This window comes from Puma concolor, chromosome B3, assembly GCF_028749965.1.
Source record: "Puma concolor isolate L17-30 chromosome B3, mPumCon1.1.hap2, whole genome shotgun sequence".
Classification (NCBI taxonomy): Eukaryota; Metazoa; Chordata; class Mammalia; order Carnivora; family Felidae; genus Puma; species Puma concolor.
Window position 1 is genome coordinate 33,051,165 of NC_141672.1, and position 144,179 is coordinate 33,195,343.

The window sequence follows — 144,179 nt, forward strand, 5'->3', positions numbered from 1 at the left end:
TAATAAATTCCTAATATTTTATCTAAAACCAAAGTTATTGGGGTACCTGGGTGGCTCAGTCAGTTGACTGTCTGATTCTTGATTTCAGCTCAGGTGGTGATCTTATGGTTTGTAAGATTGAGCCCTGAGTTGGGCTCTGTGTTGATAGTGTGGAGTCTGCTTGGGATTCTCTCTCTCTCTCTCTCTCTCTCTCTCTCTCTCTCTCTCCCTCCTTCTGCCACCTCCCCCCTCAAAGTAAGAAAATAAACTTTTTTAAAGTCTTTAAAAAAATAAAATAAAATAAAATAAAATAAAATAAAATAAAAGCGTCTGGAGATATGCCTTCCAACTGGTTGGCTGTGGGTACTGACCAAGTCACCACCCCCTCCAACCACTGATCATTCCTTCACCCCACTGCCTGGCCCCAGGGATTTGAGCTCAGGACCCTTGGTTATAGATCCACAGAATGTCAGGAGGCCATTTAGTCCAGAGGTTTCCAAACTGTGGGTCTCCACCTACTAGTGGCTCTTGAGATCACTTTATTTTTAATGAACTAGAATGGAAGAGTGAGCATGAGAGAAGATTCTAGGCTCTCAAAGGACACCGTAGGTACAGTGTAAGATGTATGATTACAGTGAAGGGCAGTCAAGAAGGCTCAAGAATGGCTGACCTGGCCTAGTCCTCTCATTGTACAGAGAAAGAAATTCAGGGCCAAAGAAGGTGAGTAACTGACCCAAAGTCACACAGCTGCTAGTCAGGGAGCTAGGAGGAGGAACTGTAGCTCCTGACCCCAGGCCACCAGCCTTGGGACCACTGGATCCAACTGTGGTCAAACGAGGCTCAAGACCATCCTCCTGACTTACTCGGGGAAAAAACCTCCCAGGTTCCCACCGCACCCTCCCTTAAGACAGTATTTGTCAAAGTGGGGGACCACCTATTCCATAATCAGCCCGGATGCTTGTGAAAGATGCAGTTCTGGCCTCGGCCCCTTACTAACCTTAGGTGAACCATCTGACCTCTCTAGACCCCAGCTGCCCACTTGTAGAAGGGAATCGTGAGAGCACCGCTTTGCAGGAATGCGCAGAAGTGCTCGCGTACAATTTCCGACATAATGGTGGTGACTGTTCCCTCTTAATTCCCAAGGATGACAAGCCAGCTACTGTTTTGAACCCTGGGGGGCAGAGATGAGCCAGCCGGTCCTCCTCCTTAGGGAGCTCACAGTCTAACCAGTGACATACTGAATCCTTCCTCTTCAAACCAAGGCTCCCGCTCCTAATGATTCAATGACTGTGCCGCTTGCGTTTTCCAGAACAAGAAACTATTTGTACCACAGAAAGGAACCTCTTCTGGTTGAGGGTGTTCCCTACGCGGTAGATAATAAAGCTGCCTCGGTTTCCTCATCTGTAAAACGGGCTTTCTCCATTCTCAGGGTGAGGAGAAGCACATATATGGGCCGTGTGCAGAGGGCAGGGAAGCTCTCCGTGAAGGTGGCACTGGTGGGGACCAGAAGTCCTGGGAGCAGAACCCCACACCGGCTTTCCCTCGGGAGAAGCCCGGTGAACCTGGCTGGATCTGGCAGAGGGAGGACACCATGGCCAATGAAACAACCGGGTGGGAAACCCGAAGGCCCCGCCCAGCCCACCTGGCCAACACCAACAGGCAACCCCCTGCCCAGACCCGTCTCTGTCCAGAAGGGAGACGCTTCCCTGAGCCATCCCTCCTCTGAAACCTGCACCTTTGTCCTTCCTTTCCAGCTTCGACTTCCAAGCTGTAGGACACAGGGAGTTAGTTCTCCTGGTGTTTCCAGGCCCCAGGTGGTGGACAACCCAGCCCCTTTGCTGGGACGGCTGCAGGGAGCGCGATGGGGGGGGGGGGGTCAGGAGGTGCCGCCCCCGCCACCCACCCGTGGCACCAGCGACAAAGCCGTCCTTGTTTCCACCCTCCCGCAGGTGGCTTCAGCTACAGGCTGCCATTCGGAGAAAGGTCTCTGACTCATGCTTTCAAACGGGAGATGCGCCCCTTGGCTTTGGCAGGCTTTCTTAATTTAATGCGTTTAAGTTTGAATAAATGTAAAGTGATTATTTCAACTAATGAATGCAAATCGCTAACTTAACCCTCACACAGTCCTGTCCTTCTTAGTCCCAGTTGGCAGAGGAGAAACCCAGGTGGCCCCCAGCAGCAGACCCAGGACATCTGACCATCAGAGCAGATCAGTGTTTAACAGCATCCTTCTCGCTACAACAAGTATTTTCCTCAAGAATCGTGGAAGGAAACAAATAAGAATGGCCAGAAGAGAAACATAGACAGTGAAGTTTTTCTTGTATTAAACTTTGTATATCAATTATATTGATACATAAAGTGTATTTATATATATATATTTGATTTCACCTTTTTACTCCGTATCAAATTATTATAGCAACAATGTATGATTTGTTTTTAATTTTTTTTAATGTTTATTTATTTTTGAGAGAGAGAGAGGCAGACTGCAAGCAGAGGGAGGGGCAGAGAGAGAGGAAGACACAGAATCCGAAGCAGGCTCCAGGCTCCGAGCTGTCAGCACAGAGCTCGACGTGGGGCTCGAACCCACAAACCGTGAGATCATGACCTGAGCTGAAGTCGGTCGCTTAACCGACTGAGCCACCCAGGCACGCCAAGAATGTATGATTTGTAACAGAGAAAAACCATGCACAGATCCAGTCTCCTAAGAAAACCACATGTTTATTTCTCCATCATCCACTGCCAGCCTCCAACCATATGTGCACATATCTCTACATGGCTCTAATGACAGGAAATCTTCTATTTTTATGCCTTCTTTTTGTTGCCTGCCATATTATAAGCATTTTCAACATGGCAATAAAATCTTTATAATGATGGTTCAAAGCGGCTGCATGCAACAAATTAGAAGTGTACCAAATGAACAACAGTGTGAGGGTGGTGGGGGTGATAACATAAACATAACGACTCAGTATTTTTCTGTTTCAACAACTAAAGCAATGCATCACATTGCTCAGTAGTAGAGATATAAAATCCTTTTTGTGAAATTTAAAATAAAACGTAAAAAACCATAAATATGACATTACAGAAGGAAACAATAGATGAAGTACTTTTTAATTTCTTCAACGTTTGGATACGTTTTTGCTTGTTTTGTTTTGTTTTACAAAATGGGAAAAAACATGAAGAAATATTTCCGATTGAATGAATAAATGAGCAAGCACATGAACCAATGAACCAGTCCATTTGTTGTATCCTCTGGATTATCTCTGCTAAAAAAAAAAAAAAAAAGTCTTATATTCTGTTACTGTAAGTTCCTGGTGCAGGCACACACACACACGCACACGCACACACACTGTTGGATTCAGACCTCTCATTTTCACGGACCCCTCCCCCCCCCTTACATTTATCACCGGATCTTTTCTTGCCCGAGGAGGACGAGTAGAAGGGAGCACCGAAGTATATGCTTAGTGCGCCACCCAGTGGTCGAGTTGCATTGCACGCAGTCTCTAGAGCTGTGACAGGTCACAGATGTCAGAAAGCTGTTAAATGCTCTGAAGCAGGTGTTGTCCCTCATTACCGAATCCATTTCTAAGCTTCTAACAAATGTATGAGCCCGGATCCATTTCTAACCTCTACCAACGTTTTTATTGTAATCTGAAAGAGGACTATGTATCTGAGCAACAAACTATCCACATGGAACCAGTGAGAACAGAGCTTGGCATTAACATTAAATAAACACACCAAGAAATCAATATAACATGTGTCTGTGATAGTGCAGGGGGGCATCTTGGCATAGGGCAAGCCGCAACTGACAAAACTTCAGGGAGAAATAGGTAGGCCGACAATTGTGGTTTGAAATATTATCACCCTCCTCCATGGTCAAGCAGCATAATTGATAAGACTGAGCTATTAGATGTCTATAACCCTCATACCTGGAACAAATAAATACACATTCTTTTTGAGAGATGCAACATTTAAAACAATATGGTAAGCTCATAAATCTACAGATTCCAAAGGATCCTTACCATTCAGACTATATTCTTTGATGACAAAGCAATAAAATTAGAAATGTATGACAAAAGAGACTTTAAAATCTAAAGAGAGGCAAAAGTCTAGGAAATATTTGGGGGGGGGTAGTGGAGATAATAACTTCAATTTTTTAAGAAAAAGTTTGGTGATTGGGGCACCTGGGTGGCTCAGTCGGTTAAGCGTTCCACTTGGGCTCAGGTCATGATCTCAAGGTCCATGAGTTCGAGCCCCGCGTCGGGCTCTGTGCTGACAGCTCAGAGCCTGGAGTCTCTTTCAGATTCTGTGTCTCCCTCTCTCTCTGACCCTCCCCCACTCATGCTCTGTCTCTCTCTGTCTCAAAAATAAATAAACGTTAAAAAAAATTTTTTTAAAGAAAAAGTTTGGTGACCTCTAAAAGAATGGAAATACAATCTCATGGTTTCCCAACTAGACAAGAAAAAAAAAATAGAGATTATAGAAAATTGGCAGCATTTTCAATCCAAATGAAAGTAGAATGAAATAAAGAGGAAGAACGTTAAAAAGATAATACAAAATGAGACAGTGGAAATAAACCCAAATGTATTAATAATTGTAAGAAAGATAAACATAATAAACTCAGATATTGAAAGAATTTATCGCATCAAAGTCCTAAAAATCCAATAAAATTCTACTTATGAAAGAGACCTACAACAAAACAAAGAAATTGGAAATAACCAAAACAAAGACCAAAAACTAAGAAATTGGAAATAAAGGGACGAAAGGGTGGCTTAGTAGCATAACAGAGACAAATAAACCATATGGTATTTTAAAAAACCTGAATAATAGATGAAGGGGAAGAGTACATAATAAAAGAATACGCCATTAAGAAAACAGGACATCATAAACCTTGGCAGATGGAATAACATAGCTGAGTCCCTTAAATATGCACATGGATTCTTTAACCCTCCTCCATTCAAAACATGGAGCCTCACTCCTCCGCCTTGAAAATGGGCTGAGCTTAGCAACTCACTTCTAATGACGAGCGTGTGGTGAAGTAACGGAATGTGGCCTCCGAAGCCGCATCAGAAACAACCTCGCAGCTTCTGCCCTGCACATAATCGCTCGCTCTGGGGAAAGCCCGCAGCCGTGCCATGTGGACACTCCAGCAGCCCAGGAGGGGTCTGGGCAGGGAGAGAGACCACACCAACCTGCTAACCACGGGAGTGAGCTTGGAACCAGCCCTCCAGCCCTGGGCCGCACCTGCAGAGGACAGCAGCCCCACAGAGAGACCCGAAACCGGAACCACCAAGCTAAGCCGTTTCTGAATCTCAGACTCAGAAGCTGTGAGATTATATTGTTGTTTTAAGCCATTCAGTTTGGGGCGGGGGGGGGGGGGGGGGGTTACTTGCTATGCAGGAACACACAACTGATAAAATGGCCTCAAGTTGTGGAAAGCAAAAACAGCCATCGTGACAAGGAGAAATAGACAAATCCCTAAGCCTCGTGGCAGATTCTAACAGCCTCTATCATATATGGATAGATCGTGCAGAAAAAAAGTGTAAGCATGTTGGAAGATAGTAGTACTGTTAGCTCATAGTTACTGAGAACTTAGGTGCTGAGCACCATTCAAAGTATTTTTGCTTGGATATAGAAACTTGCACCAAAAAATAGAGAGCATACATTATTTCAAATATCAAAGAGCACCACAAATATCAACCAGTTATGAGATCACAAAGAAAATCTCAATGTATTTCAAATAACCTGTTGTACTAATCACTGTCTCTACTAAATACAATGCAATTAAATTAAAAAGCAACAGGGGGCCTGGGTGGCTCTGTTGGTCAAGCGTCTGACTTCGGCTCAGGTCATGATCTTGAGGTTAGTGAGTTTGAGCCCCGTGTCGGGCTCTGTGCTGACAGCTCGGAGCCTGGAGCCTGCTTCAGATTCTGTGTCTCCCTCTCTCTGCCCCTCCCCCCTCACACTGTCTCTTTCTCTCTCAAAAATAAATAAATATTAAAAAATTTTTTAATTAAAAAAAGTAAGAAATTTTAATTAAAAAAATAAAATGGAGCAAATATGTGCAAAACGCACATCGACAAAAGACCTGTATCTACAATAGAAAATAACTCTGAAAACTTAATTAGAAAACAAAGAAAACAACCACATTTTTTAAAGGGGCAAAAACTTTGAACACTTTATCAGAGAAGATAACTGGATGGCAAAGAAGCACATGAAAAGATACTCAATGTCACTAGTCAACAATGGAAACAACCCAAAGGTCCTTCAACTAGCGAATGAATAAACAAACTGGAACAGCCATCTGATGGGATGCTATTTGGCAACAAAAAGGAAGGACTTATTGATACACATAATAATGTGGATAAAATCAAATGCATTATGCTAAACAGAAACCAGTCTCAAAAAGTAAGTCATATATGGTTCTATTTATATGACATTCTGAAAGTGCACTTTTTAGTTTTTGCTTTTTTTTTTTTTTTTTTTTTTGCAGAGCCCAACACAGAGCCCAACACTGGGCTTGAACTCACAAACCTGAGATCAAGAGTCCAATGCCCAACCAACTGAGCCCACCCAGGCACCCCTATATGACATTCTGTAAAAGGCAAAACTATAAAGACAGAAAACGGGTCAGTGGTTACTAGGAGCCGGGGCAGGGGTGGGGTTGGCTACAAAGAAAAACAGAGGAATTTTGGAGGAAGATGGAACATTTCTTGATCGTGGCAGTACTTACATGATTTTCTTTTTTTTGGCAGTTACGTGATCGTATGAGTGTCAAAACTAAAAACTAAAAAGGAGTGCATTTTACTGTATATAAATGATATGTTAATAAATCTGAGTAAAATAAACAAAACTAAGGAAATAGATCAACTTCTGGTGATACTGCTCAAGATAAAAGACAAAGTCACACAAGTTTAAACAAATTTTAGGAATTGAGAAATATAATTACAGACCTGATTACAGATAATAAAATTTTAAAAATCAAAACACTTTACACCAACAAATTCGAAAATATATATTAAAATAGTAGCTCACTTTCCAACCCGGGCCTGGCAGGGTGGCTCCCGCAAAGAAGGATGGAGACAAGAAGAAGGGCCGTTCTGCCATCAACGAGGTAGTAACCAGAGACTACACCATCAACATTCACAAGCGCATCCATGGAGTGGGTTTGAAGAAGATGCCCCTCAGGCACTCAAAGAGATCCGGAAATTTGCTATGAAGGAGACGGGAACCCCAGATGTGCGCATCGACACCAGGCTCAACAAAGCTGTCTGGGCCAAAGGAACAAGGAATGTTCCATACCGTATCCACATGCGGTTGACCAGAAAACGTAACAAGGATGAGGATTCACCAAACAAGCTCTGTACGCTGGTTACCTATGTACCTGTCACCACTTTCAAAAATCTACAGGCTGGTTTTTTTTTTTTAATTTTTTTTTTTTTACATTTATTTTTGAGAAACAGAGTGAGACAAAGCGTGAACGGGGGAGGGGCAGAGAGAGTAGGAGACACAGAATCTGAAGCAGGCCCCAGGCTCTGAGCAGGCAGTCGGCACAGAGCCTGATGCGGGGCTGGAACCCATGAACTGTGAGATCATGACCTGAGCCGAAGTCGGACACTCAACCGACTGAGCCACCCAGGCGCCCCAAAAATCTACAGACTGTTAATGTGGATGAGAACTAATTGCTGATTGTCAAATAAAGGTATAAAACTGCAAAAAAATAAAAAAGATAAATTAATTAAAAAAATAAAATGGTAACTTCATAGAAAAAAAAAACCCACCAAAATTAATAAAACAGAAAACCTAACTAAATCAACAATCATTCAGGAAATTAAACTGGTAATCAAAAGTATCTCCCATCAAAAAGACACCAGGCACATATGATTTTATATGTCAGCTTTATCCAACTGTTAAGAAACCAGTAAACTCCTGGGGCGCCTGGGTGGCTCAGTCGGTTAAGCATCCGACTTCAGCTCAGGTCATGATCTCGCGGTCCGTGAGTTTAAGCCCCACATCAGGCTCTGTGCTGACCGCTCAGAGCCTGGAGCCTATTTCGGATTCTGTGTCTCCCTCTCTCTCTGACCCTCTCCCATTCATGCTCTGTCTCTCTCTGTCTCAAAAATAAATAAACGTTAAAAAAAAGTTTTAAAGAAACCAATAAACTCTATATCCTACAAAGTGTTTCAGAAAATTTTAAAAAGGTGAGCAAGCTATTTTGTTTTATGGGGTTAGTATAGTTTTCTGATAGCAAATAAGTACAAGAAAAATTACAGATCATTTTCACTAAGGAATATAGATGCATAAAATTTTTTAAAAACTGCTCTATTTTATTTTTCTGTATACATTGTTTAAGTTATTTATTTATTTATTTATTTATTTATTTGATTTAAGTAATCTCTACATCCAACCCAGGTTCAAACTCATGACCCCGAGAGCAAGAGTTGCATGTTCTCCCAACTAAGCCAGCCAGGCTTCCCCAAAACTGCTGTATTTTAAGGGGTGCCTGGGTGGCTCAGTCGGTCAAGCGTGCAACTTTGGCTCAGGTCAGGATCTCATGGCTCCTGAGTTCAAGCCCTACGTCTGTGCTGACAGCTCCGAGGCTTGGGTCTGCTTTGGATTCTGTGCTTCTCTCTGTCTCTGCCCCTCCCCTGCTCTTGCTCTGTCTCGGTCTCAAAAATAAATAAACGTTTAAAAAAGTTAACACACACACACACACACACACGCACACACACACAAGCTCCCACATGCTCTTATCACAATGAAGTAGGGTTTAGCAAGGATACAATGTTAGTTTAACAGCAAATACTTCTATCAATATTCATCACAATGTATTATATTACCAAATTAAAGAAAAATGTGTTACCATCTTCATAGATGCAGAAGAGGCATTTGGTAAAATTAAACATTCATTCATTTTTAACAACACTCGGCACACTCGGGATTAGAGGCGTTGACTACGGTGATGCCCACAGCCAGACTGTGAGGGACACACGTAAACTAACACAGATCCAGTTTCTTGGTACTTGCTGCCATGGGGTGGCTTGCACACCTCAGTAAAGTACTGCCAGGGGCTTGTGTGAAGTATTTTGGGTAAGTTTCAAAACAACATGGTTTTATTTTGGACTAAGTGCTGCCAGAAAGTGGGGGCAGATTTACATTTCAATTTTTTTAAGTGTATTTGTTTTGAGAGAGAGAGAGAGAGAGAGAAAGCAGCAGATGGGCAGGCAGAGAGAATCCCAAGCAGGCTCTGTACTGTCAGCACAGAGCCCGCTGAGAGGTTCAGTCTCACGAACTGTGAGATCACGGCCTGAGCAGAAATCAGACACAAGCAACTGAGCCCCACTATATTTCAATTTTTATCGAGGAGGCCCTCTGGACCCCACCTGTCGTGACTCTCTGCCTGCTGCCGTCTCTACTGGTAATTATGACACCTAGAGCAGGCTTTAAAACCTCTAAGGTGAGGGCCACCTGACTGGCTCAGTTGGTCAAACATGTGACTCTTGACCTCAGGGTCGTGAGTTCAAGCCCACGTTAGGTGTAGAGATTATTTAAGTAAATAAATAAAATAAACTGAAAAAAAAAAAAAACCCTCCAAGGATAATATTTAAAGCCATGAGAATGGTCCTCTAAACTCTTCCCCATTGAGTCACCATCTTCTGGGCTACGGCCCTTGGGCAGCATACCCCCACCCACACACCCTCATTTGCAACCATACCAGACTCCCCCACACTCCCCGACATCACAGCCACTGTCACCCCTCGAGCCGTGGCTCACACTTTCAGCTCTGCCTAGAAGGCCCCTCACCCTTGCTTATCTCTTTCCTGCCTGGCAAACTTCTATTGCTTCTAGACCCAGCTCAAATGTCATGTGCTCTGCACCCCTTTACCCCTGTGTTGTCCCCCTCCTCATCATTCCTGCAGTCTTTCTTTCCTGTCTCTTGCCCTTCTTCGTCCTACATCAATGAAATACTGACTCTCTGGGTGCTAAGGAGTCCAGGGTGAATCAGGAGGCCACAGATCAGTGACAAGACTTATAGAACCACATGGGAAAACCTCAAGGTTGGAACAGGTCGGCTAGTCAGCTCAGCCAGCCCAGCTTCCGGCACTGGTGGGCACTTTGCAGATGCTCAGGGAACAGCTGTTGGTTGAAAGGAGTCTGTTCTGTGTTGAAATGTGTCCCCCCCCCCCCCCCCCCCGCCCCCGCAAATGATCCTTTCTAATCCTAACTCCCCAGTACCTGTGAACATAACCTTATCTGGAAATAGGGTCTTTGGAGATGAAATCAAGTTAAGATGAGGTCACGCTGGACTGGGTAGATTTTAATCTGAATACTGGTGTCCTCCTAAGTAGAGGGAAATTTGGACACAGGCATACAGGGAAGGCCTTGAAGGTGGAGGCAGAGACTGGAGCCATCTACAAACCAGCCAGCGACAAAGAAGCAGGAGGAGGCAGGGAAAGTTTCCCTCTCTGGAGCCTTCAGAGGGGGAATGGCCCACTGATACCTTGACTTTGAACTTGTAGCCTCCAGAACTGTGAGAGAATACATTTCTGTTGCTTTAAGCCACCCAATTGTGGTAACTTGTTTCCGCAGCCCTAGGAGACCAATACGGAGTCATAAACTCCTGAGTCACCTCCCCCCCATCCCCCGCCCCCCACTGCCCTAGAAGGCCGCAGCTGCCCCAAACTCTGCTGCAGGCTGGATCTCCCCCCACCCCGAGCCTGGCCGAGGCCTCCGCTCTGTGACCACCAGAGGACTACTTCCCTATAGACACTAGATGGCGCCAGCGGACTGAGCCCTTCCGGCTCTCCGGGCCCCCGGGGGCTGGTAAAGGGACTCCGTGCAAATCCAAGATGGGGATCAGACATCCAACTTTAAGTTCTTCCCAGAGAAAGTGGCTTTTGTTCTGTCAGTGAGGAAATTGGATCCTCTCCCTTGCAAACTCTCCTGCCAACTCCATCTCGCCCTTCCTCCTTCTCAGCCTCAGAATTTGAGTGGCCCGTTGAGGGCCGCTTTCCCTCTGGTCCTCTGCCACCAGAGGCTGGGGCACCCAGGGCTGGGACGAAGTGCAGGCCATGCCCATGAGGCCCTGAGCACAGGATTCGCAATCGTGATTTGGGGCAAGCCGGCCTGGGTGTCCCAGGTGTGGGGACTACCACCTCCGCAGACGGCGTGGATGTGGGAGGGAAGACAGGGTGTGTGCGTCCACTCTGGCTCTTGGGACTCTGTATTCGCCTCCCAACTTGACATCTCCCACGGCTAACGTCCATTAGACCCAGCTCCTTCTCCAGCCTTCCCATCGCAGAGAACCCACTCCACGATCTGAGAGCCATTTCTGATACTTTCTTCTCTTTCTCCCCGTGTCCTACCCAATGCTGCGCACTGAAGAGCCCGCCTCCAAAGCACGTCTGAGATTTGTCCGTTTCTCCCCACTGCCCCTGCCACCCCCTGGTCCAGGCCACCACATTGCTCACCTGGACTAGCCCCTTGCTACTCAGTGTGGTCTGTGGATCAGCAGCATGGGCACCACCTGGAAACTTGCTAGAGACGCAGGGTCCCAGGACCCACCCCAGACCTCCTGGACCCGAATCTACATTTCGGTAAGCTCCTCTCGGGTGACCAGGGAATTCTTGAGGCACGGTGCTGACTCGTCTTTCCGCACCTGCTCTTACCCTCCTCCACCCATTTGAACAGAGTAAGAACCTTTTGGAGACATACCAGATGATTCCACTCCCCTGCTAAAAGGCTTCCGTGGCTTCAGCGCTCTTAGATGGTGTTCAAGTCTTTATCATGGCCTATGAGACTTGCCTACTCCTGCAGCATGCTTTCACCCCACTCTCCTTCTGGCTCCCAGCCCTTCCTCCTTCTGAGTTCCCGGCAGGCTGGACCTCTAACTGGAACCTTCCTCACCTAGTTAACCCCTGTGCATTTTTGCACCTCAACCATCACTTCCTCAAGGAAGCTCTGGACCACACCAACGGGGTCCAGCTGACCAGACCAGTTCTCACAGGCAGAGACTGCGTGGATCTGTGCTCCTCTGTATTCCTAGTGCCTCTGTATTCCTAGTAGTAGGTGCTCAACACACTTGCTAATTACTGATGCGTCAGAGCAGGCCCATGAGGGTGTGAGTGCTTGTGTTTCCGGAGCTACTGTGACTCTCCATCCCAGGATTATGAGGACCAGGCCAGCATCAGATCTGGTAGAGCCATGGATGCTGTGCCCCCGAGATACCGGATCCCCTCTCTGCACATTGTCCTGCCAATCCCCACCTGCCCTCTGCAACCTCAGTGTTGCAGTTGCTGCGAGGAGAAGTAGGAGGGGGCGGAACACTCACTGCCTGGTTCTGCCCTCACTGGCAGGCTGTCCTCTGCTCCTCCCACTTCCTCTACAAGTTCCAGTGGGGGCCAAAGACTTCTATTTTCACCCCAAAAACAATCCCCTGGCTTTGTCCCCCACACCCAAACAAGGGCGAGGACCCTTCCCTGGGTCCTGGCCCCTCACTCCAAGACCTCTTGACCTTCTGCACTGGCCCCTGACTTGCTCTTTCCAATCAAAGCTTGCTTTCATTTCTCTGGTATTCCCCCTTCTTCCCGTAGAGATGTACAGTCTTTTTTGACCCTTTTGTCCGTTTCTCTTACTCTTCTTCACACGGTCAACCACAGAGCTCAGCTCTCTCGACCTGAACGATCTCCCCAAACACCTGAGCAATACTCTCATCTCTTCCAACTCGCTCAAGCCCCCCTGTGCTCTAATCCCCCAGAGGGCTGCCCTTCCCCCTCTCCCACCAGGACGCCTGCAGGGGTCTCCTGGTTGGCTCTCCACTCCGACCCCTTGTCCACCACCTTCTTTTCTAACATATTCTGTTCGGACCACATCATTCAGTCTTCAAATCCTTCAGTAGCTCCCACTTGCCTGGGGAATCCTGTCTGCATCCCTAGTGTGACAAAGTCCTGCTGGGTGTGGGCATACCCCCTGAGCTGCTTCCCTCACCGGCTCCCTCCACCCTGGACTCCTGTCCGTTGCCTGGATAGGTCACTGTTGTTGGGGGAGAGCCTTGGCCGGACACCCTATTGTGAGACTGGATGTATGAGTTTGCCAGGGCTGCTGTAACAAAGTACCACAGACCAGGTGGCTTAAACAACAGAGATTATTTTGTCATAGTTCTGGAGGCCAGAAGTCCTAGATCGGCGTGTCAGCAGGGACCCTTCGTTTGAAGACCATGAGGGGAGGATGTGTTCCAGGCCTGTCTCCTGTACTTGTGGATGGCCATCTTTTTCCTGTGTCTTCACATCCTCTTCCCTCTCAATGGGTCTGTGTCCAAATTCCCTCTTCCTATAAGGACGCTAGTCAGTTTGGATTAGGGTCCATCCAAAGACCTCATTTTAAATTTTTTTTTTTCAACGTGTTTTATTTATTTTTGGGACAGAGAGAGAGAGAGCATGAACGGGGGAGGGGCAGAGAGAGAGGGAGACACAGAATCGGAAACAGGCTCCAGGCTCTGAGCCATCAGCCCAGAGCCTGACGCGGGGCTTGAACTCCCGGTCCGCGAGATCGTGACCTGGCTGAAGCCGGACGCTTAACCGACTGTGCCACCCAGGCGCCCCTCAAAGACCTCATTTTAACTTAATTACTTCTTTTAAAAAAAAATTTTTTTTTAATGTTTTTATTTATTTTTGAGCCAGAGAGAGAGCATGAGCAGGGGAGGGGCAGAGAGAGGGGGAGACACAGAATCCGAAGCAGGCTCCAGGCCCTGAGCTGTCACACAGAGCCCGACATGGGGCTGGAACTCACAAACCGCTAGATCATGACCTGAGTCGAAGTCGGACTTTTAACCGACTGACCCTCCCAGGCGCCCCTAACTTAATTATCTCTTTAAAGACCTGATCTCCAAATAGGATTTCGACATATGCATTTTAGCGGGGAGGCAATCCAATTCATGACACCAAAGATCCCAGGAAATAATTATTTTCTCAGGGAAGAAGATGGAAATAACGGGCAATGAGCATGGTTTATTGTCCTTAAACAAGGCACTGCAGGGAGCTGTGTGTTCCTTCCCAGAAGGCAGATTACTAATTTGGAACAAGAGAAAAACATCAGATAAATTTGCAAAACTTCTTGTGAATATTCCTTCTGATCCTAGGTAATACACATTTTGCTTTTTTAAGAAATAATTTTTTGAACGGGTATTATAGTCACTTGCTTCAAAACCCAGAGTCACACAAGGGGTGAAAGATGATCCTTCCTCCCATGTCACTCTCCTTTCCCAGAGGCACTTCATGCTTCCTGTATCAGGAGTGGTCCTCTGTACATTGACACATTGACACATTTCTCATCATCTCTTTTTTGTACACAGATGACAGCATTCATGCATTTGTTCTGCACTTGGCTTTTCCCATATGACAGTGGATTCTGTAGATTGGTCCAGAGCTGGGACACCTGGGTGACTCAGTCAGTTAAGCATCTGACTCTTGGTTTCAGCTCAGGTCACGATCTCATGGTTCATAGGTTCCAGCCCCACATTGGGCTCTGCGCTGACAGTGCAGAGCCTTCTTGGAATTCTCTCTCTCTCTCCCTCTCTCTCTGCCCCTCCCCTGCTTGCACTCTCTGTCTCAAAAGTAAGTACATAAACTTAAAAAAAAAAAAAAAAGATTGGTTCAGGACTATTATATTTGCTTTTCCATATCCACTTTGTATTTGGATGCATCGTATGCTGCAACAAAATGTTCCAGGCCCATCTTGTGATCTTCCCTCCCCAGCTCTGAATCAGCCATTTCTCCAAGGACTCCTGGTTCCTTTTAGTGGCAAACAATATTTTAAAAGTCAAGATCTAGGGGAACCTGAGGGGCTCAGTTGGTTAAGCATCTGACTCTTGATTTCGGCTCAGGCCATGGTCTCATGGTTAGTGGGTTCGAGCCCCATATTGGGCTGTGAGCCGACAGCGTGGAGCCTGCTTAGGATTCTCTCCCCTCTCCCTGCCCCTCCCCCACTCTCAAAATAAACTTAAAAAAATAAATAAATAAAAGCCACGATCTGAACTCTAGGTATGCTCTCTGTAGTCGAGGCGTCACTGCTCCCAAGCCCTCTGGGGACAGCTAGGGAATATCTGTGTGTATGTGTACATGTGAACATGCACTGTGTGTATTTATTTCTGCAGCTATTTGAGTAGATGGTATATCATGGGTCCCCACCAATACCTCCAATTCCAATCTGACACAGCTGGGTTGGTTATTTTGTTTCCCTTTCTGATTTTGTAACTCTGCTCCCACTTACCGGCTTCAGAAAGGACTTGTTCAGTAATAGGAGGGACGAGGAACTGCATTATAATGTGATGGTTGTTGCCAAATTGCCCTGCAAAAAGAATGTACCCATTTACACCCCCACCAGATATTTTTAAGCTTTTTCTTTTGCCGGTATCATAGGTGGAAAATACTATTTTTGATGTTTTAACATGTATTACTTTTATATGATAGCTTGCTCATTTTTGAATGTTTCTTTTTTTTTTTTAATTAATTTATTTGAGAGGTTGGGGAGGGGCAGGAGAGAGGCAGAGAGAGAATCCCAAACAGGCTCTGTGCTGTCAGTACAGAGCATGATGCCGGGCTTGATCCCATGAAGCGTGGGATCGTGACCTGAGCCAAAATCAAGAGTCAGATGCTTAACCCTCTGAGCCACCCAGGTGTCCCCACTTTTGAATGTTTCTAAGGACAAATCAAGAAACTTGGCAAGAGTGTTGTAGTTGGATGTAACTACTGTCCTTCCACTTCTGCCCTAAAGAAAACAATAGAAGGGGTAAAAAGCCAAAAAACCAAAAAACACCTCTCGGCTTTGGAATTGATGCCTGGTCGTTGCTGGCAGAAACTTGGTTGCAAGCAGTGGGTGTCCCTTCTGTCGCCATCCCAAAGAGCAAGTGAATTGGCCCTGCGTTGGAAACTTGAATTGGTCCTGTCATTTCTGAAGACTCCCCTTGCTGGCAGGGGCCAGGAGCTGGTGGATTGTGACAGAAAATCTGCTATGCTCTGTTTTTGTTCAGGATAGACTCTGGGACAGACAGTCTCTAGATACTTGTCTCTGGGTGTGCTGAAATTTCTTTCTTGTGATTAAAATAATTAAAGTTTAGTCAATCCAAAGAAGAAAGGCATTTCTTATTTTGGTAGATCTTTTTTTTTTTTAACGTTTATTTATTTTTGAGAGAGAGAGAGAGACAGACCGAGCATGAGCAGGGGAAGGGCAGAGAGAGAGAGGGGGACACAGAATCTGAAGCAGGCTCCAGGCTCTGAGCTGTCAGCACAGCTTGAACGTGGGGCTCGAACCCGCGAACCATGAGATCATGACCTGAGCTGAAGTCAGACACTCAATCGACTGAGCCACCCAGGCACCCCTTATTTTGGCAGATCTTTGGTATTAGATTGAAATTGCCCATAGCTGACCTTTTGTATTAACCTGCAAAAACAACAACTTTGGATGATTCTAATTTTATATGCTGGTATTTTGATCTATGGCCTAACAAGTCCCCTTCCCACTTACTTCCTTACCTGTGTTGTCGAAACATAATCCATCCTTCATGATGTAAAGTGAATGGCACCTTCCCTGGGAATCTTCGCTCATCCCGAGAAATGAAGTCTTCCTCCCTTCTCACTACTCAGGCACTGTGCTGGTGCTCCATTAGACTTTTTAAATGAAGTTTTAGGTAGCTGTTTAGTCTCTTTCTCCCTATTAGTCTGCAAGCTATTTGAGGACAAAGGCTGAGTCTTGCTCATTTTTGTGCCCCTGGAATCTAGTACCAGGCTTTGTATTAAGTAGATCCTAAAAAAAAAAAAAAAAAAAAGTTTTTTAATTTTGTTTTTAATGTTTATTTAATTTTGAGAGAGAGAGAGAGAAAGAGAGAGAAAGCATGAGCGGGGGAGGGGCAGAGAGCAAGGGAGACCCAGAATCCCAAGCAGGCTCCGGGCTCTGAGCTGTCAGTACAGAGCCCCATGCGGGGCTCGAACCCATGAGCAGCGAGATCATGACCTGAGCCAAAGTTGGACGCTCAACCGAATGAGCCACCCAGGCGCCTGCCCCCCCGCCCAATTTTATTAAACAAATGAACAAATGATTGGAACATGAGTGAGGACAGTCTTCCATCCCACAGACAGGTTACACTAAAAGTCCCTACAAGTGTTTGGAACCCGGATGCTCAAGGGCTTTGGGGCCACCCCAGAAGCCACAGCAACCCTCATGCTTGGTAGTTGTGTTGAACCATAATCCTTCCATCACACACCCCAGATCACCCCCAGATGTTCAGCCCTGGCCCCCCAGGATTAACCTGCGAACAGGCTGCCTTTGCTGGAGGCCGGGTTACTTGCTCCTCCAGGGAGGCTGTGGGTGGGGAAGTCCATATTTGCCAAGCCCTCTGCAGTGCCCTGCCAAATGGAGAATCATCTACTACCCCGGGCTCAGGAATAGGTCAAGCTGCCCCACATGGGCTGCACAGGACATTCCTTTGTTGTGAAATTTTCTGGGTCCCCTGGGGCATCATGGGAAATCTGAAATGCCAAATAGCTGTTCACCTCTTGGCATGGGATGGGACGGTCCCTAAGCCCTGCCATGTTCCTCTACCACTAGGGAGCTTAGGGGAGTGACCTATGTATGTATATCTATCATCTATGTGTCTGTCTATCTATCATCTATCAATCATCTATCTATCATGCATTATTTAGAGGGGAAATCACAGTTTTGACTTCATCTCAAACATGGACATCTTGGACGCCAAATCTGCACAATTTTCAATGTCTTCTATGTCTTGTTATAAAGAGTAGGCAAACCATACTTTAACTTCAGGAATAATGACAAAAGTGTAAATCAAAACAATGCCATTTTCTTTCAATTGGCATATTTTTTAAAATGATAACCCCCCATGCTAGCAGGGCTGTGGGAAAACACACACTGCCAATGAGAGTATAATTTGGAATAACTTTCTTGGTGGGCAATTTGAGATATAGCAAAAGCCACTAAAATGTGGATTTCTTTTGATCTAGCATTCCATTTCCAGTAGTTTATCTCAAGGAAATAATTTAAAATACTATCAAACCCTTGGTTATTAGAATTTTTTAAAAGTTTTGGTAATCCAAATGTCTAAATTACCAATAGGATGGAAAACTGCAACCATTAAAAATTATGTAGATGGATGTTTTATGAGATTAAAGTAGACTGTGAAGATTAAAAAATCAAAATACTATTTAAAAATGATCTTCTTAGGGGTGCCTGGGGGGCTCAGTCGGTTAAGTGTCTGCCTTCAGCTCAGGTCATGATCTCACGGTTCGTGGGTTCAAACCCTGCACTGAGCTCTGCGCTCACAGTACAGAACCTGGAGCCTGCTTCCCCTCTCTCTCTGACCCTCCCCTAATTGTGCTCTCTCAGTCTGTCAAGGATAAATAAACTTAAAAAATAATTTTTTTAATGATCTTTTTAGGGGCGCCTGGGTGGCTCAGTCGGTTGAGCATCCAACTTCGGGTCAGGTCACCATCTGGCAGTTTGTGAGTTGGAGCCCCGCGTCAGGCTCTGTGCTAACAGCACAGAGCCTGCTTTGGATCCTCTGTGTCCGTCCCCCGCCTCCACTCTCTCTGCCCCTCCTCTGCCCCCACGATCTCAAAAATAAACATTAAACAAAACATAAAAGTGATCTTTTTAAAAGAGGAAACTATATTTAGGCATAGAAAAAAGAACCACATTACCAGGAGGTGGTAGGTTTTCTCAATTTTCTGAAGTGAGTATGTGTTACTTTCGCATATTTTAAAATACTTCTACGCGATCGATCGGAGAAAGACCTACCTGAGAGGTTACTACTTTTGTTGTTGTCCAGGGCTCTCCGCTTTCCAGACTGGGAGGTGGGGGGTTCAGCAGCAGGGCAGGAAATTCCTTTTCTCTCCTCCCACCACCTTTCCCCACCTGCGGCAACCACTTCAAAGCCAGCCCTCCCCCCAAACACCCCCCCCCCCCAGGCTCTGCGGGTTTTGTGGCTTTTTGCCTTTGTCCTCCCTCATCTGTCTTTTAAGAGAAAGGTAACGACTCCAGGTTGACCCCACGTTGGAAAGTCTCCCTTCCCCAGCATTCCTTACCTGATGGGACACGTTTCTGCCGGTTTTCCAGTGACAAAGAAGGCTTATCTATCAAGGAAATAAGCAGTCTTTCCTCTTCATATATGTTTTTTTTTTCTCGTGGAGGAACAATTCCTGCCGCTTTGTGAACGAATTTATCATGGTCTGCGGAGCTGAAATGCCCCCTCTCCCTACACTGCTGGGCACCTGCCATTCTTTGACCCTTAGGTCATCTGTTATCCTACTGAAGGGTGTGCCATTTCCCTGCCATGCCATGAAATTAGTTTTTCCTCTGCCTGAAGCTCACTGGTTGGAACAGAGACTGAAAGGCAGAAGGAGGGCAGTAAGGGCCTTGGGAGGCAGGCAGTGTCAGATGGGTTGGGAATGGGACAATGGGACAGGGAGGGGAACACTTCAGCAGAACTACCTGGGTTTGAATTCAATCCTGACCCCACCTTGGGCAAGTTAATCCACCTCTTTATGCCTCGGTTTCATTATATGTGGCCTGGAGCTCTGAGCTATAAGGGCACCTGCCTCGTAGAGCCGCTCTGTGGCCCTGGGGGTACACACACCGAGTGCGTAGAACTCTGCCAGGTACGCAGCGAGCGAGTATTAGCTGTTACCACCATTACTTTCAAAAACTGGCAAAGCGCTCTTCCCTTCACCTCCTTACAACTAATGGCAGTGATGTTTGTGCGGACCCTACTGAGGACTGGGGTGGAGACTTGGCACAGATGCTCCTAAAACGTTTTCCCGACACTTTTAAGTATTAGAGAAACACATCCTGACCGTTACCCCAGGACAACGTTGAGAGCAGCCTGATCTAAAAAAAAAAAAAAAAAAAAAAAAAAGTGGCCTGATTTTCTATCCCACAGTGCCCTGCTCTTCCCTCTTCTCACGCCCTTACCACCTTTTGTGATTGTTCACTGTTGGTCTCTCCTACCAGGCAATGACGTCTCCACCTCTGTGTGCTCTGCCTTCTGGTCTTGAGATCTCCATCATTCCCCGCCCCAGACCGTGTCTTCTGCTTCTCCACCTCAGGGAAGGGGATGGCTAGCTGCTCAAGGTGCCTTCCTCCCAAGACCGACTTCTTAAGTGGTCTCCAGGTAAAGTACATTTTATCCCCCTGAACAGTCTTAAGCGAGGGGGAGAGCGTCCTCCCAGAAAAGTGGAGCTTACTACATCATTCTGTTACTAAACACTGTCCAAGTGCTTCCGGCTACCCTGAAGATGAAGTCAAACTTCTCCACTCCTTGCTTGGAGGGCCTCCAGGACCCAGCCCCCGCTGCCCTCTCCTGCCCTGTGCTGAGCCACTGTCCCCCCAGCCCTGCGCCCCTTTTTTTTCCTTCCTCCACTGAATGTGCCTTCTGCTGCCTTGGCGTCCACGCATGCGTGGTGTCCCGCCCTTTAGCCTGGCGGTACGGCCCTTCCCATCACAGCTTCTTTGCCCTTCCATCCAAAAGATGCTTCCTGTGCCCCACCCAGCGTGGCTTCCCTGATCAGCACTGCACGCTGTGGGGACGGCCCGCCCTCCCAGGGCAGTAATTGTGCCCGGGTCCCAAACGCAGGGGCCTGCTCGCTGCTGAGTCCCAGTGCAGCACGGGGACTGGCACACTGAGAACGCCTAAGACCGGTAGTGTGTTTCCACTCCGGTTTGGGGCCTCTCCCCGATACCGTCCGCCTCTCCCTGTCCTGTCTCCTCTTGCTAGGCAGCCCCTCCCCAGAACTGGTGCTTCACCACTTCAGGAACTCCTGCCACCTAGGCTTTTCCTGCTCGAGGGTTTCTATGAAAACTTCCTGGAAGGATCACATCGCTCACAACTGCCTTCATAAGAACCTTTTTAATTATTATTTAGAAATGCAGTTATATACATAGAACAATTAAAATTAAATTAAACTTTGTACAAATATTAAAATACTATCTTCACACCCACCGCAATGTACAGGATACCAAAAAATATATAAAATAAAATAAAGCAAACCCAAACTGATTGAGGGACATCCTGCACAGAGTCAATGATGCATGTGTCGTTTGAAACCATCATCTAGGAGTACCATTCTACAAAGGATTCCACAGTGGTGTGAAAAGAAGCCAGGGCGGGGTGTGGTAGGCCGCCATGCAACCTGCGTCCATCTCTCCTCCGGCCTGGCAATCTGAGTGCTGTGCCCCTCCGTTCCCTCCAGCCAGCTCTGCTGCCAGACAGAGGGCTCAACCTCGGGGTTTCCATTCAAGATTCTTCTAGGTTTTCAACTGGAAATTAAGAGCGGCAGCTTCCCAGCAAAGCTGAGCCTGTTGCCGTTCCCTATTCAGGGAATCAGCTACTCTACCACTCAGTCTGTGCTTCGGCCAAGCAAAGTCTAGTTCAGCCCCTCCCCGGGCCCCAGCAAAGACTGGCCCTACGTTGAGAGCCGGGAGTCCCAGAAGCCCTCGGCCTCACTGTCCTCACAAGCACACGGGGACTTAAGCCTGTGTAGCACTTCTCTTCCGGGCCCTTTATTCTCTTTCAGGAGGAAAGAAAGGCAAGGATGTAGAAGTGTTTGCAGCATATCCCATTCTCTGTGTGAAGATATCCCTGTGAACGGAGGAGACACTGCCATGTGGCCAGAACTGGGAGGGAGGGGAAAGGCCGAATGCCTGTGGATCCCTGTGCCAGCACTAAAGAAGCAGGAAAAGTCTACCTTTGTCTGTCTTGCCATCAGGCTTCTCCACAGAACTTTAAAGCTGGCGGGGGGGGGGGGGGGGTAAGGGAGAGGAGGGGGAGGATGAATGGAGAAGACATTAGCTTAAGTTCTGTTTGCAAATGGAGTGTTAGTAGAATGCACACCGAAGTGCCTTATAAAGCCAAAAGAACTCACAAAGTGGCTGGGACTCAGTCCATTTCACAGTTCACACCAGTGAGATGGGAACACGGCACACAACATTCAGAAATGGCAAAAGAGAGAGCCTATCTGCTAAACTAAGGCATTGAAAGGGACGGAAACCTTAAGTGATTTTCACCACATACTGGCCCTTGAAAGTCGCTGGCAAGTCAGCAGGATAGAAAACCACTGAGTCAGCTCATGTGTGCAAAAAGACACTTTTAGTCCTTTGGTGCCGGCTACCCTCCTGGACAAGCCCTCTGCTGGACTCCCCTAGAGGTGAGCCCGGGAAAGCCAGGGCCGTGGTTTTCCCACCTGCTCTGGGATCCTTTGGCAGCCTCCTGCCCAACAGCCTGCCACCTGCCACTGCCCTGGTCTCTCAGCCAGGCCCCACTTCAAGGCAGCTGTGGAGTCCCTAATCCCTTGAAAGGGACAAACCCCAGAAGCTCTAGAAACAGCAGCACCTGGCTGATGGCTAAGAAACTGCTTCAGAGAAGAGAACTGCGAGAGAAGAAGCCAGCAAGGATGTCAGCTGCAATGGGAGGCCTGGATCCTCCCCCGACAGGCCCTGGGAGGTGGGAGGTGGGAGGTGGGAGCTGGGACTCAGCAAAGCCAGGGACAGAGGGGACGGGAGAGAGGTGGCAAGGGTGTGTATATGCTAGGTTCCCATTTATCCAGACTTTCTTTCCTACCAGGTAGGCAAGTCTGGGCTTGTGATCCGCAGGACAGTGTTAATGGTGAGCAAGGTGGAAGAAGGCTTCAGAAGAAAGGCTTTTCATTTTTCATTTTTTCCCCCAAGGGCTAAGTTCATCACCTACTCAGCTGAGTAAACCTTAAATAGCATAATCTCTTAGGGAGGGAAAGATCCAGAGTAATGATATAAAAAAGGGTAAGATCTTTCATTTTTAAAAATATTCTAGACTAGAATTCAGGCTGCAGGCTCAACAGTGAGACTTTGGATTCCGCCCCCAACCCCCGCCCCCCACCGCCATTTGTCCCTGCTGTCTTTTCTGGAGGAAGACAGGGCACCCCTGTGGGTAAAGGAGGCAACTAGGGTCTGTAGGGACCCTACCCTCCAGATGGGCCCCGTGCCAGCAACCGCTGACAGGCACATCTCCGGAAATGGCCTCTTTGGAGGCAAGGGCAGGCCCCCCCCTGGTCTGCAGCATGTCCCTCAGAGGCTTCTGTGTTCCAGCACCTTCACCAACCTGCTCTGTATGGAAACACGCCAGCCAGGGCTCTGCGCACAGCACATGAGGGCTCCTGGGTGGGGAAGGGGGGAGGTGTGGGGTTGCCCGCAGGCCCAGAAGGCACTGCCCTTACCCTGAGCGAAGGAAGACTACAGTGGCGCCAGGAGGCCAGGAGCGGGCAGGTGGTAAAGTGCGTGTTGAGAGTGGCGCGGGAGGCTGAGAGGAGGCCATTCCTCTTAATCTTCGCGGCCAACCACGCCTGGAGCTACCCTGTTAGGTCAGGTACTAAAAATAGACTGGGTTCTTTACTGTTTTCACCATCCCAAACAGAGCGGCTGGGGAGCAGCAGAGGTACAGGTGGGCTCAGCTACAAGTCTCCCAGCCCCAGCGCTTCAAAAACAAAACAGAAACAAGCATTCTTTAATGCCACGTCTTTTGAGGATGACAGTAGCCTGGCTGAACTCTGCCACCCCAGCCCTGGTCAGCATTCACACGTGGCAGAGCGAGAGCCCCCAGCAGGAGCATCTGGGAGCACCGAGCCCACCCGCTCCGACTCCAGGACCCAGAGCCAGGCTGCTTCGCAATCATTCACCCGCTGCAGACCAGCAAGGGGGATGTACAGGAGTGTCGGCCCCTCTCCCAGGTGTCAGGGACTCGCTGGTGGGCTGGCGTGTGGAAGGGTGGCAGGGGGGCCAAGGGAGAGAGCAGGGACTCGCTGGTGGGCTGGCGTGTGGAAGGGTGGCAGGGGAAACACAAGCAGGGAAAGCAGCAGTGCAGCAAGCAGCAGCACGCTTCCTGGGCACAGTTACTAAGGCACGTGACTGTGGTGACGAGGACCCTCAGGACCGGGGATGGAGCTGCCTGCAGCTGCCTGGGGACTCGGTCTGTGCCTCTCAGGCTCCCTTCCATCACCACGAACCCAGAACGGGGCAACGTGCCCCAAATGCCACTGGCCACACAGACCTTCCGTGGCACCTCAGCAACTCTCCCATCCCAGCGATGATTCACCTCGGGCCCCTGTGGGCAGCAAGGAAGCTGGGGCTGCCAAGGACCAAACCCAGGAGGCAGCAGGCCACTTCCCCTCACACTCCAGTGAAACAGAAAAGACCAAGGCCAGGAAGGCCGGTGCTAGAAGTAGGAAGTGAGAATTTGCATATTAGGAAGACAATCACCCATCAGCCACCTTCCTTCCCTCCCTCAGGATCTTCTCAACGCTTCTCAGAAACTCAACAGGGCCAGGGGCCAGAACCTCTGAGCTGGACACCTGGGTGCTGGGATAGCTTTGGCGTGATTTTCCACATCCTCCAACCTCAGCCAAAGAAATGTGCCACGGGTGTCAACCCAGGGCAGGCCCGGGCACCCACATCCTTGCCCTAATTAGAGCCACTTTTGGATCTGCTCCTGCTAAGGGCAGTGGTGCCAGCCCTCAAAGGTGACAGGCCAGACCCAGACCCAGGCCTGGCCCTCTGTGTGCCGGAGGGCAGCAGTGCAGCCACCAAGGCTTGTAGGACAGCAACAAGCCTGCATGACAGGGAAACCGAATGGGCTGGGTGGGGGAAGGCACGAGTAAACACAGCGGCTCTCAGGCCCACGCAGGCTGGTGGGGTCTGCCGCCAAAGAGCTGGCTGGAGGGGACCCGGAGGGCTCAGGGAAAGGAAGAGTTCAGTCCAGCACATTCAAATGTCTCCGACACAGATGGGAAGGCTGGAGTAGGCAAAATGCCAGCTCCTCCAGCTGTCCAGCGGGCAGATGGCGAGAATCATCTTGAGTTTCCAGCAAGGTGGGCCTGGAGGCCCTCAGAGATACAGAGATACACAGATACACAGGTGGCAGCTCAGGTATCCGGGTAGGGTGGCTGGAGTATGGCGTACTCAAACCCACAGGGAGAGGGAAGAGGGGCAGAGAGGACCGTCGCAGAGAGGAGAGGCCCGTGGCAGCACTCATGCTTCTTTCAACAGCGGGATATCTGCAGGAAGAGAAGGAAGGAAAGCACAGTGGTTACCCTGCTGGGTCTCTCTGCAGCATGTCTGATCCCACTGCATGCTTCCCATGCAGGCCCTGGTCTGAAGAAACAAAATGCTTCACTCATACCTTCTAGAGGAGTCTACACCCTTCGCCCCTTCTTTAGGCCTTCCTTGCTCATCTCTCCCCCTACCTGTGTGATAAACTCTGAATGTTTAGTACTCAAACCCCCTCTGGTCCCACCACCTTGAATCTCCTGTCTGCCTTGACTCTGCTGGTCTAGTTGCTTCTCTTTCTACCCTTAATCTCACCCTATGAGGCTGCTGAGCCCTGCTTAGGTCCTACCTCCTCCTTAGAGCCAATCACCAGCTGTGTGATACCGAATAACTCACTTCCTTCCCTGGGTCTCGGGTCTCCTTTTATGTCCATCGGGTTACATGGATGCCTCATGGTCCTGATTTCCTACGGTGCTGTCAGCCTCAGACAGCACAGGCAGTCTGCAATGACCGATGTATCTTGTTTTCTGTGCCCCTCACACTGACACAGACCCTACAACTCCTGGTTCCATATTTCTTGAATATAGGCCCGATCTTCCCAAGACAATCCATGCAGGCAGACAGCATGTTTCAAATTACTTTCTATCACCTCAGAAATCTAACTGGCACCAGACACAAGATAGGTTCTCAAAAATGTTTGTTCAATAAATGGAACAAAGCAAAGTACTGAGGAGAAGAAGGGAGAGGAGCAAGCACCATCAGGGCTCCTTAGCAAAGATAAGGGCTGAGAAGTACACTTGGGACCTGTGTCAATACATACAGACACACAGGGGCGCCTGGGTGGCTCAGTCGGTTAAGCGTCCGACTTCAGCTCAGGTCATGATCTTGTGGTTCATTGGTTCAAGTCCCAAGTCGGGCTCTGTTGACAGCTCAGAGCCTGGAGCCTGCTTCAGATTCTGTGTCTCCTCCTCTCTCTGCCCTTCCCTGCTCACGCTCTGTCTCTCACTATCTCAAAAATAAACATTAAAAAAAACTTTTTTAAAAATGTACAGACACATAACATGCATAGCTGGCTGTCCATTGGGTCACTGGCTTCCACCTTTAAATGCAGGTCAATTAGGTAATGGCCCCTTCCCAGCTCTATATCCCACCAAGAGGAAAGAAGGCATGCTGTTGATTCAGGAAACCCCTAAATATGATCTGCATTCAAGAATTTCCAACTTCTCTGCTTTCAGATACTCTCAAACTCAGACATTAATGGCACCCAGGACCTCCAGGGCACATACATCTTCCTCACTGGTTTTCAGAGGGGCTTGGTAAGTGCAGAAACCTACTGTCAAAAGGGAAACCTCTAGGTTTAGCCTGCATCCTGAAAAGCACTGGGGTTTCATATAAAGATATCTTTTAAAGTGACAGAGTCAATCCCGATAATTCAATTCTCCAGGCCCCAGAAGAGGCAGGTAGGTCAGGAGTTGGCAATTTCCTTCTATGGCTGGCTTGCCACCAAGAACCCAGAGTCACCTGAGAGGTAGCATGGCACTGTGGGGTTATAAACATGGGCTCTAATCCCAGCTCAGCTACTACCAATGGGCAAGTGACACCTTCTCTGGCCTTAGTATCCTGATCCGTAAAATAGGGATGGTAATAGTATCTACTTCTCAGGATCGCTGTGAGGTTTAACTGACATAGTGCAAGAAAACCAACTGGCACAGGACTTGCATAGTCCTGTTGAAAATGAAACTGCTGAATCCCGGGCAAGAAAGACTGGCTCCAGTTTTCTCTGTAACATGACCCCATACCTCTTTGTCACTCCTGTCCTTTCAGGAACATAAAAATTATCACAAGAGAACAGACCCTACTCCCGCCTCCAGGCAGCTGTCCTCTCTTTGATTTAGCACAGGCCTGTGACCACAAATAGTTTTGGAAACTCTAAACTACGAAGATTCACAGACAACAGTCAAAAGTCTCCTACACAGAGCCCAAAGCCCTGCCGGGAACTGAGGGTGAGGCCTTATTCTGCAGGCTAATCCCCCAGGTATTATCTTCCTTTGCCTCCAAATACCCAATTATGAGAGAGGCTCACAGTCCCTCCTCACTCCCAGCAAGGCCCCCGAGCAGCTCATAATTCACAATCAGTGCAGACCACCTACCATCTGTGTAGTCCTCCGATGTGAGGGATAAAAGGCTTTGTATGTCACTGTTCTCTGAATCTGGGGCTTCTTTGTATGCCACTCGGCTGTTCCCTGAGCCGGCCACCCAGGAAGAGGTGGTTGCCTGATGCACCATCACAGTCTCTGAGCCCTGAGAGCCCCAGGCTTCGCATAGTCCAGACTGGCCCGGGGCCTCCTCCTCTCCGCCTGCAGAGGAACAGGCCCCCTGGTCCTGCAACTGCTGCTCCCTTGGTCCGTTCCTCCCACCGGGCCCAGACCCTTCTGACAGCACGATCTGCACTCTGGGGTCAGCAGGAGGCACACAGTGACCGGAACTGCCGTATACAGCTTCCTCGTAGGACGGTAGCGCAACCTGGACTCCATCCACCATGATGGAAACCTGGTCGCCAGATACCCCCTGGTCGCGCCTGCATCCAGAAGAGAAAAAGACAAAGGAAGAATGAAAATACACAAAGAAATAGATACCAACAACGACACCAACAATGCCAACCAGTTTTGAGCACTTACAACGTGCCAGGCACAGCACTAAGCGCTTTATCCCACTGAACCCGCAGGTGAGCCCTTTCAGGTACAGATTCACCAAGAATGCAGATGAGGCTTAGACAAGTCAAGTACCCTGCCCAGTCACACAGCTGGTGCGGGAAGAAGCTGGGATGTGAATCCAGTTCCTGGGCTCTTACCCTCTGGGTACCCAGGCAGCCAGCCCTCTCATATGGTGTAAAAACTAGGAACCTAGAGACGTAGAAATAAAGCCAGTATGCAGCACAGGGAGGACAGGAAAGTAAGAAAGTAATGCTTGCACATATCTGTGAGTATAGTGTCTGAACGCTTTAAGTGGGCACACTGTGTGGTGTGTGAATTAAATTTCCATGCAGCAGTGGTTAAAAAAAGGAGAGGGAAAAGAAGCATTGTGGTCTTGGGACGCCGGAGTCAAAATGTGAAGAATTCTATTCCTGTGACTCAGCTACTGTACTTGCCCTTTATTTTATTCAATTTTTTTAAAGTGTATTTATTTTGAGAGAGACAGAGACAACATGGGGGGGGGAGGGGCAGAGAGAGGGAGAGAGAGAATCTCAAGCCGGCTCCACATCACCAGAGTGGAGCCCGATGTGGGGCTCGAACCCACGAACCGTGAGATTATGACCTGAGCTGAAACCAAGTGCTGGACGCTTAACGGACTGAGCCACCCAGGTGCCCCACTTGCCTTTTTACTTTTAACTTAAAAAAATTACATGTGAATTACAACATACACACACACACACACAAAACAGAAAAATATACAGCTGTTTTATCCCAAAGGTACTGCCCCTACCAAAGTCAAGAAAGAGCAAGCCGCCAGCACCCCACACACCCTTGCTTCCTGTCCCGATGACTCCCTACTTCCTCACACCGGAAGTAACCACTATCCTAACTTACATGACAATCAGGTTTTGCTTTCTATTTCAACAGTTTTACTGCCTAAAATGAACCCCTCAACACCACAGTTGAGTTTTGCGTACTTTTGATCTTTATATAAATGGGATATACAATGAATGTGTGTGTACATATGTGTATGTGTATCTGGCTTCTTTTACTGAATTTTGTGTGAGATTTATTTATGCAAACACCTTTTTGTTTTTTTAACACTTTTTGATATAAACACACTTTTTTCCTGAACCATTCTGAAAGTAAGTTATTTATGGCTAAACAGAACATTATTCAGCAGCACACCCCTCCGAAGAACCTCTTCTGCATACCTGCAACATTATTACCTCCTTGAAATTTAACAATGGTATAATACTGTCATTCAAATTTTCCTAAATACCCCAAAATATATCTGTTTCAGCTGCAGTCTCGTTTGTTTTCGAGGACCCAATTAGGGCTCATGCATTGCGGTTAGTCCTATTCTATCTCCTTTCCTCTAGAACAGTCCACGATAGCTTCTCCTTCATGACAAGGATACCTTTTGTTAGAATCCAGGCCAGTTGTCTCCTACGATGTCCCAGAGTCCACAGTCCGGACTTAATTGTTTCCTTGGGATTAAGATTCCAGTCAATTTTTGCCTGGAACACTGTATCATTTGTGATGCTGTGTTCTCCTCAGGGTATTACACCAGAACACACAGAAGCTCCATGACTGGACCACATTACTATTGCTAGACTGTTATTAGCTCTTAATTTCCTCATCTGTACTTGCAGATAAAATCTATGCTACCAATTCAAATGGCATAGACACTGTGAGGATGACAGAAGTGGTACTCAGAAGTGCCTGGAGGTTTCTGGAAGGAAGGGAAACTGATGGCAAGTTGACATAGAAAGCACTGTGCATTCTGGTACGTGCTTAGCTTCTGTTATTCAAAATGCGTTTTGTTGTTGTTGTTTAAAAAGTAATATAATACGTGGGGGCGCCTGGGTGGCTCAGTCAATTAAGTATCCGACTCTGGCTCAGGTCATGATCTCACAGTTTGTGAGCTCGAGCCCCATGTCGGGCTCTGTGCTGACAGCTCAAAGCCTGGAGCCTGCTTCAGATTCTGTGTCTCCCTCTCTCTCTACCCCTCCCTGCTCATGCTCTGTCTCTCTTTCTCTCAAAAATAAATAAACATTAAAAAAAAATTAAGGGGTGCCTTAATTTGGTGGCTCAGTGGGTAAGCATCTGACTTTGGCTCTGGTCATGATCTCATGGTTTGTGAGTTCCAACTAACAGCTTGGAGTCTGGAGCCTGCTTCAGATTCTGTCTCTCTCTCTCTCTCTCTCTGCCCCTCCCCTGCTCACTCTCTGTCTCTCTCTGTCTCTCTCTCTCTCTCTCTCAAGTAAATAAACATTAAAAAAAAAAAACCTTTAATTAAAAAAAAGTAATATGTGTAACACAGTACAAAATTTGAACAGGGCCCATAAAAAAACAAACAAACAAACAAACAAACAAACAAATAAATCTTTCTTCCACTCAAGTCAGGCAAAATCAGCCAATTACTTTTAACACACTTACCAGGTAACTACAAAGGGAAAATACTCCTAATTTGGATGAAGCAACAAACAGATCAGCTTGACTTTACATGGAAATAGCCAATTCTTTCAAGTAGTTCCTCTTCATTCTATGAACTGTGTAACAACCTTGAAAAAACAAATAGCTACTACCTGCCCCCCCCCACCCCGGCCCCTGAAAAAAACAAAATAGAAAGAAGAAAGAAAAATCACACAAGTACACAAAGATGAAACTTAGCCTGAGCCTGGTCTGTAAATTCCAGACCAGGAAGCGTTTGATTTAACACAACTTAGCTTGTTCCTCTATGCCTGTGGATGACGACAGTGACTGATAAAGGGCTGTGAGTGCACATCAACTATTCTCAGGGGAATGAGGAGCTGCCGGGGCAGCCCAAAAAACTGCAGGGGGCCGTGACAGCCCCGGGGCAGAGTTTCCCCTAAGGGATACCCTCAGGGCCAGTCCCCCACCACTGCCACCCCCTCCCCCATCTACCCAGTCTGGGATGACTTGTGGGCAGCGCACTCAACTGGAAAAAGGAAAGTGACAAAGGTGGGCAAAACCCCCCACTTCCTCTGTTTCTAGCACAGTATGGCACAGTGGTTGCCATCCTGGCCGCGCATTAAAACCACTGGGAGCTTTTTAAAAAACACTAATGCCACAGGGTGCCTGGATGGTTCAGTGGGTTAAACGTCCAACTTTGGCTCAGGTCGTGATCTCACGTTTCATGGGTTCAAGCCCCATATCTATGCTGACAGCAGAGAGCCCACTTTGGAGCCTCTGTCTCCCCCTCTCTCTGCCCCTCCCCCACTCGTTCTCTCCCTCTCTCTCTCTCTCTCAAAAATAAACAAAAACAAAACAGGGGTGCCTGGATGGGCGTCTGACTTCGACTCGGGTCATGATCTCATGGTCTGAAAGTCTGAGCCCCACATCAGGCTCTGTGCTGACAGCTCGGAGCCTGGAGCCTGCTTCGGATTCTGTGTCTCCCTCTCTCTCTGCCCCTCCCCTGCTCACGCTCCGTCTCCCTCAAAAATAAATGAACATTAAAAAAAAAAAAAAAAATTAAAAAAAAATAAAAAACAAAACAAAAAACACTAATGCTAGGCTCCCACTCCAAACCAAATTAATCAGAATGTCTGGGGATAGAGGCTTAGGTGTTGGTATTTGTGTTTAATTCCCTACAGATGCCTATATGTGCAGTCAGGATTGGGAACTAGGGGGCCAGGGCAGTGGCTCGCAAACAGAGCCTGCCTCAGAATCACCTGGAGGGTTTATGAAACTACGTGGATGGGTCTCGGCCCTAGAGTTTCTCATTCAGTTGGTCTGGGGTGGGGCCTGAAAATTCTCATTCCTAACAAGTCCCCAGGTGATGCTGATGCTGCTGGAACCACACTTTGAGAGCCACTGGTATAGGGCAAATGACAAGGCTTGGGGGTTGGACAAGTCTGGGTCCAAATCTCCAGGTGGTCATCATCTAGAGGAGTCACGACCTTGACTTAATCTCTCTGAGCCTCAGCTTCCTTATCTGCAGTGATCCAATGAGGATTAAGCTAATGATAAGCAAAATGATAAGCACAGTGCCAGGCATATCCAGGAGTTGAACACATGGCAGGGCCCTCCCCTTCCCCTGGGCACACACATCAGAAGAGGCTGCCAGGCCCACAAGCACCCCTCTGCAGTCAAAGGCCAGGCCTCATGGCGATGCCCGCTGCCCCCGACCACGGGCCTCACCTGCTGTGATGGAACGACTTCAGCTTCGGCTGCAGCAGCACAAACAGCACCACGAGGAGGAGAATGAGTGCCACGGAGCTGGCAGTGGAAGCAACTATGGACAGCGTGGGGACCCCAAGTGATGTGTGGGCATCTTTGTCTACAGAAATAAAATCATCATCAGAAGGGTGCTGTGCCCAGACCCATAACATGTGAGCCCCACAGCTGATCTCGTCAAAGGTCCCTTGCACGGTGCCATGGCCATGGCCATTTTGGAAGTCTAAGTGTGGAGCAGCTTTTACACATAAGGTAAGGGGTCATTTCCCCATCCTGTTCTCGAATCTAAAATTCTCTTCACTTCAGACCTTTGAGGACCATCTCACACCTAACCTCACATGCCCCTAGAGATCTGGCTTTTACTAACCACTTCTGATCCTGTCCTCAGTAGCAGGTTGGTAGGCATCAACCATGTGCATGGACACAGTCTTCCACCATCCTAGGTCCCACCCATGTTTCCCCACATGTGGCAGGAAAACTGCTAAGAACTGGGCTGTGATCCCCTGTTCTAAGACCCTGTAACTTCAGTTGCAAATCTCAGGCTGGTCCCCATCCATCTCTAGGGTGTCATGGTCTAGGAGCCCGAGTGTGAGGCACGAAGACAGCTGTAGGACACATACTTTCCTGCAGACAGTTGGATTTTCCTGTCATGGATGACAGGAGGAGGCAGGAGGGGTCTTCTGTCCAGCTGGACTGTAGCTCTATAACAAACAGTCCATTTCCATTCAAAGAAAAATAATATAAAAGAGACACTCCAGAAGGTGTTAGCAGAACATGGCCAAAGGTCACCAGCACTTGGCTGGGCAAACGAGAGATCCTAAGCATCAAAGAGACTTTACAAAGCAGAACAGATGCCTCGATAAAGCTACCAAGCCCCTCGGTGGCTCAGCTGAAATGCAGTGGGACACGCACCAGCAACCCCAAACGTCTTTTACAAAGACATGAAATCCCAAAGGAAGGGAGGCTGAGGGGCATCAAAGGAGCTACACCGCCCACAGCACAGGTGCTCTGGAGGAAGTGGGCGCCACTTCCCATCAGCTTAAAGGAAGCAGAACCCCAGCAGCCCCCCTTTCTCATCTGCCAGACTGACCCTCATTGAGACGGCAGCTAATCTCCATGGCTGGTTTCCATTCTCCATTCTTACACGTCAGGTACTTGTAATCACCCTTCAACATGTAGCCTTCAGCACACAGGTACTCAATGACGCTGCCCGCGTTCAGGGGGTCTCTGCAGGGCCGGGGGTGGCAGATATAGCCACCATTCTCTGGCTCCGGGGGTAGGGAACACACTGCAAAGACAGAGAGAGAGTGCGTGGGGATACAGCAGTGAGGTTTCCCAGTGGGATCCTGTCCGTGCTGTCGAGGAGGACAGGAAATGCAGGAGGATCTGAGAGCCATTCTCTTAGAAAGGCTGTTGGCCAAACTCTGGAAATTCAGGTTGCCAGTGACAAAAGGAAGCACACTGGCTGCAGGGAAAGTCTGGCTGCTTGCAACATTTCCCCTCTTGCTCTGTATGTGCCTTGGGAGAACCACACCCATGAGGGAGTGACAGACTCTGACAGTCGTGAACTCAGAGACCTAGCACATCATATGGTTTTGATAAAACCTACTGAAACACACAATGAATCAGAGTGAAAGGTGGTAAAACACTGTCAACCTGTGCAAGGGAAACGTTAGCCCTGTTTCTGATAACAATACCAGAAAAGACGCCATGGTGTGATAAAAATGTGCCTTCGTGGCCTGAGAGGGGATTTCTGATGGATTTCCTGGCCCTCCCAAGCCCCCATGTACTGCCCTCCTCCTGAATGGAGAAGCCCCCGCCAGCACTGGTCTCCATCCCACAGTAAAGCCCACAGCTTTTGCTCAGGCGAGACTATTTGGCTTTAAAAGCATCTTCACCTTCTATCCCTTTATTCTGACAGCTCCAAGACCTAGTTATCATTACTCCCCTTTGTCGATGAGGACACTGACCCACAGAAGTTAAATGACTTTAGCCAAGCGTAAGGCACTGTAAAGGGCAGACCCGAGAGCAGGGTCAAGTCTTCTGACTCTAAAACCTGTGCTCTTTCCACCAGCAGACACCGCTTCTACCCCAGGAGCTGAGTGGGCCTTTAAGAAGTATGCATGTCCTGGTCACCTCCTTTCAAACAGGTCAGTTAGGCAAATGGAGTCCAAGTGTGGTGAGAACCCTGGTGTAGATGAGTTGTAGCAGTAAGTCAGAGGAACAGGAAGGTCTAAGCGGCCTGATGAGAAGGGTGACCTCTGATTCCATGGCCTGCACCTCCAATCCTAGACTGACGCTGCAGAGTTAAAAGTCAGGCAATGGACTGTGGGTTGTGCTTAGCCCTAACAGGAGATACACAACAGGGGCACTAAAGGAAATTCTGTTTGGAAGGCTTGGCTGGGGGAGAAGACATGCTGGCAGGATGGCCAGGTACCATGAACTTCAACTTTCCAAAAGCCTTACTAATATAAAAGATAGAAAATTCCAACAGACATTTGATTCTGCTGACAAATATCCTGCCCCCATCCTGATTATCACAAGAACATCGGTATGAAAATAAGAACTGTTGTTTTTTTTTTCCACTTCCTCTAACGGACCTGGAGCGTGACTGAACCCTCTCCCACTCACAAGACTGCCCACCGCTCCCTTGCACAGAGATGCCCTTACAGCCTCTTATCAAATACCACTTCCCTTCAACCTAAAGACTGCCAGTAAGCAGGCAGACTGCCAGCCAGGCTGGGGGGTAGGTCATGTCGAAAAAGAGATGATGGCTCCCTGCCTTCAAGGTGTGTATTGCTGAGATGAGGAGAAAAGACTCATCTATAAAGATTTATCAGACAATAACGCCAGGATGGGTGCCACAGGGATGCACAAGAAGAGGTCTGGGCAGCTTCTCTGAAACTAGCAGATGAGCCCAAGTAAGTGCCCCAGTGCCCTCTAGAGACATGCCTTCTCCAGATTCTTCCCACGCCACCCACCTCACCCAAAGTCTTAAACAGGAGGAAGACAGACCCACCAGACTCCTGGTGCCTCTTGCAACTTTGGCCAACTAGTTCAAAAAGCTGTCCAGCTGGATTTCCAAAGGAACCTCTGTAAACTGCTTTACTCTTTACATTTTCCCTCTTTTGTTCAGGGCAACAAGGCTGCCACAGATCCCTTGGCTCTCCTAGCACTGTGTCTAATTGGGTCATTTCCTCAGCATAATTAATGCTGAGCACCCCAGGGCAGCTTCCGAAAGCAGGCAGGACCCACTCACAGGTCCAATGTGCTGGGAAAGATGGTCTCAGAGGAAAAGCTGCAGATTCTAAAGCCACTCCTGCTGCTGGTATTCCTGCCGGTAAAGCCCAAATCTAGAGAACCTTTGAGATCACCTAGCATAAGGAAAGTTTAGTGCAAAAAAAAAAGTGGCAAGCAATGAGACCATCTTGCAGACGGTCTTGACTGCAACAGGAGGTGTTTGTAACATGTTCAAAGGACAAGGGAAGCTTCTGAGGGGTCTTGAGAAGGGCAGAATTACAAGAAGAACTGAATCTGATCAAAGATGGACAAAGTTGGAGGGAGCCTTAAAGTTTGTCAACAGTACAGCAACCCTAGTACGGTCAAATACATGCACATAGGTTCTTTTACATTATCTGTGAAGGCTAAAGGAAACCAGTCAAATGCATAGGGCTCAGCATTGCAAAGAGGCTGCCCCCGGTCCAGGGAAGTAAGGAGGCTATGGAGGTTAAAAAAAAAAAGGGGGAGGGGGCAAGGTCATGTTAAGACACCAAGAACACAAGAAAAAAATATGGCCTTCTTGCCCAGGCAAACAGCAGAGTGGGAGAGTTGTGGCAAAGAGCAGGTTTTCGGGGCGCCAGGGTGGCTCAGTTGGTTAAGCGTCCGACTTCAGTTTGGGTCGTGATCTCGTGGTTTGTGGGTTCGAGCCCCACATCAGGCTCTGTGCTGACAGCTCAGAACATGGAGCCTGCTTCGGATTCTGTGTCTCCCTCTCTCTCTGCCCCTCCCCTGCTCGTGCTGTCTCTCTCAAAAATAAATAAACATAAAAAAATTTTTTTAAAATTCTTATAAAAGAGGTGTTCAAAAGGACCCTCTCAGTGATGCCTGGGTTAACAAGAAATGGAAGAACATCAGGAAGAGCAAACAATCATCCAGAGGCTTCTGGAAGCCACCATCCTGGGCAAGAGGCTACCTTAATCTTAATCTCAGCCTCTCTCTCTGACAACCCAAGGTTCTCAGAGGGAGTTTTAAGCTCGGTTCTAAACTGCAAGAAGACAATGAACTCATCTGATTTGGTCAAGCCGCGTAATTGTAAAAAGGGAGAAAGCCAGAAGATAGAAATTTTACAGGAAAAAAATCAATTAGTTCTCCTTAGCTTCCTTCTCTGCTTTCCATTATCTCCTACAACCATTTAGGCCTCCAGTAAGCACAGGAAGCAGCAAAGTAGTTCTTCAGGGGCCTCAGAGAAAGACGATTCAGCCAGCTGGGGAGGATGCAGACAGAGAAGATGCAAAATAAGCTGGCTGATCCTTCCACCTCCAAGTCACTGCAGCCTACAACCCTCAGTAGAAAACAAGAACCCTTGATTAGCCCTTCTAAATGGGCTTTGCTTTTGTGTCCTGAGGACCAGACTTTTAGAAGGAGGAGGCAAAAAACAAAACCAACTTTGTAAGATTCCATAACAAGCAAATCAAAATGAGCTCCAGGAGAGGGCCCCGGATCAAACTGTTCAGTGTAACACACTTGAACAAGCACTTGAGTCCCTTCAAAATGAGGTATGAGGAGTAGGGAGTGTGAAGGTCAGTGTGAGGAAGGCAAACAGACATTTAAATACCTGGTGCATTTAAAAAAAGACTCAACAAAAGAGATTTCTGGCTGACGTCAGTTATCAAGAAAACACCATACTCTAAAACACTGACTGAGGGCTTAAGAAACTGGTCAGTGTTCATGCACAAGTTTGAAATAATGTAGTTTTAGACTAAAATCAAAGCAGTAGCATTTAGAACATAACATTAAGCACAGAGAAGTAGGTGCTTAATCAAAGCATCCAAAGAAAGGATGGCTGGAGAAAAGCTTTCCTGGGAATTAAGGGGAGAAGAAAAAGGCTTCCCCAAACCCAGCACACCCACACAGCAGTCTTAATAATCAGGGACACCACGGAGGCAGAATTGTAATGTCTCTGGTTGTAACTCAGAGCCCCCATCTCTCCACAGTCTGCTCTAGGAGGCCATAAATGTAAATGTGACAAGACTGTGCCCTCAGAAAGCTTAGAGAGGACAGACTCACACACGGCCAACTCTAATGCAAAGCAAAGAAGGAAGTGTTAAAAGGCGAACTCTTCTATTAGCCTGGGCCGTCCTTGTCAGAGACCATCTAATTCAGGTAAGGAGCACTGCTGGCAACCAGAGGAAGGTAAGAACCAGTGGCAAAGAAGAGAAATAGGATCAGAAAAAATAAGGATGGGAGGAAGGAATGGATGGATATCACACATCCAGTGCAGCACTGTCCAACAGAAATATAATGCAGCCACATAGGTAATTTTATATATTTTTTTAATGTTTGTTTTTGAGAGAGACAGAGTGTGAGCAGGGGAGGGTCAGAGTTTGAGACAGAGTGTGAGCGGGGGAGGGGCAGAGAGAGTGGGAGACACAGAATCTGAAGCAGGTTCCAGGCTCTGAGCTGTCAGCACAGAGCCTGATGCGGGGCTCGAATCCACGAACCGCGAGATCGTGACCTAAGCTGAAGTCAGATACTTAACCGAGCCACCCAGGCACCCCAACATGGCTAATTTAAAATTTTCTAGTAGCCATGGTGAAAAAGTAAAAGGAAACACATGAAATTAATCTTAATAATCTGCTTTATTTAACCTAATTTATATAAAATATAAATTTTTCTATTTTAAAGAGATATCTAATTTTTTTTTTCCATAGTAAGTCAGCACATCTCAACTCAAACTAACCACACTTCAGGTTCTCAGTAGCCACATGGGGCTTGGATTCACTGTTCTGGACAGCACAGATCCAGGAGAAGAGTCCTTGTCTGAGAGTCAGAGGGGGAGTCTGGCGATCTGAAAGCAGTGGAAAGGTTCAGAAGCACGCCACAGGGGCAGGAGGCCCCCCCCCCCCCCAGGGGCCTAGCCGGTCGTTCTATTTTTTTTTTAATGTTTGTTTATTTTTGAGAATGATCAGGGGAGGGGCAGACAGAGAGGGAAACACAGAATCTGAAGCAGGCTCCAAGCTCTGAGCCTGTCAGCACGGAGCCCAACACGCGGCTCGAACTCATAAACTGTGAGATCATGACCTGGGCTGAAGTTGGAAGCTCAACCAACTGAGCCACCCAGGCGCCCCCCCAGAAGGTTGTTTTAAAAGGTACTGTTTATGTGCTTGCTCTCAAAATCCCTTCTTGATATGTGAAGGTCCAATTTCTACTTGTAGCCCTCAACGGTTTATTATAAGCGGAGCCAGAGAAAAAAGCAAGGTAAAAACAGACAAAAAGGGTATTCAAATGTGCAGTTTGGGGGGCGCCTGGGTGGCGCAGTCGGTTAAGCGTCCGACTTCAGCCAGGTCACGATCTTGCGGTCCGTGAGTTCGAGCCCCGCGTCGGGCTCTGGGCTGATGGCTCAGAGCCTGGAGCCTGTTTCAGATTCTGTGTCTCCCTCTCTCTCTGCCCCTCCCCCGTTCATGCTCTGTCTCTCTCTGTCCCAAAAATAAATAAACGTTGAAAAAAAAAAAAAATTAAAAAAAAAAAAAAACAAATGTGCAGTTTGGGGTTTTTGTTTTTTTGGACATAAAACAAGGAAAGTAATAATTACTGCAAATAGATTATTACATGTGCCAGGCACTCTTGTGAGTTCTCTCTTTACATGAAGCAGGGACTGTATTTTCTCCTAAGAACAATGAGGCTCAGCTGAGTTGAGTAATTTGCCCCAAAACACACATTTGTAAATAATGATGCTGGATTCAACAGGCACTCTACTCTGGTTCTTAGGCTGCAGGCTTGACCACTAAGCTGACCTGGGCCTGCAGGGGAGGGCAGGACACCAGGTTCCATTCTGTGGCTCATCCCCTGATAAACTAGGCCTGGAGCTTCTGGAACACCTAGCTACTCTATATGTGAAAGGAAAAGTCATACTATAGTGTGAAAAGGCTCAAAGAGAAGGTGATTCTCCTCATGAAAACCTCCCAAGAATGTTGGGACTGGGCATTCCAGACAAATGCAAAGAGGCAGGGGTGCAGGGTAATAATCACATCTGACTATAGTGAAAAGTTTTTTTTTCTGAAGCCTCCTTTAAAAATCTCAGTACTAACAGCTCATATTTATTAACCATCTACTATAAATGCCAAGTGTCATTCCAAGCACTTTACATGTGTAACTCATTTAAGCTTCACAAAGACCTTGTAAGACACATATTATTACAGTATTATACAGATGGGCAAATTGAGTGAGTGTGAGAGAAGTTCAGAAACTTGCTCAAGGCCACCTAGCAGGAAAGGGGCAGAGTCACGTGTGAACCCAAAAGGCTGACTTCCCTCTCCACGGCACTGGGCAGAAACAGAGGGTCTGCGGGCACAGGTTCTCCTCCCACATCCACATCCTGAAAAGTGAGGCCAGTGACAAAGGGTACTGCCTGTGGGCAGTGGCCTCTCCAAGCCTCAGTTCCGGTACATGATGGTACTGAACCAAATGACCTCTGAGGTCTCTTCTGACATTTGCAAATTTGTTTTGAGTTGGGTGAGTTGCTGGCCTCACCCACCTACTCAAGGTTCCTTCATCAAAGTCCTACATGTAGCCATGGAGGCTTTAAATTGAGCACAAGGCGTGAGAGGCTTGAGGAAAGCATCCTGTCTGCACAGAAGCTCCTGCATCCATCTGGGCAGATTCCTGCCTTGGGTGTGTAGTGGGAACAGGGAAACAGGCAGGAGGAGTTCACTTACTCAAGAGATACCCAAGGGCTGCTTCTGTCCATGGATTTCCCTGGCTTTCCACCTTCCTGACCCCCCACTCAAATAGTCAGAAGTCTAAAACAGGCGGCAGCGAGAGGGGAGAGACAATTTCTCATGCCATTTGCAACCTTCCTCTCCTCTAAGACAAACCCTCCCAGCAGTCAGACAGGAAGCCATTGTCCAGCCAGGATCCCTTTTCTCATGAGAACTTCCCACGCACTGGGGGAGGGCCAGACTGCCACAGCTCAGGCCTTTCCCAGGGTGTGGCCTTGGGGCTGGGGCGTTGGAGGAAAGGGGGAACCCGCCCATGGCTTAGGCTGCCCCCACTGCTCCTCCCAGGCCCCTCCTTCCTCCCCTACTGTATCCTCCACCCCCACTGCACCCTCCCACCCCAACCCCACAGAGACCTAGGGGAAGCCCTGCTCCAGAAGACTAGTAACTCACAAATGGGTCTGGCTTCAGAGCCTGTCAGTCTTATCTTGGGTCGGGGTCCCTCACTCTCTCCCTCCGCCTCACAGGAAAGGAGAAATGCCAGCCAGCGGCTTCAGAGCCAATGAGGGGGAATGTTTTCTTCACTGCAGCCCACTGCAGGTTACTCCCGTAACCTGGAAGCAGCCAGCAAACCCACAGTCATTTCGAAAGAAGTGCTGTTTCTCTCCTCTAAACCCTGACCTGAAAGCACATGGCTCAGCTGGAATGCCACCCATCACTCAAGATTCAGTTCGAAGGTCACCCACTCTAGAAAACCATTCCAAAGGGCACTGCCAGGGAGAACAAGGCAGCACAGGGTAGCACTATCAACATGGGCCTAGAGCGAGAGCACAGAGTCACGCTGCCGACGGCTACCCACCGTGTAGGGCGTGGGCACATCTGCCCATTCCTTAGTTTCCTTGCTTGTAAAATAGGGATACTAAAGTACAGGTGTATACCTCACAGGGTGGCTGAGCAGATTAATCACAATTACACAGGTGAAGTGCCTGGTACTGGGTCTGTCACACACTCAGTGTTCAATAAACAGTAGCTTTATTATTCCTCTTCTGTGTTCCCATAACATCTTCATTCTTCTCTATAAACTACCACCACATCGTTGTCTCTGCAACAATTACTTTCTCACAGGTCAGTCCTTCCCCCACCTCTCCACTATCCCCACCTACCCACTCACCCACCCAAGCTGTAGGGCAAGCATTTGTTCCGCTCATTTTTGTATCCCCAGATCTTGGCATAGAATCTGGCAGTTCGTAGATGCTTAGTAGAAAACTGCTTTGACTTGCAAAATTCTGCCCACATTTCAAGGCACTGTCATGTTTTTAATTGCAAAGGGCCATGTGGTTTCTGATTCGACATGAGGCAAGAACAGACAACAGCAAAGAGGAGCCCTCTGCATGGTGCCTCTCATGTTCTCTAAATCTGGTGTATGCCATGAAAATATACTCTCAGCCTGACAGGACCAGGGCCATGACAGGTCAGAGCATGGTCCTGGAGGTCAGCCAGATGAATCTACGTTTGACCCAGGGGCCCCATCTGCAACCCTGTCAAATGCCTAAACTGTTTCGAGCCTTAGTCCCTGAGAGGCATATGCACCTCCAAGTAGTGTTTTAGAGGCATGACAGAACTGCTCACCTACAAGATGCCTGCACGATGACTGGCACATGTGAGGTACACGCCTTCTCACATAGCTAACCAGACCCTTACCTCCGATTTTCAGAATGGGGTAGGGCAAAGCTTTAGCAAAGATAAGAAGGTTGTTTCAGGACCGTCTGGCCATTCGGAGAGAGCACAGGCAGAGAACAGAGCAGGACAAGTACTTTGGGGGGTCTTTGCTCTCCCCTTGCTGCAGCTCAGCAACACCAGCCTCTTTCCCCATGGGCTGCTCTTGACCGACAAATGGCCTCCATATGGCCTGTTACCCTTTTACCTCCTCCTGTTCTCGCAGCTCAAGGACACAGGGGAACAGGCTGCCAGCTGTGGCTGCACACCGCGCCCCCCCTCCCCCAATTCCTGTCATGGCTGCTAAAAAGAGGGCAGCCTGGAGGACCACTGGCCTTCATCCTACTCCCTCCAGGCCTGGGCCACTTGGTGTCTGAACTGCCCCACCCAGTGTGGTGACCTACAGAGCACAGCCCACAGGAGAGTGGGATGACAGCAGAGCTAGGAGCCAAGCCACTCCATGTGCAGGAACGAATGTGACTATGCACTCCTTGAGAGTGGCAGTGAAAGAGTTAAGGGAAAGTGGATGATGTTTATTTTTCTTTTTTTTCAGCACCCCACTACTTCCTGGTCTCACCTCCTTCATCCTATGACCTAACTAAACTGCACATATGTTTGCCCTCCCCCCCTCAGAATTCCCCACCTCCAAGAAGGATGCATGCTAGTCCTCTGCAGGAAGGCCCCAGTCTGCGGCCTAAGGCACTGTCCAACTCCAGAAGGGAAACCGATAAGCAGGCAGTAATTAGCAGTCTGGCTTGGACTCGGGCACAAAGATCCAAGTTGTGGTTTCATTTCAGACTCTACTGGTAACTCCTAATGCCAAGGCCAGTGCCAAGCACACACAGTAGGCCTCCAAGAAACGCAAATTTAAATTTAAAACAAATTTAATGATTTCTGTTGTTCAACAGGGTAGAAGAGAGGATGAGAATTAACATGTATCACTAGGCACCACCGTGGGCACTTTAAAGCTGCCAGCCTATTTAATTTTCTCACTCTACCAGGAAGGTGGTAAAATACTGGGTTTGCTCAGATGAAGAAACTGAAGCTTTGAAAATTGAGTAACGGGTCTGGGGTTACATGGCTACTAAGCATTAGGAGTCTGGATTCCAAACTCTGGTTTGTCCTTCCCCTCTTACAAAGCTCCTTGATTACCGAGGCCTGCTGAAAAACATTTACCCCAAGCCCTACAAAAGTATAACATGGGGGTGGGATACATCTGACAAAAGTTGCAGCGATTCCTGTCTGGAGAAGAGTGTGGACTGGTGAGTTTACCAGTGCCCAGAGGACTCAGCTCATATCTCAAGTGAGCCCACGTTTTCCCAGAGCAGTGGGGGGCGGGGGGGGGGGGGGAGGGAAGACAGACAGTTTCCTTCACTAATCTCTGAGTGCTAAGAGTAGTCAGAGGCATTTTCAGCTAAGACTGAAAATCTTCCTGGAGGAACATGTGAAAGGAAGGTTGTCACTAAATGCAGAATGGGGATGTGACCTAGAATTAGGCAGTGGGCTGACTTTCTGCCAGCTCCCAGAACACACAGGGTCACTGGGGTATCTTTGCCCAAGCCCCACATAATCAGCCTCTGCCATGTGCCACCCAACAGCAGTCAGGCAGCGTCCTTCTCCCAGGTGCTCGACGGGACACTGCTACCCACAGAGGCACTATCCAACTGCAATACCAAAAGGAAATAATTGGTGTCAACTTCTAGCTATGGATGGTGGCAGAGAGCAGCCGAGGTGATGGCCTAAACCCACCAAAACACCACAGTTCCTTGAAAAACACTCACCAGTAATTGAGGGGTAAAGATCTAAATGGTCTTTCTGAAGAAAGATGTGACTGGGTCTCCTTGTGACACACAAGGTGTAACTAACAGATTGTGAGTCTGAGGTGTGAAAATTAATTAAGAGAAGCCTCACTAAAGTACACTCAGGAGGCTAGAAGGGGCAGATGGAAGGGAGAGCCCTACCACTCCACGTCCGTTATAGGAGGAACGGTCAATCACAGACCCCTAACAGAACATCTCAGTGGAAAGAATCCTCAATGGCAGGCCCCAAAAGATGAACACTGCATCTCCTACAAGAAACTGATTACCCCTGTAACTCAGCCAATGAGAAATCATCATCACTCGGAACTTTTGCTTTTCTCCAATGTACTTTCATTCAAAACAACCACTCCCAGAGGTGCTTGGGTGGCTCAGTCAGTTAAGCAGGGACTTCAGCTCAGGTCCTGATCTCTCAGTTTGGTTTGTGAGTTCAAGCCCTGCATCAGGCTCTGTGCTGACAGAGCCTGGAGGCTGCTTTGGATCCTGTGTCTCCCTCTCTTTCTGCCCCTCCCCCACTCATGTTCTGTCTCTCTCTCTCTCTCATAAACAAAATAAACATTAAAAAAATTAAAAAAAAAAAAGCCCTCCCAACTTCCTCCTTCTTCTCCATAAAAATAAAAGTTCCTCTCCTTTGTTAGGCTTGTCTGCGGTTTTACCATAGTTTGCATGTCCCAAAATGCAATTCTGTTATTACTGAGTAAACCCATTTTTACTGGTAAAATAACTGACTTTTATTTTTAAGGTTAGCAAAGACATGCCATAAGGTGAGCCCTGTACATTCTGTGGGGGCTCAAGTCAGGCCTGACCCTACCATGACACAGGGATAGGAGATATAAAAGGAAAAAGAAAGGAGTTTGGTTTTTTTTAGGGGGAATGAAGCTCTTACAACCTCTGAACCAACAGTTATAAGGAACATGGTGACAAGTGGGCATAGGTAGAAGGGAGTCCACAGTTACAAAGTCCACTGATCTGATATTCTTCCTCCTCTGTCTTGTGGGGGATGGGACTCTCTTGAAACAATCTTAGACCACTCTCTCACATGGCCACCACAGGAAAAGCAGCTTGTCAAGCCTTCTTGATTTCCTTTGTACCTCCTAGAAAGGGAATTTATCACCCTGTGCTACCATCAGCTGATCAAGGATAATGAGGAGTCAAACTCGCCAAAGAAGTTTTTTTGGTTCTTCCCCACTTTTCAACATTTGGGTCTTTCTAAAGTTCTGGACCAGATGGAGCCACAGAGGTCAATCAAGAGGTTGTCTGTGACAGGGCACTTCCTTCCTCCTCCCAGGCAGAGGAGGTGAATCCCTCCCACTTGCTTTTCTCTGAGAAGGCCAAACTTAAACCTCTTTTAAGAAACTTTAAAAACAACAGGAATTCAGGGCCCTTAGGTGGCTCAGTCAGTTGAGCGTCCGACTTTGGCTCAGGTCATGATCTCGTGGTTTGAGGGTTTGAGCCCCGTGCCGGGCTCTATGCTGACAGCTCAGAGCCTGGAGCCTGCTTCAGATTCTGTGTCTCCTTCTCTCTCTCTCTCTGTCCTACTCCAGCTTGTGCTCTCTTTCTCAAAAAAAAAAAAAAAAAAAAAAAAGAATAAGTATACAAATAAATTAAAAACAAGAATCCACTAAAACCCAACTGTGAGGTCTAAAGCAGGGCACATGGCCCTCAAGGTGATTTTCCATAAGACTGGGACTTGCCTCCCCTCTGATTTAGCCTGTATATTTGCCAGTCTGGCTTTAGCACAGTGCTGAGACTCCTTGATCGTTAAACAGACCAACCTCACAACGGATTAGGGCAGTCTGGGCCCAGACCAGGTCAGAGTCAGGGGTAGAGTCTCAACTGTGCTTTTATTAATGATGTTGAGGCCTGTGCTCCTGTCGCTTCCCCTGCTTCTCCTGGTCTTTGGACCTGTGACCCTGCCAAGCCACTTTCTGACTGACCAGCCCAAGATTCCTGGTCAGAAGATACTGCCTGTTGCAGCCTCACCCATTCTATGTGTAGATAACTAAGTCCAGATGTCACACAGGTGAACAGAAAATACCCTTTAACTTTTTGTCTTCCAAAAAACAGGTTTAATAACTTTCACCCAGAAGAGAGTGAAAAACATTTGTGTTATTTTTTAAAAAATTCTTTAATGTTTATTTTTGAGAGAGAGAGAGAGAGAGGCAGACTGCAAGTGGGGGAGGGGCAGACAGAGAGGGGGAGAGACAGAATCGGAAGCAGACTCCAGGCTCTGAACTGTCAGCACAGAGCCCAATGTGGGGCACGAACCCACGAACTGCGAGATCATTCATGACCTGAGCCAAAGTCGGTTGCTTAACTGACTGAGCCACCCAGGCGCTCCTGTAAGTGTTGATTCTTAATCTCCCTGGGTTATACTTTCCTGGTAGGAATTACTTCATTAATTTAACAAATAACTATTAAACACCTACTTGCCAGTTGGTGCTAGAAATTTAAGAATAAATAGTACGTGGTTCTGTCCTTGAAGAGACTTCAGACTCTTTGGAGTTACAGAGGAGCCCCAACCAGGTTATAATAATGGTAATATTTACTGTCTATCTCCTAGAGTTCATGTTAAGGATTATGTATATCCATTTACTTTTTCAAGTTTTTACTAAGTTCTAAAAGCACTGTGGCAGGCAATGGGAGAAGTTGAAAAAGACACAGGCCCTACTCTCCTCTCTGGGAGCTTACTGCCTAGTAAGTAACCATAAAGGACACACATTAGAAATCAACATGGCCTACAACAGGAAGTTCTGAAGAAGGACTAATCCAATGAAGAAGAGATCAGAAAATATGGAAGAAATGGTATTAGAACTCTGACATTTTGGGGAAGCAGGACTGTGACCGTGGGATAAAGGAGAATGGGAAGAATATTCAAGGGGGAGATGAGGGCACCAGTAAAGGCAGAGAAGCGAGACGAGGTGGTGTGTGCATGGAAAGCAGCAAAGGATTTCGTGTTTAACAGGAGATAGATGGAAATTTAAAAAAAACCAGAGCTGGGGGCGCCTGGGTGGCGCAGTCGGTTGAGCGTCCGACTTCAGCCAGGTCACGATCTCGCAGTCCGTGAGTTCGAGCCCCACGTCAGGCTCTGGGCTGATGGCTCGGAGCCTGGAGCCTGTTTCCGATTCTGTGTCTCCCTCTCTCTCTGCCCCTCCCCCGTTCATGCTCTGTCTCTCTCTGTCCCAAAAATAAATAAACGTTGAAAAAAAAATTAAAAAAAAAAATAAATAAATAAATAAAAAACCAGAGCTGAGGAATGAAAAATATTGGGTTCCTCTTCAATAAAATGAGATTTTAAGAACTCTTCCAGTTCTAAAATGCAGTCATGTTGCTAATAATAAAACAAAAGTCTGCTCTCTAGAACTAATCCAGCGGAAGAAGGCAGTCATATAAATGTGCCTGCCTGTTCTGGAAACTATTTTTCAACAGAGCAGGGTATGCTGGTGTGGGACAGGGGAAGGACAGAAAGGAAAACCATGTGAGTTTTCCAGTGCAGATTCATCATGCTTCTTAAACTTGCCTAGGTGAGGGGGGCCGGGAAAGAACTGAAGGGATTGGAGCAGAAAAAAGGAACACAAAGATGTCCTGTGGTCAATTTCTTTCCCAGGGTTCACTCACATGGCAGCAGATGGCCTATCCCTTGAGGACTGGATCTCAGAAAGCAGCTGCTCCCAGGTCCTGGTTCTAACAGCTGGGGTTACGGGACCTCTTTGCACAAGCTGCATGCTAGAAATCAATGGGTTCCATTGTGCCTGCATGCATGAGCTCTCATGTTCAGGCTAATGCCCTACGCCTGCCTGGAACAGAGGACTGGGAAAACTAACACAACACATTTTGGAAGACAGCACTTGCAAATTAACTGAAAGATATATTATTATAAAGTTCAATTTTATTTAAATTACCTTGACTTTGCTAGGAAACTATTGAGATGTTAATTATTTGACAGATAAAGGACTTGCCCATAAAAGGGCCAGTGGGTCAATGAGGGGGCAGAAGGGTAGATCATAATCAGAGGAAAATCACAAACTGCCTCTGATCCCTCTCTTCTTCCTGCCCAATGCATGGAGGAATCTGGCTCCACCATACCAACCAAAAAGCAGGCAGGATGTTTCACGTATGAAAAAAGGGGATAAAAATCCATAAAACCATGTGTGTGTACACAGAGGAGTATAAGTGTACGATTACATAATTAGGCACATTAAAGTATTTATACTGCTGAGACTAAAAGCCCCTACTCAAAGGCATTCCACCAAAGTTGAAAGGGGAAGAAGAAAATAGAAAATAAAGCATCTAATTGCAATCTTCCACAAAGCCAGACATCCCCAGCTGGTGCCACAGCTGAATTCTCTTAATTAACATGTTGTAATGGCAAGTATGAAAGACACTGTATGCTTATCAACTCCATGCCGTGGCCAGCCAGCCACGGGAGAAGCCCGCAACACTGCTATAATTAAAGAGATTTTTCTCTTTCTATTATGGTACTCTGGGGTGGGATGCTGGTTATTTTTTCTTAAAAACTTAGTTGCTTCAAGCACACACATACAATTCTACACGCACAGAGGCTGAGACTGGAGAATATGAAAAAGTCCACAGCCTAGGAGCTAGCTGGTTTACTTTTGGTGGTGGTTTTCCTGTAACCTCCTGGAACTTGGGGCTTTACCAGTTAGAGAAGGCTAGCAGTGTTTCAGCAGCTCAGCCTTTTAAAATAGAAGCCTACCTGACAGCTTAAAATCACAATGTATCTAAGTGGAAATGGGATGGTAGAAATGAGCATATAAACGAGGTACAACGCAGGGGGTAAAGGCATTCATAGATCAGAGAGTAGGTCAACACAGTTTGGATTCCGAAGGACAGACTCTCACAGTTCTGGAAGGGCCGTGCGCACTTACAAAGAGGGTTTTATTTTTGCACGACTCTTACTTATACCAGAAGCTGGTTACAGGTAGTCCCCCATTTCCCTGAAAAGGCCCTCCAAAATCAAATAACAGGTGTACACGTATTATAAGAAAGTCATGCTCTCAGAGCCAAACAACGTCATAAAATGCCTAGTTATACTCTGTCTTTTAGATACAACCTCGGACAATATAATTTGGCAATTTTATACATTATTCTTTAACTCTGGTTCTTCCTCTTCACAACTGAGCAGGGCTGTTGACTTACAATCAGCAAGTGTTCAACTGACACTAATGATTTACCACTTCCAGCACGCTCACTGAATTTCAGAATCGTTTCCTCAATTTTATCAACTTTAGAAGAACCACCCTTCTTTGATCTACCATTAGCAATGTTTTTTTTCCATTTCCAACTCATCCTTACAAAATAAAGTTCCAAAAATCCAAGGTGCTGCTCCACACACACGGCGGCACAGACGGAGCGCTGGTAGGCAGCCACGGCTCACGGCCGCTCAAGAGTTCTTCCCCCAACTGCAGTACAAAAGTCCAAATTCATCACAGAGAGGCAACTGAGGCGTCCATTTACGACACACCAGGGTACAGGTTGTTCTGAAGACACATGTTTAAAAGCTGGCTCCTCAGCAGAACTTCAGAACCACCTCACAAGGTATCAGATTTGGACTCCTTGCCTCCTCACTCCCCTGGCCCCAGATCATTTTGGTAAATTCCAAGAAAGTAAATTCTTAGGTAGGCCCAGATACAAATGAGGAATGTGTCTAGGATCAAGGATCTTTGGCGCCTGGCAACAAACACACACCTGCATTTTACAAAGAAGCCAGGACTGCAGCCAGGGCTCAGAGGCTTGCGCAGCACCAAGGGAAGTCAAGCTCGTCAGCACCTGCCACGAGCCTGTTACTCAGGATGACAGCTCATTCTGGGTTTCCCCAGCCTCTCTGCCTTGTTGATAGAAATGGCTTGTCGCACGTGCAATCAGGGATGCTCAGTCAGAATCCTGGCAGATGCCTCCCACCAGACCCTGCAGTGGAGTAAGTTAGTAGAACAATGGTTCCTTCCCCAACAGGGAGCAACCTGGCCTACGGGAAATGGAATCAGTGTGCTTCACAATCTCCATGCCGGTGGGTAACATCCTCCGGGGTTGGCCCATTTGTACTTGCAGCCCTTCTGCAAAATCAAATGAAACCATATACCCCAAAACTACACAGAAGTTGCAGGGCAACTGATTTTGAACTCTGGGCCTGCTGCCTTCTCCTCCTCTCCGTCCCCCTCAATCTTCTCATCTAGCCTCATCTCTCAGAGGGACAGAGAAAAACAAATATAAAGACAACTAGGCCCTTTGCAAATGTGGGGCCAGGCCACTCAAAGTCAAGCCCTGTTTTAGGGGAGCATCCTCTTACTCAACTCTAATGAAGAGATTACTCAGAATGGTTTTAGCAGTTTATCTACCAGCAATCCTGAGCAGAGTATCTGGGGCGTCGCAGTTTTAGAGAACAGGAAGAAATCGCTGGTCTTTAAGGCAGTAATGTGAGGTGACAGCTGAAGACTCAAGGCTCCAGCTAAGTGTTCCCCCAGCACCTCTCCTGTACCAGGGGCCCAAACCCACTGGTGGAGAGAACCAAGGCTGGCAGTGGAGCCTCTCTAGCAACAAGCTGGGGTGATCCCCAAAGAGGAACCACTTGCTTCCCAGGGCTGCAAACACAATGTCTATGCTGGCCACGCTGTGGGTCTGTGCCAGGGAGCTCGGGGTGGGTCGGCTGGGAGTGTCGGGCCCAGCCCAGGCACAGCAGCTGGTATTGGAACTGTCATTCATTTTCTGACTTAAGAGAACTGGGCAGTACCTCCCTTGGCAACCATTTACTTGTCCCTCCTACTGGAAATTAACAGATCTTGTGATAAGCATACCACTGCTACAATCTCGCAAGAAAAATTTATTTTCCCCTGCTTTCCATTTTTCTCTAAGAGCAACTACTAGATAGATTAAGGACCACTTTTTGGTCCTCTTTGATTTTAACTTAAAATTCAAAGTTACCCAAATTCCTTATTTAAAATTGTTAAGGGGGTGCATGGCACAGAGGACAGTAATAGTACTCAGCACTGGCCAGGGTTTTGAAAACAGCACTTTTCTACTGCTGATTAGGCATGAGGTGACTGGTGTCGACTGAACCTGAGCAATAATCCCGGGCCCACCAGGGAACATCACTTCTACACTGAGCTTTACTCAGGGTGGCACCCAACAGGTGGTCTTACTTAGTCAGCAACAACCTGATGGCCTGAGTTGCTGTGCCCTGCTGGGGGAGGTGCAGAGGGCCACGGGCACAGGACCTGTGGGACTGTGTTCATGAAAGATAGAAGCTTTCTACCAGGCCATTCCTCCCTCCCAAAACCTAACAGCATGACTTTGTTCCAAGAACTATGGATGGGGTTGGGAATCCCTCCTACTGCCCACCTGGAGGCATACTCCAATTTACCCTATAGCAGGCTAATCTTCCAAAAAACTACATTTTTCCAATGAGCTCTCTTCTTAGAATCTTCCAAAGTCAAAAGCCTGCCAATTTCTTTCTACAAGTATAAATGTTTCTGCTGGACATGCAAGGCTTTCTGCAATCTAACTTGTCCCATTTCTCCAATACGGAGTCCCATTAGGGCACCAGCACTGGCCTTACTCACCCACAGCTGTAGCCTCAGATCAGCCCTCTGGCTCTTCTCAACTTCTTCCTCTCTCTTCACTCTCCTCCACTTTTCCCTCCATCAGCTCAAACCAACCCGATGTGCAAGACCTGATCTTAGTGCTCTCTTCTACAGGAATTGCCTTCCTCTGGGCTAAAGCGCTCATGGCTATCCAATGTAGGACACAGTTAACACACTATTTTGTTCAGTTGCTACATGTGAGTCGGTACTGCCCCTCCAAGTTATCACGAACATCTCAAAAGGGGAGAGTATCTGCCTTCACCAGCCTGGACACATTTAAGGCACCGTACAAACGCCTGATGGAGCCTGTGGCTGGAACGGCTGAGACCTCTTACAACATGGACAGATTAAATGCTTTAAAAGACCCCAGCTCTTGGGGCGCCTGGGTGGCGCAGTCGGTTAAGCGTCCGACTTCAGCCAGGTCACGATCTCGCGGTCCGTGAGTTCGAGCCCCGCGTCAGGCTCTGGGCTGATGGCTCGATGGCTCAGAGCCTGGAGCCTGTTTCCGATTCTGTGTCTCCCTCTCTCTCTGCCCCTCCCCCGTTCATGCTCTGTCTCTCTCTGTCCCAAAAATAAATAAACGTTGAAAAAAAAAAAATTAAAAAAAAAAAAAAAGACCCCAGCTCTTGCTTCCCTGGGAGTCTCTCCTGCCCGCATCCCACTCCTGGACCGAGTCCTGGTAAACTCTGAGACTTCTGCCTGCAACCAGCCAGTATTCTGGCTTGCAGCAAAGCTTCGAACAAAGGATTTCACAACACCCCCCTCCCCCTTCAGGCTCCAAAGCTCTTCAAGGGCACCCTGTTTAAACAAGAGGTGCGGTATATTTTTGGGAAACGATGAAGCAACTTCCCATAAGAGAAAAGAAAAAATTCCCCAAGTGCAAAAAGCCTTCTTGGAAAACAAACAGAACAGCATTCCTGCCAGGACAGAGAGAAAGGATCTGACATCCAGGCTCTTCATGCTTGGCAAGGGAGCCTGTCTTGCAGCGAACAGGAGAGACAAGAACTGCAGGGAGAAAAAGAAGGCAATTCCTCATGGCCAAATGTAGAACTCAGCACAGTGTTTAGAGCTGGAGGCCCAACCTAATGCTTCATTTGATCCTGCCCAAGGTGCCACTGGGAGCTCCTCTACCTTCTCTTTCTCTTAGATGCCTGAAACACCAAATGTGACCTTAAAAGTTGGGTGTGAATGCAATCATATTTACATACGCCACAAACACCTTCCTTTTAAACACAATTGCACAATGACAGCTTTGGTGGACAGCAAAATCTTCTTGCAAGAACTACACTTTTGCTGGGGGAGGTGACTTTGTATTTCATACATTTGGATTGATTATAAGGATTGTTTTCTTACATATTCCAGAGTGCCTGGGTTTCAAGACAAGGGGGCACAGGCAAACTAGGGTAGAAGGAAAAAATTTCTATCATTTTGCTTCATCTGCAAGGCTTATCTGCAATACTCCTTGTATTTCACTTTCAGAACTACTAGTACTCAAACACGACAGCAACATTAGCAGTACTCTTCAAGTAAGAAGAAAAGCATCCATTACCCACAAAGGGAATCTCTAAGGTCCACGTCCATATGAAGACCTAATGTTTCCACAGCTAGCAACGCAGGACTTATGAGTGTTCAGACCTCACTTCTGTGGCATAAGCTCCTTCTCCTGAACTCGAGAATTCCTATCCACCTAAATTGTGAATGTCTGCATAAATTAGAAGGCAGTGTACAATGGAGCAAACAAAGCCTAGCTTTGTCCTTATCAGCAACATAACCCAGAGAAAAACTCTTCCCCTTTTGCTATCTTACTTTCCTCACCTACCTAGTGACTGCTCTCAAGAACTAATGAAAGGGCTACAAACAAGCTGCCAAAGAAAGTCCGCTTCTTTTCAGATGCAGTGATGATACAAAGAAGGTTCCTGAGACTTTATAATCTCTGCCTTGAGTTCCCCCTGCAGGGCCTTCGTCTCAGGTCCCCACCCCAGCCCTCTTCTAGCAGACTACTCAGGCTTGCAGTCTCTCAAAGCAGAAGGAGCCCCTTTTCTTGGTACCCTTGTGGACTCCTGCCATAAAACTCTTTCAGAAAATAAAAGTTAATCTTCCTAATTTGCATCTCTAACAGATTTCTAGGGTTCATGAAATTTTATTTTTTAGGCTGTCGAAGGGGAGGTGGGAGGCTGGGTGTGGCTACATGGGAAAAATAGCATCATCCAGCACCATCCCTGAGGAGGCCCCTTCTGCCAGCAGCGTTAACACGTACATGCAACCCATGTACCACTTTTTAAATATGCCAGTCAATTTAAAATAAATGTCAATTTATATTTTTCAAGATAAGCAATAGCTGAATTGGTGGGAGGGAAAGTGAGGGACTAGGTGTTTCCATCCGTTTGTTCACTGCGTCCTCTTCATGCAGGCAAGATGTGCTGGAAAACAATTTATTAGGGTGTCTGCATCGGCTCCTTAACCACAAGAAGAAATCCCCTTCTCCTATAGCTATTAAACAACTGGGCTGCAAAACGACAGGGGCCAATCCTGCAAACAGAATTTATGGGGAAGGAACTTCTAGGGAAGGGATGAAGCATAGCAGCTGTGCCTTACTAACAAAGCCACAAGTGAAACAAAGACTTAACAGAAATTAACTTCCAGTCTTCATTTTAATTGGAAAGGCTGAGTCAGTGCGGAGACTACGATGAAAGAAAAAGCATCCTCTCAGAATTCATACTTGTTGAGTTTTCTGTGGTCTGAGAGTCAAACAGGCTTTCCTCCAACACACAAATCGGGAGTCACATTTGAGCTGGAGGGAGCAGCACAGGGCACCTGGGGCATATTCTACAGTGTATTATGGGAATGATAAAACACAGGACGGAGCACTGGACAGGGAGTGGCTAGAGAGAAAGCTGAAAGCACAGATGAGGGTGATGTTACTAAGGAGTATGAACCTTACTGTACATCTTTCCAGTGAGCCCTGAGTTTGTTTTCTTTTGTTTTAAGGACAGAAGGCTCATTTTAAGTCTGAAATTTTGGGTTACTCTGGCGGCAGGGCAGAAGACAGACTTGAGGAGAGGGAGGTGAAGAAGACACTGGAGACAGAGAAACCAGTAAGAGTCTGCAGAGAGATGGTGAGGCCTTGGATGTTAGCAGTGTTCTCTCTTGTAAGGGGCCATCATTTATACCTCAGACTACAGTTAACGTGCCAGCTGCCTGCCCGTGCACCCAGCACAGATACAACCCGGAAGAAAAGCTTGGTGCTTCATGCTAACCCAAACCCAAAGCGTCCAGTGGAAACCGGGAGGGTTGGAAAAAAGGTGTGCTTCCAGAATCTCTGTCACTGGTAAGTTCTGGTCCTCTGGGAGGCAAGCTGCAATGAAAAAATGAACACAAGGATCCAAACAAGAGTGTATACCATTCTCAGTGAAGGACTGCTATATTCTGCAAAATGCTAGGAGACTCTCTTGAATAACAGGGGTCTGCAAAAGGTGATTAAACCCTTGCCTATCGTTCTCCCATCCCCTCCTTCTCCCTCCTCTCACACACACAAAAAAATCTCAAAAAAAAAAAAAATTCCATTGTAAGGATTGATGTGGAAATGTTCTATCCAAGCTGTATAAAATGTTTCTTAAGAGGGTGTGAAATTTAAAAACTATTCCTAGTGGCTGAAGGGCCTGGGAAATGGCAGATGCCACCCACAAAAATACATTCCAAAACCTCTAGAAGAAAATATAAGAGCCCATCCTTAAGAAATTTGGAAAGAATTTCTTAAGTTAAAAAAAAAAAAAACTTCACATTCCAAAAGGGAAAAAATATTAATAAAGCTGACATTTTAAAGCAGCAGTGGTTCTCAAATTCTTTGTTTCCAGGTCCCTTTATACTATTACAAGTTATTGAGGACCCCCAAAGATTTGTCTGTGTTACATCTATCAATATATATCATAGTTGAAAATAAAACTAAAAAAGTTTATTGCGTATTCATAAATTCATTTAAAAAATAACAAAAGCATCTCAGCAGTCATGTCAACACGTCATGTAGCCTTTAGAAAGTCTACACACCTGTGAAAAAAATGCAAAAACAGCAAATAGCATCTTAGTATTAATATGAAAATAGTTTCAATCTTGTCAGCCTCCTGAAAGGATCTTAAGGACCCCTCAGAACCACTGATACAGAGAAAGTTCAAATAATCTATGGGGCACTTGGCCGGCTCAGTCTGTAGAGCATGCAACTCTTGATCATGGACTCCTGAGTTCAAGCTCCACACTAGGTGTAGAGATTACTTAAAAGTCTTAAAAAAAAAAATCTACAAATTGGGAAAAGATAATCAAGGAAATATAAAATAAAAGCCACATAGGGATTTCATTTTATGTCCATCAACTGGCAAAAACTAGTACCTAACAATACCAGCTGTTGCAAAGGACATGGAGAACTTAGAATTTTCCTACACATCACTAGTGTTGTAAACCCATACAACTACTTTGGAGAGTCATGTGGCAATATGCAGAAAGTTGAAGCTGTGGACCTCTAATAATCCAGTAGCTCTGCTGATGGATGTATATGCCTTGTATATGCATATACATATACAATGTATATGCCTTGTATACATGCTTAGGACACATGTACAAGAATGCTCTTTGCAGTACTGTTCCTAACGGTGAAAAACTGAAGTCACCTATATATCCATCAATGAGAGGATGGTTACACATATTTTGGTATATTAACACCACGCAATGGCATACTCCAGGTAAAACCAACGTATCGACATAGCTAAATCTCAAAAACAGTGTGAGTGAAAAGGTGGGCTATGGAAAATTACAAACATTTTAAAACAACGCTCTTTTTAAATGTTTTATTATTTTTGAGAGAGAGACAGAAAGCAGGGAATGGGGGGTGGAGGGTAGAGAGAGGTGGGGACAGAGGATCTGAAGCGGGCGGGCTCCGCACTGACAACACAGAGCTGGATGCAGGCTCTAACTCATGAGCCGTGAGATCATGACCTCAGTCAAAGTCGGATGTTCAACTGAGCCACCCAGGTGCCCCTAAAACAATGTTGCATATTGCTTAGCAATCCAAGTGTAAGTATGTAAAACCTGTGTATGTAACATAAATACACGTGTATGTAAAAACATACAAACATGGTTGGAAGGATACACATCAATTTAGAACACTGGTTATCTCTAGAGAAAAAGATCTAAAGCAAATACGGCAAAATAATAAATCTGGGCAGCAAGTACCCACATATGATATTAGTCTCTACTTTTTTAATGTTTGAAAATTTTCACTGAAAAACTGAAAATGGGATAATAGATTTAAAATGGCTAGTACCTGGAACATACTGCATGTTTAAGTGTTAATACTTTTTGCTATAGGGTACATATTTTTACAAATACCCCAAAACTAAGGTATATATATCATTTTGTAACAGGGTATTTGGTAACCAGGTAACTTTTGTAATCTTCCTAACTACCCTATGCCCCATTTGGTCCCCAAATACAGACAGCAATCCTAAGATTCACCAAGATTGCTAAGTCCTACAAAGACCTGGGGTTTTCTTTTCCTGAGCTCTCAACATACAGGGCCCTGAATCCCAGACCTGTTTCTACCCACTAACTGACTCCTGACCACCGCTCCCAACCCCAATACACTCATCTGAAAGTTAAGCTACCAAACAGCATCTGTAAAAATGTTTACTCAATAGAGGAACATGCAGGAACTCTGAGCATGGTCTTCGTTTTCAAGTTACTCAGCCTCAGCAACCCCACCACCTGCCTTCAAGTCAAGGGAGCAGTCAGACTACCCCAGCTGCTGCCAGAGTCAACTTAACATCATTTAATATCCACTCCCTCCCATTCTTTCTCAGTTTATCCTAAACATTTATTTAGTCCACAGGAGTGGGATACCTCCATGATGCCAAAACCCAGGTCCCTTCTGGTCAACATGGATGGCACGAGCATGCCCTGAGGTACAGTGTTTCTCAAAGTGTGGGCCACCCTCACCACCTGCTACAGAACTATGGGGGCAGCTGGTTAAACAGTTTCTACCTCTGGAAGGGAAATAAGAGAAACAAATGTACCCTTGGTTTCTTTTCTTCTGGGAGAATTGAAGGGCTGCAAGACTGTTTGTCTTGCGGAAAAACCAATTATTCTGACCAAATTATTCTTTGTGGGCATGGGGTGTGCAAATCAGATTTTAAAAGCACAGTACAGTTGGAAAAGCGGGACCAAAATCTCACCATTTTCTCCACATCCCAGAATCTCAGGCAGACAAATACCAACCCAACTTCCTTTCCCAACTCTCCCCACCAGGCCCAGTGGAAGTCTTGGCTCTTCTAGGAATCTTCCTGGATGATATCAGCATTATTTTCTTTCCAATAGCACTCAATACCTGAGCCACTCAAGGGGGATGAAGATGTATTCGGTCTTACCTTTTCCCCCAATTAGATGTGAGGCCCTCAGTTCCTGGCAGAGGGCCCAGGGTATATATAACAGCTGAAGTGGCTGAAATAATGCTAAAGACAATGGCATAGGGAAGTCATGTTAAAAACATACACTCACATAATCAGTACAAAAAGTATCTGCTTTACAAATGGGAGGACCTGGGTTCAGATCCCAGCTTTATCCTTTACTGGCTGTGGTAAATTTACTGTGAGAACACCAACAGGACGTGGTATACAATAAAGTGCTTTTCGTGTTGTCAACTGCCAACAGTGGTAAGCTGTTTTAGCCACTGCTCCCTGCTATTTCTCTAATCTTAAGTGATTTGTATTATTTATTCTTCTTTACAGCTAATCCACAAAAAGAGAGACTGCAACCGTTAAAAAAAGAGAGAGAGAGAGAGAGATAAAGCCTCAGAGACTACAGTTCCCAAGGTGTATGGGCAGCCAGCGACCTGCTACAACCTCACCTCCTTAGGCCTCTGCACTCCCACCAGGGCAGGAAGGAGGTGCCAGGGAAACACTCAGTAACTAGAACTGTGTCTGGCACACCACAGGTGGTCTACAAACACTGAGTGATAAAAAGTTTGCATAGACTGCCTGGGACAAGAGACCTTGGGGACTCCTTCCCATCTGTACACCAAGAACTAAGTAAAATTTTATAGGAGCAGGTGAGCAAGACTGAGGCTCCCAAGTGGGTGAGAACTTAAGTGCAGAAACAGTCTCAGCTTCTGCAAGTACTGTTGAAGCCTGTCATTAAAATCATCTTCAAACCACTCTTCTAGCAAATGAAAAAGCAGAGTGCAGCAGCCAGCTGTCTCAGATTAAAGCAGGGTAGTGGGGGGAAATGAGAAACAGGGAGAGGATTTCCAATTACTACTAACAGGAGGGTTTTCAGAAGGGAGGAAATTAATGGAATCATCAAAAGGCTGGTGATTTCACTTAAAATGAATGAAAGCAATCTCGATCTTTCCTTGTTTCAGTGAAAACCTTGGGCTGTTCAGTGCTTGAGCTTCCTGAAAGCCACCCGGGCAGGATCAGAGGGGCTAAGTGACAATTAGCCAAGGCTGAGAAATCTTCTGTTCGCCCCTTCAGACAGAGGCTGGAGAGACAGGGCCAGACAATGGTTTTGAGGCAGACGAGCTAATTCTTCCCAAGCCAGGAGTCCTTTAGTTTGCCAATACAAACAGCAGGAAATAAAGGCGGAAAACAGGGTCAAATTCGATCTGAAGAACAACAAATTCCCCTTGGGATGGTGAAAACATTCTGTAACTTATAGCTACCCTAGAAAAGTGGGCAAAGAGAAAAGGGAAAAGGCAAAGGCTGGGGCACTCTGGAAGTGCCCCTCATATAGATGGCTTCTGTAGGGCCTTCCGTGATCTCAGGCACACCCCAGTCCCTACCACACTCAACACACAAATATGGAAGGCTCGCTCTGCCAGAGTGCAGGGGAGGTAAAATGAGCACAGAGGAAGGAAAGGGGGAAGGGCAAAGGAAGACAATTTTGCCAGGCTGGAAGGAGGGGAGAAACGGAAGGAAAGAAATGAGGTACAGGGATACAACCCTCTATTCTGTCCACCCAGCAAATATTTACCCAGGCTGACCACGAGCACCGTGCCGGGCAGTGGAGGATATGGAATAGCAATCCTGATCACCCTGGAAATGGGAACTCAACAGAAAGCCTGTGAGACCTTGCAGTCGAGTGTGGCAATGTGGAATATAAGGATCAGGACTGGACGAGGATGCTAAGTCATTCCTCTCTGGACACAGGTCTTACGGAAGCAACACAGTAATGGCAGAGGCCCAGAGACTCTCTAGAAAGAAGTTACTCCAATTCCCAAACTCTTCTCTCGTTTCACTTTTGGTAAGCCAGTCTCTGGATAGGCATCTGATCAATACTGCTTATCAGCAGAAGTTCTCACGCACGTAAAACATAAAAAAAAAAACAAGTAACAAGCAGAAGTTCCTGACTGCGAGGGCAGAAGCTGTCAGAAGAGACATTAGAGAATCCCAGAGCTCAAAGGGCCCTGGAAAGCTAGTCCAACCCTCACGTCACTCCTGAGCAAAATATGCGCCTTTAGTTACTGTTCTTTATTTTTTATTTTTTTTTTTCCAACTTTTTTTTATTTTTATTTTTGGGACAGAGAGAGACAGAGCATGAACGGGGGAGGAGCAGAGAGAGAGGGAGACACAGAATCGGAAACAGGCTCCAAGCTCTGAGCCATCAGCCCAGAGCCCGATGCGGGGCTCGAACTCACGGACCGTGAGATCGTGACCTGGCTGAAGTCGGACGCTTAACCGACTGCGCCACCCAGGCGCCCCTAGTTACTGTTCTTTAGAAGCACTTATGGGCTGATGCCTGGCACCCCCAGCTTAGGGCCCTGCTCTTCATACCATGGAACTCAAGCTGTGGAGACTTCCTAAAATGCACACTTTGAGAGCTGCCTGCTGCCCAGGAGGGCAGAATAAGAAGTGGAGGGAGGATGCCCAAGGTGACCTAGCCAGAGGCTCACTACATCTGGCCCCCACTCTCTGCGGGACAGTCAGTAAGGACCAGGGCCAGGTCAGAGAAGGTAAGTGACAGCCCTGTGAGCTTCCTCCCTTACTCACTTAACTTTTTCCAGGTTCTAAATTATGTTGGTCTGCCTGCAACATTCTATTTCTGAACCACCACCTCGCGTCACAGTGGGTTCGAGACCTCTCTATCCCTCTGTTCCCACCTTACCAAATTTGCTCTGAAAAGGGTCAGATGGGCTTGTTCACCCCAAGTGTAAACTGGTTCCCAAAGTGTGGTCTCCAAATCACCAGCAGCAGCATTAAGAATTCAGCAGAAATACAAATTCTTGGGCCTGCTGAATCAGGCAAGCCCAGCAATCTGAGCTCTCCAGGAGATTCTAATGCACGCTCAAATCTGAGACCTAATGGTGCATATAACCCGTAAGGTTCAGCCTGCTGGTTCTCTCACAAGTATGTGACTTTTAACTGACATACCTGAATGACCTCTAGAATCTCAAGCCTAGGAGACCGTGCAGTTGCCACTAGAAGAAGGAGCTTCCCAACTCAGCACATTCTTCTCTTGCTTCCAGGGTTCAAGACCGTGTGCAAGAAAGTATACAAACTGTCTTTAAGCCTTCGCCAGAGGCGGGAAAGCATGGGCATGGGAAGAAAGGTGACCCTGCGGGACCATATTTAGCAATGTGAACAAAATGGGACCTGTCTTCACTAGCTCCTGACTAGTGAGACCTTTCAGAAGGGAGAAACGTGAGCCAGTGGGCCTAGGCTATTCCCTGACTGCAGCACTGACCTGAGGCTGATCTGCCCAGATGCCATGCCACCAAATGTAGGCCGTAGGCATTTGTTCTGCAGTAAAACTGGCCTGGCCCACACACTCAGGGAGGTTTCTGAACCCACCTCCCTGGGGTTTCCCCCTGAGACCTGCAAAATACAACAAGCACCTGCTATGGGTGCCCTGATGCCTCCCAGGACACGATGGAGTAGCGAGTGGGTTTGCACTGGTATGTGCCAGGAAGCTGGAACCGCTGTGCAGAGCCTGGCACTTCAAGGACTGCAAGCACAACCTGAACAGAACAAAATTAAGAACGCTGCCAGCTCCCTCTCTGTGTCCCTTGTCCCAAACCTACACTGACTAGCCTGCTGCTTCTCTAGCATATACCAAGGCCTAATTCTCAACGGGGACTCCATGGCTTCTCAGAGAAAAATGGATGTCAGATTTCCACGTCTCTCAAAATCCTGACTGTGGCAACCTGTCTGACCTGACTAGCTGTCTGTGAAAAGAAACATTAGATGTTTTTAATGATCTCTCCCTTTCTCCTTTCACCTTCTTTTATTCCCAGAAATGAGGCATTATCACATTCAGAGGCCCAAGCTTTAGATTCAGACTCCATAGATTTGGGCTTCAAACTTTGGGGCTCTGTTGGAAACTTCAGTTTGATCCTGTATACAAAGGGGGCTATTAAATACCACCCTCCCATCCAGGGATAAATGACGGATTAACCAGTTAGTGTCAACCAAGTGCTTTGAGCAATTCAGAGAAGAGATGCTGACTAAAAAAAGGAACATTAAAATAATCCCTTCCATTAGAACAGACTTTTATTGTTTACCCAGCACTTGTACACATATTACCTCATCTAATCCTATTATTCACATCTTCATTTTTCCTGCAAGGCCAGGGTCTGCCATTACCGCTAACAGAATTTCTGAACGCCAAGGCTGGGACCTCAAAGCGTCTGAACGCCTAACCAGAAGGTACAGAGAACAACGGCGTGGAGAAGGAGCTCCTCTACTGACAGCCACGCTGAAGAAACCTGAGACACTTCTCTGCTGGAAGTCACAACAGTTCTCTGCACCCCCAAACACATCAAATCACAGACAGCCTCACCCCGACGTCTCCAATTACCCCAGCTCTGATCCAAGCTGAAGAGGCCTGGAAAACATCCGCACGCCACAGATGCCAGCTGCTTGCTCCTCCCCTCCTCTCCCTTCCAAATCAATTAGGAGCCTCCCACAGTCCTCCCAGACTGGAGCTAGACCCCCAGGGGACCCTGCGCTGTGAGGCAGACTGGCTGAAATAAGGGGTCCTTGTCAGACACGCCTCCCACCCGCTGGCTGGGCTGAGGCAGAGCACGAGGGGCCTGTCCTGAGTGACCCCACCCCTCCAGCAGGCTGGAACAGGCCTTACTTAGCTGGTCACTTCCGGTTCCTATGGGCAAATAGGAACGTAAAGGCCATTCTTCTCATCCCCAATCTTCTCCACAATCTGTACCCAAACCAATACCCTCCTCCAGCCCTATTTCCCTGTTTAGACTCATTCAACCCTGAATCCATTCATTGGTGTTTGTTTTCTCTTTAACCCTTTGATCATGAAGACACTCCAGCACAGAGTTGTTGCCCTTCCTCCTACTCCCTCTCCTCCCGTCCTCAACTGGAACAACTCAGCAGGAAAGGCACCTGCTCCACCAGCAGCATCTCACTTCCCAGACGCTAACCCCCAAACTGCACTGCTGGTGAAGTTCAGCCCAATCTGAAGGCTAGACTAAGACTAAGACTAAGGCCCCTCAGACTAAGGCTAGACTTTATTTTCCTTCTGAAACCTCAGCTTCCAAACTTCCTTCACCAAGGCAGAGACCACTCCTTCATCCACCAGGGCAAGAGGCATGCCAGTCTGGAGGACAGAGTATACTGGACTTCCGAAGTTTCAACAGAAGTGTCACAGCAAGCTGCAAAGCAAAGGTCAGGGAAGCGAGCAGACGCGACACTTGACTCTCTCCCTGTCTTCCCTACACATGTCTCCAACATGCTGGCTGTCCCTGCCACTGGCGAGGTGCCACAGAACAGCAACGATAATGCTACACCACAGCCCTGTACAGTCAGTGTGCTCTCATCCCAGTGTCACACGGAGGGAAATTGAGGGACGTTCACTTTGAGAAACTTGCTCAAAGTTATACTACATGTTAGTGGCAGAGCTAGGATTCAAACCAGGCTTTCTGGCCCCAAAGACTACAATCTTAATTCTACTCTGCCATCTTGTCTTCCTTACCTGCTAGCTTCTACTTGCCTTCAGCTCTCTGTGTAGACTTCTCTCTCTCTCTCTCTCAGAAAAGGCTACCACGGCCCTCCTAATCCGAGCCAGAAACCCCTCTCATGTGCATCCCGTGTGGTACAGTGACTTCCCTGGCCGGGACACGCACCATGCAGAACTGCAGCTGGCATAGTCCTGGAGCTCGGCAGGAGCATCAACAAGTGCCTGTGAGCACAGCAGAGTGCCAAACCATCAGCTCCGGGCTCCTCCCAGTCTACAGCACTGCTCCTGGCTGCAGGTGCCCTCCTCACAGGCTTACCCTGAGAACCCAACTGCACGTGAGAACGTCCACCACGATCCAGTCCAGTACCTGGCCCCAGAAAGCCCTCCATGGCATTCTAGAATTCCCTGCCAACCTTATGTCAACCCATGCCTGCTAAATGAGGTAGTGTGCTTAGGAAAATACCAAAGCCAGCATGTGCCCCGGCAGCCCTGAGTCGGGAGGCCTTGCAGCAAGTCTATAGGGTATGTGCAACATGATGTGCAGAACAAAGGATTTGGGCTTCCCAAAGCTGCAATTCCCAGAAGTCTTAACAAACTGTCCAATTCCTTCAAATCAAAGATAGTCAAGGTTCTAGGAATTGGAATCCTGTCCATCACCAGAAAACCTTTCTGACATCCTCAAGAGAAAGGACTAGGAGTGCCTGCTAGTTCAAGAAACATACACAAAGCCTACTCTCCTTCCCCCAGACCCTATTAACCCTACTGGTAAGGGGATGAGCGGTGTCTCATAGAGGAGATGACTGAATTGGATTTTGAAGGATGATGAGAGGTTTGGGAGGGAGGGGAAGAGGCAGGATTCCAGCCACAGGAATGCAGCCACTGGAAGAAGAGTGAGAATAGGCCTGAAGGTGCTATTGTGCAGGTAAAGGGGAAAAAGGAGTCTCCTTAGCCTTGACTTGAGGTACAGAGTAGACGGAGTTATGGGTGGGAAGAGGGAGCCAAACCCATTCAAGCTGTTCCTCCCGGTCCCTCCCCAGTGTCAGGGAATGTTTCAGAGTCAGCACGCATTCCTCCTCCTGACCTTTCCTCCCCAGGAGAGAGCCAACCTTTCCTCCCTCCCATCACCTAAGGGGACCCACACCCACAGTGGGTTCAAAGTTCCTCACCCAAGTTGAAAGTCCACACTGCAATGAACTCTTCTAGGCAGCCTTCCCAGTCCCACCCTTTCTCCTCAGAAGAGCCTCACCACCTGCATCCCCTAAGGCACAGAGAGGCACTTTCACACCGTTCTTAACCCCCCAGAAAGCTAGGGATGGAATCTTATGGGGAACCATAAATCAGTGCAGAGGCCCACAGGGTACTGCAGCTCACAGGGCTGTGCACTTGGCTGCTTTCTCCTCATGTGCAGGACAAGCCATGATTCTGCACAGCCCTGCTGGGAGGGACCCTCACCCCATAGAGTACCTTTCCCAGGTTGGGTCCACCTGGGATGATCACTGGCCTGGTTACAGCAAAGAAGCAAATGTATAAAGGACTTTGTCCTTACCTTCAAGGAGCTTATGTGCAAACACTTACATACCAAGATCTGAGTTGGAGAGTCATGATAGGAGAAGACCTCAAAGATCAGAGGCCGAATGGGTCTACTGTCCAGGAGACATGAAGCTGAGAGCCACACAGCCTACTGAAGTCACCAGCTAACTTCACAGGCCATTAAGCAGCAATTCTGAGCAGCCACGCGTGGTCATCAGGAGGTTTAGTGGGGCTACACCGGCTCTAGACACCACAGGATCCTTTGCAAAGGCCTTCCCAAAGTATTAAGATCAACTGGGAAGCAGAAATAACCAAGGCTTCTCTCCCATCTGCTGCCACACCTCACTGTTCCCTGACCGGTGCTCAGTAAACATTATTGGGCTGCTCCTCAGGCCCACTCATTCCTCATCTGGTGGGTGACAATCCCAACAACATTCTCTTGTACCTCCCACCATTGCCAGAGTCAACAAGGCCCAACTGTCAGAACTCGAGCCAGTGACAACAGACACACAGGTCCTGTCCTCTCCCAAGGAGACATGTGTCTCCTACATGTGAAGAACTGATTGTCAGGCTCTTTCATATTTCATAAAGTGTTGCTTGTTACTCAGAATAACAAAGGCTACAGCACAGTTATTTTATAACCCTGTTTATACTTGGCCATAACTTCCTGAAACACATTTCCCCTCTTGGGTTGAAATGCCTAAAATACTTTTGTGAATTAAAAAAAAAAAAAAAAAAAAAAAAGGCTTTGCAAAGAAGAAATCTCGAAGAGAATCTGTTTATCTGCCCCGCACTACTTCCCAGAATTCTGAACGATTAAACAATTGTACTTTAGGAGACCTGCTACCGGCAGAGTTAACAAGTCAAAGAAGCTAAACATGGGGAAAATCCCCATCTCTGGGGAAGCAAATGAATCTAGGTAGAAAAGGGCTCTTAAAAGAAGAAATGCTGTCAAAATAGCTAAGAAAAGTAGGAGGGGGCAAAAGGATTACCATATGGGAGAGGAGACAAGAGAGTTCTTACTTAATTCTCATGTTGTATTCTCCCAGATGTGTTTAAGAATCTTTTAAAATACAATCCTCCCATCACATCATGGTGCTGATAAAAGGAAAAATGTCTTTAATTTGCAAAATGACTCCCAAGGTTCCTAACAAACAGCAGCTTTGAGGAACTCTGACTCTGAAATGCCAACAAGAGACCCTGTCCGAAGCAAATGGCTTACTGTGAGATTACCCAGCTGATCCCCCACCCCTACCCCAGCAACAACATTGCTAAGGGGTACTGCTGCCCTTTTCTCTTTGTCTTCATATGCGAGATGCCAACACGGAAGTATTTGAGAATTACGGACTTATGAATTATGAATAACTCAGGCAGTATGCAGCCAACTCTACTCAGTATGTACTGAATTGAATCAAACAGAATCTAAGACTACAGAAGAAACAAGGCGTACCTTCCAACCTTGAGTCTGTCTAAATTAACTAGCTGTGTGGCAGCAGAAGTGCAGACTGTAGCAACTGCTGCTAGAATCTGATCTTTCAACTTGGAAATTACGTCTTTGTATGCCAGGCCATGTCCTAAGTGCTTTATATATATACATTCTTATTTAATTCTTGCAACAGTCTTATGAAGTAGTCACTATTATCATGCCCATTTTAGGGAAACACTGGCAGCGAGGTCAGAAAAATTGTCCAGGGTAACACAGAGAGCTATGAGTAGGGGCCGTATTCAAAATATTCAAACCCAGGCAACTGGACTCCAAGGTCCACGCTTTTGATCAGACTACACTGTCTCTCTAAAAACAAGGAATCAATAAAAAAAGAATGAAATGCTGCCCTCTGCAACAACATGGATGGATCTACAGGATATAATGCTAAGTGAAATAAGTCTTCTGAGAAAGACAAATACCATTTCATCTCACTCGTAAGTGGAATTTAAGAAACAAAACAAGCAAAGAAAAAAAAGAGAACAACAACAAAACCCCAAAAAACCTCAAAACACAAAAACAAAAACCAGACTCTTAACTACACAGAACAAACATACGGTTAACAGAGGGGAGGCGAGTGGGGGGGACAGATGAAATATGTGAAAGGGGGGGGGCACCTGGGTGGCTGAGTCCATTAGCTGATCATGACTTCACCTCAGGTCATGATCTTGCAGTTCACAAATTCAAGCCCTGCATCGGGCTCTGTGCTGACAGCTCAGAGCCTGGAGCATGCTTCAGATTCTGTGTCTCCCTCTCTCTCTGCCCCTACCCTGCTCACGCTCTGTCTCTCTCTCTCTCTCTCAAAAATAAAAACATTTAAAAAAATTAAAAAGAAAGAGGTGAAGGGAATTACAAGTGCACTTACTGTGATGATCACAACGAATGTACAGAATTGTCAATCACTGTATTGTACACCTGAAACTAATATAACCCTGCATGTTTATTACACTGGAATTAAAAGCAACAAACAAGCAAGGGGTGGACCTGAAGGATAACAGATAGATGTTACCCTGAGCTGCATTAGTGACCTCAGTGCCACCACGAGAACTGCAGGTGGTATTTACTATTTTAAGGTGTTTATGAGTTGAATCCTATGCCACCTGACAAGAGACAGCTATGTGAACAAATGCTAGGGGACAATCCTTTTTTAATAGTTATAATCTAGGGCTCCTGGTTGGCTCAGTTGGAAGACCATGCATGCGACTCTCAATCTTGGGGTTGTGAGTTTGAGTCCTACATTGGGAGTAGAGATTACTTAAATAAACTTTTTAAATAAATAGTTATAATCTCACCCTTATCTTCTGGTACATTCAGATTTCATGCTTTACATTGGCTTCAGGTGAGGTGCACAAACAGGGCTAGGAGAGATCAGCAGCCAGCACCCCTCTCTTTCACCCAGCAGCATGAAAGGTTGTCTCTAAATGCTGCTGTCCCTCGGGGCCTCAACACTAAACACAAGGCCTGCCAAGGTCACTCCTGATCTGGCCACACTCCAGGGAACCAGTCATACTAGCACCAGCCACCTGGAATGGGAGTGAGGGCTGCTCATGCCCTCTGCAGGCTCACACTCCTGAGTGATGCAGAGGAAAGGAATCTCCCAGCGGGTAAGAGGTGATGAAAGGATTCATCTGCAAACCTACTAGAATAATTAAGAACTCTGGAAGCTGACCCTAGGTTGTTGTGTGTGTGTGTGTGTGTGTTTTTTTTAAGTGCCCTGTGGCCCCTTTTGCAGGAGTTGGGCAGGTAAGGATAAAATCCTAGCTCACAAATTAGGCCAGGGTAGTAGGGCACCTTTGCTTCAAAGGTGGGATCTGTGCTTACTGAGAGCTTTAGCCCGACTTGAGACCCACTTAGGTGTTCAGTTTGGTGGACTCCTGGTTTCTGTTCTTCAAAAGTTACAGTGCAAAGCTGATACCATGTGTTTGCAATGTTCTAAACATGGCACAACAATTAGCCTGAGGAGGGTAATTTCTCAATGTCTTTTTGAGACGCCAGGGTTCAGCAAGCCCTATAATGACCCATCCAGCCTCCTCCCACAATCCCCAAGTCTTTTTATAGTCACAGGTAATTACACCACGGAGAGATTACATCACTTCGTCAGCAGTGTTTACAACCGACAGGAAGATGCTCTGCGGATGTTTTGGGAACTACATCCTCATTTAGCAAACAATTTGCTGTGGTCCCTATTGTTCCTTTCCAAGAATAGAACCGCCCTGGTAAACCGTGTGCCTAAACTGGGAACCAAACAATCAAGGGTCCCAGTACATGAGAACAGAAACCACCACAGAGGCAAACACAGTAACCCAGAGATGACTCCTGCATCCTTTATCCAGGGGAGGAAACACAGATGGAGTCTGTCTTCCTCTGTCAAAAGAATCATCTGAAGGTTGCCCCGTGCTCCAACAGGGTGACACAAGAAATGGGTCTCAGAGAAGCCTGCTGCCACTCAGCACACGCAGTGTGGTTCTCAGCAGACCACAGGCAGCAAAGTTAGACAGACTCGGCACAAATCCCAGCCAGCTTCCCCACAGACAACTGCCTGTCTCTGAGCAGGTTATGTAACCTCTCTCTGCCTTAGTTTCTCATCTGTAAAATGGTTACATGACCACGCAGCTCACAGGCTTTCCTAAGGGCTTTAAATGGGATGACACACAGAGAGCCTGACACACAAATGATGCTCTGTACATGTCAACTTCCTGCCTATTCTCACCTCTCAGCTCAGTGTACATTATCTCTGACTCCAGGTCCCTTCAGAGATGCAAGATGAGCCAGGGCCACTTGTCAACATCTCTCCAGCACATCAACATGAAGAGCCAAAGTCGTATCATACCCCTGAGAGCCTTGTTCTCAACGTTTTCCCTCTTCAGTGAACACTAACTGCCATGCTTTCTCACTCTGCTGCACAGAAATACAGATGAGATTTTAAAATGGCTTTAGGTGCTTGTGTGATGTTTAACATGGCCTAAAGTGTCATGGAAACACTCTTGGGCGGGGGGTGGGGGGGTGGGGGGGGTAGAAATCAGAAACAAGTAAAATACTGAGTTTTTTCAGCAAATGCTCAGGAAAGGGAGAGAATGAAAATCAAAAGCTTTTTACATGAGTCAGGAAGCCAGCTGGGTTGAGACCATCAGACTATGGAAACATGAGCTTTCTGGAAGGCAAAGGGGTTTCCAGAAGTAACCCAAACTTCCTCAACTGGTCAAGTTTGACACCTCCTCCCAATTCCTTATCCCCAACACAATGACTTTGCATCTTCATTTTTTTTTTTTAAAGACAGCAAAGGATGTCATCTGCATAAAGTCTCCTGCCCAGCATGACTCAACAGTGGGTCACATACCAACCCTGTTGTTGTTATTATTTGGGAATTACACCACACATTTTATATGCCAGGTGCCCTCCAATCATTTTTATTAGTCTACACAACACCAACCTAACATCCTTAAGGATTCGATTTCTGTTTTAAAGGAGACACAAAGAGGTCAACTGATTTGCCTAAGGTCCTAAAGCAAGTTTCTTAAGATCCTGGGTAAAGGGAAGGAGTTGTGCGAGATCTGGGAAAGGCTGCTGCACAGCTGAGACCCTGATTCCTCTCTGGTTCAAGAAGAGAGGCAAGCTGTGTACTATGCATATAATTTTATTTTCAATTCTGGTCTCTTGCCTGCATGGTGTGACCACGTGTAAAGAGGTAAGATACTCTTCCTTCTGCTACTCCTCGAAAGGAAACTTCCAATGATTTTCCCCATATCTACTTAAGGAATGACCAAGGGGGAAGCTGGACCCACTGCCTCCCTAACACCTTCTCCATTATAACTCCAAATCCCAAACTGTAGATAAGAGAAACCAAGATGGAAAACTGAACTTGATCATGGCACAACTCTGCCCCAGAACTCTCAAGTGCCTGTTCCTACATGATTCTTTTCTTCTAGACCTGAGCAATTATGACCAAGACGAAGGGTGACTGTGGAATTTGTAACCAGAGACTCTACAGATGAACTGCCCCCCAGAAGACACCCACTTACGTATGTCCGGTGGGAGTCTCACAGTTACGAGTGTGTATGTACACACAAAGACTAGAACTCACTGGGTAATGAAGGCTGTGTATTTTATAAGCACCTCATTTTACAATGCCTCTGGAGTAAGTGTTCAAGTGCAGCCACAGGAGCAGGTAAGGTAGGCACGAAGAGGAAGAGGGGACTTTTTGTGAACTGGCATGCCTTTCCTCAACTTCAGGGTATCTGAGAGTTTTGGTTTCTTGGCAAGCTGCTTATGGCAGGCACAGCCATGCAGGTGTGCTACGGGTTTCAGGCCAAGGAGTGCGTGCCTTCTTCACCGAGAAGCCACTCCAGAGAGGGAAAAAACCAGCAGCAACTTGGTGCACTGGATCTAAGTAATGGTAAAACCCCTTCCACTGCCTGCATTCTGCTCTGTGCCAGTACACATGTTTTATGGGAAGGAGAAAAGACTTGGGGGGTTGGGGGTTGCAGGGAAGGGAGGATTCTTTGCAGATGGGGGAGGGGAAAAAAAGCTACAGAGCCAACTTTTCCATCCTGCTCTGAGCCCACACTACAGACATACATTTTTCCACACTGGAGAATAATAATCCCTTTATCCAGCCAGTATGAAACCATCAGTTCCTGATAATTGAATTCAGACCTTGGGTGGAAAGTTGGGAAGGTGTGGGTAGTTGGAAAATGCGGTGGGAAATGGGAGGAGGCAGGGGTGGAGCCCATAAAAAGGAGGGTGGCAGCAGGCGGAATGGCTTAATGAAGCTAAGGAAGTTAGAGGCCTCAGACACCAAAGGCAGACATTCTGCCCTAAAATTGCCAGGTCACATGACCAGACAGCTCCCCTAGTGGAGCCTTGGAAGAAGGTGGTCTTGGTAGCATACTAGGTACTAGGTCAGTTTCTGGAGCCTGGGCCCTAGGACCTTGGGCAAGTGCATGACCTCTAAAATCCTAGCTCTGACAGTTATTCCATTCATGCACATACTTATTGAGCACTATTTGTTTGCGTCTAGGGGTAGGGTGGCAAATCTCTTCTAGAAAGGGTCCAATATCTTAAAGTCTAGGCTTTGGGGTGAAACAGTCTATGTCACAACCATCCAACACTGCCACTGCAGCACAAACACAGCCATATTTATATTCATAAATATAAAGAATAAACATTGCTATGTTCCAATAAAACTTTATAGGCACTGAAATGTGAGCTCACAATTTTTATGTATCATGAAATATTATTCTTTTGATTTTTTTCCCCAATCATTTAAAAATATAAAAACCATTCTTGGCTCACAGGCCATACAAAAGCAGCAGGAAGGATTCAGTCCATGGACTGTCACTTGCCAACATCTGCTCTGGAGATACAGTGGTGAATAAGGCAGGATCTCTATATTCTATGGCTCTGTGACTACAGCTTCTAGAGGCCTCCTCTGGCTTTGGCTTATATGCCCTGCAAACGTAAGCCCTGCTTCATCTGGTTGCACAACTGGTGTAGTCTGGCCTTCTTTTCCTTTGAAATCTCATATATAGTCATGATGCCTACGTTGTGGGGTCTCAATCATTAGTAGTGGCCTCCTTAGTTGTGCCAGGGGCTCCTCACAGCCAAAGAGGTGTTATGCTTTGTGGGAAAGGTTTAAGTGTCAGAACAGAGTAAAGAAGAGGCAGAAGAGGAAATCTGTACGTGCGTGGTGGAAAAGACTATAATGCAACAACAAATGGGTAACTTTTTCTCAACAATTCAGAAGAAAAAGCTTAGATGAGACTGCACTATTACCTTCATGTGTCATGTAAGCGGGTGGCAGGGGTTGATAGAAAAAGAATGAGAGGGGGCGCCTGGGTGGCTCAGTCGATTAAGCACCTGACTCTTGATTTCTGTTCAGGTCATGATCTCATGGCGCATGGGCTCTGCACGGACAGCACAGAACCTGCTTGGGATTCTATCTGCCCCTGCCCTGCTCACGTTCTCTCTTTCAAAATAAATAAATAAACTTAGAAAAAATAATCAAGTGTTCAAAAGAAAGAATGAGAAAGAGCACTGTATGGGGACTCTATGTGCCACACTATACCACACTGCTCTCATCCTTCAAGTCCCCTTCCAGAATCTACCTGAGATCCCTCTCCAAGGAATGCTGTCCAAAGAAAACTGCCGTATTAATGTATCTAATGAAGACTGGTAGGGGCCCCACTACTGTTGAGTTCATTCATAATTAGTTGAGACCCCTACTGGTACTTGCAGATACAGAGGCAGGTTCTCTAGCATCACCCAGAGGCCTATGGTACACATCAAAATATGTGCTTTCTAAAAAGGACGCCAGGTCGAGAGGACCACATGAAGAGAACCTAAGAAGGGTCTTCAGAGCACAGCAGAAGCCAACAAGGATCAAGCTCATGGCTACATTTCTAGCCACTGCTACAGCTCTTGCAGCCCATCAGCTTCAACCAGAAAAGTCCGTAGAATTATGAAAGTATAAACTGAGAGAAGTGGATAGGACCTTAAAGGTATCCGGGTCAACCCCCCTCATTTGATAAATGGAGAAACTAAGCCACAGATGCCTAAGTGGCTTGTCCAGGATCACGAAGTTTATAGTGTCAGTGACCAGGTCCTGCTTTCATTAAGTTACAACACCTCAACTTTGTACTTATTCTGAGAAAAAAAAATAAAAAGACAAGAAATACACAATAAGCTAACAATCATTAAGTGCTTGCTGTGTTATCTCAGACAATCTTCACCCCCCTCCCCGCCCCCCCCCCCCCCCAGGGTAGGTACTACTTTTATCCGATTCTGTAGCTGAGAGGTAAGGAGATCTGCTCAGGTCGCAGAGCCAGCAATGGGACTGGACTCAGAACACAGGCAGTCTGATTCCAAAACCTGCACCCTGCTGAATATCGTGTTCTGAATCCCTCCATCCTGCCTGGTGACTCCAGCTGCGGGGGGGGGGGGGGGGGGGGGGGGGGGGAAGGGGCAACAATGTCAGCCCAGCAGTTTCCTACACACCCGTCTCCCAGGTGACTCAAGAGGCCCCTTAATGCCACACCCCCAGGCCTGCCCCCCCCCAGCTATACCACGGCACAAAAGCCCACCTCCACCCTCTTCTCTCCCTGCAACTTCCCGCTAGATGGACAGTGCCCTATCCCAGCCTTTGGGAGAAACAATGGTACTGAGTCTTTTCCCTCCCACACAGAGGCAGTCGGGGACCCACCTGAGGCAAGTCCGTCTCCAAGGAGGGTGCTAAGGATCACCAGTGGAAGGAACACTCCATGTCCCGCGGAGGCCACGGCCAACGCTGAGGTGCTCTTTGGTGTTATCCTGCCATGGCACATCTTTTATCCGTCCAAGTTATTTTAAAAAGAAAAAATTTAAAAGCCAGAAGAATTCTAAAGTCAGCCACGGGTAGATTTACCTATAAAAAACAAACAAACAGAAAACAAGGACATAAGTGAAAACTTTGGCCCTAAGTTAGCTGCAAGTAGGCACTGTAGCAAGGAAGCCATAATCACATACAAAATGCTAGTAACTGAATTCCTGCTGCCAGAAGGGACAGGCACATAAGTGGCTTTTCAACTTCTATGTGGGGAAATGCCGAGGCCTGCAGCAAGCTGCCATCAGTGTCAGCATCTAGGAGCCAGATCCTCGCTCTCAGGACGAGGAGACCAACACAAGCTCACCTGGAAATCTGTCAGGCATGGCAGAACTTTCAGCAACTGCCCAGGCTCTGCCCCCACAGCCTCCAACAGAGAAGAGGAGAGAGAGGCAGCTGTTGACACAGATGCTACACCCCTGAGTCAGGCTTTGCCTTTGCCATTTGGACTCAGAGCAAGTTCAACCGACTGAAAGGAAAAAAAAATAGAGAACACGTGTCTTAAAGGGAGAAATACACCGCCTAGAGAAGGAATGCAGCTGCAGGAGCCAAGGGCCCACGGCTAGGCTTGCTCAGCTGCCAGAGGCCGGATGAGCCCCTGAGGATCTGACGCTGACTCCACAGCCATGAATCTCAAAAATGGACCAATTACTCCAGGCTCACCTGACACACCTGTGACCCCAAGAGGCCACACTTGCTGGGTGTCCCTGACAAGGACTGGGAGAGGATGGGCTGTGACTGTTAATTAGCACCCCCACCCACTCTAGTTCAGACGATGACTTCAGAAGAGTAGGAACCAGGGTCTTTAAAAAATATATGTATCAGGGGTTAAGACTTTAAGGGATTACTTTCTACAAGCCTTCAGAGAAGCAGCTGAGTTGATGATGATACATTATGATATGGGCCCTATTACATTTTAGTTCAGTCATTTGATTTTATTTACCCTGGTTTATAACAAGTATTCCAAATAATAAGATTATACTCCCTTTTTAAATTCCATACACACCTCCTTCTCCATTAATAAGGCTTTATGTAAATAGAGAAGGGAGCCTGCCATCTACAACCCTAATAAAGGATGCCTCTGAGACTCTGCCAGGGATATTAAACAGACCTGCCTTTAATCCATGTCTGAAGCCTTGACTCAGGCCTACATCCCCTTCTAAAGAGAGTTACTGCAAACAGCAACAGGAGCTACCTCAGCATGAAGGAAAAGCAGCTAGCAGGGCCTTCAATGAGCATGAGCTAGCTACTGGGTCCTTACTACCCCTAAATAGCTGTGACTATAGCAGTCTTCTGTCCACAGCTTTTACCCAGACTCCAACTTGAGCCTTTAAAGCTGTAGAAAAGGGATGGTTCTTGAAGAGATCTAGGGGTGGAGTCTGTAAGTGACCCAAAACAGTACACAAAACCGTGTGTGTGTAAATGTGTGGAATGTGTATATATTTATGTGGCTAAGGACAGCAGAGTTAGAATGCCAGAATTCCAATCTGTGTCCTCTATTATGACCATGTGGCCAAATCACTCTCTTAGCCTCAGTTTCCTCATCTGTAAAATGGGAGCAGTAACCATACGTCTTCATTGGTTTGATGTAAGGATTAGGATCAGACAAAGCACTTGGCAGTTCCTGGCACTTTGCCAGTACTCAGTAAATACTGCCTGCTGTTGCTGTTGTAATTAGTAATAAGGCTGAGCTGCAGAGACTTAGAGGTCATCAGGCTTTACCTCCTCATTCAGCAGATGCCAAAACCCAAGGTCAGAAGAGGTTCAACAATATGTCCAGTTAGCAATGGGTGCTGTCATTTTTGATTCATCCACAGCAGGTATTTGTACCAGGCAGTCATCACCCCCTGAAGGCAACATTGAGAATAACACCTGGTTGGGCCACATTACAGCACGTGCACAACAAATATTTCTATAGTGAATGGATGGGGCTGGATCAGAGTGGTGCTTAGGTGTTCTGTGCACAAGTGAAGATAACCAAGAGAGACTCCCCAGAGGAGGTGATGCTGACTGCTAGTGCATATGTTTAGTGAAAAAGAAGGTACCAAATACAAGTGAACAGAACAATGGGAGCACGGCACGCTTGGCAGAGGCTAGAGTTAAGGGCTAGGCCAAGGAGGTTAAACTTTACCCTGAAAACCACGTACAGCTTAGAGGATCATAAACAGAGGAGTTATAAGACCAAATTCATTTAGGACGAGCACTGTGGCAAGGATTTTAGAGGAGGGGAAGTGGGGGGCATCAAGTGGTAAAGGATCTTGAATTTAGCATCATTAATGTGGAGCTCTTTCGAGGGCAATTTGACAATATCTGTCACATATTCTCTAACCTATCAGTTCTACTTCTAGAATCCGTCCTCAAAAATCGCATGAGCAATGATATAGATGCAAGATAGTCACTGAATTCTTTGTACTGGCAAAAGACTGAAGTGAGGCAAGTTAAACAAGTGGTCATACACACACCTAACAAAATACCATGTACTGGTCTAAAAAGAGTTAGGCAGGAGGTGCCTGAGTGGCTCAGTCGGTTAAGCATCCAACTCTTGATCTCAGCTCAGGTCTTGATCTCAGCGTCCTGGGTTCAAGCCCCGTGATGGGCTCCACGCTGGGTGTGGAGCCTACTAAAAAAATTAAAAAGAACTAGGCAGGTCCAGTCTGTCCTCATATATGAAATGACTTCCACAATCAGTACATGAAGAAAGCCACTTGCGAGGCTGCATGTATTTTTAAAGGGGATACACACACACACACTCTTGCATGCCATGAAAACCTCTGCCTGGAATGATGCACAAGAAATCGGTAGCTAATAATTGCCTTCAGGGTGGAGAAGTGAGCAATTAATAGGGAAATAACTCGTTTTTCGTCATATGTATTCCTTTTTAATGTCCTTGAGTATACTGTACCTTGTGCACGCATTACCTATTCAAACAGATAAAATGTAAAATAAAATTAATGTAGCCACGTGTTCCAGCAGACCACCTGTCTCCTCCCTCAACATACGGACTGATGTTCAAATAAACCTGATTGCTCCTCCTGCCAGGAATATAGTCACTCTTAGGGCTCAGCACAAGAGTCGCCTGGAGGAATTCTTTTCTGACACTTCACACCACACCCACCTCCAGTAGGACTAACCCCCTCTTATTCCCAAAGTGTCTTGAGCACCCTGCTAGGACTGTACCTCTAACAGGTTAATGCATCTACATGTTTATCTGTCTCACCTCACCAGACTCAAAGCTCCTTGAAGGCAGTGAACAAATGCCTGCCAAACTCACGAATACTGTGGGGAGGAGCCAATACAGAATTAGGAAAAAGATACACAAATAGGAGCTCCTGTTTTGTCTTATTTGAGAGAAACAATGGACTCCTCCCCCTGACTTAAGCAGCTCCCTGGGCCAAAGGACCAATTCCACCACGAAGCCTAACACCTGATCAAGTGCATGACAGATGGGGTAGTGACATGGGGGCTTTGCAAAGAAGAGAAAAGATGAATAGAGAATAGAGGGTAGTCAGTGGGAGTGTTTACTTGCAAGGCTAGGCCAAGAGTTAGTGCTTCAGAAACAATACAGAGAAAAGCGAAGCCCTGTGACCCCAGGGTATTGCTCAGAATGGGAGAACCTGGCTACTGTGGAGAAAAGGTCACACTATACATATCTAATCATTTTAAGAAGGCATCTGCTTTAAACACAGAATTAAAAAATAAAATAAAACCTGGACTTGAACTGTGGCTTTAGAGCAAGTGAAAAGAAAAACATTTCAGAAATAATTAACTAGATATTCATTATCCCTAGAGAAATACATGGAGGAGTAGGAGGAGGGGAAGGGGAAAGAGGAGGAAGAAGAGGAGGAAGAAGAGGAAGGAGGAGGAGGAAGAGGAAGTAGATCCTGGTTGTCTGGGCTGGGGGAGGAAGGAATGTGGAGTTAGTGTTTAACAAGTACAAAGTTCCGTTTTTGCCAGATGACAAGAGTTCTGGAGACGGACGGACGGACGGCGGTGATGGTTGCACAACAGTGGGAATGCGCTTAATGTCACTGACCTGCATACTTACAACTGGTTTAAGATGATTGATTTCATTTTATGTGTATTTTACCACAAAAAATATTGGAAAAAAGTTATGATTAAAGAGGAGCCTGGAACTAAGCCTCGTCTTTAAAGATGGCACTTATCCACCCTCACAAGGCATGTCACATTTAAACTTAGAGGTAAGAAGAGAGAAGAAAGAAAAGAGAAAACCTGAGGCTCCATGTCAGTCCCATCTCTGCCACTAAACAGCTGGCTGGTCATGAAGGCTCCCTGGCTTCCATTTGCACATCTAAGAAAGGCTCTACGGTCTCTCTCAGCCACAGAATTCTCCAAACATCCAAGCTTCTCTGTGTATCACACAACCCTTCCTCCAGCAGCCAGTTTCCCCTCTAAAATATGGGGTGTAGAGGAGTCATGGCAAGTCTGCATTCATCCTTTTCTGATAATCTTTCCTGGGACCACGGCTGCACCCCAACAGTGTGTGGTAGAAAGAGACCCCATGAGCTAGAATGTCAGCCCCTCAAGGTCAGTGTCTGGTCTTTCCCCCTCAGTGAACTCAGAACATTAAAAGCAGGGTGACTGTGCTCTGCTGAACGTCATGAACACTCATTTCCTGTTCAAAATGATCCTCTATGACGATCCATGGCTCTGATTTGGGGAAGCCACTTACCTCATTTTTGCCTCTGTTACCTCATCTCTGCCTTGTTTCCTCATCTATAAAACGGGGTTGTTGCTTGCTTTAAATATCTCCCTACTCTCTAATGAGGCTCAAAAAGGACAAAATACAAAGGACAGCTCTATAAACTGAAAAGACTCAGGTCCTTCTATCTACAGTTCTGGCCTAGAAGCCAACACAGCAGAGGTCTGAGAAACTGCTCATAAAAAATGACGATGAAAACAGGACAGGCTTCTGGAGTAAAGGACAACCTGTAACATGAACCCAAAGTTCACGTGGTTTGCGTATCGTTGCCATAGATGCTTCCAGGTTAACCAAAGAGCCTGAAAAGATTAAAGGTGTCCTGAGAGTCACCTTCAAAAATGGCTCACAGACTAGGGGAGCAGCAGCACCAGGTGGGGCCAGCCATGAAACCACCACAGCACCCTGTCCCCAAGACAGCTGAGGGCCCAGACCTCCTCAGCCCATGTGCCTGGTTGCCTTGGGGCCTACCCCTGGAGAATGTCACAGTCCTCCTGGAGTGGCAGGGTCATGTCACACTCTACTGATCTCTCCTTTGTGAGACAAGAGTCCTGACTGTGTCAAGGTTGGCTCCCAGGTGCTAAGTAGGTTTCTCTACAGTTCTAGGAGATCAGCCTCAGTCTCCATGTAATTGTCAGGATTGATTATTTCCTAAACTATGACCCATCTCTCCATTAGTTAAGAGAGGAAACTAGATGGGTAAAACCAACAAAATCCTTTTCTTGCCTCAGATCTAGTCGGGAAAGAAGATGGTGGTAGTAGACAGTCTGGAACAAGAAAGTCTGGTTTTTTTCCATGAACCAACTTCACCAACCCCAGTGCTGCTACGTGACGGTGGAAGACAAAGAATAGTTCGTGAAATGTGACCAGAATTTAACCAGTTAATTACCTTTCAGAGTGTAAAGATAGGAAGTCCTAACTCTGCAAAGTCCAAAGTCTCCCAGAGGGTTTGATAAGAGAAGTGGCTAACGTGCCAGGGAGGCCTCTCTTCCTGCTCCCTTTCTTCTCTTCCATGTCTCCCCCACTTCCCTCCCACTCACCCTGAAATAGCTAGGCCACGGCAGCAAAAGACATCTAAACGTTTATCAGATCCTAATGCTTCCCACTCTTGCTTCCAAAATGAAAAAATGAAGTTACTTCTAGATGTCTTTAGTTTACTTCCCCCCCCCCCCCGGGACTCCTTCCAATCTTGCTAACCCCTGTATCTTCCCCTTCCTTTTGTGCCACTAACATGTGAGGGCCTCAACAGGCACAAACTCTTCTACTGGACTCGAAGATCTGTGACAGCCAGAACGGTACCTTATCCATTTCCTTTTCATCTCCAGCTCCAAAGCCCAAAAGACACAGTCAAACTCATTAAAATTCACCTCCTAGAAATACCAAAATAACCCTCAGCTTTCCTCATAAGCCACCTAAACCAGAATAGGGTAGGTGTTAGCAGTTTTTCTTAATCACCTTGATATTCTTTGTATCCTTGTCTGGCTTCTCCAGAAGCTACATCCTCTTGTTGTCACACTTTCCCCCTACTGTATTCATCAGGCTGCAGACAGCAGGACATCAGCAGACACACTGCCCCCACCCCCATCCTAAGCCTTCTCTTTAACAGTCTCCAACCTAACAGCAGAAGGACTGCAGCAGGGACCTGAATGCATAAGAGAGCTCTAGGTCCCAGCTCCACCAACCAGTCATTCCTCCTGGTCTTCAGGGGGTGGGCCTGGATGATCCCCGAATGCCCTTTCAGTTCTAAGGAATCTGGAATGTCTTCTAGGGAATAGGAGGGGCCCGGGAATATTTCCTCCAAAAACATAAGTAAACAAAAGTACTAACTGGAAGGAGCAAATGTTAAATCCTTCCTCTATGTTCTGCATGAGGAGTCCTCTCCCCCTTCATCTTCCAAGACCCATCCTAGCATCTGTCTCCCTCTGCACTGCAGCAAACTCAGGAAACTCCACTTTCCCATTTAGAGCTTAATCAATCCATCAGCACATTTGTATAGGCCATTTGTACACAGTGTTCCTAAAGTGCTTTCCAAAAATAACAAATGTCTGACAACAACAACAAAAAAACCCAGCCTCCACGTGTACACGTGCACGCACACACATGCGCACATACACACACAAGCGTGCGCGCACATGAGACACAGCCTGCGTCACACACAGGGACCACTGCAGAGCTGTAGAGGACCAGAGAATAGAGAGAAGGACTGAAGAGAACAAAATAACACACACAGACTCAAGACAGGACAGAAAAAAAAGGAGAGTGAAGGCAGAGTGGTTGTGAGCAGGGACTTGGCTCAGTCAGTAAATTTCCGACCCTGAAGGCAGGAAACCGCTTCTTCTCTAGTCCCAGCTTCACCAATAACTGATGGGCTGAACTAGGACAAATCACACCACCTCCCTATGCCTCTGTCTCCTCATAAGTAAAATGAAACAGTTCAACTAAATATTTCTCAGGCAGACTGGGATGGTGGAAAGATTCTAGCAGACTGGGCCAGAATCTCTGCTCTGCTTGGATATTATTAGTGGGGTGATCTAGGGAAATCATTCAGTTCCCATCTATAAACTGGATACACAATACCCACTTCATTGGGTTGTTGTGAGATGGAAATGAGATAAATGTGAAGGATGCAGGATGGTGTATGGAACAGTGGGCACTCAAATCAGTGCTGGCTAAGGCCCCTTCCTGCTCTGACCAGCTCTGATTGAGCAGCCACTGGATTCCTAAAGGGCACTGTTTCAGCTGGGCTGGAAACATATGCCCTGAGACTATGCTCAAAACACAAATTAGTTTAGATGAAAGAACTGCCAACAGGTGAACCTCCAAGGTTCTCCTCCATGAAGTTCTACAAATCTATCTTTGGGGGTGCCTGGGTGGCTCAGTCGGTTAAGTGTCTGACTTCAGCTCAGGTCATGATCTTGCAGTTCACTGGCTCGAGCCCCACGTCGGGCTCTGTGCTGACAGCTCAGAGCTTGGAGCCTGCCTAAGATTCTGTGTCTCCCTCTCTCTCTGCTCCTCCCCCACTCACACTCTGTCTCACTCTTTCTCTCAAAAATAAACATTAAAATAAAATTTTTAATAAAAAAATAAAAAATGTATCTTTTAAGGAACTTAGCACTCCTTCCTGCAAAATTAAATAATTATGTATGTGATTATACTAAAGCAATATTTGTGTCCAGGGGGACACAGGAGTTTTCTAGTCTGAGCATGTAGTAGGGAAGGATGAGGCACCGAGCTTACATGTTTATTACATATATACACACACTCATTACCTCATTAAATAGGTGCCATTACCCCTCTTCTACAGATAAATGAAATCCAAGGGGCCAAAAGTCTATCCTTCTCTGCTTTCCTACTGCAAAGGGCTCCCTGTTTTTTTGTTGTCCAAATACAAGATAAAGTTTAGTTGCATCAATTGAGCCCATAAACATGGAAGGCCCTTCTGAACCCAAAGCATCACTGCCTGAGCGATGAACAGGACAACCAATCATATCCCTCCCCAAGGCCTGCTCAGTTACTTAACTGCTGTATGTTGCATACATACAGATAATTTATTATCTGCAGATAATAAATTCCTGCAGAGACCACCAACTCTGCCTCTTTCTGTGCCTCAAAGCACTCAACATTTACTTGTTCACTGAAGGAGGAAAAAAGATAAACCCAAAAGACATAATTTGTGTAGGAAATAAAAGATGGCAAAGTCTCAACAGACATAAAACAGGAGGGGAAAGGGGCATAAATCCTGAAGTTTGGGCCAGGTAGCAAAACAAATGCTTGGCAGAAGGGGCTGTAATTGGTTCACAGACCCCAGAGACATATCTATGTGTCATCATACCCCTCTGTTTGGTTCCTATCAGAGCTAAGTGGAGCAGGCTTCAATACCCACTGGACAAATAAAGTCTGAGAAGCTGATCTGCTAAATCTGACTTCTTACAGCTCGGTGTTTGCAGTGACTATACTGCAATTCAGCAAATATTTACTGGCTGTCTTCAGTGCAAGGCTTGGGTGATCACAGAAATGAAGTGCAGCACAGACATGAATTCCCCACTCTCAAGGAATTCACAATCTACGTGAGAGGAATTATAAGCTTATCTATATAACACCATGGAAGTGTTATAAGAGCCCAATAAAATGGCTATTTCTGGCTATTTAAAAAAAAAAAAGTGCTATGAGGGGGCGCCTGGGTGGCTCAGTCAGTTAAGCGTCTGACTTCAGCTCAGGTCATGATCTCACAGTTCATAGGTTCAAGCCCTGCATCGGGCCCTGTGCTGACAGCTTAGAACCTAGAGTCTGCTTCGGATTCTGTGTCTTCCTCTCCATCTGCCCCTCCTCAGCTTGTTCGTTCGTTCTCTCTCTCAAAAATAAACATTTAAAAAATGAACAAAATAAATAAAAATCAGAAGTGCTATGAGAATGCAGAGGAGGTAGGAACAGTGACTTCTGAGTGGGAACAGGGGGAGGGGGAAAAGAAAGGTTGAACTGGACCGTGAAGCTCATGCACATACCTAGTGAGCTCTCAGGACAGATTGCATGCACAGTGCTAATTATAAAGAAAGACAAAGAAATGGAAGAGCAATTCACCAAAAGGATGGCAGAGAGAGGAAGACCAAAAGAAAAAAAAAAGTGGTAATTTTGTCTGCCAGGCCCCACTGACTGCTGCCTGGTAATGAGAAATAAATACCTATGTATATACCTTCAATCAAGATATTTAGGCTCTAGGATTGCAGTTTCCAAAGTACTCATAGCTGTGCAGGAAACACCTCCTCCAGGTCAAAAATAGCAAACCCAAGAGAAATGCCTGATGCAGTTATATTTACTTTTTACCATCTCTGTGGATCACTTCCCAAAGGCCTCCAAATGGGATGGTATAAACAGGTCTGTGTCACTTCCTGGTTCTCAGGCCTTCTGCTACATTCCCAGTCAGTCTGGGAAGGCTGCCTATTTAAAAATAAACTTTAAAAAACTCACCAAAACCCTAACTCTAAACCATCCTTTCCTCTACTTCGTTCAATTTCACTAAAACTAAAAGGGACTGAATAAGAAATGAGACACAAATGACCACAAAGAATGAATTCTCAGCTCAAAACAAAAATATATGCTGAGTTCAGAGTCAGGAGATTTGCATTCTACTCATGTTCTGCCTGTAACTGGAAAATTTGACCTTCAGTAAGCAAGATGCTTCATCTTTCTGTACAATAGCTGCTTCAGCATACTTAACTCCAATGCAGCTATTCATTTGCTCTGGACCTCAGTTTCCTTATCTATAAAATAGCACTAATAACAGCTACCTCATGGGTAAGTATTACATGGGGAAATGCATGTAAAGCACTTAACATAATACCTGGAACTTAGTGAACTGTCAAACATGTTAGGTATTCTAATTATTACCAGCTATCATTATTACTATTGCTACTTTTTGAAAACATGTCAGGGTTGGGCTAGATGACTACTACCTGAAGAGCTTCTCTGGCTCCAAAATCTATGATTTCTTTTTTTTTTTTTTTTTTGAGAGAGAGAGAGAGAGAGAAAGAGAGGGTGCCCAAGTGGGGCAGAGGGAGAGAGAGAAAGATCTTATTAAGCAGGCTCCACGCTAACACAGGACCTGATCCCATGACTATGGGTTCCTGACCTGAGCCGAAATCAAGAGGCAGACACTCAACCAACTAAGCCCCATATGATTAAGTCATTGTCTCCATTTCTTTTTTCTTTTTTTTTTTTAAGAAAGTTTACTTATTTATTTTGAGAAAGACAGACAGTGCAAGTCGGGGAGAAGTGGAGAAAGGGGGACAGAGAATCTGAAGTGGGCTCTGTGCTGATGGCAGACAGCCAGATGCAGGGATCAAACTCATGAACTGTGAGATCATGACCTGAGCCAAAGTCAGACACTTCACTGACTGAGCCACTCAGGTGCCCCACCTTTTCTTTTCTTTTCTTTTCTTTTTTTTTAAGGGGCTAGATGAAAAAGAAAATAAACCTGGTAAAGCATTATAGTTACAAACATATCCTCAGCATTTATGTTACAAACACTAGGATACTATTAGGAAATCCATCAGTGAGTGCAAGGAGGCATACTACCCTCCCCAATGGAAAAGTCTTACCTATTCCTGCATTAAACCCATAGCATGTGGCAAGTCCACCCACAACACACTGCCTCTACTCCCATGAACACCAAGGACAATGCCCTCGTGAGCCAGTACAGTCTGACTTCACCCACCTCATCTTTAACTGATAGCAGCTCCTTAGAGCAGCCCTAAAAGATAGCACAGTGGCCAATCCACCCATTTCTAATAATGACTAACCCTTCCACAAAATGTTCCTGTTTTAAATTAAAAACTGCCTTCTCCTTAATAGAATTTGAATGTGGCCAAAAGTCAGATGCCCTTCCCAAAAGTTAGAGTGTAATCAGAGGTATTCAGCTTCATGAAGGCCAAAGTGCTAGCTAAATTATAATTAAATTCAGATGAAATTAATAAACTTTTTCTCTTATTTATTCATTCAATGTTCATAATGTGCCAAATGCTGTAGAAGATGCCAAAAATAGGATGGGGTGAGTGAAAACAACAATAAAGGATGACGCCAAGGTTTTTGGCCTAAGTGATGGGGTGACTGGTGAAAGCCACCAAAGGAGAAAAAGAACACAGGTGGAGGAGCAGATCTGGGGGACAAATGTAATGAACTGAGTTCAGGTAATTCTTGGATATGCTGAATTAGACACTTCAAGGATATCCACATAGAAAGGTCTAGCAGGCAAATTGGAAATAAGCATGGTGCTCGCTTTGGCAGCACATATATTAAAACTGGGGGGCGGCTAGGTGGCTCAGTTGGTTAGGCGTCTGACTTCAGCTCAGGTCATGATCTCAGTTCACAGGTTGAAGCCCCGCGTCAGGCTCTGTGCTGACAGCTCAGAGCCTGGAGCCTGCTTGGGATTCTGTGTCTCCCTCTCTTGGTGTCCCTTCCCTGCTCGCTCGTGCTCTCTCTCAAAAACAAACATTTTTAAAAAATAATTTAAAAAAACTGGAATGATACAGAGAAGATTAGAATGGCAGGAAACGAGCATGAAACTCTGCAGAGCACTTTGAGCTTGGAGTTAGCAGCCTATAAGTGATGGCTGAATATATGTACAATAGATGGACTCACCTAAGAGAGCTGAGTGGGAAGAGAAGAGAGTCAAGGACAGAATCCCGGGAAGAACACTAACTTTTTAAAGGAACATGTCAAGGAAGGACAGCCCATGAAAGACACTCCAAACGTACGAGAAAACCAGGGCCTATGCATCAAAATGTCAAGGGAGGGACAGAAAGATTCAAGGAGGATGTAGGGGGAGTTGGCAGTGAAGGTCCACTAAGATGAATACTGGTCTTGTCACAAGATGCTTGGTGACTTCATCAAGAGTAGTTTCATTAGAGTGGTGAGGGCAGATCATGCTGATCTTAACATGAATTCAAAGTGACAAAGTGGACACAATAAGGGCAAAAATATTTGAGCGAAGAGCTGGAAAAGAAGGGAGAAGAAAGACTGGAGGATGGCTAGAAGGAATTTATATCTTTTAAGCTGTACCTTCTCAGTTAGCCCAAGGATTTTAGTTAAAATTCCTGAACTGCCCAGACAGCTTGGAGAACCCCCACAGAGAGTGTCTCTGAACTAACACTCCCGCAAGCCATGATTGGCCAAAGCTAGGGAGACACTGGGGATGAATATTAAAGAGCTGCCTGCTTCCTTAATGTTCAACTGCAACAAAAGAGCCTCTCCACTTCTACCCCAAAACTGCTACATCTGTAAGATTCGTGAGAGAACCAGTCTACCTAGTAGCTGAGTCAGAAACAACCTTTCCTAGTGTCTCTCAGGCCTTAAGATTCTGCATAAATATGGTCCCACTTTCTGCCATTTTCCTCTTTTCTACTCACATGCCACCTGAGTATTTTCCCCTGAGGTTCTGGTGCAGGCTCAGGATTCTAGGAACATGTTCTTCACTTCCATCTACTAAAGCTTAACAGCCCCAATCAGGTACACACTTAAGCTGTACAAGACTACAAATGTTCTCCATCTTGCGTAAATTCCAAGAAGCCTCTGAATCTATAACCAAACCATGACTCTTCCTGTCCTCTCCCTCACAAATTACCCAAACTTCCTGTAAGCTGTCAAGGTTGGACTGTGAGGTTCCAAGCAAAAACGAGAAGCAGGAACCTGCCTACTGTTCCTTCCCCTTTGATTAGTCCCACACCCCTGCCCCCACCTAACCCTCCACCAAGGCCTACAAGCTCCAGTTCTAGCTCCAGCCATACTTCTGGTTCTCTACATGCGGAGCTCTAAATCACAGCCCGAGAAGAAAGGAATCTAATTCACAACAGATATTTCCTTAAATCTCCAAACACAGACTCCAAAAGTAATCTCAAATTAGTCAAAATTCAGGCAGAGGTACCAAACAAAGAACTTCATAAAGTCCAGGTTACATCCTGGAAGATGTTAAGAGGGATTATGATAAACACAGCAGACAGAAAGAAATATCATAAATTAATGAGGGAGGGAATCTGGTATTTCCCTCCAGACAGGCATCTGGACTCATTCCTAACAAATATCTTTCTTAAGGAACTTACTGACTTCATTCAACACCTATATTGGGTACCTACATATTCTAGACTCCATGAAAGGCACAAAGATGGGGAAAAGCATATGCCCTAAAAGAGATAACAGTCTACTGGGGGAGGTAAGACACACACAGAGGTAGAAAGTGAGAACACACAGGTGATATACAGCCCAAATGTCAAAAACAAAACACAGAAGTAAGCTGGAGCCCAGAAGAGGGAAATGAAACTGTTAGTTACAGGATCAATGTGGATTTTAGAGTTACACAAAAGTGAGTTCAAATCCTGATTCTGCCTCTTGCTTCTTACAGGTCCTAGGGGTACCACTTTACTGTTGTGAGTCTCTATTTTGTCATATATAAAATGGGGAAAACAACACCGAATGCTTCACAGAATTTCAAAGAGTCCATGATTCACACATATAGGATCTGGCACAGAGTAAGCCTAAGTAAGATGGAAGAGCCACTGAATACAGAGAGTTAAAACTCCTCCCTTCCCCACACAAGGCTCTCTGGAGATGGCTATCTGGCTAACTCACGCATACACAGCTGGGCACCTACTGTTTGTTCATGGATTGTGCCTATTAGTTCAACTAGCTGCCCAGGTTAAATGGGAGCATGGTCAGGAGGCACAGGAAGGAGGCTCAAAGTGTGTATAGATGTGCATGTTTGTGCCAGGATAACACCTAGAAGTGCACCCCCAGCTTTCTGCTAGAAAGTGCAGCACAGGTAAAATTACAGATTGTGCCATATATAGCCTAATACTGAACGAACCATGCTATTCTCTGGATGCAGGTGTTCAATAAATGTTTGGCAAACTAACATGATCTGAATCTGAGTAAAATTTGCCTTGATGGATCCATTTTTCAACAAGCAAACACAGGAGGTAAAAAATATCCAAGGCTGGAAATTAGTCTGAGGGACTTCTACCTCTAGTCATGATGGAATAACAGAGACTAGATTTACTCTCTTTCCTTAAACAACTAGAAAGCCAGATTTAATATATGAAATAATGGCTTTCAGACATTTAACAATAGGCAGCACAGGGCAGTGATCCTTGAAACGCAGTGAACCCTACTAGTGCCCTAGCTAACTCTCTCAGGAGTTTCCAGAACACAAAGCAGAAAGAAGAAACATGAAAGAGTTCAACAATCTCAGAGTTAGAGACAGAGTTGGGAGTGTGGGGAGACCAATGTGGCTAGAATTTGCAGGGCAAAGTAACTAAAAATAAGGAGCCATAAAGAGAAAAGGCCCCAGAGATCTGAAGAGAGAACCCCTTGAAACTTTGGCTGAGTACTCATCTGTGCATGTGTATGAGGAAATTAGCAATGCTGGGGAAAGAATGAACGGAAAGAAGTAGGTGGCATAACCCCCAGAGTTCACACAGAGCCAGAAATATTCATGTTCCTACTGGCCAAAGTGGAAAAATGTCCTAACAAACAGGGCATCAGATGGAATCTTCAGAAGGGTTTGGCCTTAGTAATGGGGCCATCCTGGCCCCAGACTAAAGGCTGTTCTGGACCCCATCTAACAAAGCTAAAAAGCAGGCCTTGAAATGAAAGGATCGAACAATTTCCAAGTAACTGAACTGTTTCTGAGAACAAAGCCCAAAAGCATTTAAAGGAATATAAATAGTTCCAGCACCCACAATAATAAAACTCACTCTGTCTAGCTTCAAATAAAAAAATTAACAGGAATGCAAAGAGGCAGAAAAATATGACCATAACTAGAAGAATAATGAAACAAAAGAAATAGGCATAAAATTGACCCAATGACAGTGGACAAGGATGTTAAAATCTCTATTATAAATATTCTCCATGTGTTCAAGAGAGAAGAGGAAGGCATGAGCATGATGGAAAAAAATGGAAGACATAAAAAAGACCCAAACTGAACTTCTAGAAGGAAAATATACAAATATCTGAAAGAAAAAGATATAGGATGGGATTAACAGATTAGATACTGTAGAAGAAAAATTAATGAACTCAAAAACACAGCAATAGAAACTATCCAAAATAATATATACAGAACACAGCAGTGGGACACTATCAAGCAGCCTAACATAAATATATATGTATCTGTATGTATACAGATTACATAATCACATAACGTGTGTGTGTGTGTGTGTGTGTGTGTGTGTGTGTGTGTGTGTATTTATTGGGGATGGGGTAGGTAGACACAAAAAAATTTTCAAGAAACGCCAGAAATTTTTCCAAATTTAATGAAAACTATAAACCCACAGATCCAAGAGCTCATCAAACACCAAGAAGAAGGACAAAAAGAAAACACAAGGCACAACATAATCAAAATGCTGAAACAAGTGATAAAGAGAAAGTGTTGGGGCCCCTGGGTGGCTCAGTCAGTTAGGCAACCGACTCTTGATTTTGGCTCAGGTCATTATCTCACAGTTTGTGGGTTTGAGCCCCACATCGGGCTCTGCACTGACAGAGCAGAGCCTGCTTGGGATTCTCCCCAACCCCTGCCTTTCTCCTGCTTGATGGCTGATTGATTGATAGAGAGATAGACAGATAAGAAAGTGTTAAAAGCAGCCATGGCAGGTAGGGGAATGAGAGACACACTGCGTTCAGAAGAACAAAGAATTTGGGATGCCTGGGTGGCTCAGTCAGTTAAGCATCCGACTTTGGCTCAGGTCACGATCTCAGGGTCCATGAGTTCAAGCCCCGTGTCGGGCTCTGTGCTGACAGCTCAGAGCCTGGAGCCTGCTTCAGATTCTGCGTCTCCCTCTCTCTCTGCCCCTCCCCTGTTCATGCTCTCTCTCTGCCTCAAAAATAAATAAACATTAAAAAAAATTTTAAAAAAAAAGAACAAAGAATTACAGCAGGTTTATTATTAGAAACAATGCAACCCAGGAGGCAATGGAGCATCCAAAAAAGTAATGGGAAAAAAGCAGTCTCGCACTGGTCAAGTTATATTGACTTCATTGAACTATGAGGTTCCCATCACCAATGCTTTTTGTGCCCTGGAGTAACATTTTTCAGGGAGGCCTGTGCTAAGCACAAGATGGGGAGGGGAGGTACTCAGTGGCCTTAAAAACATAAGTACAGTATCCTATGAAAAACGAAAAGAGGTAAAGACTCTTTCTTAGGTTCACAAAGGGGATTTAACCATGTTTTTTACCTATGTATTCAGAACATGACAGTTCTTACGTAGCCTTATGTCAATATTGCTTAACACAATGGTAAAGATGCAAGAAAGGTCTACCAGAGCATTCACCCCAAGCAAAAGAAAATCAAACTAGAAAGAAAAAGTAAATCTCACTAAGGAATGGGTTACCTTAACAGCATCAGGCCTGAGCAGGCCTCCCTCCCTTCAGGTATACCTATGTGCTGGTTAATGTGTCTGATCAGATGAAATGCTTTTATAGAATGGAAGAATGCTGCTTGAGCAGAAGTAGGTAAGGATAACTAAAGATATGAATGAGAACTACTAAATTCTTAGCTATGTAATCCTTCCCAGAGCAGCAAAATCCCCTCATTAAGTGCCCTGGGCTGGCACCACATTCTTCAGAGTCCAGCCTGCAGCTCTACATCTTGGAGGGACCACTACGATGGCAATTTATCTGGCCCATGCATTGGCTGGTCTGGTCTCCCCACTAAACTGTAAACTAAACTGTAAGTGCACAGGAAGGGTGGGTCCCCTTATATGCTTTCTTTGTAACACAGAGACCAACATACACTAAAAAAAACCCACTGTAGGTGCCCAAGGGGACCCTCCTCCCCAAAATACTTAGTGCCTGAACTAGAGGTTCTAAACTGGGGGCAATCTTACCCCCCTCCGAGGGTATGTGACAATGTCTAGAGGCATTTTTGACTGTTATAACTTGGGGGTGAGGGGATGCTACTGGCATCTAGTGGGTAGAAGCCAGGGATGCCACTTCAACATCCTATGATGTTTAACAAAGAATTAAAGAAAACAAAGAATTACTTGGCCCGAAATGTCAACAGTGCTGCAGCTGAGAAGCCTGGCCTAAGTGAGTGAATGCTGAGCTGTAGCAGATGCCAGCAGACCTGCCTTAGTTGTGCATGTAGTGTAAAATTCCCTCACACCACTACAAAGCCTCTTGTCTTAACACCTGTCCCCAGAACAACATTTTGATCCTCCCACAGTCCCTAACTTCGGCTTACAGTGCCTCAGAAAGAAGAGCTTAGGAGTTCAGACATCTGGCTTTTAACTCCAGCTCTGCCACTAGCTAATTCTGAACATGTCACAAAACTTTTCCTGGGCCCATTTCCTCCTCAGTAAAATAGAGGGACTGGAAAAGATAATTTAAGAATTCTTTCAGTCCTAAAATTCTATTTGAAATGCTAGGTTCAGCCTTACCTATTTATAATGAGCCAAAGAGAAAGGGGAAAGATCCAGTCTTATTGTGAGTATGCACACCCACCCTCGAAGGACAGAGGTTCTTATACTGTGGAAACCAAACTGGGCCAAGGGAAGCTCCAGAGAAGCCAAGAACTCAGGCATGAGGGAGGGAGGGATGTGGAAAAGGGCTCCGTCAACACTGGCTGTAAGGCCAGCTCAGGCCCTCAGGTTTAAAATTGAAAGTCCTTGCTAGCCTCCCTCCTGCCTTCCCCACATCAATCTTTTTAATCAGTGTTAAGAGGAGGAGGAGGAGGAGGCGGCTTACTATTCAAATTATGGGTCTTTGAACAGCAGCACTGGTGGAATCTCAGCCTCTATCCCTGATCTCCTGAATCATAATCTGCATTGTAATAAAGTTCCGCAGGTGATTCCTACACTTGTTAAAGTTTGAGAAGTCCTAGTTTAGGGTATATTGCCCTTCTGTTCTCTGCTCTGTCACCTCTTCACTTGGTAAAGACGACTTTAAAACTCTGTCCACATTCCCTGCTAATGCCTCCTCCTGGCACAGCTTGTGCACGTGTGCATACACACACACACACACAACCAGTTCTGAATGTCCAAACCCAGAGTCGTCAAGAGTGATGAGGATAGGTTACTTTCTCTTTGCCTCTTGCTTATGTCCACACAAGGCCAGAAAGAGGCAAGGCTTACAGCACAAGCAAAATTAGAGCTTTTGCAAGTGACTCAGCCCACCCCTGCTGTTCAAAGATTCCCTGGGAGGAGGGATGGAAAACAGGGTGGTGAATCCAAAGGTACAAACTCCAGGGGCACCTGGGAGGCTCAGTTAAGTTTCCAACTCTTGATTTCAGCTCAGGTCATGATCTCACGTGGAGCCTGCTTGGGATTTTCTCTCTCCCTCTCTTCTCTCTGCCCCTCCCCTGCTCATTCTCTCTCTCTCTCTCTCTCTCTCTCAAAAGTAATTTAAAAAACATTTGGAAAAAAGCAAAAACAAAGGTAAGAGTCTCCTCATTTACATCTGAACACTGGCCAACAGGAGTCCAAGGTTTCATTTCTAAAGTTTGTTTTTTGTTTTCTTTTTTTAAAAATTTTTAACATTTATTTATTTATTTTTTGAGAGAGAGAGAGAGAGAGAGAGAAAGAGAGAGCGAGCGAGCATGTGTCAGGGAAGGGCAGTGAAAGAAAGGGAGTCACAGAATCCGAAGTAGGCTCCAGGCTCTGACCTGTCAGCACAGAGCCCAACACAGGGCTCGAACACACGAACTGTGAGATCATGACCTGAGCCCAAGTCGGATGTTTAACTGACTGAGCCATCCAGGCCCCCCTTTTTTGCTTTTTTCTTTTTGCTGCTGCTGTCTCATATTACATAAAGATTCTTGGGGGCTCGGGCTAAAGGGCAAGGCACACACACAGAATAAACAGAAACACAGCAAGGGTTCTCCGAGCAGAGTGGTGGGGGCAGCAGCTGGAACAAAAGCAAGACCTCGATGAGGAGTAGTATAACAGAGCGCTTGAACAGAAGACAGAGTGTAGAGAGAAGGGGGGGCTGGACTCGGCCATGTAGTCAGTGCAGCGAAGGAGATTAGGTTGCTGCGCACCCCTCACCCCACCCCCTGTCACCGGCAGCAGATGGCCCAGCCCCAGGCAACTGGCAGAGACAGCAATCTGCACGTGCCTGCCTGCCCCTCCTTCAAGGCTGCAGATGGGGAAAAGCAGGACAAAGTCCAGAACCATCCCAGGTCAAAGCAACACCTAGAAAGAGCACCCCCAGGGTGGGGTGGAAACATCACTTAATGCTTTGCTACAGTGAGATGAAACTTCAACTCTCAGCATTATCCAAGGTTCTCCTGTATCCACATACAACATCAGAAAGAGGGCTTGGTGAGGTGGGGAAAAGCCCACCTGAGTGCACTGGGTGTGTTGGCCTAGGAGAGGTCATTTTATCATTCAACATTTGTTGGGTATATACCACATTCCAGGCACTGCACCAGCCAACTGAGGCATAGTGGTGAGAGTAGACAGTCTCTGCCCTCAGGAAGCACAAGGAAAAAGACATTAAGACAGTGGGGTTAAGTGCTGAGCACAGAGAGATATGGCAGCACAGAGGAGGGGCACCCCACCAGTATCGGGGCAAGCAGCGGTCTAACACCGACTGCAGGAAGGCGCATTCCAGGGAGAGGAGCAACATGTGCAAAAGCCTGGAGGCAAAAAGAGAATGGGGGGGCGGGGGCACCTGGGTGGTTCAATCAGTTAAGCGTCCCTTTCTTGCTTTCAGCTCAGATCATGATCTCACGGTTCATGGGATTGAGCCCCGCCAATGGGCTCTGTGCTGGCAGTGTAGAGCCTGCTGGGATTCTCTCTCCCCCCACCTTCTCTCTCTCAAAATAAATAAATAAACATGGGGGGAGAAAGAGAGAGAACTGAGAAGTGCAAGTTTTTCTGTCCCAGCCTTTTTTGGCCTCTTGTCACCCTCACCAGGAGCAGACTCATGGGTCCTGGGGATCCTAACACATTACTGTCTGAAGGAACTTGGGGTCCTCTTGTAAGTCCAATCTACCCATTTTAGGAGGGGAACTAAGGCCTAGAAAGGGGCCACGACTTGCCCAGGGAGATGGCTTGCTGGTGGCTGAACCAGAACTCAGTTCCCCTACCTCTTCACTAAACAGAGTTCTCTCAAATATCCCCCAGTCAGAATCCAACCACTGGGCTCCCACAGACCCAGTGCCAACCCAGCAATGTTCCCCACTGTGTGTGCTCTGTCCATTCAGAGCACTCGGGGCTCGGCTCACATCCTGGCCTCTGCCCAATGAGGAAGTTCAGCAGCATCAGCCTCCAGGAACTCCAATGTGGCAGGAGCACCTCAAGAGAAAACAAGAGTGGCTGCCTGCCTCTGCCGGAAAACAGGCAGAGAAGGCACACATAGTAACAATCAAGGTAAGTTGTAGTTTTTGGTGGGTTTTTTTTAGGGGGGTGGTTGTTAGCAAAAATGGGCCCCCCTTTGGAAATGAAGAAGAGTTGTTTGGAAAATTGGAGGAGACTATTGGCCAACACAGAAACAGGAGGTGAGTCTGAGTGACTGCCAAACCAGGCAAGCTTAACAAAGACTCTCCTACCCAGGGCTCTTGGATGAGTCAGTTGATTAAGCATCCAACTCTTGATTTCTGCTCAAGTCATGATCTCACAGTTTGTGGGTTCAAGACCCCAAAACTGGGCTCTGAAGTGGCAGTGCAGAGCCTGCTTGGGATTCTTTCTCTCCCTCTCTCTCTGCCCCTTCCCTGCTTGTGCATGTGCTCTTTCTCTCTCAAAGTAAATAAATAAACTTTAAAAAAAAAAAAAAAAAAAAAGGACTCTCCTACCCTTTCCCAGAGGAAGCCCATCCCTCTGGCTGGTCACACTAAATGAGCTGTGAGTAGTAGTCATTTCAGGGAAGCTGAAGGCCTCCCCGTTGGCCTAGCTGTGGTGGATAGGTCATCAGCCAGGAGGCCAAGCCACTGGAACTTCAGGGCACAGCTGCCCTCAGTGTCACCTCAGTATCTGCCTTCAATAACACTTGTTCTGTGAAGGTCCCCCAGCCTCCAGCCTGCCACCCACCCACGATGGATCAGTGGGTGCAGAGTGGAAGTACTTATTAGCTTTTCAAGTGTAACCCTCCATAGAATTTGAATAGAAGGCACAGTTATTCAACTGCAAAGTAGAATTCCTCCTCTTCTAACAAAACAAAGATGCATGCCAAGGACCAGCTAGCTGGTGAAAAGTGTGGAAAGAGGCTAAGCGGCACTAGAGTTATGCCCATTTACTAACCTCATCTAGACCCTGGCAAACCTCACCTCCAAGGCCTTGAAACATCAGTACAATGAAAACATCCTAATGATCAGATCTCTTTCCTGTCCCAAATGTCCTTGGATGCTGCCTCTGAACCCACACCCAAGTACGATCCTGGCCTTGAGTGGCAGTGCCAGCCCAGGACCCCAGACACGGATATTCAGGGCAAGGATGTGGGCTGCCAGAAAAACTGACTTTCTCAGGAGCTGAAAAGAAATGTTTGGTCTAGTACAACAAAGGGACCATAATGGGCACCTCATGTCCTAAACTCTTTCATATCTGCTACAAGGAACCTCTGGGTGGAGGGGGGCAGGGGGGCGTGTGTGTTTTGGGATGTCTGTAGCCAGACTTCCTTTTTGTCCACTCAAACAGCAACTCTTAAGAACTTGCCTTCCTGAAAGACAAATGCAGTTCGTTTCCAAACATCACTGAGAGAACTTCTTGTTTTCTCTCTCTGCTTTTTAAAACAGATGAATACTCCCCTAGGGAAAAAGCAGCTGTAAATACAGGAGAGGGTAGAAAAAGAATCCTGCTATGAGTTCCAGAGGAACCATTATACTATTGTAAAAAGCATTCTCAAAAGAAACAATACACCCAATCCAAACAGAAAACATACAACTTCATTCGAAGTACTTCTCTAAAATATAAACTTCGGGCAGATGATTTCTCTATACTCCAAGGCTGTTTCCTCCTCTACTCAACACCAAGACCTTCGCATATAAAGTAAGTTAGTGATTTTCTTCCCAGGAGACTTGGAAAGAACCAGTTCACAACACAATCAGTGTACCTGCTACTGAATGCCTATCACCACCACCACCACCACCACCACCATCAAAGGGCTAAATTTCATTACCAAACTGCTACAGAAATTTAAGCAAATTTAAGCCATTATGTTTTTACGCAGACTGAGACCACGTATTTACTAGCTGAGAACAGAATGGGAAGAAGGAATAAATCGGAGACAGGCAGCCCGGCTTCTGTACTTTTTACCTTCCAAAAAGAATAGCAGTTTTCAAAGGCTCAGAATTCTGGGAAATTGCCCACTGGCTTATTATACCCCTCCATCACAACAGTAATGAGGCTGCCACCTCGAAGCCCATTTGCCAAAAATAAAAGATCTAAAGAGGTGTTTCAGAGAAAGTTTGTGAGAAGAAAATTCAAGCTGGTTTTATTTTCATATAAGCTACAATTAAATGGCTTTGCCTTTGCAACCGCACTTCCTACCTAGAATTCCAGTAAGTTTAGATGTACCCTGTAGACTTAAACTGGATTACAGGGAATTCAGCTAGCTAAAACTGTTCCCAGTCCACAGATGTTATTTACTAACCTATTTCACAGTCCTGGGTGGGTCTGAGAAATAAACTGGGGATTGAGGAGGGGGTCAGCACTATGCTTACAATTCTGCCCAAATTGGAAAAGGAAGACACTGCTTTCAATTTCACACAAGATTTGAATATTAGCAGAAAAAATGCAACATAACCCTGTAAGCCCCATCAGTGACAAAATATGTATATTTGCAGAATGCATTCATATCCCCAAATTTCCCAGAGAAATCAATACAAATCCCGTTAACCACAAATAAATCAAACGCTGAGTCCAACAGGTTTGTTCATTGTTGCCCCTAATTATCTGTTTCCTTAAGCCATAAGCTTCCCTATGGCCCGGCATCTTTTACCCTCCTTTTGGGAAGATTCACCACACAGGCATCTGGCCTCAGAATTCCCCAAGAACCCTGGTGGCCTTCTAGTATGAACACATTTTCCAAGTGAACCAGGATTTCAAGAGAATCTCAGAATGAGACAAACTCTTGGGGGACACGCCTGACCCTTCTGCCTTTGCCATTTTCTCTCAGGTCTTAGAACCCTAGAACTACTCCTCGATGGTCTTTGGGCCTCCAGTCCCTGCTCTGCTCCAGGCCATCCAGAATTCTGCTAGGAACCACACTCTCAAAACATTGTGAGATCACCTCTCACTTCTAATGGGTCACCTCTGTCTACCCCATGTAGCATCATTTCCTGACAGTCCTCTATATTTTGCTTGTAACATGCACAGAAGGCACAGGCCCCAGCCCACTTGGAACCTTCAAGGGAGTTGGGGAGGCTACAAACTCAGACAGCAAACAATTAAGGTACACAACAAGGCAGGAGTATCTATTGCATTACTCTATGTGGGTGCAATAGAATACTAAATCGTGAGGCATGAATATTTAGAAAATAGGAAAGAACAAGCAGCCACTTCTGGTAAATTAAGGACAAAATAATGAAAGCAAACAAAAATCAGAAAGGATCTGAACCAAGACCATCAAAGAGGACCTTTAAAAGGAAAGAAGGGAGATCTGACCTGAAAACTTAGAAAGCTGAATAAATATAGAGAAAGAAAAAGGAAACTGCTGGGGCTGGAAGGCTGAAGTAACCATGATACACTGGGGGGTGGAGGAGGTGGGGAAAGGAGGGGGAGAGAGGCCAAGAATCAGGGAGAAACAGAAAAAAAAATTCCATCTGAGGTCCTCCAGGACATGGGACAATTCTTATGGTTTCTCTAGTATCTATCACCTCGCAGACTCTGGTTATTCCACAGTATTAAGCATTCAGTTGAATACTTACAGTGAAAACAGTCTGTACAGCCATGAAAAACAGAAACTTCTGCTTTGGATGAGTAGGTAGTGGGAGCCAATGAACGTTCTTGAGCAAGAAACATGACCTAAGCCAATTAAATGTTTACTAAAGGCCTACTATGTGAAAGGCATCAGAATACTTAATGCCAAAGGGCACTGCCACCATGGAAAAGGATGGTAATACTACCTCCCACACACATCAGGCTTCTTTCTCTTACCTAATCACACTTGAGGTGAGAACAACGTCCATGGGAGATGAACCTGGCAAGAGAGACTAAAGCAGCCTAAGAGGCTAGACCGGGTGATGTCTGGCCAGTGTGGTGGTGACAGAAACCTGCTGAAGAAAGAACTGGCAGGGCCTGTCTACTGACCAGAAAGGAGGGGCTCGGAGAGGGGAGTCATGATGACAAAGAAGTCAGAGAGCAGGAAGACTTGGGTTTCAATTCCCAGATGGTGACATTATTTCAGGCCATGCTTTCGCTCCCCTGACTGCCAAATGCTGAGGTCAATCAGCTCAGCCATTCTTCCTGTTTCTGGGAATGGGGGTTACACATTCCATCCTTCCCATCTGCCCACGGTCGTTTAAGCTGGTTGTGATTTCCTGTAATTCCCATTTGCAAGGAGTGAAGGGGATCGATAAGGAGAAGAGTTGACAATTCTTTTGACCATCACAACAGTGATAAATATATCTCGATAGTCCTGCACTAAAATTTTACTGGCAGCTTTTATTCTGGGCAGAGGAAAAAAAGGGGGAGGAAGCATTACATTTAAAAAGCCTTGAGACAGTGTTCTCCTCACCCCATGAGTTCTCCTCTGTGGCAGAACCCCCTAGGTGCATTTAGTGCAAAGGAGGGATGAGACAGAGAAGCATCAACCCTGAGAGCCAGTACCATGAGAAAAGACAGAAGAGGCCCAAGAACCCTCACCACCTGGCTATGTGGAAAATGAGCACAAAATCAGGAGAGCAGGATCAACATAAGCCAGGCCAAAAATGCTTGAACATGCAGCATCACTGGAAAGAAGTAGCTGGCCTTCAACATAACCTCTCTGAAGCGGAGAGGGCACTTGGGGACAAGGGTGTTGCCAAGTGTTTGTCCCAAAGTGGGACTGCCCACTGTAAGGCTGAGCCACAGGAGGGCCACCCTGGCTGCCAGAAATGTGGTCCTTCTCTCCAAGACCCTGCCAACCACTCTGCCATCCCTGACCATCCTAGACAGAAGGAAGGAGCACAGTAAGAGGTGAACAGTGGTGACGGCTGGAAGGGAAATCACAGGTGCTTTTCTCCTTCCGTGACTGCTAGTAACCTGTACATCCTGAACTTTCTTCAAGAAACAAGCATGACTTGAGATTTTTCAAATTTTGAGATGTGTACTTTATAAAGGAAAAGTACAACTTAGCCCTCTTTCCTAACTATTAAACAAGAAAAAAGAGTACAGACTGAAGAACATTTATCAGCCAAAGGAACTTGGTGGATTCTCTGACATTTTCTAAACAAGCACTTCCCTCCCACCAGTGATAGATTCTAACTGCTTGAGCATAGTCATGCTTCACACAGCGACCTCAAACAACTAAAATAAAACTGAGTGTGACCTGAGAATATCTGTTATGACAAAGCATTTCCCCAGTGCTCTGTTTAGGGTTCCTATAGGTGGCAAAAGGCCTTTTTATAAGCCTATAGCCTGGCTGTGTCAATGAAGAGAGGGATGTTTGTCATATGTCATACTCCCAGGGACACAGACCTTCAGGACAGTAATAATAGCATCATTAACTGGCACTTGACTGCTTAATCATTGTGCATGGATCCAAGCATTTTCTAATATTTGATATAATCCTCATAACAACCTTAAAAGGTAGGTATTATCTCCATTTTTAGACAAGGCACAGAGAAGTTAAATAACTTGCCCAAGGTCATAGAGTTAGCAATTCATGACACCAAGATTACAAACTAAGCAGTCTCACCTCACAGCACACAATCTTGATAAAGGTTCAAATTTATTCCATGTTAGGTGTGTGTGTGTGTGTGTGTGTGTGTGTGTGTGTGTGTGTGTTTGAGAGCGAGGGCGAGAGCAGTGGAGGCGGGGGATGGGGGAGTGGTGAAGAATCCCATCACCCTGAGAATCATGACCTGAGCCGAAATCAAGAGTCAGATGCTTAACTGATTGAGCCACCCACACACCCCTAGTGTAACTCATTTTAAATATTAAAATAGTCCTTGATATATTGTGGAATAGGAGGCAAAATTCTCATTCATTGTAAGAAGAAAACAGGAAGCCTTGAAGACTGTCCATACTGCTACTTGCAGCTGCATACCCTCTGGAGATGGGCTTGGACTTGGCTTGCAGCTCTGCTTCAGAACCCGAGCAGAGGGAAGCGTTTTCTGTGTGAACGCCAGGACCACACCCACAAGGGAACTGACCCCAAGGTATAAGGTATAAGCACACTTTGAGAAACATTCCTTTGGGGCATTCTAGAAACTTCTGAACCTGCTGGAAATTTGGGAACTAGGTCATTAGATGTTGATGGCTAATTCCCCTGAACTGCTAACGAGACAGGCACGGCATGTTAAAAGAGCTATTCAAAGAGTGGAGTGGACTGAAACAGGAATTTAGAGACATTAACTCCCAAAGCTCTCTTTACAGACATACATCTAACGGAGAGGTTGCCCTCCCCACGATGTGTATATGTTTGCTCCCCATCTTCCACATCTGAGATAACCTGGCTAGAGGGTGCCTCAAAAAATGAGCTGGACTTCTCTGGAAAATAACTGCTAAAGATGGATACACTGCATATTAGTGGTCAGACTCTGTTACCCTGAATAGAAACTTCAAAACAGAGAAAGGCTGAGGGGAAGAATTCTTTTTTTTTTTTTTTTTAAAGTGTGTTCTTTAGGGGGCGCCTGGGTGGCTCAGTCGGTTGGGTGGCCGACTTCGGCTCGGGTCATGATCTCGCGGTCCGTGAGTTCGAGCCCCGCGTCGGGCTCTGTGTTGACAGCTCAGAGCCTGGAGCCTGTTTCGGATTCTGTGTCTCCCTCTCTCTGACCCTCCCCCGTTCATGCTCTGTCTCTGTCTCAAAAATAAATAAACGTTAAAAAAAATATATTAAAAAAAATAATAAAAAAAATAATAAAGTGTGTTCTTTAGAAGTCCCAACGTAAAGCAGCAAACACGCTGCCTGAGTCTTTGCCCTCATTTGTAAATTGAATAAAGATGTATTCACTTTAAGGTTTGCCTCTCTGTGTTTTATTTAGTCTGTCAGTGCCCATGAGCATATGTAAACTCACTCACCAATTTTGTCCTTCCTCCTTGGCTTAAATTATCTTGAATATTGCATTACTATACAAGAAACATGGCTCCAAGTTCAGAAACAATTTCAGTAATTTAATTAAGTTGTGTAGAAATCCTAATGCTTTCTTGGGCACCAGGCTGACCTTTCCCTGCTCCTTTCTAGTCTCTGAGGGTAAGTCCTGGCTGCTGCCTCCCTTGGGGTGGGACTCCTCTCTTCCCAGATTTCCACAGGGTCTTAACAGAGGCCACACAGTGCAGTTTATAGTTCAGATTAACTGGCTCTGCCACTTACCAGCCATGCCATCCTAGAAACGTTGTTGTTGTATTTATCCAATTTGGCATTAATTCTTACAACTGTTAAATGGGTATAAGCAACCTACTTCAGAGCTGCTGTGAAGATTAGATAAGCTAATACAAATAAAGCACCTAGAACAGTGCCTGACATGTAGAAAGCACTTGACACGTGTTATCTTTTATTATGAGTCTACCTTATAATATTAAGAAGGTTTTACATGAATCTGGAGCTTTATACTTTCCAAGGCAGTCTCAATTCATTATTACTACAATCAGTCCTCACAATAATGACTTAAGTTAGACAAGACCGAAAATGTATGGGCATTTCCTGCAATAAGGAAGAGGAACTAGCCTGACCACGGGAGCTCGTTACTCACTATCCCCCTCATGACTGGAGACCTATCTCAGTCACCTTTGTATTCCACCCCATACATACTAGCAGGTATCAATAAATCAGTGTTGAATTGGACTGAATGTAGGGTTTGGCCATGGTATGTATAAACAGAGCAACCCTAGCCTTGGGGCAAGGAGCTGGGCAACAAATCAGAATCATTATTCTAGGGAATTCCTAGCTACCCTGAAGAGAGAGACAAGAGGGCCACCTTTCCCAGTCCTGACTCCAACTCATCTTCAAGAGGAATAGAAGCATCTGCAGAAGAGGGAGCAGCCAGAGGTCACTTAGAGGTAAATGACAGAAGTGTCCCTGCTCAGCCTCTGAGGAAGGAGGGAGCCAGGATAATATAAGGGGCATATCACCACGCCCCTCCTGCTGGGTCAAATGGGGATCCATAAATGCGGCATCTCAAAGGCAGATAATGCTGCCTTCCATAACTGAAATGGGAGTTGTCTTTCACTAGAGTACAGGCCAGTCTATAAATACCAGGGATTAAAAGGCTTCCTGTGCGGCCAAGTGCCACCTGCCTAAATACAGACACTATCTGGTCTTCCATACCCCAAACAGACCCCAGAGCTTCCCTGAGGGAAAAGCCACCATCATCCAACAGTATACCCCCCTCCAAGTGATACCCCAACTTTTATTTGTTCCACTTTGGGTTATTGTGGGTCTCCCTCCCAGACCGTCACCCAGGGCCATCCTCTCTTGCTAAGTCCCTGCGCTGCGGCTCCCACCTGGCCCCGACTAACCTCCTCTCTCCAGGTTTTTGTTCTGTCTCCCTCACCACCTTGTCCTCCCCTCCAGCTTCCTAACCCACATCTACTTTATCTGCCCTGAATAACACAGGCTCTGGAATCACCCCGCCTTTGGTTCTTGCTCCAACAGAGTAAGTTACAGTACTTAACTTTTTAGAGCTTGGTTTTTTGATCTAGAAAGTGAAGACAAACCCACAAAAATACAGAACCTAGCACGGTGCCTGGCACAGAGCACGCGCTCTCCACATTTTTCTGCCTTGTCCCACTCTCCACCTTTTTCTTCTTTCTTTTCCGAAAAAAAAAAAAAAGAAAAGAAAAACTTCTCTGGCTTCTGTGACTGACTGTCACTGTTCCTAGGTATCATGTGTGCTACATCCAAATGTCTTAACCCAAAGAAGTCACTCAAATTATGAATACTTTAGCCACCAATGTTATCTATGTAACAGGTACATTCTGGGCACAAGGTCCCATCAGCAACCTTCAAATTACACTAGAGAGGACTGGTTACCTTATTATCCGCCCCTCACCACCATCATCACAAATGGCCCATTTGGTGAAGAAAGTAACCAGAGGGGATAGGAAGACATAAAGCTGAGGGTCACTTCTGACCAGAAGCAAGGGATGAGTAAAGGCCTCTGTAAGGTAAAGGCAGCACTTCCACATGCGACTAAAACCCCAAAAGAAAGATTCCCATAATTCCACATTTACATATAAAAATGTTTAATTAATTCTGACAGCAAGAACAGCTGCCAGTTTTACTAGAAACACCATCTGGTTCATTTCTGATAAGGCCCAGGCACGACTTCACATAGGCCAGAGACTGCCTACAATATGGTTCCCAAAAGGTGGCATCTTCGATGACAGCTCCAAGGCAGTGTGCCATTCCTCTCTCCCCAGTGCTCGGAAGCTGCTCCTGCAGGTTCGTGATCAGGCCTGAGATAAACCCGGAGCTTGGCTCTCTTCTGTCTTGGAGAATGTCCTCCAAAGTTTCCAGGCACCACCCTGGCTAAGTCCATGTACAGCCCTAGGACAAGTCACCAGATCTCTCTGTGTCTCACTGCCTGTAACTCTGAAGGGACATTAGTCCCCCGCACCCCCATGCATCAACCAGAATTCATTTAAGCAGGTCTATCTCCAAAAACCAGATAAATACAACAGAAACATGATAAACAGCTGAACAACTTGTATTTTAGAGGAGCTTTCACAAAGCGGGTTGGCGCGTGGCTTCTCCACTGTAGAGTCTCATTTTGCGATTAGCGAAGAGTCAGAGGGTCCTTTCCACGAGGCCTTTAAGCTCCTCCAAGGATCTTCCTTTTGCCAAGCCAACAGGAAGCACTTTGATGTACTTCACTGAAGGCCTTTAGGCAGCCACAAATAAGGAAAAGAAACCAGTCTGGGAATCAGAGCAGACTTGTCTAGAGGTGCAGAGACCGGACTGGTGATAAGTGCTGAAAAGTGACTGCCCTTCAGATCCTGCTGTGGAATTATATGATGTGAACGCAATACCTACACAGCAAGTATATATTCCAAAGAAACACAGACTACAAGAGTTAGCCACCACTAAATGCAAATTTGGAAAAAGATGTATTTGAAACACACAAAAACAACATAAAAACTATAAAGTGCAAGAGTCTGTATAAATATGTATACTCCTTCCAGTCACTAGGCAAATTTAGATTGATAAAACTTTTGACATTGCATTGCTTGTATTTTTCACCAAATGGTAAGTATTTCATGACCTCTATGAAGAAGGGAGCAAGGCAAATGTTGCAAAGTCCGATGAAGAGAAAACCAAAGAAGGGTGAGAAGTGTACTGTACAAACCCAAGGTGAGAAACTGGTGGCCTCAGCTCTGACCCCCTAAGTCTGGGGATGAGGATCTCCCACTTTCTGCTAACAATTCTGGGCAGAAATCACTCAGGGTTTTGTTTTCTTTGTTTTGGGGGGAGGGGGGTTTCCTCAAAGTGTGAACACACAGAACAGGAGCCCACAGCAACAAAGCTCAAAAGCTATTTCCCACCAGGTCTAGTAACTTTAGCCCAATCAGTACCGCAAACAGGCAAGGCAGATCTTTACGGAGCAGGTGGGAAGTCACAGGCAGTATCAAAGTGGTATGGAGAGAGGCCTTCCTCTAGAGAGGCTGAGCCCGTCCTTGTGCAGGCCTTCCGGGATGAAGGAAGGAGATGAGCAGACTCAGGGCTGTGAGGCCGTCAGTGTGGACTCCGGCAGGAGGGCAGTTAACAGAGAAGGCCACTGCTGCTGCTAACTCAACATATGGCCTTAAGACAAGTCACCAAATGACTCCGCCTCACTTTCTGTAACTTTGAAGTGGGCATAACTCCCACCTCACTTCCAGCGTAGCTGTGAGGATAAAGCTGGTAACAGTTAATATTTACTGAGCACTAACTATACGCCTTTACTAGCACGAGGCTAACCTCTTGATAGGTCTCCTCCACCCCCTATATGTGGTAGATACTACTATAAACCCCCGTTTTCAGTTGAAGAAGCTGAGGCTTAACAAACAGACTTACCCAAAGCCACATAAGGCAGAAGGAAAATTTAACACTATAAAAGCAAGGGTCAACCACGAATTATTATCACTTCTTCCCCAAATAAACTGCCATTTGAGTATTTTTTAGTTATCAGGCACTGTACCTGGTATTTTAAATACCCCAATTTATTTGATTTTCTTAATAATCCCATGAGGGGATACTTTTAATTAAGTTCTATGTGCCAATAGTGAAAAATTCAAGTGATACAAAAAGAAACTTTAACAAGTTACAGTTTTCCTGTTATCCCAAGATTCACCACCCCAAAATTTCCACAGCAAGTAATTAATATTTTGGTAGCTACCCTTCTGGAGATAGTGTTAATAATATCATCTCCATTTTATAGATAATGAAAATGAGCACCAGAGAGGTTAAACTTGCTCAAGGTCATACAGCTGGAAAATGGCTGAGCTGACAGTGAAAGCAGGGTCATTCTGAGTCCAAGGCCTGCTATCCTCCTCTTGTCTCCCACTCAGTACCCACTTCTTCAAACAATCGTCCATTTTCATTCACCACAGGAAAGGGGGAAACCATGCCTGGCCCACAGCCAGTCTTACTCCTCCACTTTCCTAAACTAAATGGAAAATACAGGGCTGTCCAAGCACACCCTGCCTCAGGAACATCAGCACTGCTTTATGTCTGTCCGAATCTAAGCTGTCACGGGTGAAGCGGGACCTTCACTTCCAACCTCCTCACCACCCACACAGACTCATCTTTGCCTCTGGAAACAAGGGCAGGACAGTGGGGAAAAGGGGTTCAAGCCTCACCTATAGGAGACTGTCGATTCCCTTGTCTGCAGAAAAAGCAAAGATGTTCCTTCAGGAGCCCTCATGAGTTCTCAGGCACAGACAGTCCTCCTCTGGAAACAGTGTTTACAGAGCTGCTCAAAATCCCCATCACAGAGTCCTTAGAATCCAAAGAACTCAGCATTCATTCTCTGGCTTACCCCCAAACGCAACTTCTAATAACACCAAAACTGCATGGATTTCTATATACCAGGGTTTTAACTCTATGGCTTCTCCCCTACTCCAGAAAATAAAAATAAAGGTCCCTCGGCCAATATGGGAATGCTTTTCCTTAGTTAGGAGATGAAAGTTGCCTTTCAAATTTTATACACTTCCGCATTTTTGTCCCATCGGTACAGAAAAACATACTGACATACTGACCTTGAGAGTACCTATGCCGAGATTGAGTAGGGGAAAGGGAGAGGGGTTGTTATAACGTTTTCCATGAGAAAGTTAAAATTTATGAAGTCTGCATTCCAGGAGGTTTCCTTCTCCCTGCATGAGGTACCAACATTTGAGTCCGTTGAGCCCCTAGGTGACTTGGTGTCACTAATTACAAGTATAGCGGATGTTAAATGTCTACTGGTTACCGAAGGCCTTGGCTTTCCCATTTGTAAAATGGGACTAAAATCTTCCTCATAGTATTATATGACATCTTACATGAAAGCATTTTGTAAAATGAAGAAATTTTTATTGTTATTAATACAGATGCCCAGCCTGCAGAGTGAACACAGAGGACACTTAAACCAGCACTTCCATCTTCAAGGGGCTTAATATCTGTGTGTAAAAGACAAATCAAAATACTGAAGCAACAATACAAAACATTTGTTGGGCTATGTGCTGCAAAGAATCCCTATGAGGAGGGGGCACCTGGGTGGCTCAGTTGGTTAAGTATCCGACTTCGGCTCTGGCCATGATTGTACTGATCACTGTTTACCGCTCTCATGTGGGTGCGAGCCCCGGGCTCTGTGCTGACAGCTTAGAGCCTGGAGCCGGCTTTGGATTCTGTGTCTCCCTCTCTCTCTCTCTCTGCCCCTCCCCAGCTCGTGCTCTGTCTCTTCTCTCAAAATTATTAAACATTAAAAACACTAAACATTGTTAAGCATTAAAAAAAAAAAAAAAAAGAATCCCTGTGGGGAGATCATTAAATGGGAAAGAGCATTCAATAAATACTTGTTCACGTAATAAAGTCAGACGCACTGCTTGAAAAATACCTGCCTTGTTGCTATTCACAGAAAGTTCTAGGAACACCAAAGGCTCTGAAATCTGTTACTCTGTTGTTGCTCACATATATCCAAGAAAAGCAGTTAGCATTTGTAGAGAGCAACCCTTCTTTCAAAGACATGATTTTTCTTTTTATAGTCTCTTACACTTTTTAAAAAATGTTTATTTATTGAGAGACAGAGAATGAGAGATTGGGGGAGGAGCAGAGACAGAGGAGACAGAGGATCTGAAGCAGGCTCTGCACTAAGCAGAGAGCCAGATGTGGGTCTCCAACTCACAAACCACAGATCATGACCTGAGCCGAAGTCAGATGCTTAACTGACTGAGCCACCCAGGTGCCCCAAAGATGTGATTTTTCCAAAGCATGCACAGACCTTCAAAGGAGATGACCCATACAACTACATGTTATAATTCCAGAAGTAACAGGACCACCCCCAAAAGAGCTGGGTTCTGGAGAACAAACAGAAACAAGGTGTCCCACTACTAACTACTTCCTTGACTGTAACAGGATTCACAGTGGATGCTAAAAATACATTAAGTAAATAAGGCCAAACTGTAGATAAACACTTGTAGGTTGGATTTAGGGCATGACTAATGCCTCCCGAGGCTTTTAAAAGATGGACAGAGTTCTAGAAATAAAGACCTGTGCCTAAAAATTAGCAGGGTAATTCTGGTCTTGGATCCAAGTTCCTTTTTTTTTTTTCTTTAAAGCTTTAAATGTTTATTTATTTATTTTGAGGCAGGGAGGGGCAGAGGCAGAAAGAATCTTAAGCAGGCTCCCTTGTCAGCGCAGAGCCCAACTTGGGGCTTGATTTCAAGAACGATGAGATCATGACCTGAGCTGAAATCAAGACGCTCAACCAACTGAGCCCCCCGGATGCCCCTTGGGTCCAAATTCTTAAAGGATCCTGTAATTCGGTTCTCACTGGTCTTGCTAAAACATTTGGGAAAACCTCCAGTACCATCTCTTTCCTTCACCTCCTCCCACCTCCATGGTTTCTGAGCAGTCTTCTTTTCCTACCACCAGAGTAAAGCTGGTGAATGTTAACCGCTTTTTATCGTCTTGTTTATATCTGTTTTTCACTCAAATGAGGTCCCCCTCCAAATGTCTCTTTTTAGAATGTCATCAGTAATACCATTCTTTGACTCCCTGTCATCAGGGCTCTTGGCCTCAAAGTCACCTTGCCCTCTCACCCTTTTTTGACTTTAATCCTTTCTACCTGGTCAATCACTTATCAACCAAGTAATCCAGGAGCTGAGTACAAAGAAGTGGACAAGACCATCAATGACCTCCGGAGACTCCCAGTCTAAACCTGAAACCTGGGCCAACAGAGATGGCTACCGATAGAGGTAAAAAATATATACAGGATGTGTGCTTATTGGGAGCTTTATTTGTGCCAGTATTGTGTTAGGTCCTTTAATGCCCCAGCAGGTTATAAAGCCACAGAAAGATCAAGAAAAGAGGTATCACAAGTCAATATTTACATCTAAAATTGAGGCTTGTGGGAGATGGGAGAAAAAAAGATTCCCTAAAGAATTCACACTATTGATCTATTTCCCTTCCTCCAATTTCTCATTGTGGAATCCAGACCCGCTTTTCTCCCTTCATTTAAAAAAAGTGGGGGGGGGGTACCTGGATGGTTCAGTCAGTTGAGCACCCAGCTTCGGCTAAGGTCATGATCTCCCAGTTTTTGAGTATGAGCCCTGCATCAGGCTCGCTGCTCTCAGTGCAGAGCCCACTTTGGATCCTCTGTCCCCCTTCTCTCTCTGCACCTCCCCCACTCATGCTCTCCCTCAAAAATAAATAAACATTAAAAAAAAAAGTACTTAAAAAGAAGATATTTCAGGGTCAGAAAACATTTGCACAATAAAAAATGATTAGTTAAATAAAGCCTGTAAACAGGAATCCTCACAGCAGACCAAACTCCTAGACCTAACTTACTCTGCAGGGAAAGGCAATTTGCTTTCTTGCTTGGAATGCCAGGAGGATTCTCCAAGGATATTTTTCAAGCCTACCTCTCTTCCAGGATGACTGCTGGATGGGAGCACAGAGGTCACTGAAAAAGAGTGACTCTTTCAGAGTATCAAATTGAAAGTCTACTTTACACAATAGATTACTCCAATGGTATACTTCAAGTTAAATAACCAATGGGTATTCTCCAGGACTGTTAAGGCCACAAAGGCAAGAACTGTGTCCATTTTGTTCTTTGTTTACAACTGTATACCTAACACTAACCACAGGCATTCACTAAATACTTGTCAAGCAAATAACCAGACTTACTTCCTTTTGGTTTCTGCACCAACCACCTACCTAACTCCCACCAGCCTGACATCACAGCCCAACCAGATTATCAGTTGACAAATTATTATGACTTGAAGGTGCATGTAAAGGGAAAAAAAAGATGGACCAATGAACTCTTATGAAACCCAGAGCCTGTTTTTCTTGCCATCCCACTGTGTAATAAGCAAAATCCCCACAGGACTGAAACGAGGAGGTAGATCGCCTTCCCACAGCACAGTTTCTACCTAGCAGGTGGATGAGAATCAAGGACTGATAAAGGTGTGGACCAGCTAACATACCATTTGTCAATTCTCTAAAAATGTCTTGAGCGGGCCAACTGAAAAAGCTGTACCCACTGAGCATAAAACTGCTCACCGGCTTTCCAGAGTGGAGAAAGCTAGCATACATGACCTCAGCCCAAGAAGCCTGGTTCCTTCCAGACCGATTAGGGATACAGTTAGAGATGTGTGTTCACACTGCAATCAGAATCACAGTTATGAAGGGTTCTGGATTGCTAGTGGGGTGGGGGCAGGGAGCATCAGCCCTCCCAGACAGCATGTTCCCAACTACCACATCTAGGATGCCACCAGCACCTGCCACTGTCCCACCTGGTCAAGGGGGACCCAAAGGGGAAAATGACTCAGAGAACACATCCCATTGGTCTAAAGCAGGTGGTGTTTTATTAATTACAAGGAAGCACAGTACAGAGATAAATAGTTAAGCAGGGCCAACCTAAGCACAACAATGCCCAGTTTCTTCCTCGCAACTGAACTTAACGACTCATTCCTCTTTGTAATTTCACTATTAGATTAAAAACCACAATCACAAAAAGGAGATGAATTTGTTCCAAACAGTATGAGCCATACACTGTTCTGGGCTCCAATGCCCTTTCCTGAGACAAGCCCAGAGGAGAGAGAAGTTGATCATACAGGGGAAGAAACAGCACTAGACTCGGGATCAGGACGCCTGGGTTCTCCCCTGGCCCCGTCACCACTCAGGGAGGTCGGCGCTGAGCACCGCATTTCCCATTCTTCCTTTCCATAAAGTGAGGAGGTAGGAGGAGACTATCCCCAAAGTCCCATTCTTCCAACTCTAGCATCTAATGAACCTAGAGTCTCTCTCATCACATACTTGGTTTGCTGTTCAAGAAGTTTTGGTAATATCTGGATACTATACTCAAGAATTTTAATCTTCAGATAAGAATTTTGTATTACCTTACTCCCCCAGGACTTGGGAACAGAATTTGCATTACCAGGTAGAGAACACTCAAGAAATTCTAAAACTGTGGCAGGGAAGTTATGGCTGCATACATTTACATTTACACTTACACACATATACACACAGGAACTTTCTGGAAGGATTGATCCTTGGGCTTGGCTCCAGGTACAGGAAACTAATACAGGTCCAAGAGAAGATAATTCAAGTTCCTACTTTTTGTCTGGCTTATTGGACAAAAGGCACGTGCCCTGTGCCCCACATTTCTCTGGGGTGGAAGCATCTTGATCTTCTGATAAGAAAAAAAAATTAGGTGGCCTGTATACACATACTTTCAAGAGCTTTTGGTATGAACCAGGAGTCAGGAAAGCAAGAACAGCTATTGATCACGAATGCTAGTAGTTCCAATTAGGGCAAGGGCGAAAGGAGGCACTGCATTATTTCAGTCATATGGCTGGTATGGTGTGAAACCACCCAGGGGCAGGTCCTGCAGAGGAAACGACACTCCCAGCAGTACCATCTGTTCCTCTTTGTGTCTGGCATGAGCTATATTTTTAACCTCAGGTGCAACTGAGGTCCACCAGCAAGAGCCCTGTAAGAGCTGCTCTAAAGAGCAGTCTTTCTCAGACCTATATTTAAACCACACTCGCAGCCCCTCTCCCTCCCCTTTACCTTGATGGTTGGCTCTCCATTCCAGCCTACCAGAAGCCTCTAAGCAGGTGCACACAGCCCCCGCCATGGAATGTTTCATAAGAAAAGGAAAAGCTTCTGAGAACTATAAATTACATTTGATAAGGAATGCTCTGTGGGGTTCATGGTAAAGTTCACTCCATAAAACACAATGACGCAATTTAGAACGGAGACTTCAGGCTGAAAATCCTTTTTTTTTTTTTTAAGCAGCAGTACATGTGCACTGAATTTAGGCACTACTGCATCTGTGAACTCCCACTACTGTTTAAAGTTCTGCACGGAAGATTTGGAAACAGTGTTATATTTTTTTTAAACTTATTTATTTGACAGAGACAGACAGAGTGAGCAGGGAAGGGGCAGAGAGAGAGGGAGAGAGAGAATCCCAAGCAGGCTCCACACTGCCAGCGCAGAGCCCAATGTGGGGCTCAAACCCACGAACCGTGAGATCACGACCTGAGCCAAAACCAAGAGTCGAAGCTTAGCGGACTGAGCCACCCAGGCACCCCTAGAAACAATGCTATATTCTTACACATAATTCTTCCTTTCATTTTCTCAGTAGCATCTTTTCTGAATTCAGGGCAATATCCTCAACAACACAGGACCAAAAGGTTCTGCTATAACACTGTTCTTCCCCAAACAAACTGTATAACCAAGTAAAATGTTAACTCTAAAGTAGAAATATGGATGCAGCTTTTAAAATATCTCCCTAAGAGGGGTGCCTGGCTGGCTCAGTTGGTAGAGAATACAATTCTTGATCTCAGGGTTGTAAGTTTGAGTCCCACATTGGGTACAGAGATTTTAAAAATCAATCAATCAAATCTTTTAAAAAATAAAATAAAATACCTCCCTAAGAAATAAAAACATATGCCTACACAAAACTTTATACTAATCAGTGTTCACAGCAACATTTATAATAACCAGAAAAACAATTCAGATGTCCATTACATTGCCGATGAATGGACAAACAAAATGTGATATACCTATACAACAGATCATTTATCAATAAAGTACTGATATATGCTAAAATATGGATAAAACTCAACAACATTATGCTAAACGAAAGAAGCCAATTACACATTCTGTTTATGTGAAATGTCCAAACAGGTAAACTGTAGAGAGAAAGAGATCAGTGCTGGCCGTGGGCCACAGGGATTGTGAGGAACTGGGGCGTGACCACTAATGGAGTTTCTTTTTGGGGTGATAAAAGTGTTCTAAAATTAGAATATGGTGACAGTTGTACAACTCTGTAAATATGCTCAAGTCTACTGGATTGTAAACTTTAAATGAGTGAATATTATGATATATAAATTATGTCTCCGTAAAGCTGTTTTTAAAAATTATGACAAATGAAATGACCCCTCTGAAAAAAAATCGCCTTGAGCAAATCTTAGGAATAATCTAGACAGGGGCATCTGGGTGACTCAGGTGGTTAAGCATCTGACTCTGGATTTCAGCTCAGGTCATGATCTCCTGGTTCTTGAGATCAAGCCTGAGTCAGCTCTAAGCTGACAGCACGGAGCCTGCTTGGGATTTTCTCCTTCTCTCTCTGCGCCTGGTCCCACCCAACACCCCCCCATACGTGTGTGTGCACACATGAGCACGCTCTGTCTCAAATTATAAAAAAAGAAAGAAAGAAAAAAATAGTCTAGACATATGAGAGGCTATTTATTTTTTTCATGTTTCTTTATTTTTTCAATTTTATTTTTTTTAAGTTTATTTATTTTTGAGAGAGAACTCACACGTGCAAGCAGGGGAAGGGCCAAGAGAGAGGGGGACCGAGGATCTGCAGCAGACTCCACGCTGACAGCAGTGAGCCCAATGGGTGGCTCGAACTCGCGAATCGCTAAGATCATGACCTGAGCTGAAGTTGGACGCTTAACCAACTGAGCCACCCAGGTGCCCCTATTTATTTATTTTGAGAGAGAGGGAATGAGAGAATCCCAAGCAGACTAGACTCAAGCTCGATCTCATGAACCTGAGATCATGACCTGAGCTGAAATCAAGAGTAAGCCCCTTAACCAGTTGAGCCACCCCGGTGCCCCCAATGAGAGGCTATTTAAATCACAGCTGATCTATTTGATGGAATATTATAAAGCCATTAAAAATAAAAATTATAAAGCCTATATGTCATTACAGAAAAATATTTATGGTGTAACGCTAACTGGAAAAAACAGAATACAAAATTAAATGCACACCAGGATTCCCAACTGAAAGAAAAAGCAGAATAGATGGAAATGATGTTTGTGGTAGGATGGTAGAATCATGGTGATTTTTTCTCCCCCTCTATTTTCCAAGCTTTCGGTAATCTTATCCCAGTGTATTAACAATTTAAAAAAAAGTAGCCCCAGTCTTCTCCCTGACCGTTTGCCTAGGCTACGACTTAAAATGAATAAGCAAAATCACCTTGTTCTCTTTTTCAAGTTCCCTTTTTAAACTTCCACCCACTTAGTTTATTGAGATCTACTGAGAACAGCCCAAAGAAGGAAGAATGGGATAAACAGTCCTATCCCATTCCCAGAAGCCGCTTTCATTTTACTGGCTTTGTCAAAAGCCCAAGCCTAGTCTAGCCAAAAACCTAGCAAAGACAGTCTACACACAGGCCAACTCCATGCTCTGATCTTAAACTTCTGTGGGTGAAGGCAAGTCAACGCTGGCAGGAGGGTGGATTTGGAAAGATTAAACTTTCCCCCTCCTTCAGAAAGGATGGTAAGAAAGGGAAGGTTGGGAAAGAGCCCCTATTTATATCTCCTCTCTGAGGTTTTACGTCCAATCTCCAACACAGGAGAAAAGAATCCTGAGTCACTGAATTTTTCACCACAAAAGATCCTCCTCTTCTGAGTAACAAAGAATTGTCAGTCACCAACTCTGCTGTCTGCAAACCCCTGAGAACCTATTTCTGTCTTCAGGAACCCAGGCTAACTTTCCTCAAACCAAGCAATGGAGCTCTACCAAAAAACAAAAAACAAAAAACCAGTCTAACACTTGTACATGTGCGTGTGGGAGGGGGAGTATAAGACGGGAGAGTACATTTAAGGGCACACACAGCTATCAGGTAATTTTCAGGATCTACTAACACTGGCGACAGTAACAGGGAACTACATATGTTTCTGCTTGAGAAAAATGCTTCAATAATATCCTGTTTCTGGAGTATTGCATGAATTCTTGGCATGCAGCCTTCAGATGTTTCAAGGGTGCTATTTTCCTTTTCTGAGATGTAAGGGCCCAGGAAAGAGAATACATCACAGACAACAGCAGAGCCTGCCTGTGAAACCCGTCCAGTTCTCACTACAGTTGCTACATTTTCTACTGTTGCCATACCAGTACCTTCACAGAGACTCAAGTGTCCCCAAGCCCCGACAGAAGCACAGGTGGCCTTTCACAGCCAAAGTGACCCAGCTCAGCACCACTGGAGGTCTACCAGCAGAGTGGAGACTTCCACACTCAGGTAAGAATCAGAGGATGAGAGAGCAAATGGAGACACCCTGCTGGTTTCTAGGCCAAAGGACTAAAAGGGAAAGAAAAAGGACACCATCAGAGACACACATGAGCACACAAAAAAAGGAAACGTCCACAGGTGCCTGACAGGTTTTACTGCTAAAATCTAAGCCTTATAAGAGGTACCTCTTTCCCCCGCACCTCTACTTTTTCAAATAAAGGTTTTACACAAAGACACGAACTTATAAGCATTCAAGGGAACAATGGCTGTTGCCTTGAATCTGAGCCAGAGTGGGAGTGAACAGATCTTGATGCTCAAGGACAGTCACCCCAACGCTGTCCTGAAATTGCTTCACTGGTCTCAGATTCACAGCGGTTAGCAGCTTCAAATAAATACCATCACAAAACCCTCAGCCCCAACCTCAATTTGCATCCTTTACTTCTACCTGTATGAAAACAACCCTCCCACACTACAGGCATTTTTTTTCTCACTGATCTAGTTTCCAACTTTCCTGCAATGTGGCACCAAAACTTAAGAATGTTAATTTTTTAGGGGTGCCTGGGTGGCTCAGTCAGTTAAGCGTCTGACTTTTGTTTTCGGCTCAGGTCATGAGCTTGGATTCGTGAGATCGAGCCCCACATCAGGCTTCGTGCCAACAGCGTGGAGCCTGCTCCAGATTGTCTCTCTCTGCCCCTCCGCTCCCCACGCACTCTCTCCCTCAAAATAAATAAACTTTGGGGCGCCTGGGTGGCGCAGTCGGTTAAGCGTCCGACTTCAGCCAGGTCACGATCTCGCAGTCCGTGAGTTCGAGCCCCGCGTCAGGCTCTGGGCTGATGGCTCAGAGCCTGGAGCCTGTTTCCGATTCTGAGTCTCCCTCTCTCTCTGCCCCTCTCCCGTTCATGCTCTGTCTCTCTCTGTCCCAAAAATAAATAAACGTTGAAAAAAAAAATAATAAATAAATAAATAAACTTTAAAAATATATATTATTTTTTTAAAAACCATTCCACTCAATGAAATCTCACTATAGTGGAATATGTGGGTGGCCCCAAGACTGAAGCCTTCTTGAGGAGAAACCAGGAAAAAGAGTCTCTATTATCATATACGTATTTGTCCTAATGCTTACCCTTAACCCAACTGTCCTAATTCTCAACACTCAAGTCTGCTTTCAAATATGCGTTCTTTCTCCTCTATTTGTTCTTCCTCCTACTACTTAAAGGAATGCCTCTAAACAACAAGACTTTCCTACTGTCCAGGAAGACAGAAGGAGGAAAGTGAATCCCACTGATCAGCTTCAACTAGGAGACCACATGTCACGTCAGGAGCTCAGTAAAATGCTTCCTGCGTGGCAATTACACAACCAGTACCGGGGGGTCTGCTGACGTTCAGGCTTCCCAGTGGGCTTTACAGTCCCGGGCTGCCTCTCAGGGGAACTAGAGGGGAAAAAACGGCATATCTGCTCTCTGGTCTTCCTTCTCAGCCCACAAGCAGTTCTGCTAAAGACTTCACAGTTTCACTGGTTTTAGTACAGAAATGAGTTAGATTAAGTGACTCGGATTTTTTTTAAAGATATCATTCTCTGAGCCCAGAGACAGGCACCAGCACAGGTGACCCTTCAACAACACTGGTTTGAACTGTGTGGGTCCACTTCCACACAGATTTTTTGCGGTACAGTATTGTAAGTGTTATTTTCTCTTTCTTGTGATTTTCTTTGTAACTTTTTTCTCCAGCTTACTTTATTGTACTAATGCAGTATATAATACATGTAACATACAAAACAAGTGTTAATCAACAGCTTATGTTATCAGTAAGGCTTCCTGTCAACAGTAGGCTATGAGCAAAGTTTGAGAGGAGTCAAAGTTATACATAGATTTTCGACTGCATAGGGATCAGTGCCCCTAATCCCGTGTTCTTTAAGAGTCAACTGTAGCAAGCATAGTTATCTGGTTGTCAAAACAGCTAAGGATATGGGAAAAGAGCACGGGAAAAATTTAAAACATAAGGCAAGTTTTTATCAGGAGGACGGAAAAGTACAGAGGGAGTGAAATAATGCTTAGTAGCAATAAACCTGAAATAAGCTCTTACTTTTAAAAAGCCAGATGCCTTATTACCTTCAGAGAGTGCCTATGTGTGTATGGAATGGGAGGGTAGCTGTAGAAATTGCTGCCCTGGCAACAGCAAAGGAGGAAATCCCCTGCCAGGAGATGCACCATTACATAAGAGCACAAGTTCAGCCACCACACAACAGACACCTGCCAGGAAACCAAACAAAGTGCTGAGGTCTCTTCATCCGCCAGGCTGCATCTGTAACACCTCATTCTACCTTTCTTCTTCTTTCTGTTGCCTAAATTCTGGGCTTTGAGAAGGCAGGCCTCAGCAAATAAGTTGAACACTGCCATGTGACACTGGGTTTGGGGGTGGGGGGAGGGGGTCAGTCCTACTCTGAGCACCCAGGGACCTGATACCCCCCGATCTAGCTATAGGTGAGGATTTGTTTCATATGCCATGTCTACTACAGTATCCAAAAAGCCACTCTGTGGACAGGAAGTCCTATCTATCAGGCTTCATACCAGTAGTCTCCTCTAATTTAACTTACCGGACAGAAGTTCCTTAAACAGCAAATGGTTGCCAATGAAAGTTAACAACATAAATCAAAATACACTGACTTAAAGACCACGAACTCCATGAGGGCATGGCTGGATTCTTACTCACTGCGGTATCTTCAAAACCTAGCACAGTGCCAGGCATACATTCTGTATCACATAAATACTTGTGAATACTGAATGAAGGAATAAATAAGCAAATGATTATTGTGCACATACCATAAATGTGTACCTGGGAGAGTTATGGGTGCTCATGATATGAGAAAGCCTGAAGTAGTAGTGCTTTGAAAAAGTTCTAGAGGGGCGCCTGGGTGGCGCAGTCGGTTAAGCGTCCGACTTCAGCCAGGTCACGATCTCGCGGTCCGTGAGTTCGAGCCCCGCGTCAGGCTCTGGGCGGATGGCTCGGAGCCTGGAGCCTGTTTCCGATTCTGTGTCTCCCTCTCTCTCTGCCCCTCCCCCGTTCATGCTCTGTCTCTCTCTGTCTCAAAAATAAATAAACGTTAAAAAAATATTTAAAAAAAAAAAAAAAAAAAAAAAGAAAAAGTTCTAGAAATACTCCATTTTGAATTTTACCAAATGGCAAGCAAATTAGAAGCTAACAGTAGAATCTAGCAGTTAAAGTGTGGGCTCTACCATGGGCTACTTTTATGACTCTGGGCAAGTTATTTGTTTGGCTTTGGTTTCAACTGAAAAAAAAAGGAGGGGGGAACAGTAACAATACCTAGGGGCGCCTAAGTGGCTCAGTCTGTTAAGCGTCTGACTTGGGCTCAGGTCATGATCTCACAGCTCGCGAGTTCAAGGGCTACGTCGGGCTCTGTGCTGACAGCTCAGGGCCTGGAGCCTGTCTCAGATTCTGTGTCTCCCTCTCTGTCTGCCCCTCCCCTACTTGTGCTCTGCCTCTCTCTCTCAAAAATAAACATTAAAATTTTATATATATATATATATATATATATATATATATACACACCACAAAAGTCTGTTATTAAATGAGATCAAGAAAGTAGTTCTTGATACAAAGCTTGGTACACAGTCCTCAAGAACTCTTCCTATCATTGCTGTTATTGTTGTTTTATTAAACACCTCTTTTACGGAGGGGGAGGTAAACCTACTTCCGCTTCTCCACCCAACCAACTGAAAATTTTCATTTCAGGCTGAATCTGCATCTAGCTAAAAATGCAAAGCCCAGAAAATTCAAAACTCAATGCCACGAACATGTCTCTACTAGCCTCCACTAGATGGTGACAATTTGGGTGTGGAATTCCCCAAAGAGAAAAGGTGTGTGCATCCTTCAGACATATGTTTTAAACCAGAGGAATGAAAAAAGCAAGAAATGAATTCACCACTGCTGAGGATGGAAAGACACTTCGTACTCCTACCGCTGCAGATCTCGAAAGGGAGTAAATGCCTCCTCCAGTTAAGTGAACTGGGTAGTTTCACTGCACCTCTGCACAGAGCTGACACAAGCCCAGTTAGCAAGAGCAACAAAGCCCTGCGAGCCGCCTGCCACGGAGAGTACGTTCTGTGGGAACAGCAGTATCAGGCCTCTGGGCCAAGACATGAACTTCCCCCTAGCCAGCCAAAGACTTGATTGTGACTCCTCTTTCCTCCTGAGTCTTGTGGTCCCACCTCACCCCCACCCCATGCTAACCTCGTTACAGGTAACTTTCCAATTCAACAGCCCCACAGCCGGAAGACGCGGGAGAGTCAGACCTCCACCAATATCTGGAGTCCCCAAAAGCCAGGAGTAAGAAAGCAAGTCTACATATATAAAAAGGAAGTGGTTTCGGTGAGTCTCAGCCCGGATGATAAGTAAAGTTTTTGAGATTAAAGACCAGACGAGGCGCGGAGGCTCCAGAAAGCTCCGATGCTCCCACACACGGGCTCCAAGATTTCCTCAGGAAATCCACCGTCGCCAAGCCAACCCTGCCCGGCGCAGGACCGGCGGCTTTGGTCGGCCCGAGGGGAAAATAACAGCAATAAGAAAGAGGGCCTCCGCCTACCTTCTCTCCCGCGACCCGCAAAGTGTGGTCTCCGCCCTGACTCCCGGGCAGGGAGCACGACCCCCACGGCGGGCGAGGCCAGGCGGCGCGCCCCGGTCCCGGCCACCAGCTCGCAGCCGAAGACCGGCAGTCCGGTCCTCCTCCCGGCCTCGGCGCAGCCCACGCCGCCGCCGGGTCAGCCTCCCCGGTGGCCCTCCCGGCCCCTCGCGCGGCCGTCCGGGTGACAGCGGGGCCAGCGCACACAGCAGCAGACGCCGGGCGGCCGGCCGGGGCTCCCCGACGTCCCTCCAGAGCAGTGCGCACCAGCCCGGCGCCCCTGACAGCCCGCGGGGCGCGCCAGTGACACAATGCCTGGCCCCGCCGCCCCCGGGCCGCAGTGACAACTCACCCGGGGAACGGCACCGCGACCTCCGCGAGGGGGGCGCTCGAAGCTTCCGCAGCGCCGGGATCCGCTCTGCCGCCTGCGCGCGCCCGTAACCCTCTCGGGTCTAGGCGAGGCCCTGCGTGCCTGGTCTGGCTGGCGCTGGCCCGCGCTGCGGGAGAAGGCGGTGGGAGGCTGGGGGCGACGCTGTCGCCGGCTTAGGAGAATGGAACGCGGTGGCGACGGCAGTGGCGGCGGCGGTAGCTCCCGCGTCACTGGCCCAGCTGTACCGCGCGGGCGGGGGAGGACCGCGGAGTGCGGGGGGAGGGGAAGGGGCCGGCAAGGGGCGGGGTCAGGCGCGCACGCAACAAGCGCCGGCGTCGCGCCGCCGGGACCGCCCCGCTGGGAGGCCCTGCAGATCGACCGCTGCCAGCACGCACGCGCCGCCGGCGGGGCCGCACGCCCCGCGGGAGGCGAGCCTGGAGCCGTGACGGGGGGAGGCGGGCGCGGGGGACTGCTTAAAGGGACAGTCACGCCAACTGCGCTGGAGTGGCCGGGGCTGTGGTACCGACCTAGCCTGCGCCGCGTTTGCAGTGCGCTCTCCAGTTCTTTTACTATCATTATTTTGTGGATATTTGGGATGTTATTAGGATTATTGGATTACTATTATTTGCAAATAATTTGCTCTCAGGTTCACAGGGCACTTTCCACGCACGTTGGTTGCCTTGTTAGGTCTTGAATCGCTTGCCAGACCTAGGGCTGATGCAGATCATTATCTCCTTATTCAGAAGTGCTTCCCAGACTGTGTAGCGTAGATGAACAAGCTCCAAGTTGTCCCGGGGTTGGGGGGGGGGGGAGGCTGGGTCGGGGGGGGGGGGTGCTTGAAAAATGCAGATTCGGGATAGTCTCCAGCCATTCTGATTAAGTAAAGCTAGGATCAGATTCTGGGATCTATTTTAAGAAGCATTCCGAAGTGATTTCTCAGCATACTGAAAGCACTCAATGGATCTCAAGGTTGAGAAAACAGTAGTTAAAAGCAAGAATTGGCAGAGTCAGGGCTAGGACCCTGTCATACTCCTAACTTTGTTTCCCATCCCGAGCCTTGCCCCTTTGGGCTGTTTTCCAGCATATACTATGCCAACAGTTTGTGCACTGTATCACTACATCATTTGTTGGTGATCTCACTGCAACCCTGGGAGATAAGTCCTCTGTTTGGGTGTTTACAGGGCTTGTGGCCCGTTCATGGCCAAGATGGTGACTTACTGTCTTTGTGCCCCAGGGCCTCATGCAGTGCCTGTTCAGAGATGCTCGCTGGCTCAATAAATGTTGCAGCTCTCCTACCTGAGAATTCAGGCTCCAGCTGCAGATTGGGTCAGGCAAGCCCTTTCTCCCAGATGCCCTTTGGACAGGATACTCCCCCCGCAGGACCTCTCAGCAAACCTAGTTCTAGTAGGTGCTCTGAGAAGATGCTGTGAATTACCAGGGCAAGTCCTTGAGGTAGCTCAAACCAGACAAGCAGAGTGTTCCTCACCACCCCATGCACAGGCACCCATCCCCAAGGGAACCCTCCCCTTCTAGGCCCCGCAGAACCTGTGACTGTAGCTACCTTTTCCATTATGTCTGTCCTTGCTCTGCCTTCTTTCTCTCTTGCCTTCCTGCTGGGCATCCCTCCCTTCCTCCTCATTTTCCCTCTCTACTGGGGTTGCACTACCCAGACCACCAGGGGGTTGAAAAGCAAGTATTAGCTTGGCCTGGATCTGCAACAGAGCTCAGCAACCCTATGTGGGCTGCAAGTACACACCAGGCACACCCAAGGCCCAGGAAGGGGACAAGGGAAAGGGTGGAGGAAGAATTAGAGAAGACAAATGGAGAGGAAAAAAAAGGTGGGCAGATTACCTACAAAGGCAGCTTGGTGTAACGGAATATGGATTAGGCCAGCCATGAGATCCCCTGGCTTTTTGCCACTAACCAGCTCAGTGACTTCATGCAAGACTCACCACCTCTCACACTGTAAAATGGCTTCTAGACCCTCTGCAGATCGGTAACTCACTTCTTAAAAATCGTCCCCTGGGTGCCCCCAGTGTCCACAGAATGAAATCAAACTCCCAAGCAAGGACTGTGTCCAGGGCTCTCCACAATCTGTCCCAAGTCTTCTCCATCCTTCCATACACCCTACATACCCCCTCTGTACCTCAAACATGCTACCTACTTCACATCTCAGAACTTGTGCTCACACTATTCCCTGGGCCTGGAATGTCCTTCCCACTTACCCTTGCCACCTTTGCTCTCCTTCTTCCATTCTATGGCATCTTGGACAAGCCTCAGTTTAGCACATATTTCTTTCTGCTTTCTATTACAGGATGCGGGGTGAATCTCTTTTCTTCCTTTGTAAATGCTGGCTCCCCAGCCTCTCCTCTCCCACATTTCCCCTCCTGCCTGAGGCTCCACAGGCCTCCTACAGAACTGAGCAAAAGCCTCTTTACATTCTGCTGTGGGTCTTACTCATCTTACCTGCAACATTGGGGTGGTATTTCACAGCCTAGGTTAAACATTATTATGCCATTGAAAAGATAATTCTTAAAATGAGGGTTAAGAATAATTTAGATTTACAGGCTCTGTGCTGAGCATAAAGCGTGCTTAAGACTCTCTCTCTCTCTCTCTCTCTGTCTCCCCCTCTGCCCCGCTGCCCCGCTTGTGCACTCTCTCTCTCCAAAATTTAAAAAAAAAATTTTTTTTTTTTAAATAATACAGGCTTAGAAAAAAAAGAATAATTTAGACTTAGAGATTCTAATGTGGAAGAACCCTTTTTTTAAGTCAAAAATTGTCTTAGGGGCACCTAGGTGGCTCAGTCCGTTAAGTGTCAAACTCTTGATTTCGGCTCAGGTCATGACTGACCTTACCTTAATGAGAACCAGCCCTGTGTATCAGGTTCATTGCTGAGCATGGAGCCTGCTTGGGATTCTCTCACTCTCTCTCTCTCTCTCTCTCTCTGCCCCACCCCCGCTTGCTCTTTTTCTCTCTCTCAAAATAAATAAGCCCCCAAAAATATTGTTTTCAAATTTTGTGTTTTCTTAATTCAACAGCTTTATTGAGACACAGTTCACATACCATACAATTACAGTTTAAATGTATAATTATGTATTTAAAGTATATAATTCAATGGGTTTTAGTGCATTTACAGAGTTGTGCAACCCTTACCACAATCAACATTTTCATGATCCCAAAAAGAAACTCTATACCCATAAGCAGTCACTCCCCACCTCTACCCTGCAACCAATAAGCTATGTTCTTTACCCATAGATTTACCTCTTCCAGACATTTTATATAAATGGTATTATATAATACGTGGTCTTCAGAATTAATTTTTTGTATCTTACACCTACAATAATGACTTCTAGGACCAGAGCTAATTTTTTATTTTCATTTATTTATCTAGACCCTGTCTTGTTCTAAAAGGACTTAAAATGGCTCTTTGAGCTGGTCGTGTTCTTGGGTCCTTCCAGATTTCCAGTACAAATCCTAGTACTCTAAGCCTAGGTACTGGAAGATGGCTCGGAGTTGGACCCGAATTGGTGGTGAGTGGTCAATTGTCCCAGTTTGGCTGGGGCCCAGAGGGCCCGTGGGACTTGGGACCTCTGGGCTAAAACTAGGAGAGTCCTCCTGTCAAATCGAGAGGAGTTGGTCACTCCTGTGGTATGAGTCAGAAGGCATGGTTTTCTTCCTTTTCCAGGAATGTGACTAGGAGCTTGTGCTTTTACCACTTAAAGGGCAGGAAGTAAAGGAGAGGAAAAAGTTGGGAATTAGTACTTGGGATCTGTGTTGCTATCGTCATCTGTTTAACAGCAGGAATCACAGCTACTGTTAATTGAGCACTTACCGTGTGCTAGGTACTTAGAAGACTTTATTCATGTAGCCATTAATTTTGACAACAACCCTCCAAATTAACATTTCACACAGGAGGAAACAGCCTCAGAAGACATTTTTGTAACATCAAATACTACATAGGGGCGTCGGGGTGGCTCAGTCCGTTGGGCGTCCGACTTCAGCTCAGGCCATGATCTCACAGTCCGTGGGTTCAAGCTCCACGTTGGGCTCTGGGCTGACAGCTGGGAGCCTGGAGCCTGCTTCAGATTCTGTGTGTCCCCCTCTCTCTGCCCCTCCCCTGCTCATGCTCTGTCTCTCTGTCTCAAAAATAAATAAAAACATTTAAAAAAATTAAAAAAAAACTACATAGCATGTATGTTGCAAAACAAGAATTCATTTGTGTTTGTTCCTAAAGTTATACTTTTCCAAATACACTATATGGCCCCTTCTACCCTCAATAAAAATAGCAGATAATGACACAAATTGTCCTTACATATCTCTTGATCTTCTTGAAAATGCTTTCTTGCATACCAGCTCATTTTATCTACACAACATCCCCATAAAATGAGACATTATTAATGCCATACTTTCACCTATAAGGAAGTTGAGACACAGAGCAGATTACTGGTTTGTCTGACCTCACACAGGAGTTAGCATGGGGTTTCTTTTTTTTCTTTTTTTAAGTTTATTTAATTTTGAGAGAGAGAGACAGAGGGGCAGAGAGAGAAGGAGACAGAGGATCCAAAGAGGGATCCATAAGGACAGCAAAGAGCCCCATTCGAGGCTCAAACTCACAAACTGTGAGATGATGATCTGAGCCGAAATCGGACGCTTAACTAAGCCACCCAGGTGCCCTGAGGTTTTCTTGTTTTGATGCAAGATTCCTTGGGCAGATTTCAAAGCCCCATGACACTAAGTAAGAAAACCCACTTGACCCCAGAGCATGAGGATGTCTTCACAGAAAGTCAGAGTCCAGGATGGGTGGGCCAGGCAGTGCTGAGCCAGCAGAGTTGAGGGGCGGCTCCCAGCCTGAGGAGGAAGATCATCCGCTCAGGTGGTTGGTCTGAATACGCAGGCCTCTGCCAGTACCTTTCCTCTGTTGTGTTAGCAGCCTGTGACCCCTGACAAGTCAGGAAGCTTTGAGAGCCAGGCTCGGTGACCCAGGTCCTGTTGGCCTCCAGGCAGGGGGGCTTTGCAGAGGTCAGAGGTCAGAGCAGGGCTGCTCAGAACAGCAACTACGATTCCCTGCCTGCCCCAACCCTGAGCCCAGCCCTGGAAAATGTACACCTGAGGCAGCATGCACCTGATGCAGCCCAGTCCATGAGCGTGTGTGAGAGGGTGACCCAGCCCCTCCTGCTTTTCTGAAGCACTGACAAGTCTTTGACATTTTTATCTCTGACGCAAACCAGGTAAACTGGGGGAAAGTGTTAGCCCCGTTTTACATTCAAGGAAAAGCCCAGGTAGCAAAGAGAGTGTTTACCTGCTATGTCTTCAGAGGAGAACTGCCCCAATCCTCCCTCCACAGGTTCCAGTCGCCCTGTTTCCTGGTTTCTATTTTCTGCCCTTTGCCCAAGGGCTGGCAGTGACTCTGGGAGTCAGCCTGCTGGGAAGAAGGAAGGCACTAGGGGCAGCCCAAGGTCTGACGCTCTTGCAGACACAGACCCCACCCACATTGCTCCGGGTCACTTGACCCCGCATTCCCTTGATGGCTTTCTTCCTCAAAGCTGCCCTGGGCGTTCAGTTTCAGGTGACTTAATGGTGGATTGGCTCCGCTTAGCTCTGAGCTGCAGGTGGATGGAGGAATGGAGGGGCCCCCTCATTCAGACTGTCTGAAGAGGCAGAGACAGGGCTGCAGAAGCCCACTGCTAATTTACGTCCCAATGTCTGTCTGGCACTACGCTCACGGCTTTACATACGTGACGTCATTTAATCTTTGCGGTAACCTGATGAAGTCGATATTAATACTATTATCTCCATTTTACAGGTGAGGAAACTGAGGTACAGAGAGATTAAAGATAAGACCAAGGCCACAGTTACTAAGTATCGGGGCAAGGCCTACCTACCTCTTAGAGAATCCAACCGCAATTTGCACTGCAAAAAACAAATGTGATTTTTAAAGGGAAATCACTGTCGGTTACCTGCAGTGCTGAAGTCTGTTTGTACTGTGTTTCAAGAACCAACTGTAAAATTGCCAAGATTTTTGTGACTCAGCTGTTAAATATGGGTTTTAATAAAAATTAAATTATATATGGAAAATTAAATAAATTGTATTTCTTAAGTTTATTTATTTACTTTGAGGGAGAGAAAGCGTGAGTGGAGTAGGGGCGGAGAGAGGGAGACAGAACCCCAAGCAGGCTCCGCACTGTCAGCACAGAGCCCAATGCAAGGCTCGAACCCATAAACCGTGAGATCATGACCTGAGCTGAAACCAAGAGTCAGATGCTCAAATGATTGAGCCACCCCGGCACCCCGGTAAATTGTATTTTTAAGTAATAAGTACTCAAATCTTATCACTTCCCAACTATTTTACTATATTGTATCCTTATCAAATAATGTTTTTGAGTTTATTTACATCTATTATACATGATGGGAATGCTGTATATTATAGTACTTAACATCTCTTCCCAGCTCCACGTTCAATAACATTTCACTGATAGCTTGAAATCAGACATGGTGGAATTTTTTACATCACAGAAATTAGCAAACTCTACAAATTAGACCCCACTCACAGAACAAGTTGTTAAACATTTATCAACACCTGTGTCTGTAGAAGTCACCGTGTGGGAATAGAGAATCCAGCATTGGTGGCCCAGTGCTAGATAAACTCACCAACAAAGCCAGTAGGGTGAGGGTAGGGAGCCTGTGGGTACCTCTAGGAGACAGCCAGACCCCAGAGATTCTCCATTTAACAGGGAAGGTGGGTGAAAAATATTTAATACCCTAAAAGGGAGTCAGTTCCATCTGCCATCTGCCCCCTGTGAGGTGCACTATGAAGGTTTTTGTTTGTTTGTTTGTTTGTTTGTTTGTTTGTTTTAATTTCCCCAGGTAGAGCTGGATCTCCAGTTACCAAGGGAGAAGAAGGGGCAGGAGGACCCTGAGAGGAAGCCTGCCTGGAAGAAGGGGTGGGCCAGTCCCCAGTCCCTTGTGAATGCCTGACCTCTAGTGGTGGGAATGAGAATGCAAGCTTCTGCTTTGTAACCTTATGAGGAGGTTCTCCAATCTCTCCCTCGGCAAAGCACAGCCCTGGTGCTCCCCAGCACAGGGCACAGGACAGAGGAACAATCCCTGTGGAACAAACAAATTGACCATGGACAGAAGCACCTGCTTCAAACCAAAGGGTTTCAATTACTCCCTCAGAACCTGTGCCTCCTTTGGATAGCAAGTATTTTATATCACCCCCTTACTACCATGAAATGAAAATCACACATAACTTGCCTACATACGTAATTGTAAAAATTAAATGCATACATATCCCCCCAAAAGACATCAACACAAATGTTCACAGCACCATTATTCACAACAGCAAAAAGCTGGAAACAACCCCAAAGTCCACCTACAGTAGAATGGATAAATACATTATGGTATATCCATACAGTGGAATACTACTCAGCCACAGGAAAGAACAAACCTGCAGTTTACACAACACTGACTAATCTCACAAATATTATTTTTATTGAAAGAAACTAGACACAAAAAAAGTATACACCATATGATTCCATTTATATAAAGTTCAAAGATGGGCAAAATTAATGTATAGGGTATTAGAAGTCAATATGGTGGTTACCTTTAGGGAAAATTATGATAGGAAGGCAGGAGGATGGGACTCTCCGGATGCTGAGAATGTTCTGTTTCTTGATCCGAGTGCTGATTACACAGGTGTGTTCATTTTGCCAAAGTTCATAGAATGTATACTTATGATTGGTCAACTTTTTTTTTTTTTTTTTTTTTGGTGCGAAAAGATGAGTTTATTAAAGCATGGAGACAGGACCCATGGGCAGGAAGGGCTGCCTAGTTCACTTTTTTGAAGTATGTAGTTATTCGATAAAAAGTTTACCGAGCAAAATCAGTTAATGAATTCAGTGCATGCACCTAGAGTCTCCATGACTTTGGCAACTATAAATGCAGATGGATGTAGGTGCACAGTTTTAGAGACTCAAATACCCTGTGTAATGTATGCGCCCGCTGCGTGATTTTTCTGAAATGGTGAGCTCCTAGTAAAATGCTGAGAAATAAAACCCACTCTTTTTTGCAATTTACATGATAGTTGTATTTTTGATCATTATAAACAGGATTTTTTTTTCCCCTGCATAGACATCCAGCGGGGCACACAAGAGTCTTGTGGAGCTTGTGGATGGTTCCCTGTCCATTGCAGATGGACTAGTAGCGCCCCCACCTCTGTCTGTGGAACGGGGATGATGGCATGCACCTTGTAAGGCTGCTGTGAAAATTAAGTGAGTTCACGTCAATAAAGTGCTTGGAACAGAGTCTGGCAAACAGTGAGCACAAAATAAGTTCTTGATACTATTTTTATCACCCTGACTGCCACCCACTGAATGCCAATGGGTCTGTCAACCATTGTAGCAACCAAAAACACCCCCACACGTGTCCAAACAACCCCAAGGGGGTGACGCTGCCCACTGTAAACCATAGTTTAAAGCCTACTGCACCGGGGCGCCTGGGTGGCTCAGTCGGTTAAGCGTTCAACTTTGGCTCAGGTCATGATCTCACGGCTCAGGAGTTCGAGCCCCACGTCGGGCTGTGTGCTGACAGCTCAGAGCCTGGAGCCTGCTTTGGATTCTGTGTCTCCCCTTCTCTCTGCCCCTCCCCCGCTCACACTCTGTACCTCTCTCTCTCAAAAATAAATAAAAATTAAAAAAATAAAAATAAATAAGAAACCTACTGCACCACAGCTCTAACAAGGGGCAGGGTCATTCACTCACTCACTCCTTCATTTACTCACACCTTCACCGAGCACATGCCGAGGACCGCTGTGTTCCAGGCTCAACCTCCAGTCGCTGCCAGGCTGTGTGGGGAGACAAAGATGTCCACAAATAATGACAACACGCTGGGACAAGAGTCTACATAGCCCAGCAGCCGCAAATTGTCCACCTTTGGCCCTCGCCTTCTGCAGAGGGGTTTGGTCTGCCTTGTGGTTTGCTTTCATTTTTTTATTTAGTTGCCAGTATTTGAAGATCAGAAGATTTCACATAAAACACCCAGACTTTCCCTCCCTTGAAGACCCTGGAGCTTGGGGCCACTGTCACAGATCCATCTGCTGGTGGACGCTGGGGAAAACTTAAAAGCTTCCACAAGGGGCAGATGAGTGAGCCTTGAAGGCTCAGTGGGAGGCAGTCAAAGTGGGAAAGGGCATGGGGAGGACACAGCATGTTCAAAGGCCGGGCTCTGAAAACAGCATGTCTGAGGACGCGTCCCTAGTACACGGAGGCACACTGCAGCAGAGGGAGGCCTGGGACCATCCGGGAGCCAGGCCAGGGCTTTGAGCTTCTCAGGTCTGACACCAACCTGCCTTCTCTGCATATTGCTCGACAGAGGTACAAGTTCAACATAAAAATGAACGCCAAGGTTGAGGTGCTGTCAGACATTGTCCACAGCGTCCTTACACCTGAGCTTGCCTATTACATGCCTAGGGGGTTGGAGGACCTTGGGAGATGTGCGAGCAGTGGCGGGAACAGTGTGGTCTTTGGGGTCCCTGCAGGGCTGGCCTCACGTGGTATGACTGGAGGGCAGAGAAAGGCTTCTTCTCACTTGTCTGAAATATTCCGTTCACATGGCCTAACTCAGTGCTTCTCAATGTTATGTGCACACAGATCATTAACATGGGGATCTCATTAAAATGAAGATTCTGAATTAGCCGGTCTGGAATGGAGCCTGAGAGTCTGCATTTCAAACAACCCAGCAGGGATGCTGCTCTGTGAGTCCAAAATCACACTTGGAGATCCTAGTTTACGGTTTCTCAACTGTGGCACTACTGATATTTTGGACCGGACAATTCCTTGTTGTGGGGGGAATGCCCTATACATTGCAGCATGGTGAACAGCATCCCTGACCTCTACCCACTAGATGACAATAGCAGCCCCTCATCTTGACAACAAAAAATGCCTCCAGATATTGCCACATGTCCCCTGGGGCAGTGACAAAATTGGCCTCAGTTAAGATCCACTGCTCTAGAGTCTACATGGACTCTTAAAATGTAAGAGTTTATATGTTTATGGGTTTTACCTTTAAGGCACAGAGGCAGAGCAGACAACATAATTTGGGGGGCGCAGCGCAAAGTAAAACATGCAAGCTCTTGATCAAAGAGCAGGGAAATGGTGCCCCTAAAGGTACTCTCTCTGCCCCTCCCCCACTCACATTCTCTCCCTCAAAAATAAACTTTTTTTTTTTTACATCTAGTTTCTCTTTCTAGGCTTGTGAATATACGCTTTGCGAATTTTGCGGTTTTCCAAACCGTAGATTCTAAACTCCTTGAAGAATCCTAACAATTCCCTGATAAGCTCCATTGCAATGCCTCTGTATATGCTTTTATTTTGTAATGATTTACCGACAGAGTTCACAGCCTGGATGCCAGCAAAAACCCGAAAGTTAATGTTTGAACAAGATGCTGCAGGGAGGGACTCCAGGGATGCAAATGAGCCACCCACAAGGGGTCCCTGCCCTCCTATAGAGCCCCTCCTCTCTCCCACAGTTGCTGCTGTTGCCACTGTCACTGGCAGCAGTCTGGGCCCGGGTCTGGCCTGGCCCCCTCCGGGCCGGTGGTGCTCCAGACTGTCCCAGGAATGCGTGCGTGTGCAGACACATGAGGCCCATTGCTCCGTGTTTCGGCCACCCGCACTTATAAAACATTTACCTACTTCAAAGATAAAATTACTATGAATTTCAAGATCGAGACAGAAAAAAAGCATTATTTTTCTTAAATGTTTATTTTTGGGGTGCCTGGGTGGTGCAGTAGGTTGAGCATCTGACTTCAGCTCAGGTCATGATCTTGAGTTCGTGGGTTCAAGCCCCCCCCCCACCGGCGGACTCTGTGCTGACAGCTCGGAGCCTAGATCCTGCTTCAGGTTCTGTGTCTCCCTCTCTCTTTGCCCCTCCTCTGCTGGCACTCTGTCTTTCTCTCTCTCAAAAACAAATAAAACATTAAAATTAAAAAAAAAAAAAAAAACGGCCAACGTTTATAAACTGTTTATTTTTGAGAAAAGAGAGAAAGCACAGGGGAGGGGCGGAGAGAGAGGGAGACGGAGGATCCAAAGCGGGCTGTCTGCTGTCAAACTCAGGAACCATGAGATCATGACCTGAGCCCAAACCAAGAGTCAGACGCTTAACCAACGGAGCCACCTGGGTGCTCCCAGAAGAAAAGCATTAAATCGAGGCAGGGTCCTTCTGCACACGGAACCTTGTTCCGCTACACAGATGACACTCCGAGGAAGCCTGCCCTGCACTGGGTAGTGACAGGCAGTGCATGAGGTGGGGCTTGGTGACAGCATTTATCATGAGAACCCGTGGGCTTCTCACAGGCAGCAGGGGGCAAGTGGAAAGGGGAGCCGGGCTAAGAGACTGAGGGCAAAGGCAGTGTGGCACTGATTTTAGAATCAACTAGGCATCGCCAGCACGGCTCCGAGGGACAGGCTGCTCTGCACCGTGGAGGGGACTGGAGTGCCTGGAGAGAGCAAGCCCCCGCCCTGGGGCCGGCTGGTTCCCCCAGTTTCTTAGGGAGCGCACCTCCAACTTCAAGGCCCCCTCCTATCACTGCTGGCTGCACTTCCCCTACTTTCTCTCTTGGCTGCTCTCACACCAATTCCTTTTCCTGACCTCACTCCAACTTCTTCCCTCCTCTCATCCTCTGCCCTGCCCCCTCCCTTTGCAAATTTGTCCGGGGGCAGGCCCAGATCTTCCTCGGTGGTAAGAAACACTTCCAGTGCAAGATTAATTTCAGGGCAGCTAGAAAGACGAAACCTTCTCCCAAAGGCTGAGAACAAATGGAAAAAACATGACAAGGGGAAAACGGGCCTCAAAATGCAGATACCTTTTGAAGGCTTCGGTGAAATCCAAGCCTCCGGCCTCTCAACGGGCTTGCAAGAAATACAGCTGCAGCTTCTGAAGTAACCGCCCAAGAACAAGCCCGGGTCTTGGGCTGAGATGAGCTGTGCCAACAGAGAATTCGCTCGGCCAATGGAGCATCCTGGTCCCAGTCACCCATTGCCAGGGATGACCCTGGGGCTGTGGCTTCCAATAAATCACATGTGCGCACAAGGTCTCGGCAAAAGAGCACGTTCACACTCACAACAACCTTGTGAGGCAGGAATCATTAGCCAGCTTTAGTGATAGGAAATAGGGACTCAGAGGTGAATAGCTCAGAGCCACCCAGCCGGTAAGCGTCAGAGCCGGGATTCAAACCCCGGTCCACTTGACTCCAAATCCAGTGTTCTTTTCTTCCACAACGTGTCTTTGCCCCAACACCGCCCTGCCGCAAATGGACACAATCAGCAAAGGGTACCTTTCACCACGTCTTTTCAAGCCTCCTGATTTGCTCCCTTCTTTGCCCTGACTCAGCTACCCAATGCTTCATGCTGGCAGTGTGGCATTTCAGGCACAGGAACCTATCCATGAAGAGACCTGTCCTCTGGTTGGCATACCTCTCTGGTGCCTCAAATCACCAAATTCCAAAAGGGGGTAACATCAGCTCTGTCGCAGCAGCTGGACCTTGTGTGCAAAAACGTGGCTTACGGACTTAATGCCTACGTTATTTCTACCGTTTTGCAAAGCCTGACTCCTTTGCAAATTTCAGGCATTGAGTTGTTCCCATTTTTAAAACAGGGAGGTTGAGCGCAGAGCTGAGGGAGAGAGGAATATCCATCGAGCACCCTGTGGGCGAGGTGTTGGGGAAGTGTTCCCGGGAACACTTGTTCTGTGCCCTTTCTTTCCGCCTGAAATGACTCACTGCGATTTCAGTCTCTTGGGCAATGAGCAGGCTCCCCAGGGACCCCTGACAGCTGACCCTCGCCTGGCCTCTCCATCAGGGCAGTGTGTACATGTCTTTGTTCGACAGCTCTGTGAGCTATCCAAATCCCAGTCCAAGCCTGCTGCCTGCCCAGCTCTCTGAATGCTGGCAAGCCACAGGCAACATCTGCTCCAGAGGCTTAATCCAGCATTTGGAAGGGCTCCCTTCCGAAATCTCTGGCCTGGCACCATGCCCAGCCCCAGTCAGCAAAGAGCTGCAGCATTTATGTGGCTTTTCCAGCAATGGCTTTGTACGGTCTAGGGAGCGGCTTTGATGTCCATGGAGTGGGGAAGGGCTGAGGGTGGAGGGAGGAGGCGCAAAGCTGAGAAGACACGAAGGCCCGCACCCACTCGCTCAGGATCCAGACTTTCCACCCAGCACATAAAGACTCAGCACAAACCCCGAGGAGCCCACAGAGGTGGCTTACATGATTCGAATTCAACTTTGATACCAACCATCAGGCAGAAATAGTTGTCGGTCCTCACAGTATATTGTGGAATTTAGATTTCAGAGCAGTGTCTATGAATGTACCTTTTCATCTAGTTGCAGGGCATTTAAATATTTGGTGATCATATTCACAAAGACACTCTTTCTGCAGCACTGCTGTCTGGGTTCCCCAGCTTCTCAGATTATTCTAACGTGTTGTTCTATAATATGCCTTGGAAGAGGACAAGGCTCTTGCAACAAGTGATGACACAGAAGCTCAAAAACAATTAGTATTTTGATGGAGGCCACAGCAATTTTGCAGAGAAAAACACATAACAAATGATCTAATGAATTCCAGGACCCAACAAACAACTGAACCCAGGGCCCAAAGATCTCCATGGCCTCTCTGGCCCCTGAGCCCCTGCTGCAGATCCTCCAGATACCCCCTCCCCCATCCCAGCTCCCTGCCCTTTCCCAGTGGGCCCCTCTGTGGTCTTTCTAGAAGCAATGAGCATTCACTTTGTGAAACCATCCTAGGATCTCTCAAGTTTCTCTCCCCGCCCACCCCAAACACACTGCCCTCTTGCCCTGCCTCAGGCTCAGCCCTCTGACTCTAGCTCTCCTCCAGATGTCCAGTCCACCCCAGGGCCCCTCAGAGCAAGGTTCTCAGCAACCCCCCCCCCCCCATCCGAACCCTCGTAGGACTGGCTGTCTCAGGACATGTTGGGTTCAGGGACAGGAGTAAGTGAAAGCCCATCACCACTGACTGATCATTTTCTACCCACCTTCCGGGAGGCCAAAGGCCTTCCTGGGCTCTTACACCCACACCCTAGAGGCCTTTTCCCTTTCTCCCTGAAACTGACATCACTGGTTGGAGAACTGAACACCATTAAATCTCCTGAATGCTTCTCTCTGACGTCAGGGACTCAGGCTCTAAAGGAAGCTGAGGGATTGCCAGCTCACTCCTTCCTGTCGTGAGTGTCCTTAACATCATCAGAACACCTCCATGAGCATCACATCTCTTTTTGTAAACTTTTATCGACTTTTACAACACTTACTGGTTTTCAGGCATTTTACCGGGGCTTTGTTTCAGTTAGCATTACCTTTTTTTTTTTTTTTTAAGTTTATGTCTTTATTTTGAGAAAGAGAGAGAGAGAGAGAGCACCCATGAGCACGAGTGGGGGAGGGGCACAGGAGAGGGAGAGAGAGAATCCCAAGCAGGCTCTGCACTGTCAGCGCTCATTCCACGAACTGTGAGATCACGACCTGAACTGAAATCAAAAGTCGGTTGCTTACCAACTGAGCCACTCAAGTGTCCCAGTTAGTATTACCTTTAACAGAGATCTAACTACTGTGGCTTAAACACACTCAAGATAGCTGCCGTAGCTCCAGCCATCACATCTGCATTCCAGTAGTAAGAAGAGGAGCAGGGAGAAAAGGGGGTGCTTTCTTGGAAGCCCCACCCAACCACTTACATGTTACTGCAAGGAAGGCTGGGAAGTGGAATAGTTTAGCTGGGCATGCTTCTAATCTCAATAAAGTCACTCAGAGTTCTATATTAAGCAAGATGGTAAGAATGGATATTGGATAAGCAGTTAGTAATCTCTGTCCTTCCGCTTTCTAATACCTTATCTTTCTTGTCACTCTTGGGCTAGAGGTGTTTTGGAAGTCTGAATTCCTTGGATTTTATAAGAGTGATATGGAGCCTATTACTGCAAATTATATAACATCCCTCCTAGTGTCTGGTTACAGCACTAGGCAGCCCACACATTCACTTTTCTGCGGTGAAATGTTGACACAGTCACATGAAACACGATAAATAAAACTATATATGACCTCACATTAGTTCAGGTCAGATTGTGTTGCCTAACCAGTTTTTATGCCAAACTAAGGGGAGAAAAAACTCAGTTTTTAGAACTTCTGGGATTTCAGTTATGAATAAGAAATGGTAATCCTGTATCCTTATTTTATTGAGGAAGAAAGCAAGGCTCTTCTTCCTTGGAGAAGTAACTCACTCAAGGTCATACAGCTCCTAGTGGTGGAGCTAAAACTAGAATATGGGTTTTGTTTACTTTATTTTTTGAGAGAGACAGAGACAGAGTGTAAGCAGGGGAGGGGCAGAGAGAGAGGGAGACACAGAATCTGAAGTGGGCTCCAGGCTCTGAGCTGTCATCACGGAGCCTGACATGGGGCTCGAACCCACCAGCTGTGAGATCATCACCTGAGCCAAAGTCAGACGCTTAACCAACTGAGCCATCCAGGTGCCCCTACTCTATTTTAGAGGGAGAGAGAGGCTCCACGCTCAGTGCAGAACCTGACGCCGGGCTCCCTCCCACAACCCTGGCATCATGACCTAGGCCGAAATCAAGAGTGGGAGACTCAACCAACTGAGCCACCCAGGCGCCCTAACTCCAAAGCAAATACATGGGGAAAAGAGGCGTGTGGGAACACGGCTTCCTATGCTGATGCCCAGAGCCATGTTGAGAGAACACAAGAGTGCCTGCTTCAGGGTCTGTCTCAGGGAAATTCTATTTGTTTTTAAAACAGTTTTTTTAAGTTTATTTATTTTTAGAGAGCGAGTGCAAACAGGGGAGGGACAAAGAGAAAGTGAGAGAAAGAATCCCAAGCAGGCCCGGAAACAGGGCTTGAACTCATGAACCGTGAGATCATGAAAGCAAGAGTTGGAGGCCCAACCGATTGAGCCACCCAGGTGCCCCGGGAAGTTCTATCTAAAGCAAAGTTTTATAAATACATTTTAAATGCACTACGGATAAGCTTAACTGTAAAGAAACCGTAAGTTATATTCTCCAAGCAGTCCAGATAACTAGAGTATTAGCTTCTCGTATAGTCCAAAGAGCCTACTCCTTACCATTATTTACAGAAAATGATACATCTTTATATTTTTTTAATGTTTATTTTATTTTTGACAGAGAGACAGAGCATGAGCGGGGGAGGGGCAGAGAGAGAGGGAGACACAGAATCCGAAGCAGGCTCCAGGCTCCGAGCTGTCAGCAAAGAGCCAGACGGCGGGGCTCGAACTCACAGACGGTGAGATCGTGACCTGGGCCGAAGTTGGAAGCTCAACCGACTGAGCCACCCAGGCGCCCCAATGCATCTTTATATTACATGCACACGGCACAAAATTCAAAATGTACCAAAGTGAGAAGTAAAATTTGTCTCCCACCAATTCTTCCCAGAGACAACTGCAGTGACTTTTTGTGTATCGTTCCAGAGCTAGCTCCTCATTTAGAAATGACCAAATGTTATCTGTGGTTGCCTCTGGAAAGTAGGATTAAAAATGATTCCAGTGCGTCTGGGTGGCTCAGCCGGTTAGGCCTCCGACTCTTGATTGTAGCTCAGGTCATGATCTCACTGGTTTGTGAGTTTGAGCCCTGCGTGGGGCTCTGCGCTGACAGTGGGGAGCCTGCTTGGGGTTCTCTCTCTCCCTTTCTCTCTGCCCCTCTGCCCCATGAAAGAAAGAAAGAAAGAAAGAAAGAAAGAAAGAAAGAAAGAGAGAGAGAGAGAGAAAGAAAGGAAGGAAGGAAGAAAGAAAGAAAGAAAGAGAGAAACAAATAGGGAAAAGCTTTAAAAAAAGCCATCTGTTTAAAAAAATAAAAGATTCCTTTTCCTTCTGTGTTATATTTGCGGGGGGTGGTGTTGTACCAATTATTTAACACTCAGTTTCATCTTTGGTAAAATAGATAATATTTTTATAGATACATAGTGTCAAGACATATATATTGGTATATAATATTGTCATTGTAGCATGTGTAGATAATGTGCTTATGCCAAAGTCCAGCCCTGAGCAGACACCCAATCTCTTCCCCTCTGGATCATAGGTCAGGCTGAAACATAGCCGGGCCCCGGCTCTAAGGGCACCAGTATGAACTGGCTGCTGACTGGATGTTTTCCCCCGGGGACCCACCCTTGTGCAATGAGGAAGTATAGGTGACATGTCAGGACAGGCAGGCCTCAAAACCTTTCCAGAGTTCTCATCCCCTCCCCCTGCCCTCTTCTTCCTCCTCCTCTAGGCAAAGGACTCCGCTTCAGGACTAGAGGCCCAGGAGGTCTCCAGGCAAATCCAGGGTCTTGCTTTTGTAGCATTAAGGCAGCAAAAAAACAGTGTCACTGCTCTCCTGTAATCAACAGAGACAGGACTAGCTACATAATTTGCAGGACCCAGTGCAAAATGAAAATATGGGGCCCCTTGCTTAAAAATTAAGAATTCTAAGATGAGGGACGCCTGGCTGGTTCAGTCGGTAGAGCATGCAACTCTTGATCTCAGGGCTGTAAGTTTGAGCCCCACACTGAGTGTAGAGGTTACTTAAAAATAAAATCTTAAAAAAAAAAGAATTCCAAGATGAAAGCAGAGGAGCATTAAACTAAGGGCAGGGTTCTACTGAATTTGGGGCCCTGGGAGACTGTGCAGGTCTCTGCCCATGCAGCTGGCCCTGGATAGGGGGCCAAGATATGCCCTGTCCCCACAGGAAGGCCCTCTGTGGGTCACCTCCTCCCTGCCACTTAAGTAAGGCATTCAGGGTTGCCTCCTCTCCTTACCATACCTGAGGGCACTGGCCAGAAGAATCAGGCCTTAGAAGAGACTCGGGGCTCAGATGGAGGCCGCGTCCACCTACCCAGCCAGCCAGCCACATGAGCACAGGCTTAGCCCTTCCAGCAACCTCTGGGCGGCCTCAGAGGACTCCAACTGCTGTGTGCCCAGCACCATGTATAAAGGCGTTCGAACTGAGCGTCTTTAGGTGGAGTGTGTGGGTTCTCACACAGCCACGGTCCCTCTACTCAGAACTACCAGAACCAGCTGCAGAGGATACAACTATCTGACTGACGTCCGAGCAGCTCAAAAGCTAGGGTCTTCTATCTCATGAGTCAGCCCAGCTCATTTTCGATCAGGTCTTCTCTGAGAGGCACGGGGAGGGGATTCTTCAGCAACTAGCTGCCCTCCCCAGAGACAACCATGTTAATTAGTCTTTGAACATCTTTACAGAGATTTCATGGCTTGAGCTAATCTGGACTTTTTTTTAAGTGAGTGCTACACCCAATGTGGGATTTGAACTCAGGACCACAGGATCAAGAGTCACATGTTCTACCAACTGAGCCAGCCAGGCACCCCCATGCCAATCTGGATTTTAATCCTGGTTCCACTAATTAGCTGGGTGTTAACCAGAGCATACTTCTAAGCAATTCATTGATACACATCAAGTAACCTTAAAACGCCTGGATTTGGGGCGCCTGGGCCGCTCAGTCCGTTAAGCATCCGCCTCTTTTTTTTTTTTTTTTTTACATTTCTTTATTTTCAAGAGGCAGAGAGAGACAGAGCATGAGTGGGGGAGGGGCAGAGAGAGAGGGAGACCCAGAAGCAGGCTCCAGGCCCTGAACGGTCAGCCCAGAGCCCGAGGCAGGGCTCAAACCCACGAACGGTGAGATCGTGACCTGAGCCAAAGTCAGACACTCAACCGACTGAGCCACCCAGGCGCCCCAAGCGTCCGCCTCTTGATTTCAGCTCAGGTCATGATCTTGTGGTTCGTGAGTTCAAGCCCTGCATCAGGCTGTCCACTGACAGCGTGGAGCCTGCTTAGGATTCTCTCTCTCCTCTCCCTGTTCTTCCCCGACTTGTGCCCTCTCTCTCTCTCAAAATAAATAAATAAACTTAGAAGAAATGCAAGTCAGTGCCCAGAGTATGCTCAAGTCTCCAGGTGGAGGCTCCAGGGAGAGGGTCAATGCCCTACTCCACCCTGGACCCTACTTTTATCAGAGTAACTCTGGACTACGTTAACTGTGCCAGATCACAGAAGCTGAAGCGCCCGTCAGCCAGGCTGGTGCAGGCCAATCCACCATGTCCTGTGTTTAGGCAGTTGCCCTGAGCCCAAGTACAGGACATTTATCCCAATCAAGATCTTGAAAATCAGTCTAGGGGCACCTGGGTGGCTCAGTCGGTTGAGCTCTGACTCTTGATTTCAGCTCAGCACAGTATCTCACAGGTTCGTGGGGGTCGAGCCCTGAGTCGGGATTCTCTCTCTCTCTCTCTCTCTCTCTGCCCCTCCCCCTCTCAAAATAAACAAATAAACATGTAAAAAGAAAGTCAATCTAGAGTCACAGTTCCCTTAGAAACCATTAAAGTCCAGGGGCGCCTGGGTGGCGCAGTCGGTTAAGCGTCCGACTTCAGCCAGGTCACGATCTCGCGGTCCGGGAGTTCAAGCCCTGCGTCGGGCTCTGGGCTGATGGCTCAGAGCCTGGAGCCTGTTTCCGATTCTGTGTCTCCCTCTCTCTCTGCCCCTCCCCCGTTCATGCTCTGTCTCTCTCTGTCCCAAAAATAAATAAACGTTGAAAAAAAAAAATTTAAAAGAAACCATTAAAGTCCAGTACTCTGTTTCTCAAAGGGGACAAAGCCATTCCCCTGCCTTCCCTCAGAACATTCCCACCGCCGCTCCTTTTGACCCAGATGTCGCTTCTTCAGGGACATCTTCCCTGACCGTTCAGTCTACGTGGCTCTGTTACCCCACTTTATTTCGCGTGGCACTTCTGTGAAATTATCTTTTTAATTTTACTTCCTTATTCCCACTCTCCTCACTAGGATTTACCCCCACGAGAGCAGGGTTTGGTCCGCCTTACCTCAAACACTGCCTGGCACGTAGAAGGAGCTCAGGAAATTTCTACTGGATGGATGAATGAATGAACGAATGAATGACTAGAGTCTCTCAGTACTGGAGAAGGGCTTTCGATGGCTTTCCAAGCCCGTCCCGCCACACGCCAGCTGTGTGACCTTGGGCATTTTAATTCCTCTAAATATGTTCATGTTGTCTACTGTCAACTGGCTAATCCCCACATCTTAGGGTCACCAGGAGCATTCACTAAAAAGCAAAAAGTATGTGGCAAAGTGAAAAGTGCCTGGCATATGAATCTTAGCAACAACTATTTGTATTGTCTTTCTGCCCAGATTAGTGTCATCTTTGATAGCATGGTCTATATCCAAGCTGTGCATAAAACCCCCAAACAGCACAGCATTTGGGACAGCATATGGCTATAGTCTGACTAGGAACAGGCTTCTCCACCCCCTCCACAAAGGGCATCCGGGATCTCACCTTTGTTTGCCAGTGTTGCCCTCATCTGCCAGCTCAGTCAAGAAAAGGAAATGAAAACAGACTGGCTCCATTCTTGGTGAACTTTCATTTCCTTTTGAGGTTCACAGACTATCTGTGGGCTGACCTCACCCTGGGCTGCATCAAGTTCACTTTCTGCCCCGGGGGCTGGGTTCTGTTGCCAGGCAACAGAACACCTGCATGCCCTCCCAGATCCCCTGAGCTGCACCCCCCCCCCGCCCTGGCTTTGAGCTGTGCCCAGTCAGGAAGGGTGGGCTCTGGATATTGCCAGATTGCTCTGATGGGGAGAGGCTAAGGGGAGGAGTGACACCGAGAAAGAAGAAAGATTGCTCCGTGAGGCAGAAGGTTGTACTCAGGAGAGAGCCTACAGCCACCTGGATTCCCCAAAACACTGGCCAGAAAGTGCCTGAGAGTCTCAGTATTTGGAATTTGTTCTTTAAAGATAGTTCCTCTGTAAGCATCCTTGAGCACAAGGCAAGTGCTCCTTGAAGAAAACACATTTCTCAGCTACCATCTTACAGTGACTTCCTCGGTGAGAAGGAGACTCTAGCCCAGGAGGCTTGGGAGGGGGGCCCAGGTAGAGCTCTGGGTTGCATGTACACGCAGGGCACTGCATGAGGGGAAAGAGGACGACCCAAGGTGGGAGGAGGGAGGGGTTCTCTTCTCCCCACATGCTTGGCCTGGCTAACTCCCGTTTTTTTTTTTAAGTTTATTTATTTATTGAGAGAGAGAGAGAAATAGAGAGTGAGAGAGAATGAGTGGCGGAGGGGTGGAGAGAGAGGGGGGCAGAGGATCCGAAGCGGGCTCCTCTCTGACAGCAGGATGCGGGGCTCGAACTCAGAAACCTTGAGATCAAGACCTGAGCTGAAGTCCAGCGCTTAACCCACTGAGCCACCCAGGCGCCCCTCCCGTTTGTTCTTAATATTTTGGCTTCACTGTCACTTCCCCAAGGGGGCCCTCTTATTCTCCAGACGAGGTTAGATCCCCTTGTCATTCCCTATCATAGCCCACACTGCTTATTCCTTGCCCTTATCCCTTGTTGCAAGGTGCACCTGTCTCTACCTCCACCCCACCCACAGACAGCTCAGGTTCTGTGAGGGCACAGCCAAGTCCATCTGTTCACCACAGCCCTAGCACCTAGCCCCAGGTCTGCACACAGAAGGCACTCAAGACCATGGAGCGTCTGCTGAATGAATAAAGGAGGAAGAAAAGACAAATCGAACAGGGAGGGTGCAGTGCAGAGACCCTGCGGCCCCTTCTCATTTTGGCTTGGCCAGTCTGGCTTCCCTTGTCAGATACAGTGGGCGTGGACACATAGGGGGCTGACATTTCACTTCCTATGCCAGGCAGGGGAAGCCGGTGTTTCCCGAAGATACATGTTGTCATTGTTCCAGCTGCGTGATGAATAACAGCCATTCTCCCCCAAGGATGAAGTCATTTCCTTGGAACCAGCATAAAACCCACAGGAAAGGAAAGTAGCATTTACTGCATACCTACTATGTGCCAAGCAAGTGGGTATCTTATCTGATTCTCATAAGAGTGCTGCAAAGCAGGCATAATTCCTTCCTTCCTTCCTTCCTCCTTCCTTTTTCCTTCTTTTCTTTTCTTTCTTTTTTTTTTTTTTTTTTTTTTTACAAATAATGTAACGGAGGCTCAGAAACATTAACCACTTTGTCATGTTCACAAAAAAAGACAGAGTTGAAATGTGGTCACATGTGTATGCGGCAGCCCACAGCTGCCTCTCTGCTTGCCTCAAAGACCAAAGGCAGGATGGGAAGAGACTCCCCCAAAAAAGATAAAAACAGGGAACAGTGGAGTAGGGAAACAGGACCACGTGTACGTGCTTCCACTTATTCCTCAAATCTTTATTAAGTATTTATGTCAGGCACAGGGGCTGGGGACACATGCCATAAAATACAGTTCCTCTCCCCCCAGAGGCCACTGTCTAATGCACGAACCATGTAAGAAATTCAGAAATTACAGTTCGGCAAGACTGATGCTATTAGGTCACTTAATTCCATTTTGTTTAAATGTTTATTTATTTTTGAGAGAGAGAGAGAGCACGAGCAGGGGAGGGGCAGAGAGAGAGAGAGAGAGAGAGAGAGAGACAGAATCCGAAGCAGGTTCCAGGCTCCGAGCTGCCAGCACAGAGCCCGACATGGGGCCAGAACCCACGAACGGTGAGACCATGACCTGAGATGAAGTCAGACGCTTAGTCGACTGAGCCACCCAGGCTCCCCTATTTTTTGGTATTTGAAGTTCTCTATAACAAAATGTCTAAAAATATACATTGGGACGCCACCCAAATGCAATGCTCAGGGTGTGGTAAAAGCACAACCCAGAATGGAGATCTAATCAGGGAAGGCTCCACTGAGGAGGTGACATTTGAGCCAAGTTCTGTGAGGCAAGAGGGAGTTGGTGACACAGAGTAGCATGGATCAAGTACTGCAAAGAGTACATGCAGAGACACAGAAGCATCAAGCAGCAGGGCCTCCTTAGGGAATGGTGGGTACAAGTCCAAAGCCAAAACTGAAGAAGATACTGTCTTCAAGTTGCCTTGCGAAATTGTCTCTCAGGTGCACTCAGCACCTCTCTGGGTTTTAGGGATTACCTTTGGTGTTTTCAGGCCCGGTTTCTCACTTTAGAAGCTTGGCGCCAGAGCCAAGAGATAAGCGGCGGCGTGGCGCCACCTGGAGGTCAAAAGGTGAAGTGAGCCTCGAGGTCCCCTCTGGAAATTTTCCTTGGGCAACATAAAACAAACCCGCCTGCTACTCAGCTCTCTCAGAGCACCAGGCAAATCCTCTGATCCCCAGAAACAAAAGGCAAAATAAGTAGAGGGCAAGGTTTCCAAACGGAGCAGAGGAACTGAAGGCCAAGTTAGAGACACATTCTACACGTGCAAGGGAAATCAACCAAAAGAAAGCTTGGATTTGCTCATTTCATCCAAACAACTACTAACTATTGATGGCCTGTTTGTTGAGGCTTACTCTGCACCAGGTACATGGGCATATTGTGCTATGTGCTGAACATATTCATCTCCTTTAAGTCTCAGCAAAAACCTTATTAAAAAAAATTTTTTTTTTACCTTTAAGTAAGCCCCGCACCCAATGTGGGGCTTGAACAAGGACATGGAGAAAAGGGAACTGTCATATGCTATTGGCAGGAATGCAAAGTGGTGTGGCCACTGTGGAAAACAGCATGGAGGGTCCTCAAAATCGAACTACCCTACAATCCAATAATCGCACTACTGCGTATTTATCCAAAGAATACAAAAATACTAATTCAAAAGGATACACACGGGGTGGGGTGCCTGGGTGGCTCAGTCGGTTAAGCCTCTGACAATTGGTGTCAGCTCAGATCATGATCTCATGGTTTCGGGAGCTGGAGCCTGGCATCAGGCTCTGTGCTGACGGTGTGGAGCCTGCTTGGTATTCTCTCTCTCCCTCTCTCTCTCTCTCTGCCCCTCCCTTGCTGGTGCTGTCTCTGTCTCTCTCAAAAATAAATAAATAAAAACTTAAAAAAATTTTTTTTCAAAAAGATACATTATCAGATGTTCAGAGCAGCGTTATTTATAGTAGCCAAATTATGGAAACAGCCCAAGTGTCCAGTGACTGAAGAAGGGATAAAGACGTGGTATATACACACAATGGAATATTACTCAGCCATAAAAAAGAAGGAAATCTTGCCATTTCCAATGACTCGGATGGAGCTAGAGAGTATTATGCTAAGTGAAATAAGTCAGGCAGAGAAAGACAAATACTATATGACTGCACTCATAGGTGGAATTTAAGAAACAAAACAAATGCGCAAAGGGAAAGAAAAAAAGAAAGAGGGAGGCAAACCAAGAAACAGACTCTTAACTATAGAGAACTAATGGTTACCAGAGGGGAGGTAGGTGGAGGATGGGGGAAATAGGGGATGGGGATTAAAGAGTGTACTTACCATGATGATAGATAGATAAATAAATAAATAAATAAATAAATAAATAAATAAATAAATAACAGGTCTAAAGTGTAACTCATCATCTTTGCCAAAATTTCTTCCTCTTACTCTATTTTCCAACTCAGCAAATGCCACAACCCTCCCCCCACATCCAGTTGTCCAAGCCAGAAACCTAAGAATTTTGAGTCACACCTAATCGTGCAACAGGAAATATCTTTTAACATTTTTCTATTCCCTCTGTCCTCTGTCCTCACCACGGCTGCCCTGGTTCAGGCCGTGGCAGTCTTGTGCCTGACTCAATGAACTCCCAACAGTCCTCCTTCCCAGCACTGCTGGGACTGATCTATAACCATCTCCCCTTTTCTCTTAATAATAGGGCCCCACGAGAGTGATCTCAGGGCTTAGCAAACAATAGGCACTCGATCAAAATCTGAATGACTGCAGATAGCCAGGAACCATTATTTCCATTTTATCAGTATTATGGGCTGCATTGTGTCCCCTCAAAACTCAACGTTGCTGTCCTAAACCCCTG

The 144,179-nt window shown here is 46.5% G+C and overlaps 1 protein-coding gene, 3 long non-coding RNA genes and 1 pseudogene across 9 annotated transcripts; 2 read left to right on the plus strand and 3 right to left on the minus strand.

Moving 5' to 3' along the window:
* Window positions 1-6,036: 6,036 nt before the first annotated feature.
* On the plus strand, window positions 6,037-9,977 carry LOC112855810 (large ribosomal subunit protein eL31 pseudogene; annotated as a pseudogene).
* Window positions 9,978-10,273: 296 nt separating this feature from the next.
* LOC147579857 (uncharacterized) lies at window positions 10,274-13,959 on the minus strand. The gene is made up of 2 exons (XR_015252226.1): window positions 13,586-13,959; window positions 10,274-13,349 (listed from the first exon to the last, which is right to left on the minus strand). It is a non-coding gene; the product is annotated as an uncharacterized LOC147579857 (long non-coding RNA).
* On the plus strand, window positions 13,185-14,134 carry LOC147579858 (uncharacterized). The gene is made up of 2 exons (XR_015252227.1): window positions 13,185-13,288; window positions 13,953-14,134. It is a non-coding gene; the product is annotated as an uncharacterized LOC147579858 (long non-coding RNA).
* A 6,741-nt stretch (window positions 14,135-20,875) lies between these two features.
* SUSD6 (sushi domain containing 6) lies at window positions 20,876-119,611 on the minus strand. Of its 6 annotated transcripts, none has more exons than XM_025919991.2 (6): window positions 119,312-119,611; window positions 73,190-73,390; window positions 33,043-33,240; window positions 31,917-32,055; window positions 27,207-27,634; window positions 20,876-25,064 (listed from the first exon to the last, which is right to left on the minus strand). In XM_025919991.2, exons 2-6 carry the CDS (start codon window positions 73,308-73,310, stop codon window positions 25,039-25,041), a joined length of 912 nt encoding a protein of 303 aa, XP_025775776.2. In that variant the 5' UTR covers window positions 73,311-73,390; window positions 119,312-119,611; the 3' UTR covers window positions 20,876-25,038. The 6 variants fall into 6 exon arrangements, with proteins under 6 accessions (XP_025775776.2, XP_086565551.1, XP_086565554.1 ...); XM_086709425.1 differs by lacking the exon at window positions 119,312-119,611 and adding an exon at window positions 118,924-119,296; XM_086709428.1 differs by lacking the exon at window positions 119,312-119,611 and adding an exon at window positions 97,636-100,441.
* A 3,538-nt stretch (window positions 119,612-123,149) lies between these two features.
* On the minus strand, window positions 123,150-124,742 carry LOC147579859 (uncharacterized). The gene is made up of 2 exons (XR_015252228.1): window positions 124,629-124,742; window positions 123,150-123,465 (listed from the first exon to the last, which is right to left on the minus strand). It is a non-coding gene; the product is annotated as an uncharacterized LOC147579859 (long non-coding RNA).
* Between the last annotated feature and the right edge of the window lie 19,437 nt (window positions 124,743-144,179).

Coding starts and splice junctions, on each gene's coding strand:
- SUSD6 (XM_025919991.2), bottom strand. CDS start 73,310: ATGTGCCATGGCAGGATAACACCAAAGAGCACCTCAGCGTTGGCCGTG. Junction 32,056..33,042: donor TAGCTGCCGTCTCAATGAGG/GTCAGTCTGGCA, acceptor TTATTTCTGTAG/ACAAAGATGCCCACACATCA. Junction 27,635..31,916: donor AAGTCGTTCCATCACAGCAG/GTGAGGCCCGTG, acceptor TTCTGGATGCAG/GCGCGACCAGGGGGTATCTG.